A 142,969-nucleotide genomic window follows, 5' to 3' on the forward strand; every position below is an offset into this window, starting at 1 on the left:
TACTTAGGAAATGCCATGCAGGCGTCCAAATGACTATTGAGAAATAAGAAAGCAAAGAGCACAATTCCACACTCTTGCCTCGGCATGGGTTGGGGACATCTTCACATCTGTGGGCATGTCTTGGGACCAAAGGAGACATAGTGGGAGGTTCCCCATGTGGTATCTGTTCAGGGTGCAACTGTCTGGCTTGTCTTTACCTCTGTGGTCCAGAAAGCGAGTCAGGCTCTTTTCTCTACACATATGTCCCAATGTCGTGCCATTTTGTTGATCAAACTATCCAGCCTGAGGCATGGAGCCTCCAGGACATTCGGCAGTATCTGGAGACAGTTTTGGTTGTTGTGGTGCAGCTAATTTCCTATGGGCAGTGGTCTGGGATGAACTAAAACTTGTAACACACACATCAAAGCATTGTCCAGCCAAAGATGTCCACAGCTGACTGTAGGAGGATCATACCCTCCTGCCTGTGATGTATGCTGGGAATATGTCTTATTACCATTGGGTAGTAAAGAAGCTACTTTGGTCTATGGCACGGCAGATTATAGCAAGGCAGGAAATCCAAGCAAAGATAGAGGAGGAAAGAAGGTGGAGTCAGGGAGACGCCATGTAGCTGCCTAAGACCTAAGAAGCATGCGAGGTAATAAACCATGAACCTCATGGTAAAATATAAAATAATAAAAATAGGTTAATTTAAGATGTAAGAGCTATCTAGGAATATGCCTGAGCTGTTGGCCAAACAGTTGTAATTAATATAGTTTTTGTGTGATTATTCAGGTCTGGGCGGCCAGGGAACAAAAGCGCAGTCTCCCTCTACAGGGCCAAGGTTGATAAACTTGGCTTAGACCAGTGGTTCTGAACTTTCCTGTTGCTGTGACCTTCTAATACAGTTCCTCATACTGCTGTGAACCCCAACCATAAAATTATTTTCATTGCTACTTCATAACTGTAATTTTGCAACTGTTATGAATTGTAATGTAAATATCTGTGTTTCCTGATGGTCTAAGGTGACGCTCTAATATACTTTTCCTATGTCCTCATTGCTAGAGTATGAGATAAAGTGCCTTAATTTTTAAAAAGTTCTATGATTTTATGTATTATATTTATGTGTCTGAGTATTTGACTGCATGATTTATGTGCACCACATGTGTGCAGTACCTGTGGAGGCCAGAAGAGGGCAGAAGATCCCCTGGAAGTGCAGGTACAATGGTTGTAAGCTGCCAAGTGGGTACTGGGGAACTGAAACCAGGGTCCTCTACAATAATAACAAGTGTTCTTAACCACTGAGACATCTCGCCAACAGGGTTAGCTTTATTTGATTTAAGTTTCCACCTAAAATTTCTAAAGCTATGAGCAAAATAGAATGGGGAATTACATAATAAAAAAAGAATGAAAATTCAAGTAAACAGAATGAAGCTAGTAGAAAATGACAAGTGTTTAAATAAAAAAGGGGGGTATGTCTAATGGCCTCTCGTGACTTGAATCGTTCTGTACATAAGCAGGTAAGGGAGCTGGCTAAGTCAAAGGAAGGCAGGATGATGGTACCTCTCTGCTTCCACAAGCAATTGGAGTTGAGACTTCAGTTCTGGCAAGAAGCTGGCTTCAACAGCTTTTCTTACAACAACCTACTGAATGCTCATTAGTACACTACATGTTTTATTTGTATCCAATCCTTCCAAAAACCCAGCAAGAATAGGTGTTATTGGCATTTAACGGGTGTGCCCGGGATTACAGACATTAAGCACGAATACATGATAATTATGGTTGGTGCTTTGTGTAATTTTCTGATCATGACAAAATCCTGTGAGGGAGTACACAAGAAGGGCTGGTAATAACAAGTTCACACGGCTCACAGATTAATAAGGACAGCCAGAACACAAGTCCATCAAGTCCAAATGTGCATGCTGTATTTTATATAATATGTATCAGTGCAAAGATCTGAACCTGGCCCAGATCTGTCCAGGTCCACATCTCTCTGCAGTTTCTCATATACAGTCTGAGAGGTAGAGCAAATAATTTATAGCTCCTCTTTGTTAAAAATAGTTATGAGCCTGTCGATTTTAATAAAAGTTTTCATATACTAAAAAAAAAAAAGTTGGGGTGTGGAAGTTTCAGAGATGCGTAACAAAATAATTACATTAAATGGGTTTCAAATTTAAAAACGCAGCCGCCCCAAGCTAAACACGACCGCTTGGTGTGGCGGGTGCAAGAACTAAAGTGACAAGCTAACCAGGCACCAGGAAGCATTACTTACTCTGTAGTTCGTATAGCAAGCCTCCGGTTTAAGCAGCCGCACTTGTCTTGCTGGAGGACGTCTTTTAACCTTGGGTGCCAACTCTTTATTCAATTACACACTTACTTAGCAGCACGCGTTTGAACCGCGCTGATTTCCACATTCTGGATGTCAAAGTACACACGTGGTTCTCAGGCAAACTTTTAAGTGTTTAAGTAAACGATACATAAGAGTTGAAAGCAAGCAGCACCTGTCTTCCTCGGTCTCTTTATGGAAACCATAGCTCACTTTCCAAGAGAAGAAAACAGAAGCTTGAACAAGGCTTTAAAAGACACAGATTTATATTAATAAGGTTAGGGGTTGCAGGTTAAACAATGGCGGCATAAACTAGTACCCAAAATAAGCTAAAGCGACACCACCAGCAGTCTCCCAAATTGCACAGCACCTGCATAAAACTGACGCTTCTAAATCGGAATACATCAGTTGCGTAAAGAACTGACAAGGACAGAACACAGTGCAAAGCCAAAGCCAGGGAAAGCGCGCGCGAATAGGCAGCATCCAGCTGGGCCTTCTTCGGAGTCCTCAAGACAAAGCCGGGTCCCAGCACGCACCGCGGCCTAGACTACATATCACAGCATGCAAAGCGCCCAGGCCTCCCCGCTGGACTACACTCCCCGGCATGCAAGGCTCTCTGGTCTCCCAGCCAAACTACGCTTCCCGGCATGCTCTCTTCCGAAAGCAAGTCGGCAGCCCGAGAGGCCTGGGGTCTCGGAGCGGTGGGTTCTGTCTCTCTCCGTTCAGTAGTTCTTCGGCGTCCGGGAGTCGGCCACTGCTGCTCGGTGTCACTTCATGAGAGACAGGAGTTTCCATCCCGTTATTCATCGCCGGGATCAACTGGAGCCCAAATTGCCCCGGGGCGGGGAGGGCGGGATGGAGGTTGGGCAAGCTCGGTCTGCTGCAGCCAATGGCGTCCGAGCGGCTGCTCTGTCACCATGGCGACGCAGGCCGCCCGCGGGGGCGACCATCCTTCCATTGGGTAGAATCTTTCTCGAAGGCTCGAGAAGAAGGAAGCGGAAGTGGCACGTGGAGGGGCCGGTGGAGGCGCCGGTGAGTAAATGCCGCAGATTCTGGAAAGTTCTCCTCAGTAGGCTACATAAGGCTGAGCGATTGGGACCTCCCCTTTTGGATTGGTAGCTGAGCGGCGGCGGCAGCAGCGGCGGCGGCGGCTGCGTGCGAGAAGGCGAGCTGCGAGCGGTGGCAGAGGCTGAGTGCAGGCTCGCGGGGTAAGCCTGAAGCATCTTCCCGGCCGGTCGGGAGCAGGAGGCGCACGCAGCGGACCCGAGGCGGAGGCTGACCGGGCCAGCCATGTCGGTGGTGGGACTAGACGTGGGCTCACAGAGCTGCTACATCGCGGTGGCGCGGGCCGGGGGCATCGAGACCATTGCCAACGAGTTCAGCGACCGCTGCACCCCGTAAGTAGGAGCCTGGGTGGCCGGGGAGGGCTCGAGCTCGCCGCTTCTCGTGGAAGATGGTGGCCCGGGGATTCGGAGAACCGTGACACCCTGCGACCACCTGGCCTGGCTTGGCCTTTCCCGGCTCGCCCCCTAGCTTCCCACCCAGCTTCTTCCAATCTGGCACCCGTTCCCACCTCGGCAGGAATCTCCGCGGAGCCTGAGCTGCCGAGCCTTTTCTTCCGCATGGTGAATCTCCAAATGACCTAGAAGGTTCCAGAGCCTGTGCGCTGCTGCTTGCCTAGGGAGCGGGTGGACTGTTGTTAGCGACCACAGAAACACTATGGTAGAGGAATTCATCGACTCTGGATTTGCTAATGTTGCCCTAGTGCCCTGAATCGTTTTTTGGAAGAGTCCTTTTTAAAGCTTAACGTGAAAGCCGTTCCTGAGAGTTTCCAGACCGAATGTTTGTTTATTTTTGGCACGGTTTAGAATAAGCAGTACAAATTTCACATTGTTGTTGCTAGCACGTTGCTGTGCAAAAACCTCAATGGGAAAGATGGATTTTTGTCTCTGAATTAAATATTCTGCAGCACTGTAGGAGGGCAAACGGAAGCATGGTAAAGAGCAACTTTTTGAGGGGGTTAGTTTCTGAAGGTTATGTAGGCACAGGCCTGCGTGTGCAGTCAATGACAACAGCTTTTGCTTTTATAGGCAATTATTGTAGGTCTTTTTTTTTTCCAAGTGCAGAGTCCAACATTATTAAAACCTGAAGGTAAAATCATTCTGACCTTAGATGATTTATGTGCAGAGGAACGTTTATGAGAGTGAATAGGAAATAAGCCTTGCTGGTAACTCACTTTCTGAGCAACGCAGTGTGATACTCTTGTCTACCTCTTTACAAAGCCATGGTTGTCTGTTTGGCGGTTAGGAGGAAAGATGCCAGTCTTTCGTCGTGCCTCTCTCCTGTGAGTGCCTCTGTGCTTCTACAGGCTCTGTATTTTTTTTTTTTTAAGCGGCTCAGAGGAAAGCAGGGGAGATGCTCGAGTCAGTGTTGACCAGCATTTTCGACTGATGTTACTGTTAAGCTACAGGGTTAACAATTGGATTGGCTACTGATTCCTATTACAGTTGGTTAGTTGACTTGGAAAATGAGAAGATCGAATGTCTAGTCTCTCAGCTCAGAATCCCAGGATTTGTAGACGGCACCTTAAAAGACCCAGCCATTGCTGGAGGATCCCTGGCTTTTCGGGCTTCATTTGGTGTACCTGCTTAGACCACTAGGTCCAGGCTGTTTCCGTCCTCGGCACCGTCCCACTTTACTCATCTCACTTACCCATGTAGGCGCGGAACTGAACCAAAATTAGATTGGGTTTGGATTAGTAATGTACAACGGGGTACTCCTAATCCAAAACCTTAATCACCGCCTCCTCCACACAGCCTCTCCATCTTGTCCCTGTTCTGTTACTACGCCTTCCCTTGCCATCGCTGAGAAAGCTGTCTGTCTCCTTGCAGGTTGCTCCTCATCTTGTCAGAGCAGGCTTAAGTGACTGACTGGTCACACTCCTTTCCTCTGCACTTGTACTTCAGACTGCAGTAACTTTGGCTATAGCTCTTTCTTGCTTGAACTTCTTATGGGAGCCTCATCCGTGTGCTCTAAACTCTACAGGCAATGCCACAGATCTCTTAGTTACATAAAACCTTTTCATTTGTAAAGCAGGTGGTAGATCAGGACAAAAATAAGTGACAGTGACATTTAGGGTTGTATGAAGCTGATGACAGAGGTACAGTTATGCTCTACTTTTTGTTGGTTGTGCATAATGCCAAGTTTAATAATACTCTAAATTGAGAGCTTGCAGAATTAGTGTTGTTCCATGTTCTTTGTGACCTGGCGACACTGTCTTAGCACTCGAGGTACTGAGCAAGAATGCCCGAGCTACCAGTAGACTAGCAGACTCCTTCATTGGGGATGAGCAGGCTAGCAGTTGTCAGACCTGTGGCTTTCAACTATTAACATTCCCAGACTAAGTTTGGAGTATCAGGGAAAGTTGGAGGCTGCAAAACTGGGCTTCGTTTCTGTTGGAGTTCCCTCCTGTCGGTTTAGAAATGGTTTCGTGTGCTTTTGGACAAACGTGGAACGTTTGTGTTCTGTTCTAGGTCAGTCATATCATTTGGACCAAAAAACAGAACAATTGGAGTTGCAGCCAAAAATCAGGTATGTTCCTAAAGAGAATGCCTATTTGGCTTAAAGGGAAATTCCAGTGGCACCCCAGAATGATGCACCGATGTTTGATACAGTTTCGGTTTTGAAGTCTTAACTCTGGAGAAATGGCTCAGTCAATCAGAGCACTTGCTGCTCTTACAGGTTTGGCTCCCAGCGCCCTCTTGGTGGCTCATAGCTGCCTGTAACTCTACTTCTTACATCCTCTCTGGCCTCCATGGGAACCAGGCACACATGTGCCGTGCATACTGCAGACACTCATACGTGTACACTAAAGATGAAAGTGGTAGCTCTTTACAATATGGGTGTCAGGTGTTCGTTTGGATCCTTTGGGTGATTGCTTGATCATCCCCACCCTTGTTCCTTCTCTCCTGTTTCTGTTCTTAGATTTTTATTGGCAGCCTTAATTAGGGTAACTTCATTGCCTGTGTATGTATACATACATATACATATATGAATGAATGAGGCTTCTTGGCCGCTGCCTCCTAAGTACTGGGATTAAAGGGACATGACACCGTGCTTGGCTTTAAAATGTCTTAAATGACAGACACTTTATTAAAAAAAAAAAAAAGAGCCTGGCTAGTGCGACTCCTCAGTGGGCAGAGGTACCTGTTGCCAAACCTGACAACACGAGTTCCATCCCAGGGCCACACATGGTGGTGGGAGAGGACCAACTCCTGCGGAATGTTCCATATTTGTGTGTGTCTCTTGTCTGGTTTACAAGCTGACTGGATGAGCGCACCCGGTGGTGCTGGGCCTCGGGCACTGCCCAGCTGTGAAGAAATAGTAGCCCCTTGGTGCTTCCGAGTTTAAGTGACGCCGTTGTTAGCAAGGAGCCTACCTTTGAGTGACATGTCCTTTGAAGTGGGTTGACTCGAGCAGTAGATGAAGAAAACCCCTTCTCAGAACAAGTTGGCATATTTCCATCTTGTTTCCCTTTTTAGCATGTGTACCTGCGAGCAAGACCGCATCCCAGGGAACAGGTTACCTAAGTACCCTGTTTTTAGCACGCGTGTCCAGCAGTGTGAGATGGGTGTGGGTTTGGCAATAAGATCTGTGTCATCATCACCCCCCCCCCATAGTCATTTAGACACTTTTTTTTTTTTTTCGAGACAGGGTTTCTCTGTGGTTTTGGAGCCTGTCCTGGAACTAGCTCTGTAGACCAGGCTGGTCTCGAACCTACAGAGATCCACCTGCCTCTGCCTCCCGAGTGCTGGGATTAAAGGCGTGTGCCACCACCGCCCGGCTCATTTAGACACTTTTAAGATGACCCTTACCTCATCTATCTACCTCTGGCATAGGCCAGTTTCTAGGCAGAAGTGCATACGGTCCTTAGCCTGGCAGTGCCCCGAGTCTGACTTCAGTTGGACAGTGAGCTCTGGCTTGTTTGTGTGGAGAAGATGGGGTGCAGCGGTGCAGTTGCCGAGCGTTTGAGAGCTTTGGAGACTGTTGCACCGTCTTTTCCTTTATCTTGCAGATTTTAAGATCTGCCCCAAAGTCTGATGCCACCATTGCCTTTCCTTCTGGCATTTTCCATAAAAGAAAGTACAGTAGGAGCTATGTATGCATTCATGGAAAATCGAGGACTCTGAGGGAAAGTTAGGTATTACCCCCAGAGTTGGTCTGAGTGGCACAGGTAACGGCCTGAAGCTGCTGTAGGCACTGGTAGGTTGTGAAGTTAGAGAGAAGTCTAAGTCTTCCCTTTCTTTTGCAGCAAATCACTCATGCAAACAATACAGTGTCCAGCTTTAAGAGGTTTCACGGCAGAGCGTTCAGTGACCCCTTCATTCAGAAGGAAAAGGCAAGCCTGAGCTATGACTTGGTTTCAATGAAGAATGGAGGCGTTGGAATCAAGGTAACGCAAATGATCCACTGAGCTCTGACGGAAGCGTCTCTAGCTCAGCTTAATATTTTAACCCAAGCTGACTGGACACAGTGCGGTCTTTCCCTCATATGGCTCCTTTTCAAGTGGAGTTAATAGAAGCTGTCTCTTGAGAATTACTTAGCCGAGTGTACATACTCACATAGGTTATTTGGTGTTCCTTCTAACTTTCTAGTAATTTTTTGGTTGCTTTGGTATTTTTTTTTTAAAGAAATTCAAGTAATGTTGATGGCTCAGACGCGGTCAGAGAGCCCTTTGGGAGCCTGTGAGAGCAGCGGAGTGCCAACCAGAGAACTGACTAAGCTGCTGTCTGGGCAGCCCACACTGATGACTCAGCCCTAGCTCTTCCCTCCTTTTCATCTCTAGGGAAAAGTTCTTCCTGCTTTTCCTCCCTTTCTTTTTTAATTCCTTTTTTCTTCCCAAACCAATAAACTCAAATGAGCAGGGTCCGTGCTAACAGTGAAGTGTTGGAGTGTGTCAGCATGTCCCACTGTGTCGTAGGTCATGTACATGGATGAAGAGCATCTCTTTAGCGTGGAGCAGATAACAGCCATGTTGCTGACTAAGTTAAAGGAAACTGCAGAAAACAACCTCAAGAAGCCAGTAACAGATTGTGTCATTTCAGTAAGTAGAACCCAGCCAGGCAGTGTGTTTGCTTGCAGCTTGCCTTTCTTTGCTGCAGTATTGCATATATGCATGCTCTTTCCTTACAAGGTATTCTTAGCTGAGTGTTCGGGAGCATTTCAAAGTAAGCTCGAGTGATAATTTTAGCTAGAAGCCACAAGGGTTCTTGACTATAGTGGGGTCTCCCGTGGAGCTTTCTGAAAATACAGGTTAACTGGCTGCATCTGCATCTGGGTTCTCTCCGGGACAGTTGGCTGCTGTAATCCCAGGGGTTGGTGTTCTGAAGAGCTTCTCACAGTGAAAGATTCCTTCCCTTGGCTGAAAACCAATGCTTTGGGAATTACTGTTTTGTTTGTTTGTTTGTTTGTCTTTTAAGGCAACTCTGAAAGCCAAGGAAATCACTAGAAACAAAAGTCTAGATTTATGTTTGAGTTTTGGGGACTGGCCAGGCCACCCACTGTGACTTTATTAGGAGGCTTGCAAAGCAGTTGGAGGTCCTGTGTCTAGAGTTGCCCCTCTTTGCAGGTCCCCTCCTTCTTCACAGACGCTGAGAGGAGGTCTGTCCTGGATGCTGCACAGATTGTGGGCTTGAACTGCTTACGGCTCATGAACGACATGACAGCTGGTAGGAGACAGCCCTTGGTTATGTGTTCTTACCGGTGCCTTTTAAAGGATGTGATTTAGATCTGCATTTGTGTTGACTGATAGCGCTTTCTCTGTTAAGGAAAACTAAGTTTGGATAACCAGTCTCCTAGCAGGCTTGGTAGTGTATATGTAGTCTGATACTATTTGTGCCTTTTGCTTTATCATATCTAATGTTGAAGAGTGGTGGGGCATTGGCCGGCAGTCAGGAAGACAGGAGCAAGTGGTTCTTTATAACATGTGGGGGGTCTTCCTGTGACAGTAAACCCCTGAGAAAGTGGCCTGGGCAGCTGGTGATGTGCCTTCTTGTTTCCCTTGCAGTTGCTTTGAATTACGGCATTTATAAGCAGGACCTGCCAGGCGCGGACGAGAAGCCTCGAGTAGTGGTGTTTGTGGACATGGGGCACTCCTCTTTCCAGGTGTCTGCCTGCGCCTTCAACAAAGGGAAACTGAAGGTAAAGTTGAAACTCCTATGCTGGACAGTAGTTTGTGAGCCGGGAAGGTGCTTGTTGAAGATGGAGCCCCCTCTTGGCAAACTCTGGAAGGGGAGGTGGTCTTTTGTGTTTTAAGAAGAATAATGTTAAGGTTCTCTTCAGCGCAGATGGTAAGGGTAGGCAATCCCATAAGAGACTTGAAGAGACTGGCGTTCCTTCAGCTTCATGCCTCCTGGCCTGGATTTATGTAGCTCTGAGCCTGTTAGCCTTTTATTTGAATAGGACTATCTAAGAGTCTAATTGAAGTGGGATTGAAAGTAACCTGATTCTTTCTCGTGTTTTTTTAAACAACCTTAGGTTCTGGGCACAGCATTTGACCCCTTCTTAGGAGGAAAGAACTTTGATGAGAAGCTGGTGGAGCATTTTTGTGCTGAGTTTAAAACCAAGTACAAGTTAGATGCAAAATCTAAAATCCGAGCCCTCCTTCGTCTGCATCAGGAGTGTGAGAAATTGAAAAAGCTCATGAGCTCCAACAGCACAGACTTGCCACTGAACATTGAATGCTTCATGAATGACAAAGACGTCTCTGGGAAGATGAACAGGTGCTTGCGGCTGGGGTTGTACACGTGAAGTGGGTGAAAGGTGGAAGTTTAGCCCAGTAGTCTTTGTTACCCTCTCTTGACAAATGTTTCACGATACGGCTGTTGACTGTAAACACCGTTGTGTATAACTTAGGATTTAGGGATGTGGCTGTGAAGGATGCTTTTTGTGAATGTGTGTGTGCACTAGCGTGTGTGTTCCTGCCATGGTGCTCATGTGGGACTTACAGGACAACTCTCAGGAGTCAGTTTTCTCCCCCCAGGTTGTCAGGCTTGGCAGCAAGTGCCTTTGCCTGCTGAGTCCTCTCATCAGCCTGTGAGGGCTTTTAGAAGTACCTTTCCTCAATGGGATTAGTTTCTTTGTATATTATCCACAGAATTTTCTCGCTATCTTCTTTATGCTGTGACATGTATGTATATATACATATATACATGCGGTGTACATTTTATATAAAATCAATGACATGGCTCGTGTGGGATTTAGGGTGCAGAGGAAAAGGCTGAATGAGTTGGGTTGGTAAAAACCCATAGTAATGGTTGCCACTGGCTCCTTTCATTTCCTAAGGTCCCAGTTTGAGGAACTGTGTGCAGAACTCCTGCAAAAAATAGAGGTCCCCCTTCATTCACTGATGGAACAAACGCACCTCAAGGCCGAAGATGTGAGTGCCATTGAGATAGTTGGAGGTGCCACGAGAATTCCAGCTGTGAAAGAAAGAATTGCCAAATTCTTTGGAAAAGATGTCAGCACCACACTCAATGCGGATGAAGCCGTGGCCAGAGGGTGTGCCCTGCAGGTGAGGTTCTGCTGGGCTTTCTGGGGGTCACACACATGGAGCCCTGGGCCTGCTTCCCTTCCAGAGGAAGTTCCTTTTAGGTGACCCAGTAAGCCTAGCAGACTGGGGTACTGCTGTGGAGGTGAGAAAGGGGAAGGCCCAGCTGCTGTTCTTTTTGGTTTTGTGTTTTTGATTTTTGTTTGTTTTCTTTTGGTTTATTTGTTAGGTTGGTTTTTTGGTTTGGTTCTGTTTTTTGAGACAGGGTTTCTTTGTGGCTTTAGCGCCTGTCCTAGAACTAGCTCTTGTAGACCAGGTTGGCCTCAAACTCAGAGATCATCCTTCTTCTGCCTCCCAAGTGCTAGGATTAAAGGCGTGCGCCGCCTCCGCCACCACCACCACCACCAGGCCCCAGCTGGTGTTCTGAGATGATGACTAGAAATGGGCCTGGTTGGGAGATGGCAGAAAAGAGCTGACGAATGCTCGTCAGTGTGTGATGCTGGCAACACCTGACTTCAGGCACAGGAGGGAATCCACTGTGATGATTGAGTTGAGGAAGAACGTGTGTAGGGGTTAGGAATGTTAGTTACCAGATGGTTCTAGAAAATAGTTCTTTTTCCACCCCCACATGAAGCTGAAGGGTTACGCTGGTGACACAGAAGCATGAAATGTAGATGTTGGTATTGAACAGAGGATGTCTGACAGTCGTTCACAAGTAAAGGAGAGTCTGTGAACGAAGGTCTCTAGAGAACTCACCGTGTATGGCACAGAAGAGAGAATGCACACATTTTGAGTTTCATCCCTTTTGGTGCTTTGACATGTGAAATGTTGGTTAATTGTACAGGATAGTGGGCTTCCTTACAATGTTGTCGCATGTCTATAGGTACATGTAGAGTGTTTGACCCCTGTTGCCCAAGCTAACCCCTTGCCATGGGTCATTTACTCCATAGTAGCCCTTTGCAGGGAGGAGTGTGCACCTTTGTCTCTGCTTCCCCTGTAGGTGGAAATTGGAGTTCCTGAAAAGGAACGCATTTCTGGCCTCTGCTTTGAGGGAGACCACTGATGAGATGTTCTGGTGGGTGGGTGTGCTTTCTTCATTTGTTTAGTTAGTTTTGTGTGTCCTGTGTAGACAGGCTGCCCTGTCCCAGTTTTGACTTTACAGATTATATTGAGAATGCACACATTTTGAGTTTCATCCCTTTTGGTGCTTTGACATGTGAAAGCAATAAAGCAGAACTTGTGGGTGTCCGCATCTCAGAGAGAATCAGCTTGTAATTGAAAATGCCACCAGCAAGGCATTTCTGGGAAAGCCTGTGCTTTCAGTCTGTGGAACTTGGAATTAAAGATTGCTGGCCCCAAGATTCGTGATTAGCGTACTGCTAGGATGACACATTCCTTATTCTTAAGGTGACACATGCTGCAAGCAGTGTAGATCTGCCCATCCCAGTAGAACCGTCATAGTGAAAGGTGTTTGGAAATACTGCGCTGATATTTCTAACCTTTAAATACCTTGTCTTTTCAAGTGTGCGATTCTCTCTCCGGCATTTAAAGTTCGAGAGTTCTCCGTCACAGATGCCGTTCCTTTTCCAATTTCTCTGGTCTGGAACCACGACTCCGAAGAGACCGAAGGGTATGTAGCCACAGATAGCTTTCCGATGCTGTCTTCAAATAAAAGTTGAGTGTCTAGGGAATTTTCGGGGGCCAAACCTATCCTCCTCTGCATTTGGTTACTGTGAACAACAGGGAGAATTAGTAAGGTTGTCAAGTTGAGCTGTGGATGTCTTTGCTGCCTTCCTCCTAGTGTTCATGAGGTGTTCAGTCGAAACCATGCTGCTCCTTTCTCCAAAGTTCTCACCTTCTTGAGAAGGGGACCTTTCGAGCTGGAAGCGTTCTATTCGGACCCTCAAGGAGTTCCATATCCAGAAGCCAAAATAGGTAAGCAAGTCATGTGTGCACCAGCCCTGGGACTTAGAGCTGCAGCTTGTCGTTAGCGTAGAAACTACTTCTACGCTGGAACTACTTCTGTAGAAGAGTCCTGAGGAGTCTTTCTTTCATTGGACGCTTTGACCTGGACTTGCTAGCCTAGCTGCTTTGTTGCGATAGAGTCTGTATTTGCAGAATACTAGCCACTGACCTTCCTGCAGGGTTAAGTGTTGTTGGCGAGGTGTTACTTCAGATCCCACAGCAGATCGGCACTTGGCAGGTCTTCTTGTATACTTCATCCTCTCTGAAGGGGCGTCTCTTCAGGTGCATTTTCCACTGGGAGGCTTTCCATTGTCCCTCTGCTTTTAGTGTTACTTACTTCATGATTTTTATATTGGAAAAGCTGCTGCTATTGCCAGGCCTCTAAGAGAAAGCATTGGGAGGACTCGAGTCTGGCCAGCTGCCTTTTCTTCTGCAGACTAAGGTGTTGTGGCCTGTCACCTGTTCACAGTGTGGCAGGATAGCGGCTGGAGAAGCTTTTGACTGCAGGCCTGAAGTTGTCAGGGTTGGACTCTGCACATCTGTCCCCTTCCCAGAGATGAGCTGTTGCTTAAGTGTTGGTGTTCTGCTCACCGATGACGAGCTGTCCGTCAGGCGCACTTTCACATTCCGTACTCATGAGTGGCGTGCCCAGAAGGGTTTCTGTAAAGGACTATTTGGCAGTTACTTCCTGACTTAGTGGTTTGTGCCAGCCGCTGTGCTCGACTGGCCTAGAAGTTAAATCTAGCAGTGTGCTGTGCAGACGGCTCCTAGGTTAACGTTGCCTTCCACGTACCTCTTGAATATAACTGGTTCAAACACTTACTTGTGGAGACTGGGTCTGTCTCTAGTCCTGGCTATCCTGGTGCTTCCTGTGTATTCCTGAGTGCTGGTACTAAAGGCATGTGCCATGCCCAGAAAAGTGCACGTTTTTAGACTATTATTTGTATGAGAGTGCAGGTATGGAGGTCACGGGAATTTGGGGAGTTGGTTTTCTTGTAATGTGGGTCTAGGTTTGAACTTGGGTCACCACGCTTGCACAGCAAGCCCTGAGCTGCCCTCAAGAGGCTGGTGACTTCGTAGGGGATAAGTGTCGACACTCAACTCTGCAGTAAGTGCTCATTCAGAGAGGCCCTCCAGAGCAGTGCCTCATCCTTCCTAACTCTGACCCTTTAATACAGTTTCTGACATTGTGCTGACCCCAGCCATAAAATTATTTTTGTTGTTACTTCATATCTGTAATTTTACTATTGTTGTGAACCAGAATGTAAATATGAAAGGGTTGTTTGACCCCAGAGGGAGTAGCAGTCTACAGGTTGAGAACGCTGCTCTAGACCAGTTCACAGCAGCATTCAGATGACATTCTCTGTGTTACTCTGCAAGGCTGTGGGACTACCCTAGCAGTGCAGGCTTTGATGTGTGCTGCTATTCATGTCCCCTGTGTAAAACATGACTTAAATAATTTTCATTATTCCATCAGAAGATTAGTATTTCCTAAAAGACTAAAAATTAACATGTGCTTGGTCCCGTCTTAGATTTGCCCACAGATTCTCATAATCTGGTGTGTGCTCATCCACCTGGAGATGAGGAGGAGGCAAAACTGTTTTGCAGGAGGAATTCCTGCCCCTGGTGTCTGCCCAGTGGGTATTACCACAAGAGTGTGCTTCCTTCGGTTTAATGGCATGAATTGTAATAGACTCCTAAGAGCCTGCTTAAGGGACTTGAAGTTGGTTGGGGTGGAGAAACAAACAGTTTCGGCTTGATCTCTTAGCCTTGTGTTTTCTTGGCTGTCTTTGTAGATATAGAAGTTCATCTCTAAACTGGCAGTTTCTTTTTGCTCTAGGCCGTTTTGTTGTTCAGAATGTTTCTGCACAAAAAGATGGAGAAAAGTCTAAAGTGAAAGTCAAAGTGCGTGTGAACACACACGGCATCTTCACCATCTCCACGGCATCCATGGTGGAAAAGGTCCCAACTGAGGAGGACGACGGGTCTTCTGTCGAGGCAGACATGGAGTGTCCAAACCAGAAACCAGCAGAAAGCTCGGATGTGGATGTAAGTGGTTGGAGTGACTGTCAGTTCAGAAGTAAATTGACTTCATTCTGAGCTATGGAGGGGGGGAGGTTAAATAACATAGCATTGATCAGAAGTTGTGTAATGATAATCGGTCCTGCCAGTTAATGGCAGGGTATTAGAACATGCTACATTGTGACTGAAGTGCATGACCTCTTGGAGAAACTGGTCTATAACGAAGACAAGCTGCTTTTTCTTTTCTTGCTATGTTAAATCAGATGTTGACTGGCTAAAAACAACTATAAAAATTGAAATGGGAAATGGTTTTGTTTCATTTTCATTGTATGGCAAAATTGGTGTTGGTATTCCAGGCCCCATTTTTATTAGCATGGCTTTGTGGGTTGGGGGAGTCAAGAAGAACAATGTCACAGATAATGGTGGCGTTGAGACTGCTTAGCTTAGCCTTGCAGTTGATTTCTGGGAGCAAGGAGAAGTGGCTTACAAGAAGAGGCAGGCAGACAGTGCAGTGTTGGTGTAAGACTTTGGTATCCACTGGTCTCAACCACTGAAGGACTATTAGAATCACAGGAACCTTAGCTTGTTCTCATCTGGACACTGTCACAGAGTGAGTGTGGCTAGTGCTTCATCCTCTCGGGGTCATAGTGCCTTAGATGTGAGTAATGCCTTACCTCTGTGCTTGCCTTCAGTTCTAGAAGCTGTAGGTGGAGAATGTGGAAGACCTGAGAGGGTTGGGCAGGGAATAGAGTAGTTGAGCCTTGGTTCTCTAGCCGTGGGGAAAGGTCATAGCAACACAGACTTGCCGGGAACTGGGGGCTACCAAAGAGCTTCAGGGGTCATTTCCTTCCCCTTTTGTCTTGAAGCCATATTTTTAGGCAGGGTTGCTAGTTGACGTGCACTAGTTATTCTTTGTTCTGAGATCCCTTGAGGTAAGATAGCTGAGTCCTGAAGCAGGGGTGAGAAGCCCTGGGATAAGCCGTAGTTGTCCTTTCTGTAACTCTTGAGTGATGCCATCGAGGTACGTGCAGCCGCTGCCGCTCGAGTTCAGACACTTGGTTTTGGAAAGAGCCTGGGCTAGTAGCCGGCCCATTTCCTGTGCTGACGAGAGTCAGATCTGTACAGGGCTGGAGAAAGGCTCTTCAGGGGACTCTGGATTTTCACGATCGGTCAGAGCCCCTGTGGATTATGTAACTGGTTATAACACTGTCATTCATAAAAATTTCTTACAGGTTTGAAATGTTTCACGAACTTGTTTTATTTTTATCTAGTACCTTTTCTGCCCACCTACTAAAATTTCAGAAATTGAGAGTACTGTCTTTGGTGCCCTGTAACTTTCAATTCATACAGTACACCTGCTTTCTACATCCTTTGTGCCTGGGCTTTCATTTCAGAAAAATAGCCAGCAAGACAACAGTGAAGCTGGAACACAGCCCCAGGTACAAACTGATGCTCAGCAAACCTCACAGTCTCCCCCTTCACCTGAACTTACCTCAGAAGAAAACAAAATCCCAGATGCTGACAAAGTGAGTGACTCTTCCAGTTCCTTCCATTAGACAATGTTGCAGCATGTGATGGTTAACGGTGTAGACCTGGGGTTTCGAGAGGAGTCCAGGCGACTGCGGGCTGTAGGGTAAAGAGCCGCGAGAAGGAGTACTTGGACTTACTATGGGAACCAATGTTTTCCTTTAGATCTCAAAGCCTCTGATAATTCCACTCTAAGATGAGCCCAAACTAAAGCAAAAGTCTACTGAAGGCAGAAGTACCTGCTGATGCCAGAAGCAGAAAGATGCATCCCAGCACTGCAAGAGTTACTAAAGAGTTGGTTGATTAATTAGCTAATTCATGGATTTTAGGAGTCTGGTCAGCTTTTTCTCCTTTCAACTTATTATCAATTTTGAGTTAATTTGATGGTCTGCTAATAATAGCTGGTTATATTTCCAAGTGACTGTTCCTTTACCTTGCTTCCAGAATTGGAAGCTAAATAAAACTAATGTGTCCCTTGAAAAATGGCAGCTTGTAATCAGACCTTTCAAACTAGTGATCCTGTTGGTAGTGAGGAGCCCTCATTGTTTTCAGCGCAAGCTGTGCTTTGGTGTTCACATCTCTGCAGGCTTCCTGTAAGTGATTAACTGTCCATTGCAGTCTGGTTTCCTCTCGCCTTCTGAGGATACCTTCCCCCACTCAGGCAAGTTTCAGAAGGGAAGGGCTGCTGGAGGCCACAGGAGATTCTTTACTGGGTTTTCGTTTGCCTCTGTCCTGATTAATCCTGCAACCCTTAGCATTAACTCTGGGTCCTGACTGAGTTTTGAAAGCTGCTTTTGTTTTTCCCCCTTACTAGAAAAGAGTTGAGGTGGTAACAGTTATTTAGAAAATGGGTCCTCACGTTTCAATATCTTCCCCTTGATTTAGAGGTACATGTCAACAGACTTGTGCAGATACTTCAGTGCCTTTCTAGAAAATGACATTGGGTTGGCTCTCAGCCCTTGAACATATCTTGGAGGGTTTCTCATCTGGGTTGGAATGCCACTTTGTGGTTGTGTTGGTTTGGCCAGGGGTTGGTTGAATTTTGTACTCCTTTTGTTTCTGTTAACTGCCGTAGACTACAGTTTAATCTGATCCTGGAATATCAATTGCACTTCTGTGTTTTGTCAGCGATAAGCAGTGGGTTGGTTTTTCTCTGTTGGGGTTCAGGGCATGATGCATTGGCACTGCAGGTCGACTGCATGGGCCACAACACTTAGCCGAGGTACGGTCTCTAGGGAACGTGTGTGTGCAGCCGTCGAGCAAGCCCTAAGGCTTGTAGCTCAGGTGCCCAGGACAGTGATGCAGTGGATTGGTAGTTCCACCTTGACATGTTAGCCTAGGCGATCCTGCTAGGTTCTGCTCACCTAGCTTAAGGCTACCCTGTCACTGCGTCTCCTCAGCAGTGAGTCATTTGGGGCAGAAAGCATGGTAAGAATCTAAGGGCAGGGAATGGACGGTGTTTGGAAAATTGAAGGCCACCTCTAGAATTGTATTCCTGTCATGTAAGTAATCTAGAGTAAATATACTATGACTAGCTAGCCTTTCTCCAAAGTATTTGCTGGTAATGTTTGAGTTAATTTTCCTTTTAGTAGTCACATACACATAGTGACATATCTTAAGGTTAGGATGTCAAGCGCTTGTTTTTCCTTGCATAGTCCAAAGCCAGTTTTCTGTAGTGTTTTTGTGTTTGTAAGACCCTTTCATCTCTTTGTGGCCCAAGCTGGCCTCAAAGACATAGCTACAGGCTCCTGAGTGCTGAGGCGACAGGTATGACCACTGTGCCTGGCTGTCCTGAGAGTTCCAAATGAGAAGTGACACGGCCGAAAGGCAGGTAGTACCTCTGCGCGTGATACACAGACTTGTAGGGGCGCTCTGGGCACTAATTCTGATCGGAACAGGTACTGTGCTGGGCTGGGGAGAGTAAGATAGTCGTTCCAGCACTGACTGAAGCCTAGCCTCTCCAGTGGTGTTCTGAGTGTATGTGACGATTTGGAGACTTACAGACTGCTCTAAATAGAGAAGGTGGTGGTGATGTAGGAAGATGGTGCACATAGCTGCTGCCATAGTCCGAAGTGGGCGGTGGGCACAGATGCTCTTCTACACACTTCCAGCGTGAGAATTAGAGATCTGTACATGAAGCATCAGTCAATGTGGTAAGTGTTTGATTTCCAAGGATTAAGAATTTTTATTTTTCTTAACCCTCAAGGCAAATGAAAAGAAAGTTGATCAGCCTCCAGAAGCCAAAAAACCTAAAATAAAAGTGGTAAACGTTGAGCTGCCTGTAGAAGCCAACTTGGTCTGGCAGCTAGGGAGAGACCTTCTTAACATGTACATTGAGACTGAGGTAAGTGTTTTTATTGGGTGTTTCTGTTTGGTTGTTTGTGCATACTGCAAGGGATGAGTGACTAATTCCTCACCAGGACTGAAGTTTAACTGAGTTCCAAGAGCAGAGAGAGGCAAAGATGAAGCTACAGGGAGTTTGTTGGGTATGGATGCTGTTCAGGTCTGTGTTTGGTTGAGAATAGCTCTGTTCTTTGACATAATGGGAACAATCTGAGCACAGGCACTGTAGGAAGCAGGCCATAGAATTGCCCTCTTAAAGTACCTGTGCATCACAGATGTGCCTTCATAGTCTCAAAGTCAGGAAACTGAGGGGAATCGCTGCATTTAGAAATTGTAAAAAATACCCTTTTGTAAATTGAAGAGTATATTGAAAAACGGGACGGCCTAATGTTACATTAGAAAACAACTTCTCCATGTGTGTTTCTAAGTTGAGACATTTTGTAGAAATGTTTCATGAGGTGCAGATTAGAATGAAATGGTTTTATGTGGTCATCGTGCCAACACGTTGAGGTGTGGCTTGAGTCGCTGGGAGCTGGCTAACCTCTGCTTCCTGACAGGGGAAGATGATAATGCAGGACAAACTGGAGAAGGAGAGAAACGACGCTAAAAACGCAGTGGAGGAGTGTGTGTACGAGTTCAGGGACAAGCTGTCTGGACCCTATGAGAAATTCATATGCGAGCAGGTAGGCCCAGGATGTTTAACACTCACCCTCTGTGCTTGTGGTCACTGGAGTGTTCTAAAAACAAAGGTTGGAGAGCAGAACTGAGCAGGCCCTGGACAGGGGCTCGGCTGCCCTGAGTGTCGCCTGTCACTCGAGTAGTCTTCACCATGCAAACGTCTGCTCTTGACAGACGCATGGCATGAAGGCTGGAAAGATGAATAGGAACCCTTAGCTTCTATGTTGGTGTTCCCTGGGCAGCCGTCTGCTGCTGTCACCCGTGAGGCATGTTCAGCACTGTTAGTAAGCGTCACTGGCCTGTCGCCCTTTCTTTCCTAACTGAAGCTCTGGGTAGATCCAGAAGCACAGCTGCGTGTCAGGTGGAACTTGGGAAAAAGACTGGTGTGGGGACCATCATAAAGATGGTTTACACTTGGGGTAGAACCCTCGCCCCAATCCTCGACCCCTGAGCTGCCCTACAATGTGCTTTGATTACTATCTGTGCCAGGCATAATTGAGACAGTTGCTTTGGAGAGTAGGGACATAAATTGCTCTTCCGTGACCCAAGCATGACTCTGGAGCTGGGTTTCTCCGGTACAGCCTTGTGAAGCAGAAGTGTTGTTAAAGTCATTGTAGTAAGACAGAAGCCCCAGTACCTGTGCCTCACGTGACACCATAGGACTCTAGTTAATGTGAGGGGAACCCAGTGTGTCCGGTCCCTCTTGGGTGAGCTGCTGGGGTCATTGCCTAAGATGCCTACTTGGGTTAAGAACCTCTGAGGTAAGACTGCCACTAATCTTTATCTTTCATGTAAAGGAACATGAGAAGTTCCTGAGGCTTCTCACAGAGACAGAAGACTGGCTGTATGAGGAAGGAGAGGACCAGGCCAAGCAAGCATATATTGACAAGCTGGAAGAGCTGATGGTAAGCTCTTTGCCCTGACAGGGGCAGCTTGCACTGTACGCCGTAGACAGTTACTGAAGTGTAAGGTTGGCAGTTGTTAACCCCTCTCTTACACTTCAGAAAATGGGTACTCCTGTTAAAGTCCGGTTTCAAGAAGCCGAGGAACGGCCGAAAGTATTGGAGGAGCTGGGGCAGCGGCTGCAGCACTATGCCAAGATTGCAGCGGACTTCAGAGGCAAGGTAAGCGCTGCTGTTACCCCATGAGTGACCTGGACTTGGCCAACACGTGACCTCAGCATCTCTAGCCTAATAAATGTTGAGTGAGGAGTATTGGCGTTTCACACCAAGGTGGATTTGAACTTAGGGAAAGTGGGGAGAGTAGATGTGTCTGTTCAGAACCCTCTAGTGTCTCTGTTTTCTGTCCAGGATGAGAAATACAACCACATTGATGAATCTGAAATGAAGAAGGTTGAGAAGTCTGTTAATGAGGTGATGGAGTGGATGAATAATGTCATGAATGCTCAGGCTAAAAGGAGTCTTGACCAGGACCCTGTTGTGCGCACTCAGGAGATAAGAGCGAAAGTCAAGGTGAGTGTGTCATCTTTTGTCTGGATGGTCAGCGTGACACATGGCGTTTCCCTATAAATCTTTGACCTCATCTGGATCGGTACTGGCTTCCCTAATGCATTATTTCCAGTACATACATTTTCCCTAGTTGGCTGCATGCAGTACATTGAACCCCTACATGTCCCAGCAGGTGCTGTTTGTCCTTCTTTTGAGGAAACAGACACCATTGAGAGCAGTCAGTCCTGCCCCCCTGGAGGGGAGACCAGCATGCGTCAGGTGTCAGCATTAATCCTGTGGGAGAAAAGGAAAATGGGCGAAGTGGGTCAGGATGCTCAGCTGTGCAGAGCAGCAGGTTGGGCATTGACCAGGGGCGCCTTTCGCTGTGCTAGAGTCCTGAGAAGAAAACAAAGGGCTTGTCTGGGTCACATGTGAGGAAGTCCAGGGAAAATCGGCCATTTTAGCCACTTTGTAGTTCTGAGCTATAGACCGCATCTTGAAGTGACTTAACCTCGAGTCCCTTCCATATTATGGAATTCATGATTCCCACATTTTATGTTGCAGCCATAAGGTAGCATTTATAGCCACCTTGCAAGTCCCCAAGAAACCCTAGGAGGTAGTCACTTTGATCAGGCTTGTCACTATGATTTGTACAGGTTTGATGAGACAAATGGAATTGGGTAAGAAAATCCTGAATCGGGAGTGTGGGGAAGTAGTTGAGTGAACTGGGTGGATCGGAGCTAAAATCATATGGCTAATTTTGTCTTCTTAGGAACTGAACAGCGTTTGTGAGCCTGTTGTAACTCAACCCAAACCAAAAATTGAATCACCTAAACTGGAGAGAACTCCCAATGGCCCAAATCTTGACAAGAAAGATGATTTAGAAGGCAAAGATAATTTTGGTGCTGAAGCCCCGCATCAGAATGGTGAATGCCACCCTAACGAAAAGGGCTCTGTCAACATGGACCTGGACTAGGCTCTGCGCCAGCTTCCCCTCCAAGTCATGAAATGTTTGCCATAGTATGTGACTCTGTACAACAGACTTGAGTATTTATATTTTCTTTCTTTTTTTTAAGACTGTCTAGAAATTTTGTGTATTATATGGGGGAAAAGAAAAGCTTGAGTCTGTAGTCTTTGACCCTAAGGGAGAATGACCTTGGTGACAGAGTCCTGTGGCAGTGTGACCCACGGAACGCTGTGCAGTATTGCCGCTAGGACCGCTGAGGAGTTGAGTTTCTTTTGAGGAGACAGACTCTGCCTGCTTTTCAAGCGCTCCGTGATTGGAATCTCGGAGCAGTGCTTCTCACCAAGGTGGTTTTTTTTTCTTTTGCATTTTTCTCTCCATTTCCGCATGTGTGTGGCTGTGGGTGTTTATAAATGAGATTAAGTCTGATTTGTAAGGGCTTTCAAAAATTAAGTCTGCCCCATAGAGTGATTTTGCTTCCATTATTACACATTCAGCGAGTGCAACGCAGCTAGTGACCTGTAGCAGCATGCAGAGCAGGCTGTAACCATCACCACAGCGCACTGTCCCGTGGAGGTGCGACAGACACGGGAGGTGTGTGGATCATGTGATCATTGTGACCACCTCATGAGCTTTAGAATAAAGTTCACCCTGTGGTGTCATTTCTAAACGGCTCACTTTGTCACTGACTCAGAATGGTATTGGGGGACAAGTACATCTTAAAACATGGCACCTGCTGGAAACCCCACCCTGGAAGACCCTGCTGGCGTCCATGACCGTCCCCTTGTTCTCTGGTGACTGACCAGCTGTGGGTCGGCTAGTCATTACCCACCCGGGGTCTCTCTACAACTATAAGCCCAGAAGGTTCCTGTAAGTGTTGCCCAATACTGAAAATTCACATCTATGGTGGATTCTGGTCTGAAGCCAGCTTCAAATATTTTAGCCAGATTCCACCTTGGGTGGGTTTGAGTGTTCTTTAGGTGTTCTGTGTCCTTCAAGGTTTTGCTACGTAGAGTTTTTTGAGCTTAGCATGGCGTGGCTCCCTAGGGCAGGGAATCATGGTTGTCAGCAAGTGACAGAGGAAAATTCTTCACCTGGTGTCAACCAGGAAGCCCAGAAAAAACAGATTTGGTCAGTATCGCCTTCAATGGCACACCTTCCAGCAAGGTCCTATCCTGTCTCCTCAGCCAGCGTGCCACAGCTAGAGACGTCACTCAAGTGCAAGGCTGTGTATTTTGTGTGTCTGAATGAACTCTGGTCCTCTGCAAGAGCAACAAATGGTCTTAATTGCTGAGCTGTCTCTCCAGCCCATAGGTTCTGTCTGCTTCTGTCACTTAGCATCTCCAACATCTGTACTCCCAACTATTTGTTGCTTGTGGCTTGACACAATTCCTTTTGGATTCTGACAGCTTTTCACACAATTGTAAGAAAACCTCCCTTAAATATCAAATTAGCGCTTATTATTACTGTAAGGCTCTCATCTTTATATGGGTAGTGAACACTGCAATGGCCAGTCACTCTCAGGCTCAACACATCTTCCCACGGACTTCTCACAGGGGCCTCTTCGTCCTGACACAGTTGTATCATCGGGTCCCATTCTCACAAAATATCATTTACAACTATTCCTTGGATTTGAGATCCATTCAGAGGGTTAGCCCCATCAACCTAATATTTTGTGATCTAAGTTTTGCTTGAAAATTTTGAATGCTTTCCTCCTACCAGACTAGTGTTTAACCAGGTGTGTGTGGGGGGTGGCTTTAAAAGAAATTAGCAGATGGATTACTTCAGAGCCACTGAGCAATTAAACGTAGCCCACTGAAAAAGGCAGACATATTATGTAGAAGGTGTTTGGCCACCTGACTGTTGAAGCTACTGGGGCGACCTGATTAAAGTCCTGTTTGCCCCTTTTGAATGGCACGTATCTCCGATCGAATGATTCCCGAGCTTAACCGCCCTGAGAATAAAGCCTGTGGTGGACCCTCTCAGCGGCACGCGCACAGACAGCAAAGTGTGTCCATTCTGCAGTCCTGAGCTGGTGTGTTTCTCAAGGGCCCCTAGCAGTTTGTGATTTGTGTGTAGGTTTGAAACCTGGCCCTCAGGGAGGAGGCGGCAGCTTACTCTACTCTGGAATGAAAGAAAACCCAGCCGAAAGCGAGTGGTCTGAAGAGTGGACCATGGTTCGGTCAGCAGGTGCGGATGCTCAGATGCGTTCCACAGGAACCCAGGAGGAACCTGGGTTACACAGACTCAAGTGGAGGAGTGTGGCAGCCTTCTTCGTTGTGGTAGGGTCATTATTTGTTGAGTGACTAATAGAGTGAGTCTGTGCAAACAGCTTCAGAAGGCTAGTAGTGAGGATGTCAGAAGACAGCAAAGGACCGGCCAGACTAGAAGGGAGAGCAGCCTGTGAGGACACACAGGGCACGGGTCGGAAAGGCCATAGAACATGCCCTGATGATCTGCAGACAGTTGCAGTGTCGGTCACTGCTGCATTCCAAAAGCACACTGGACAGGCAGAATTCGGAAAGCAAGCGGTCACCTGGGGGCAGTAAATGACCTCCAGAGACCATGTGGAGCCTGGGATGGGGGTGGAAGGCTCGGTCTGATGATTTCTCTTTGCTCAGTTTATCAAGGAATTGTACTTGCCTTTTGCCCATTGAATCAGCAAGACCTGGACGTCAGAGACATTAACACCGCAAACTCAAGGGGCCTTTGAGTGCCCTGTGTCTCTCTGTCCCTCTGGCCTCCCCCAGGTCTCACCCTCTGCTTGTTTCCTGCTTGGTACTTTCTGGAAGGATCAGTGTCAGCCAATAGCTGACGTCATCCCTGATGCATTTACTACACAGCTGTCTCTTCACAAACCATTTCAAACTCCATTCCTCAGAGAAACAGTAAAATTGTGTGATTAAGATAAGACCTAATGGGTTGGCCTGGAGAGATGGTTCAGCGGGTAAGGGCTGCTCTTCCAGAGGTCCTGAGTTCAATTCCCAGCAACCACATGGTGACTAACAACCGTCTGTAATGAGATCTGGTGCCCTCTTCTGTCTAATACTCTCTTCCATCATGCAGGCATACAAAAGCATGCACAAAAGTAAAATACATAAATTTTTAAAAAGACCAAATTGAAGTCTGTGCCAGCCCAGCCACCAGTATGGTAGGTGGCATTTTGGTTGCTTCCAGGAGACGGGGAGGGCACAGCCAGGACTGGGGCCGCCTCTGGTGAGTAAGCGCACACCTGTGAGCCAAGGCTTTGCAGAATTGCATTCTCACTGTGGTACCATTTCCTTCCTGAATTAGTACCACCCCCTCCACCCCCGCTGCCCTGGTTTAAGAGAAGTGGCTGGGTACTCTTCTCTTACAATTGGTAAGAAGAGACCTGGGCTGGCTGAAGAGGGTCCTGAAAATGGAGAAGGGGATGAGGAGACATTAAGGCAGGGCTGAGGCTTTGGTGAGAAGGGCCATAGTGCAGCCCAAATTCTATTTCCTTGGCATGGTGGCCCTGCCTGTCCCCACTTGCCCTCCTACCTCTCAAATATGTATATCCTGCCCCCCCTCACACATACACATGCGCGCACACACATACACATGCGCACACACACGTACACATGCATACACACGCACACTAGTTTGGGGACGTGTAGCTCCACTCAAGGATGGTCCAGGAGTGGTCAGCATTATGGGAGGAAAACCTTTACCTCTTTATCACCCGCCCTGCTCAGGATCCCCTCTCCCATTCCCCTTTCCCAGCTGCATCTCCTGTTCTGCCCCCCACCCCTTGTTCACAGTGATGTGTGTCTCTATGCCACCAGGCTGCGTGCTCTTCTGTTTGTGTCCCCAGACACACATTTGTGACATACACATGAACTATGAACCGCTTGGGAGTAAAATGCAGTTCCACACTGCCCGCGCTCCGTGTGTCTCGGGGAAATCTGCCTTCCTTCTAGAAAGTATGGTATCTATGTTAGGTTTCTGGGCCTGCCGCTGGTGCACAGTAGCCATAGGCTGCCTTCAAACACACATTTATTCTCCCACAACTCTGGAGACCAGAAGTATGAGACCAGGGTGTGGGCAGAACACGCTCCTGAGGTATCTGAGTATCCTGTCTGCCTCTTCCAGCCTCTGAGGGCCACCCTACCTCCCTTCTCCTCCTCTCCCACCTCTTTCCCATGTATCTCTTTTTGTCTTTTCTAAGGACCTCAGAAATATCCACAGTGACCTATCATCTCAGGACCAGGAGCCTGATTTAGTCTGCAAAACTCTCACTGGTAGCCCAGGTGTGGTCAGGGTTGGAGAGGACAGAATAGCCCCCAGCGCCTTTGATCTGCCACCTGTACTGGTCCGAGGGACCCGTCCCCCCTCCCCAGCTCCTAGGAGCCACACTAGCCTGAGTATTGGGGTGGAGAAAAAGCCAAGCCCCTCTTGATAGTGCTCATCTCTTATAGCAATGGACTTCGGGAAGCCTCCATTTCCTCCTTGGTAAGGCGACTGCTAACAGTGTCTATTCCCGGGAACTGTTAGGAATGGATGGGAGACCACACATCTGTCCGAAAGCAGGCCTTCCTGCAAAAAGCACACTAGCAAACTACCATCTGTTTCCCAGCAACTCCCTGCTCTGCCCTATCCTCGGCCTCCTCAGAGGTGGTCGGTGGGGGAGCTGTTTGGGGGCCACTGGCTGTGACCACCTGCTTTGTCTTTTCTCCACACAGTGAGACAATGACTTCCCAGAAAAACACTGTGATGACTTATTCTCTGAGATTTCAGCTCTAATTGCTTCGGGAGGAGCCCACCTGGGCTGAGATCACTTCTTCATTTTGTCCTTCATTGCTCCCACAGGACAGAGCTTAATCTGTTAGACCTTTTCCATCACACAGGAAAGAACTGGCCAAGCAAGGAAGGCAGGGTCCTTAGCACTCAGGAAAGAATCTGCCCCAGGCTGAGTATTCCTTCCTTTCCTGCAGCTCTGCTTCTCTCTCCTGGCCGCAGAAACTGTCGGTGAACATGTCGGAGCCAATGAGGGACAGATCTGGCTTCTCCCCGAGAGCAGACACACAGGGGACCTCGTGGCACTGGAGGGCCTGGTAAATGCTGGGCCATTTGAGCTCGGGCACCTTCCAGCGAGGCTTTCTTTGTGCTGGTAGCTGTCTGGGGGAAGAGGATAAGTGTGAGGATTCTTTGGGTGTCTGGAGACTGGCCGCTACAAGAGCCCCCAGCTGAGCACGCCAGCATCCCTTCCCCTTGGCGGTTGGTCATCAGCTCTTTGCTTCTGGTCATTTCTAGTACCATGGAAGGCCAACTGCTCCCACCTGTTACAATTCTTCTCTGGTTCCAGCCGCTCCCCCACCCACCCTGACACCATTTCAGTCACACTGAACTCAAGTGCAGGACTTGTCCCTTGACTCTTCCTTTAGGGCTTTGCGCCTTTATATTCTTATCGCTTCTCTTTTTAATTTCTTGAAAAATATTTTTGTTTTATGCATATGGGTGTTTTGCTTGCATGTGTGTCTGTGCACCATGTATGTGCAGTGCCTGTGGAGGCCAGGAGAGGGCGTCATATCCCTGGAACTGGAGTCACAGCTGTGAGCTGCTGTGTGGGTGCTGGGAACTGAACCTGGGTCCTCTGGAAGAGCAGCGAGTGCTTTTAACCAGAGTCATCTTTCCGGTCCCCTGGTCCTTTATTTTTAATTGTGGTATAAAACACATTGTATAAGTTGGCCACCTGAACCAAATACACATTTAGTACATGCACACTGCTGTACGGTGGGCTACCATCAGCATCTATTTCCAGAACTTTGTTTTTCTTTTAGTTTTCTGAGACAGGGTCCCTATACAGCCCAAGGCTGGTCCCTGGCCTTTTAAACTCCCTATAGCTGAGGGTGACCTTGAACTCCCGATTTTCCTGCACCCACCTCCCAAGTGCCAGGACTGTATCTACGTTCCACCATATTTAGTTCCCAAACTCTTCCACCTTACAAAATGGAACACACACACATGAAACAACATCCCGCATCCTCTGGCCCGAACAGCAGCCGTTCTGCTCTGACTCTAATGAGTCTGATTGTTCTGCTTGCCCCGTGCCTAGGAATCAAGCAGTGTCTGTGTTGTTGTGGCCGGCTGTTTCATTCAGCACAGTATCCTTAGGTTCATCCACGTGGTAACGCCTCTTCTCTTGTTAAGCCCCTTTCAAGTGGCCATATCCTAGTGTTCATGCTAATATCTCTTGGGCATCAGCATGAATTCTCTCTCTCCCAGCATCCCATGTACCAGTGCTCCCACAGTGCTTCACGCTCCTCCCATCATGCAAGAGCCAAACGACAAAGCCATGGAGGCTGGAGACCTGTCTTTCCCTCTTCAGGAGACTCCTCTGCTTGTGGATGTGTCCCCTGTGTTGGAGTACAGTACAGTGTAGGCACAGAGCGGTGCCCAACAAATATGGTGAAGCCAATGTCTGACAGGCTTTCCTCAAAGGCGCTCAGGGATGACTTAATAAATACAAACCTGAATGTTCAGGGAAATGAGGGGTATGGAACTCTGCTTCCTGCAACATGGTTTGTGTCTGAGCTCTGCTGCCATCTTGGTCCCTTGTTCTCTGGCCTGCCCTATAGTCTCTGTCCAAAGCGAGTCTATTCCTCCCTGCACTCCATGCGCGCACGTCCTCTCGGGCCATCTGGTCCTGGTACCATCCCTTTGGAAAGGGTTCCCAGTCATTGTCTCGTGCCTCGCCTCACACTGCTGAGCCCGGGAAGCACCCTCCCCCAGACATCTTCCCACCATTCTGTTTCAGCTTTAAAGGGACCCCAGGCAGAGGTTGCCTGAGTGCCACTGCTGTGGTCTGTAGGCTATGGATGCTTGATTCGTAATCCTCCGCCACTTACCCAAGGCATCCCCATGTTTAGAGCAGGTGCGGTCTCTGTCTTGCCTTTTAAGGCTTGGTCTCAGAGGAGAGCTCTAGGGGAGCTGAAGAGCAGTGAGGAGGCCCTACCCGTGCCTGGCCAGCTACCAGTGATTTAACTTCAGCTAAAAAGCACAACCTCCCCAAGCCTCAGTTTCCTCTTCTGTGGAGATCACCAATTGAGTGTCCTCCAGGGAGGGCTATCATGAGGGCTGAACAAATCCTTGTTGTGGAATATTCCTTTACACTGTCTGAAGATGTGTCACTGTGAGTGGTTTGATAAAAAGCTAAGTGGCCAATGGCTAGGCAGGATTTTCAGGGCAGAGAGAATGCTGGTAAGAAGAAGGGCAGAGACGCCGGGAGTTGAGAGCCAGACTCAAAGGAAGCTCGGCAGGTCGGCGACGCCAGGAACGTAGAGCAAACAGCATGGGGATCACAAAGTAAAGGAAACCGAGCTGTGTGGAAGAGCATAGATGAAAAGATACGGGTTAATTTAAGTTAGAACAGCTAGTTAAATCAAGCCTAAGTGATCGCCCAAGCTCTCACTTAACTAATAATAAGTCTCTGTGTTGTTTCTTGAGAGCTGGCGACCCAAAGAAAAATCCATCTATAAGTCCTATTGAATTTAACGTCTGAGATGGCCTCGGGTGGGCAATCCTCCACACGTGGGCTTCATTAAGTCAGTTGTGAGAGGAGCAGCTTGTCCTATGAGCTATAGATGAAGTCCTCCCACCCCACCCCGAAACTGTGATCTCTTCAGCTTTTTGTGTGTAGCCAAGCTACCCCCTGGAAAACTTGATTTGACTTCCAGGGAATCTGCTGTGTAGAGGATCACTGCAGTAGACGCTTGCTCAAAGGAAGTGGTGGTCTGAGCAACTTCATCAAGACCCACCCTTCCAATGCTCCCAGCCCTGTGAACGCTCCCATGTGCTAGACAGCAACAGTAGCTTTCTGCCTGAATGGGGAGAGCCGTGTGCTTCGCACCCAGAGTGAGCTGTGTCTGTCTCTAAACCTGTCTATGCCTCTTGGAACCTGGTTATGATTATAAATGTATCTGAACAGAGTGAAAATTGTATTAATGGGAAAATAATGGGAAAAGCAAAGAAGTGTTTGTGAAAGCTGCGGAAGGGGCTTTGAAATGAGTAGCTGGAAGATGACGAAATCGAGGACAAACAGCTGTCAGGGTCTGGGGAAATTCTAGACGTTGGGAAGGACACTGCAGCTCCATGCTTTGCAAACAACTCCACGTTCCAGCTTTGCTTTTGTAAAAGCAGAAATCGAAACTCATTCGTAATGCAGCGGGCATTCAAAGACTGGCGAATCAATGTACAGTCTTCACGTTGCAAGCTGAAGTAAAAGTTTGACAGAATGTGTGTTTTATTTCTAAAGCTTCCTGCCTTAAAAGGCATACATTTTGAAATGTGCCCAACAGCCACCAGTGTTGATGGGGTAGCCCCAGCCAACGAACTCAGCGCCCCCTTTTTCCTCTACCACTTCCTCTCACTTCACATTCTGTTCTTTTATCCTTGCCATAAGCAAACACGGAGAAACGAATTTAGAGCGAACTCTGCTTTGCCATTCTGTGCTGATACTGTTTGAACCCAAGAGTCAGATAACACCCACCGTTGTGGCCTTTGGCTGTACTTGCTCTTGATGACATTGGGAACCTTTGCCCACCTCATCTCCCTACACCAGCGTCTCAGAGGAGAGAGGCAGCTGGAGGCAAAGAGGGCCTGGAGATGTGAATAAAGATCACCCTGCAGCTGCTGGCTCCTTGCTAACCCCATCAGTCAAGGGTGGAGAGGCTCACGGTGTCAGCCGACAGGGAAGGAACCTCCATTTCCAGTCTCCAGCCCCAACGCACCATCAAGTCTGCTGTCTTGGTATCCCCCATACTTTCTTGGGACATCACCAAGTATATAAACAGGAAGTTGAAATGACTTACAGTCACATGATCTACAGCCCAGGCCTTTGTGGTTTTCCCACGGGCTAGCTATTTGATCCAGTCAAACTTTGGATTCGTGAGTTCCAGACACATTCTGGCAAGTTACGCATGGTGGGTGGAGCTTCCACGTGACAGTCCCTTTAATGCTGACAGCATCCAAAGCATTTTTACATTTTTAGCATCTGGGACAGAACTTAGTAGTTGTCTACCAAAAACCCTTTCTCACCCTTCGTGCCTTCTTTAGCCATTCGTGGCCTCTGTTGTGACTAGCCATGGCTGTGTGACTAGGCTGCGCCTTAAGATGTAAGCAGAAACTCCTAGAATATTCCATAAGGAATGATCCAGCTGGAAAGTGGATGCCCTGGCCCCCCACTCTTATGCCTCTGTTTGCACTTTTGCTGTATAGGTGGAAGGCAAGGGGTTCCTGTAGCTGTCTTCTCTATTGCCAAACTGTAGAGATGGAAACAGGCCTCCTAGGGAAGGAACTTGAACTCTTGACGACTGTCACACATGGTGAGGATGGGGTCATCACTCACCCAGGTTCTAAACCTAGATTATACAGTGAGAGGACGCCGAAGGGGCTGTTTCCCTGGGTCTGCTGGTGACTGGGACCTCGAGAAGAATGCCTCAGGGAGCCGGGGAGGAACGTCCTTCACTCTGCTTCTCTCGAACCTGCCATAGTGCAGCACATGGGGACCTGGAGTGCATACAGGGCTTTGAGGTGGCCTGGGATTTGCAACTTTGGGAACTCTGGGGCCTTCCTCTTCACCCCATGTCCTTGGGGAGCCATAAGGCCATATAGGGCATCTGTGTGAGAGAGGGTAAGACTACAGTGCTCCTTGTGCTGCTGAGGCCAGCAACACCAGCTACAGAGCTGGCGGCAAAGATGGACGATGTGTGGGCCTTGGCCATGTGTGGCAGTCAGATAAGATAGGGATGGGGGCATTAAATCACATTGATAAGACACACAATGGGTGACGCTTCGGTAGTGATCTCACAGACTGCGGGAGCTTAGGGACAAGGACCACATGCAGGGAACAGAGAGGGCTAGCAGGCCTCAGCGAGGAATGGCTGCCGCTGTATTCTTCCCAGGGTGGCTTCCTGGACCCGCCTGATTTTCCAGACTGACCTGCCGTGGCAAAACGCAGACCAGCGACTTTTATCTTCTTTCGCCTCCGCTTTACCAGTGGGACCTCCTGGGGAGGGAAGGTTCTGGGTCTTTGCAGTCTGGAGGAAGAAGACAGGGATGTGAGATGTGAGAACAGGAACAGTGATCTCTCCAGTAACTGGGACTAAGAGTCACCTGTGTGGCATGTGGCTTTCCTGTGTTACAACAAGACTCGGGCTGGCTGAACTGTCCAGACGACAAGAGAACTTCCCGTGGAGCTTTAGTGCTGTGTCCTGGCACCAATAAGCAGGCAGTATTTTCCCATGAGCTCTTCTTCTCAGCATCTAAGCCAGTTCACTTTGACTGTGCGTGTCTGCTGTCTCTTGGCATCTTGGAAGTGGTACTACCCACCTTTACAGTCCAATGAACACATTAGGTTTTTCTTTAACAGAGATTTAGACGAGCACACAATTTTTTCTAAAGATTCATTTATTATGTATATAGTATTCTGTCAGCATGTCTGCTGCAGGCCAGAAGAGGGCACCAGATCTCATTTCAGATGGTTGTGAGCCACCATGTGGTTACTAGGAATTGAACTCGGGACCTTGGAAGAGCAGTCAGTGCTCTTCCTCTGAGCCATCTCTCCAGCCCCCAAGCACACAATTTTTAAGGCTGGAAAGAAACTTCTAGATCATCTAAACCCACCCTTCATTTTATAGCTCAGTAGAAGGGACTGCTGGAGATCACATGACTAAGGAATCAGTTTGAGATTCGAACTCAGGGATCCCTCTCTCAGGAACAGTAATAAAACCCCTTACTCTGCAATTTTACCCTTTCGATTTCTGGTCCAAATATACTGTACAAGGGCTCAGAGGTTTGTTTTCTGCTTTTTATCTAAGAAGTAACTTTGTAGTGTTTTGAATGATAAGTTTTGGGCATTTGAATACTTGGTTTTTGTCTTAGTTCTAGCTTCTATTGCTGCAGTGAGACACTAGGACCAAAAAGCAGTTGAGGAGGAAAGGGTTTATTTGGCTCACACTTCCATATTACTGTTCATCATTAAAGGAAGTCAGGATAGGAACTCAAGTAGGGTAGCAACCTGGAGGCAAGAGCTGATGCAGAGGCCATGGAGGGGTGTGCTTACTAGCTTGCTCTACATTGGCTTGCTCAGCCTGTTTTCATACAGATCCCAGAACCACCAGCCCAAGGATGGCACCACCCACAATGGGCTGGGCCCAGTCAATCATTAACTGAGAAAATGGCCGATAGCTGCAATTACGGAGGCATTTTTTTTTTCAGTTGAGGGTCACTTCTTTCAGACGACTTTAGCTTGTGTCAAGTTCAAGTTGTTTTCTAAAGATAACCAGGACAGTCCACCATTGGTGTGCTGTTTGGGAGGCTTAGGAGCTGCACCCTTGCTGAGGGAAGTGTGTCATTGGAGGTGGCATCTGAGAGTTTGAAGACTGGCACCATTTCTGGTGTACTCTCTTGGCTTGGGGAGCCTTGCGCCATTTCTAATGCTTTTTTTGGGGAGGAGGAGGGAGCTCGCATTGTACACCAGACCAGGCTGGCCTCGAACTCACAGAGATCCGCCTGCCTCTGCCTCCCAAGTGCTGCGATTAAAGGTGTGCACCACCACACTCGGCTTCACCGCTCACTCCTGGTGCAGTGTTTAGGATGTGAGCACTCAGTTCTGCTCTAGTTGTCATGTCATTGGCTGCTGTGTCTCTCTGGCATGATGAACTCTTATCCCTCTGGAACCAGCAGCCAAAAAAAAAAAAAAGCCTTCTGCAAGTTGCCTTGGCCATGCGTTTTTTTATCACAGCAGTGGAAAAGTAACTAATATGAACTTTTGACAGGTTTTCCAAGTACCTGCTGCAGTCCTACTGATTGGAATATTTTCTTAGACAAGATCAAGATCCCCCAGGAAGACTTTGCTTGCCCTGGAGAGCAAGCACACTGCGGATTATTCTGTCACACTGAGCATCCTTCCGCTTCTGCCTCCTTCCTCCTCCATCCCTCTTCCTGCTGCCCCCTCTCTCCTTGCTTTCTCTGTCTCTTCTTCCCTTCTGTCCTCCAGGACCTCACTCTCACGCTCATCCCCCACCACCGTCCTTGAACCTGAAGTTTGTCTTCTCTTTAGGTCTGCCTCTGAGCACAAGAACTGGCTGGGGCTTTGTCTCTTTTCTGCCTTTCTTTCTCTCTTTTTTCTCTCTCTTTTTTTCTATTTCTCCTTTCTCTCTTTCCACCTCCTTCTGAGCTTTTGTTTTCTAAATTGTGGGCCTATCAGCATTAATGAAGACATTAGCATTCCCTATATTGAACACCAGCTGAAATGACTGTTTCTAAATCAGCCAACAATGCCTGCAACATTCTAAGTCTCCCCAGACTGCCACGGTGTGGATAGCCTTGAGAAGGAGATCGGAGCAGCGCTCCAGGTGAGGCGGAGGCTGCTCCAGTGTGCTGGCCTGGATCCTTTGTTTCTATTTTGAACACCTCTGGGCCTCTAAGCTGGAGTCAGTGGCCGGGTTCTACTGGGGGATCTGTATTCTGTGAGGCTGCCGAGGAAAAACCGAGTCCATGATTCTGCCGGCAGAGCAGGTGTCCTGCTTTGAGCTGTGACAGAGCTGCCAAGCAATCGCTCATGAAATGACCTTCTTTTCAGTTTCCAAAAGGGCAGGCATTTCTTGGCAAGCCATGTATTTCATGGGAGCTCTAAATCAAGGCTTTATCAGCCAGGGCCCTCTCCGACCCTCTTGCTCTGAAGGTAACTCTCATAGGCTGGTAACTCACATAAAGATGGTCAGTGCTTCTTCTCAGTTATTAGGAGCCCCTGCTTTTGAACACATCTCAACATAAAGTATGGGCTGCGCGTGCAGGGTCTGCCCTTCTCAGATGTGGTCCTAGGGTTGAGCATGCTGCTGTGTCTCCCGTGTTCCAAGGCCAGGGAAAGCTGCCTTTCTATAGGCAAAAAGAGGAAAGTGCTGGGAGAGACTCTCCTTCATCCCACGGAGGGGTAGCATGTCCTCCTGGTCCGTATCAGTTACATGGCCCAGGATGAAGGGGCACGCCCTCCTTCCCCTGTTGCCTTGGTTCACCAGATCGTGCTTAGATTCTCTTAGCTTATGTGTGCACCCTGCTGACCAGCTGAGAACCCACGAAGAGAACACAGGTGGCTGGTTCAGGCACTAACCTCAGACAGGACCTTCTCCTCCATCACAATGTCCCGCTCCTGCTGTCCTCCCGAGCACCCAGAGGGAATATCTGTTTCCAGTACTGGGTGGGTGGGCATGCTTTGAGGGTCTGTCAAAATCTCAAAGGGGACTCTTGGGTGACTCCAGGAGGCAGGGGTGAAAACATCCCAGGGGCGACTCTGCCCAAAGGTCCCTAGAGAAATAAAGATAAAAGTAAACACCAAGCAAATGACAATGGGTAACCTGTCTCCTAACCAGAGCGGAGCTTACTGCTCATGTGGGTAGATTGCCTCAAGACTGGCAAGGCCACCTCAGTCCAGCTAAGCTATGCCCTGGCAGTTTCATAGGAAACAAACATAGGACAACTAAGCCTCCAAAGAGAATCCGAGAAAGCCTCCTGCCATGCAGGTGTGCAGTCTACTCGATAATGTAATAAGAACTTGAAAGATAAATTCAATCAGTCACAAACCTATCTCAAGAAACGTAAGCTATGGGCCGAGACACCATACTCAGACAGACCACAGTCTCTCTAAGCGGCGGACTAGGCTATTCTTGGTACCATGGTCAACATATGCCAGGCATTTGCCCACCATATAGCCTGATGTCCCTGCCTAGATATGATTCTTATGAAAAAACATTTTCTTCCCAAAGTGATGGCATTCAGCCCACTGATTTTGATAAGTTCAAAGGTCTTTGATTTTTATTTTTCTAATTTTGGAGACAGGAAGCTAATGTTACAGTATAGACCAAATCACATCACCCCAAAACGTGTATGTTGAAGCCCTAGCCCCCAACGTGTTTGGAAACAGGGACACTGGTGAGGTAATTAACTTTTTTTTTTTTTAAGACAGGGTTTCTCTGTGGCTTTGAAGCCTGTCCTGGAACTAGCTCTTGTAGACCAGGCTGGTCTCGAACTCACAGAGATCCGCCTGCCTCTGCCTCCCGAGTGCTGGGATTAAAGGCGTGCGCCACCACCGCCCGGCGAGGTAATTAACTTTAAATAAAGTCATAAGGTCTAATAGCATTAGTGTTCTTGTGGAAGCACAATTAATAAAAGCTCAGAGACTCATACTGGGATTCAACCTGAAGACCCACCCAAGGAGCAAAGCAGCCAGTCACTGGCTCTTACGTCGACTGCAGTCTGAAAATGGCAATCCTGCCTCCAGGAATCTCAGAATGAGACTGTATCTGAGAGCTGCCTCTTTCCCATTTTATAATCCTCTCTGGGGCTGAGATTAAAGTGTGTGCCAACACTTTCTGATCTCTAAGGCAAGCTAGTGGCTACTGGGATTAAAGGTGTGTGTTATTGCTGCCTGGTCTATAAGGCTGGCCAGTGTAGCTATTTTGCTTTTCTGATCCTCAGGCAAGTTTTACTTCTTAAAATACAAGTTAAATGCCACTACATTTTGTTGTCAGAGACAATAGGGAGCTGTCCCCATCAAGTGTGGATCAAGAGACCAGTGCTCTGATGCCCAAGATTCCTCACCAGAACCTGGCCATGTTCAGACAACCATCCTGGACTTCAAAAGTCCAGAGCTGAGAGGAAGTAATGGGCTGCCTCGTCTAGGATACTCTGTTTATGGCAGCCTCAACAGAAGATCTGTGATTCCGTGGCCCCTTTGGCTCCAAGCGAGCAGAGGCGGAACCTTACCTATGTATGCACCATCTTTGCTCCACAGGCGCACAGTGTGGTCAAGGGAGGAAGACAGTAAGATGCTATCATCCTCTATCAGCTCCAAACTAGCAAGATAAAGGGGGAGAAGAGGGTAGTCAAGGCTGCTCTGCAAGAGAGCGAGGGACGTTGGGTCCAATAGAATAGAAGAGAGAAGCCAGATTAACTTTTTATAATTATTTCTTTTTATCTCATGTGTTTTGGTGTTTGGCTTGCATGTATGTCTGTGTGACTGTATTGGATCTCCTGGAACTGGAGTTACAGACAGTTGTGAGCTGTCATGTGGGTGCTGGGAATTGAACCTGGCTCCTCTGAAAGAGCAACCAGTGCTCGTAACCACTAAGCCATCTCCCCAGCCCCGCCAGATTAATTTTTAAATGCCATTTTCCCCCCACTTCCTCCCACACCACGTGCCCTCCAAAATCCCCCGTCCACTTCTAAGACATCAAGTGGGATCTGTATGGGAAATCACCTTGCAGGTGATCAGGTGGGCGGGAGAACAAGCGGTCAAAAAGAATGATCTAGCACGTTTGGCCTCTCTCGGCACGAACTCCAAACCCACTAAGCTCATAAACTTGCAGTAGACTGCCAAGTCAGTACAGGGAGAACCGCCCATGAACAAGAAAAACAATGACTTGGAACCTCTTCCTTCGGCTCCATGTGGACCACATTCATCTCACTTCATCGGGAGCAGAATAAAAATGCAGTTTCCTCCTTCGACAAGCTCACGGGGATTTTGAGAGGACGGCCTTGATCAAAGCTTAAACAAACATTTCCCTTCCTATGGAGATTACTGAGCCCTTCAAAGGGATGGTACTCACGATGTCACCATGCTGATGTGAGCCCTCCAGGATGTCACCGCTAAGTGAAAACAAAGAAGACACCTGAGTAGGACCCCACAGGAAGGAGTCCAGCGCGGATGTGTGCCCAGAAGGAAGTGGCACCGATGGGCTGTTAGTAATCTTTCCACATTAGTGCAGACCAAGTGCCTACTATGTGCAAGCCCCCCCGTTCCCCCCCACCAGCTCTAAAAGTGTATGAATAGGACCAGTGTAACACACTAACACCATGTTTTTCCTTGGTGATTTTTATTTTGTGCGTGTATGTATATGGTGTGCTTGCATGTTTGCAAGAATGTGGGTACAGATGTGTGTGTGGTGTGTGCATACACGTGTACAGATGTGAAGACCCCAGGCTGATGTTGGGTATCTTGCTCTATTGTTCTTCATTTAACTGAGGCAGGGTTCATTGATGAGTCTGATCTAGCTAGCTGGCTTACCCCGGGGGTCCTTGGTCTCTGATTCCTGAGTGCTGGGACGACAGGTGGGCCATTATACCCACCATCCTCTTAGGAGAGAGGGGATGTGCGGGTGTGTGCACCTGGCTTTTAAATACAAACTGTGGTCCTCGTATAAGCATTCGGTGTCTCTGATAAGCAATGTGTTGTTGTGCAATCTTGCAAGTAAATCTCTGTGCATGTTTGTCATTTCCTTCACTAGAAGCAGAAGTGCCATTTGCAGCACTAGACATGGGTGGACAACACCCCGCAGTCACCATCTAGCAATCACCCTCTGTTCAATGCTATCTGACGCCCCCTTCCCTGCATCCTTGCTGGCACCAAATGTTCTCAAGAAACTCTCTTTATGCGAGTCTGCTTTCCAAGGGCTTTAAGAGTAATCCCTCCCTAACAGGGACAACTTAATTTCCCCATAAGACCATCACATGAAAACCAAAGCAATCTTATCTGAGGCTTAACATGAAGAAATTCACTGCCTACTTTTGGGAGCCTGCAGCTCTGGTCCCCGGAGGCCGTACTCCTGGATGTCATAGACATGCACAAAGCCCTGCTGGTCGGCCAGGTAGGTGAGGGTGTCTCCTGCCGTCACCACGATGCTGCTCACCTGGGCTTTCCCTTTGGACTGAGACACATAGAAGGCAAAGATAATAAGAGGGGAGAAATGTCAGGAGGATATCAAAGCAAAGCATTAGAACCCAGCCGACAATCCCGACTTAGAGGCTAGCGTCAGGGAACGACAAACAGCAGCAGCAACAACAACAAACCCATAGCCCGGAAGTTACCCAGTTGTTCCCCCGACTTACCGGAGTGAAGTTTGCAATGAGGCCAGCCCCACTAAAGAGCTTCCAGAAAGTGACAGAACCTGAGTAGGAAGGAAGCTGTAAGGGACGGGCTGCCCAGCCAGCCAAGGGTTCAGAACCTGAGTGGGAGGGAAACTGTAAGAGGCGGGCTGCCCAGCCAGCCAAGGGTTCTGAGCGGGTACTTGGCAGACCCGGTTGCTGTGGAATATCTGTTTAGCCAGGCAAAGATGCTGCATTTGTTAACCACGTAAAGTTGGGCTGTGTTTTCTTTCGTTACTTAAGTCAAATTAACCTGGGCTCAGAGAGGTGCCATTAGCAACTGGTTGGCAGGCAGTCGCAGGGAGGAGCTTAGCATGGGTTTTTTTAGGTTGGGGCAGTATGGAAGGAGCGGTTCCAGGATGCCAGCAAAGGGAGGATGGTAGCCAGTTGCTATTTTAACTCTCTGAGCTCATAGGTTTTCACCCTAGCCTTTGAATCTGAGTTTTATTAGAATGCTAGAGATTTGGTTAGTTTGAATCTGAGTTTTATTGGAATGATAGCAATTTGGTTAGTTTGAATCTGAGTTTCATTAGAACAGTAGAGATTTGGTTAGTTTGAATCTGAGTTTTGTTAGAACGATAGAGATTTGGTTAGTTTGAATCTGAGTTTTATTAGAATGATAGCGATTTGGTTAGAACTACCTTTTGAGCCATCGTCTGGGGGAACAGAACTCCCCCAGGCTACATACAGCCTTAGCACAACAAGCCACTAGCAGTTTAAATGCAGCCACCACAGTGAAGGTAAAAGGCACCTGATGGTCTCACACGGGGGGGGGGCACATCTCTTCCTTCTTTGGTTTATTAGGGAGGGGTTTAGATTTTGGTGATTCGGTGGTGTCTCCTCCACTAATCAGGGTGGCTTCCTTGGCAGAGGAGGGTTCCATCTTTGGCTGGTAAGGATGGGATAGTATTTGCTGGGCTGGGAATTCGTGTGTGGGAGTGTGTTTACTATTTTAATTAGTTACTTGTCAGAACGGACCTGGTCCAGTGGCCACAGTTCGTGCCTGTGGTTTACGTGTGGGTTTAGGTAGCCAGGCTCTGTGAAGTGGGGGCCCCATGCAGACCATCTCCTCTTCTCTTAGGAGAGAGGGGGCTGCACTCCATAGGTAAAGCAGAAAGGATGAAGATGACTCAGGAAGGAGTCAGAGACAGCTGCCCCGCCCCCAGCACCCTCTCTCCTCTCTGCAACAGCACCTGATGCCAAAAAGAGCTGCAGTGTGGGCTGGGACCAAGAGGCAGAGGTTGCCTCTCGCTGGTGACAAACAACCAAGCACCCGGGTACCAAATATGGACAGCCTAGCCTTCCCCTGCTACCAGGACTGCATGGTCACTGCCTTTAACTTGTAATTTTACTAGAATCCTAGAGTGTTTAGGGGCTGGATTTGGGCCCACTTTTGTGACAGTTGAAGCTTGGAGGGCCTGTCCCTGGGTTAATGTCACTAGCTAGTGATGGCCCCTCCTGAGTCCTCACTTTCTTCCCCATAGATGGTGCCAGCTCCACCTCTGACCCTAACATTCAGCCAGCTCTTGACCCCTCCACCTTTCTCTTTGGTTCCTCTGTGAGGTTACCCATCGCTGCCTATGCCGGCTTCCTTTGCACTATTGGGCTTTTCTGTTAGCCTTATGGGTCTCACACTGTCCTTGGGATGCCTGAGGTCAGTCACCCTTGCAGGTGGCCAGGGACCCAGCAGGCAGTAAGAACAACAGGGCATGGAGACTTGATTTGAAGGAAGATGGGATGGGGCCTGGTTACATGGTTGCCCTCCTGTAGCGTCAACTGAGGTTGATGTGGGCTGGGGTTTTAGCCTGGGATTTGTTAGCAAAGCCAGCAATGAGATAGCAGAGGAAGCCCGAGGTGGACAGTGGCATTCAGGGACCTAACTCACTCATCCTGAACCAGGATGGCCTTATCTCAGAAGTGAGAGGCTTACCTCCGGGCCCATTGCTGATGAGGGAAGCAGCTGTTGAGTCCAGCTTCCTTGCCCGAGTCTTTAGGAAGGCCAGTCGAGAGACACTTCTGTCTGGGCCTGGAAATGAAAGCTTATTTTTCTTTGGCTTGTTTCACAATCTCCCTGCCTTAACGTTCCCCCCTCCCATTGTAGCTCCCCCCACCGAGTATGTGAGTGTGCATTGTGCACGCGCACACGCACACGTGTGTGCATATGTGTTTCTCTCTTCCCTTCCCCGCTCCCTTCCCCTCTCTCTGTCTCTTTCTCTCTGCCTTTTGCTCACTTGCTCACCCTCACTGACACATATATTCAGCTCTCTTGCACATAGCTGCCCCTGCAGCATTTGGAAAGCAAACAGAGAAAGGTGGCCCTCTCGGTTAAGAACCAGTCAGGAACAGAAGAAGGATAATGGCTCTGTCAGTCTGTGGGCACTCCAACCCTTCCTCCCTCAATCCCAGGACTTCTAGAGAAAGAACAGGAAAGTGTCATGAGATACAAGAACAGGTTGAGAGCCTCGTATTGGCATAAGTACAGACAGGAGGACCAATGGAACCGAATAGAAGACCCGGGTATCAATCCATACATCTTTGAAACCTGATCTTTGATAAAGAAGCAAAAAATATCAAATGGAAAAAAGAAAGCATATTTAACAAGGGGTGCTGGCATAATTGGATATCAACATGTAGAAGAATGAAAGTAGACTCTTATCTATCACCATGCACAAAACTCAAGTCCAAAAGGTTCAAAGACCTCAACATAAAGCCAGCCACACTGAACCTTATAGAAGAGAAAGTGGAAAGTACACTTGAACACATTGGCACAAGGAATCACTTCCTATATAACCCCAGCAGCACAGACACTGAGAAAAACAATTAATAAATGGGACCTCCTAGAACTGAAAAGCTTCTGTAAAGCAAAGACCACAGTCAATAAGACAAAACGACAGCCTACAGAATGGGAAAAGATCTTCACTAACCCCACATCAGACAGAGGTCTGATCTCCAAAATATACAAAGAGCTCAAGAAATTGGACACCAAAAGATCACATAATCCAATAAAAAAATGGAGTACAGACCTAAACAGAGAACTCTGAACAGAATCTAAAATGGCTGAAAGACACTTAAGGAAATGTTCAACATCCTTAGTAATCAGAGAAATGCAAATCAAAACAAATCTGATATTCCATCTTACACCTGTAAGAATGGCCAAGATCAAAAACACTGATGACAACTTATGCTTGAGAGGTTGTGGGGAAAAGGGAACACTTCTGCATTGCTGGTGGGAATGCAAGCTGGTACAACCCCTTTGGATGTCAGTGTGGCGATTTCTCAGAAAATGAGGAAACAACCTTCCTCAAGACCTTTTGGGTATATATTCAAAGGATGCTCAATCATGCCACAAGGACATATGTTCAACTATGTTCATAGCAGCTTTGTTTGTCATAGCCAGAACCTGGAAACAACCTAAATGCCCCTTGACCAAAGAATGAATGAGGAAAATGTGGTTCATTTACACAACAGAGTACTATACAGCAGAAAAAAATAACGACAGCTTGAATTTTGCAGGAAAATGGATGGAGCTAGAAAACATTATTTTGAGTGAGGTAACCCAGACACAGAAAGACAATTATCACATGTACTTACTCATAGGTGTTTTTTAAACATAAAGCAAAGAAAGCCAGCCTACAAACCATAATCCCAGAGAATTTAGACAACAATGAGGACACCAAAAGAGACTTACATAGATCTAATCTACATGGGAAGTAGAAAGTAGAAAAAGACAAGATCTCCTGAGTAAATTGGGAGCATAGGGACCTTGGGGGAGGATTGAATGGGGGAGGGGAGAGGCAGGGAGGGGAGCAGAGAAAAATGTAGAGCTCAATAAATATCAGTATATATATATATATATCAATATATCTCTATTTATCTATCTATCTATCTATCTATCTATCTATCTATCTATCTATCTATCTATCTATCTATGAACAGGCTAGGAGATCTGAGAAGCCCAGGCAAGTGCCCTGGGGTCAGGGTAGGCATTAGCCCAGGATGTCCAGCTACTCCCCCCAAGTGCCCTTTGCTGAGCAACTTTGAGGACACCTGTTGTTAAGCAGAGACCTTCACCTCACAGTGGGCTGTGTCAGGAGAACAGATTCACAGTTAAGCGAATGGGAAGATTTGTTCCTGACCTGGAGACCCCCATCCCTTCCTGTTTCTTTCCCACCTACATCTAAGCAGGTCTTAACAGCTACAGCTTTGTGCTGGATGTGGGACAAGCGGCAGCAGAGACCCAGAAGGAAACTAACAAAACCTCCCAAGAAATGGACAAAACCCTGTTGGTGCATGCAGGAGGGGACAGAGCTGGGGGAACTGTCTCCAGTGGGCTGTGTTGCCTCTGACCTTTGGAAGATGGCCTAGGCAGCAAAGACACTGTGGAGGGGATAGGTGCCAAACCAGGACTCAACAGACCCTACCAATTCCCAAATAAATCAGCCCAGGTCTACATTCCCAGAGCTCCCTCCTCTGCCAGGGTCTGCGGCTCCTTATCTCCAGTCCCCTGTGTCCCTTAGGATGAGAAGCTCAAATATTTGCCATTGAATAAAAATCTTAGGAATCCACCCAAATCTCTGCCTCCAAGAAACACAAATAAGATTGTGGAAAGGGAGCCTGGGCAACGCATGGTCCTTCCATGACCTTCTCTGAGCCAGGCCAGGGTGGGGGCTCCAGGGAGGAAATGGGGAGTGACATATAAATAAGAGGCTGCTAGTCACCACATGCGTACAGCCCCCGATGTTCAATATAAGGGTATAGGAAGTGGGTCTTTGAGACGTCCAGAGGTGAAGTCTATTTGCCTGCCCACGTCCGTCCCAGGGATGGTGGCAGAGGAACACAGTGTGGTCAGGATGCCAGCCTCTTTCTTTCCCATGTGAAGTCCGGGGATGTGTTTCACCTCCTGGCACTTCAGCTGGGTCTATCTGCCACATACATGGAAACAACCTTCTCCATCACAGGGTGGACCACATGAGACCCTTACATGGCCTTGCTGTGAAGGCTGAGGGATTAATGGCCCCAAAGTGCCGCTCTCCAAGTTGCTCAAACCATGGCAGCTGTTCATGACAATGACTGTTTAACTCTCAAGTGTTGGGGCCCCGCAGTTGAAAGCAGGTAAATAAGCTTGTGGGAAACCAGCTGAAAACAGAGCTAACCGGTAGGTATTGATGGCCTCCCTAGAGCAAACTCCTCCATCTTAGAGGTGACAACTTTCCTAAACATCGGCCTGGTTGGAATCCCCTGATCTCTCTCACAATCAAATTCTTTTGGATTCAGAAGAGGAATTAACAGCTGAAACATGATAATGATTTCATCTAGTCCACCATTGCCAGCCCCTTTCCCGAGGAGAACTACAGTTTTCCATACAAGATGGCATCCTCCTCAACAATCCCATGTGAGAAAGACCACTTTGGTATGGTTGTTAAGAAGCTGCCAGGCTGCTCCTTCATGGAAGGGTATGCCAGTGTGTGTGTGTGTGTGTGTGTGTGTGTGTGAGTGTGTGTGAGAGAGAGAAAGAGAGAGTGTACACGTGTGAAAGTATGTGAGAATATGCATGTACATGCATGTGTGTGAGTGTGCGTGCATGCATGTGTGTGAGTGTGCGTGCATGCATGTGTGTGAGTGTGCGTGCATGCATGTGTGTGAGTGTGCGTGCATGCATGTGTGTGAGTATGCATGTGCATGTGTGTGAGTGTGCGTGCATGCATGTGTGTGTGCGTGCATGCATGTGTGTGAGTATGCATGTGCATGCATGTGTGTGAGTGTGCGTGCGTGTGGGTGTCAATGTGAGCACGTGTGTGGGTGGGTTCGGTACATGCACACGTGTGAGTGAGAGTGTTTGTGAGTGTATGTGTGTGTGTGTGTGTGCCTGTAAAAGCTTTGCCTTGCAGAAGTGTTACTGTGGCGATAGCTGGATTTGTATTCTTGTAACAGAAGGGATTCTCAAACAGCGACTGCTTACAGTTTACAGCCTCATGGTAACTTGGAGCAGTGATTGTTACTGTGAATAGGGCTTTTGCATCAGAATTGCTTCCTAAACATCAGCATCACATTCTTGGCCAGTGACTTTAATTTCAGTTTAATGGCAAAGAAAAGAAACTCCTGGAATACAATGAATGTTGTCTCTTTCCTCCCAGATGATTAACACCAACACCAACACAACACAACAAAACAACAGCAACAACAACAACAAACTCCAAAAGAATTGGGTTAAGTGGTTAGATGTTCTCAAGTTTTTGGTTTTGGGGCCATGGCTGTTCTGGAACTTGCTCTGAAGACCTCTGGCCTCGAAGTCACAGAGATCCATCTGCCTCTGCTCTCGAGTGCTGGGATTAAAAGTGTGCACCACCACCACCTGGCTGAGAATAATTTTTTTTAAATACGTGGAGCGATGGGGATTAGGAGCTGACTTGGTGATGAGGCTGCAGATAAGAATTCCCTGTTGTCTAGGTTGTCAGAGGCTTTAGCGTCTTCTCTAGGTGGCGCTCAAGCCGACCACATGACTTGACCGCTATTTTTAACTGGCTGTGTACCCACAGCTCCTCTGCCTTCAGACCAGGAGCTCCCTGACTTTACTTCTCAGAGTGTTCTGCCTCTTCGAGCAGTTCAGAAGTGTTTTCTGACTGAATGACTCAGAGACTTTCTTTCCCTTCCTTCCTTCCTTCCTTCCTTTCTTTCTTTTTTGCACTAGCTACTAAGTTACCAGATGCTTAAAGCAGGGATCTAATATTCACTCATGGGTTCTCTAAGGATCTGTGGGTTGGACCTCAGGAAATGAAAACCCTTCCTAATTCTATGTCCAAACAACGAACTTCCTGCATCTCCTCTCCCTGTGGCTCCACAGCAGACAACTGCTCCTGGTGAAGACTTCCTCTGGGCTGTTAGGCTTCCTCCTGCCTCTCCCCACCTATCTGGCTACTGGCTATAGCCTGTTTCCTGGCCCCGCCAGTTTGTGCATTGTTCACCATGCATGGTTAATAATAGGTTCAGGACTCAGGAGGGGACTGTAATTTTTAGCACCAGACCAGGCACATGGCAGGTGTTCCTCATCATTGCTTTGATGACTACAGAAAACAATGAAGCCATGATCGTTAGCAGACAGAGAGGAGCCTGAAGAAATGGAGCCAGGCTAGCCGGGTGGTGGTGACACATGTTTAGTTCCAGCACTTGGGAGGCAGAGGCAGGCGGATCTCTGTGAGTTTGAGGCCAGCCTGGTCTACAGAGTGAATCCCAAGGACAGTCAGGGCTACACTGAGAAACCCTGTCTCAAACCAAATCAAAAAAAAAAAAAAAAAAAAACAAAAACAAGGCCGGGCGGTGGTGGCGCACGCCTTTAATCCCAGCACTCGGGAGGCAGAGGCAGGCAGATCTCTGGGAGTTTGAGGCCAGCCTGGTCTACAAGAGCTAGTTCTGGGACGGGCACCAAAGCTACAGAGAAACCCTGTCTCGAAAAACCAAAAAACAAACAAACAAACAAACAAAAACAACAACAACAACAAAAAACCAAAAAAGCCACCAGGCAAACCATCCAGCACGTGTGGGTGAAGTTTTGCAATCGAATACTCAAGCAATAAGGTCGGATTGAGGTAGGAGATCTATGGGTCAGGGGCCACCAGAGGAGGCAGAGGATGAGGACGGTATGGAAACCTGAAATGTTGAGGAGATGGACGGTGCCTGGGCTGGACGTGGGGAACAGGCTTACTAGCTGGATGGAAGAAGCATGTGTCAGGTAGATGATAACAGAGAGAAGGGGAGGAGGAGAAAGGATGGTGGCAGCATCGTGGGCAGGCTCAGTGGGAGCATCCGTCAGGTTGGGAACAGATAAACCAAACCCCAAAGAGAAGCGTCCAGAGATAGTGCCTGTACCTTTGAACTCTTAAACTTTCTCCCAGCTTTGGGAGGGAAACATGACTCAAGGCCAATCCCTTCCGAGCAGGAAGTGGCCCCCAAATGGAGACTCCTTCGGTTTGCCGAGTTCAAGCTGATAGGGGCGGTCTGTGTATACACGCTATGGCACCTGCCCCTTCCCTACCTTCTCTTTGGTCCTGGCCATCCACGGGACTGGGCAGGTTCAGCTTGCAGTACATGTGGCCTGAGACGACATTCCAAACTATTATCTCTCCATCATAACTGGAGGTGGCCAGAAGAAAAGGTGGGCACTGGGCCACACAAAGGATGTCCTCTTTGTGCCCGTGGTTCTAAGAAAGAAAGACGGATCTGAGAAACGAGATCCCATCTCACATAAGGCAACTTTCGGGAACTTAAAATCAGATGCACGGGGGTTCTCTGGGACCTCTGTCTCTTCCTGTCAGAAACTCTGTATGCCAATCACTGTGTTGCGTGTTTCCCTGTCTGGTCATCACCTCTAGGGCCCCAGCTTTCTAAGGGAAGTAGCATGTCCTTAGTTCATCATCCCGCCGGCATGCAAGTCGTCCACAAGGTGTCTTCATTCAGGCTGCATGTGGACAAGAGAACCCATCTAGGGGCTAAGGAGGTCTGGTTCCCGCCAGCCAGAAACCCACACGCCAGAGTAGAGAGGAGCCCAGGACTCCCACCCGCCCTCCTGAGGTGAAACTGTCAACGGGAGTTGAGGCTATGGGCTTCTCTCAAAGGGAGGCGCTTGGCACAGGTGCTTCTGCTGAAGACGAGAACCCCAAACTGGTGTGAGGAAACCAGTGCTGCAGGGTTCCCGGGCCCCTGGCCATGTATGTTTCCCATTTCCCAATGTGGGAGCTCACTATGTCATGGCGATTGGTGGCACTCAGCCATATTAAGATATCCTTCTATCTTTGTTCCTGTGTACTTGCCACAAGGTGTCCCTTGAGGACTTGGCTTGATGGCTTAAGAGACTCTGTCTGCTTGAACCCAGATTATAATGTGAGACTCGGGAAACAGAAGACTAACAGCTATCTCCTTCCCATGATCCTCTACTGCCAGATTTCTACTCCTACCCTATCATCCCACAATGTGTGCTGAGCACTTGGGTCTGGGCTTTTCCAGGTCCTGCCCCAACTGTAGAGAGGCTATTGGTGTCAGATGAGCTCATGAGGATGTGGTTCCCATGTGGGATTAGGGTTTATCTAAGAACAGGAAGAGGCACACAGCTCATGCTCTCTCTGCTGTCTGAGGACATAGCAAAGAGTTGCTGGCAGCTGTTACTATCTATCTGTGAGCCAGAAAGGGAGCCCTTACCAGAACCTGACCAAGCTGGCACCCCAACTTCACGACCAGCCCTTACCAGAACCTGACCAAGCTGGCACCCCGACCTCAGGACCAGAACCCAGGGAAATAAATTTCTGTTGTTAAGCTTTGTAGAGTGCACCTTCTGTTGAGACATCTCATTAGCATATCTTCCCTCCCACTTCTAATGTGCTAGCCAATCAGACTCTCCCCAGTCCTTCCAGACACCACGCTTCTATACTTTCTTATCTCCTCTCGGTCCTCATAAAGATTACCTTTCCCTTCTGAAAAAGTCCTTGTGATCTTTAATCTCCCAGATAAGATGGCGTATAACTTCATTACTTCCGCCATGCCCACTAAACTGTAAGCTCCATGAAGGTGAGGCCATGCTTGCTCACCACTGCAACTCCCAGAAACAACACTTGGCCCACAAGAGGCACTCAGTGGCTGCTGAATGAATGAAAACATCGTCACTGGGCAATTGTTATAAATTGAGCACTGGGTAAGGATTTTCAGACCACGGAGGCTTAGTTACATGGATGTACTGGTTAGCTTTATGTCAATTTGACACAAGCTAGATTCATCAGAGAGGAGCGAGCTTCAGTTGAAAAATAATTCCTCTAGTAAGATCAGGCAGTAGGCAAGCCTGTGGGGTATTTTTTCAATTAGTGATTGATGGGGAGGTCCCAACCCATTATGGGTGGTGCCATCCCTGAGCAGGTGGTCCTGGGTTCTATAAGAAAGCAGGTTGAGTAAGCCATATGAGTAAGCCAGTAAGCAGCACCCTCCACGGCCCCTGCATCAGCTCCTGTCACCAGGATCCTGCCTTGTTTGAGTTCCTGTCCTGACTTTCTCCACTGGTAAACAGGGATGTGGAAGTGCAAGCCAAATAAACCCTCTTCTTCTCAAGTATCTTTGGTCAAAATGTTTCATCACAGCATTAGTAACCCTGACTAAGACATTGAAGTATGTAGTCTAGTGACATGTGCTCTCTGGAATATCTGTAGGGCACACAAGGTAGGTGGGGCAGTGGCAGACAGTTGGGCGGGGTGGCCTTGTTTTCTGTACATTTGTCTTATTGCCTAGGCGCCCAGACAGTTTTGAAGGAAGCCATTCATCCCTGGGAAGCTGTAGGGCACCCAGAACGTTCTGATCTCTAACAAGCATTGCTAGCCGTCCCCCAGCTTTGGGCCTCTAACCAGCCACAGCGAGTCAGGAGCGTCATGACATCAGGAATAGAATTTGGCTCACTAGGAAGATGCAGGAAATAAACGCTTCTTTGGCAAAAACCCACACCCTCCCCACCTTGAGCTTCCTGCGCATGGGGACTCCCAGTGGGGCCTCCTGGAGAGCAGCTTGGAACCTGGCCCTCTGGCTCCACGCCACAACTTGAACATGGGGGCCATTACCTTTCCCAGAGAGGAGGCAGCTGCTTGGACCTCAGTGCACCTTGTTCTACATGGGTGGGAATCTTGCCATACATAGCAGAGGCTTCTGGGAAACTGAGCGTGTGTGGTGGGTTCAGGAAATGCAGGGTAGCCCCTTGAGTGAAGGAGATCTCCACTGTGTGCTACTGTGTGGACTGAGGGCCAAATAGTGGGCCGCGGCTCACCAGGTCATCCTGCCAGCGGGGTTGAGGCTTCCAGAAATGATGAAAATCACGAGGTGTGTCCTGTATCCAAAGCCAAACAGGACACATTGTGCGAGGCATAAAGTGAGCTGCCAACACACTCACAACTTCAGAGAGAAGGTGTTGGCACGTTTCATAACCCTACCCCTCACCCCATGGCTGATGCAGATTTTTGAAATGTCAAAGCAAATTCCCCAAGTGCCAGTGGGAAGAAAAAGCAATCCACTCCTGACGTCTGGGTGATTGCATTTCAGCAAATCATATGTCAACTGACAAGCTCTTCTTGGATCCACCGCATAACTTTGCCTTCATAATAAGACCCAGAGCCGTTTCACGGGCTAAACCCAAAGCCATCAGCCTCGAAAGCTGTAATACCAAAGGACAAATTCAGTGCTGAAACTTCCCAGGTATTCATCTCTCAAATCACTCTCAGGATACAAGGCTCAGACTGTGAAATATAGTGAACTTTCAAATGAATAAGGAGCCCGGACAGCATTTAAATGCATTCGGAAATCCAGGACCGCCTAGGATAGCAAGCAGGGCAATAAAATGTCACAGGTAGATTTAAAACTTAGTTTGGGGCAGTACTTTAAACTTCGGTCTCTTAAGGCCCTCCCTAAAGAGGGTTTTTGTGTCTGTGGAGATGCCTATGGGTGGTCTTTCATTTCCTCTTCCCGATTGGAGGGGCTCTAGGAAGCTTAAAAGACAGTCCTGGAAGAAGGAAGGAAGGAAGGAAGGAAGGAAGGAAGGAAGGAAGGAAGGAAGGAAGGAAGGAAAAGTCAGCCTTTCCCCAAGACCTGTGTCTTTGCAAGCCAGCTGGGAAACCCCTCAGGCTGGGGAGGAGGGGCCGAGTAGGAGCTGTTGGTGGGGAAGGCAGGAGAAAGAGTGTGTCATCCTTAGAACTCAAGACCTGTAAAGGATCTCCAGGCTCCCAGGAACCCCGAGATCCAGACAGCTTTCCTAGCTGGCACATCCTCTTAACGGGAACACTGGGAAGACTGTGTGTGTGTTTCAAAAGAAATGAAGGGAGGAAAGAATAAGGAGAAATAAGAGAGAATCCTGTGTGTATCACTTGTTTTATATCAGGCAGCAAAAGCATTCTCAAATCTCCTCTTAAATGGAGGCAGGGCGCTGGAGAAATGGCTCGGAGGTGAAGTTTTAAGAGCACTCCCTGGCTGCTCTTCCAGAGGACCTGAGTTCGGTTCTCAGCACTTAAGCCAGGGGACTCTCAACTGTCTCTATCTCCAGCTCTAAAGGGTCCAATGCTTCTGGCTTCTGTGGACACCTATATGTACATGCATATACCTACATGCGGGGACGCACACACATTATTAAAAATAATTAAAATACACTAAAAAATGAGAGGGAGGGAGGAGGGAAGAGATAGAAAAGTCAACTGGAGGGGATGGTTTTTGAACCATCTTCATTTGTTACATTTCACTTACAAAATATACATTTATTCTTCTGTCCCATCCAACAGCTACGGCACACCTAAGACAGCAACAAGATGTTACATTGTAACACTTCAACTTCCATGGGTTTACCTTTATATAGAATGAACTGTATGGTTTAACTCTGCCCTATCCACATGATAAATAAAAGGATATGAACTTTTCCAATGCCTATGAAGAACCATGGGAAATGTAATTTGATAAATTAGGGTCCGTTGTTCGAGCATCAGGAGACAGAAACAGACCATCCCATCATTTCTGAGGTGTACAGATCCTCTGTGAGGAGCTGCCTTCCTGGGAATTACTTGATCTTTAGAGCATGTCTAAATCCCTGAGGCAAGCCTATTCACAGAAATGGTCTAAGGATTGCTTCACTCTCCTAGTGTTCAGAAAGGAATTACTGTGTTTTTATTCTTTGATTTATGGTGGTTGAAGTTATTTTTTCCACTCCGATTTGTTACTTTGGATTTTTAAAAATTTTATTAGTATTGTTTTATCTTATGGGTGTGGGGTGTTATGCTTGCATCTATGTATGTGCACCACATGTATCTCTGGTGCCAGTGGAGCCCAGAACTGGGGCCTCTGCAAGAACAGTCTTAACTGCTGAGCCTATGGCTCACACAGTGGTCATCACACGGTGACCATCACATGGTGGCCATCACACGGTGACCATCAGACAGTGACCATCAGACGGTGACCATCAGACGGTGACCATCACACAGTGGCCATCACACGGTGGCCATCACATGGTGGTCATCAAACAGTGGCCATCACATGGTGACCATCAGACGGTGACCATTGCATGGTGACCATCACACGGTGACCATCACACGGTGGCCATCACACGGTGACCATCACATGGTGACCACACGGTGACCATCACATGGTGACCATCACACAGTGACCATCACACGGTGACCATCACACGGTGACCATCACACGGTGACCATCACATGGTGACCATCAGACAGTGACCATCAGACGGTGACCATCACATGGTAGCCATCACAGGTGACCATCACACGGTGACCATCACACGGTGGCCATCACATGGTGGCCATCACACGGTGGCCATCACACGGTGACCATCACACGGTGACCATCACACGGTGGCCATCACACGGTGACCATCACATGGTGACCATCACATGGTGACCATCACGTGGTGACCATCAGACAGAGGCCATCACTCAGTGATCATCACAGTTAAGAGCACCGACTGTTCTTGCCGAGGACCCAGTAGGTTCCCAGCACCCATATCAGGTGGGTCCCAAATGTCTGTAACTCCAGAGCCAGGGCATCCTTCTTAGGTCCTCTGGCCTCCATGGACACCTGCACATATGAGGTCCATATAAATTCATGCAGGCATGCATACACATGCATAATATGTATGTCTTCTAAAGAAGAAAAAGAGGAGGGTTTTAGTTGGAGGAAGTGGGTCACAGGAAGGCTTTATCTTATGGTTGGTTTTGTGTCTGTCTCCCTTCTCTTCAGGGTTGCCATGAGGTGAGCATCCTTCCTTTACCATTGCTCTCTTACCAGGATGTTTTCACCTTGCTGCAGACCTTGGCTGATGACGGACTGAGACCCCAGGAACTGTGAGCCAAAATACACCCTCCCCCACCGCACCTTATTGCAGGTATTTTTCACAGTGATAAAGAGCTGACTAATACAACTGTTTTGCCCCCAACTACAGTAGGAAAAAGAAGGGTCCTATCTAAACATAACTCAAGCTGAGTGAAACTCACCTAGTTTGGTTCACCTCCATGTAGGTACAGTCACAGACCTCACTTTGATGTCCATCTAGAAATACATTATCATCTTACGTCAAACATTTTTCTGTGTTAAGTTCCATCTAATTTAGCTTTCGTATGTTGTCCTCCTGTGTCTGATGACCGGAACAGATGTCATCATTACTTTCTAGGTTTCAGCCCAGGGTCAGGTGTCACCCAGATCATTAAAGCATCGCTCATCTGTGGCCACCTTCCCTCCCTGTCTGAGTCTGCCCTTGATTGGCTACAGGAAAAGGCCTGGCTTCTCCTTACAGGACCCAAAAGCACAGGACACTGAGTGAGTGAATAGGCAGGTGGTCACACGGAGGACGAAGCAGACTCGTGAACGAGACTCCGGAATTTAGCGTCCTCCTTCTTTCACCTTGACTTTATTTATGTATTCCCCTTTAATAGTTGAAGAATGTTCATTGTATCTGCTCTCTTAGCAGTTGACAGGCCAGAATCAGGGAATTTTTTTTTAAATCAAGAATAAATATAGCAAATGAATGAATGAGTAGCCTTGGGGCAGTTCAGGAGATTTCTAAGAGACCGGCATTTAATGTCTGTGATTGTATCCCCATGAAACGCAAGCTCAGAAACATTAAATAACATGAACTACAGAGAAAGGGGAGGTGGAGATGCCACACACATTGTAACCTCTATCTCACTGAATTCCCTTCCATTTATGGTAAATGCCCAGTTGTGCGTCAATACATTATGGGCACCACCTGCTGGAGAACCCCAGCCTCACTTGCCGTGCTGAAGGGTGTGGAGACAATTTCCGTTGTTGTAGCTCCATATTTTCAGACAGCCATCTCTGCCCCCAGTAACGAGCCTAGGAAAAGATTACCCTGCTAGGATGACACGATCCAGGTAATCCTGCTGAAAGGCTCATGACACTAGAGAAAGGGCGTACCTTCTTCCGCTGGAGTCAAAAGTCAGACAGGTGACGCTGGCATCGCCATGACACCCAATAAACTCAGACACCTGTCTTCCTGTGTCAAAGTCCCACACTTTCACTACCTGTATAAAACGTTGAAAGACAGATGGCTTAGAGGTAATGGTTATCAAATCAACGGAAATTTGCATGGAGAAGTCTGGTGACATAAATATCAACATGGACCGCTTAGAGGAGCTGGAGAGATGGCTTAGACGGTGAGGGATTCCATTCCCAGCACCCACATGGCAGCTCACAACCATCTGTAACTCCAGTTCCCGGGGATCCAGCACCCTCTTCTGGCCTCTGCAGAGAGTACGTACATGGGACACAGATATACATGCAGGCAAACACCCCAACATATTAAATAAAAATAAACACATCTTAAAAACAAATGTTTACCTAGAAAGTGTCTGTACTCCCAGACTGAGTGCATTCCTCTGCTAGCACAGGTATAGTGATAGCCACGACTAGATTGCTTCAACAACGGAAATGTTTGGTTTCACAGTCGGCAGGTTCAAGTCCAGAGTGTTGGTAAGTGTCATACTGTTGACTGTCAGCTAGACACAATGTAGACTCCCCAGGGAAAGGAGTCTCAGTGAGGGAGTGTCAAGATTTAGGCTGGCCTGTGGGCAGGCTTGTAGGGATTTTCTTAAGCTTGGGTTAATTGAGGTAGGAAGAAAGCCCACCCTGAATGTGAGAGGCACGGGTTCTGAACTGAGTGAAGAGCTGGACTCATGCTCCTGGATATGGGAACAGTGTGGCCTAAGTTCACACTTCAGGACTGTGGGTGTGATTTACCTAAGTTCACACTTCTGGACTGTGGAGGCAATAGGATCTGAGCTCACAGTTGTGGATGTGGATACGGTGTGACTTAAGTTCACAATTCTGGACTGTGGAGGCAGTGTGAACTGAGCTCACACTTGTGGATGTGAATATGGTGTGACCTAAGTTCACACTTTTGGACAGTGGATGAGATATGACCTATGCTCACACTTCTGGACTGTGGAGGCAGTGTGAACTGAGCTCACACTTGTGGATGTGGATATGGTGTGACCTAAGTTCACACTTCTGGGCTGTGGAGGCAGTGTGACCTGCTGTCTGCAGCTTCTGCTGTGATGACTTCCTGGCAACAACGGACTGTAGCTGAAATATCACCCCCCACCCCGGTTCCTGAAGTTGCATTTGTCAGGGTATTTTATTGAAGCTACTGGAAAAGAACCTGTGACAGCGGGGTTCATTTCCTGTGCCTTCTAAACTCCCAGTCCTCAGATCTCCCTCCCAATCAGGCACCACTGTTCTTGATTCTAGTCTCTTCCAGGCCCATCCTGGATGAGATGTCTTGGATGAGAGTCCTCCCCAGGGAGTCCGATATCCTCTGTCTTGATGGCTGAAGTCAGTCCCCACCCCAGGGATGGTTCCTCTGAGTAGGCTTAGAGCCTCGTCCCCAAGTCCTCTGAGCAGACAGTGGATTAGCGTTTCAAACAATCTGTGAGAAGTATTTGCTTTAGAACTACAAGATAATCCCGAGGATACAATACTCTCGGGATGGATGGTCCTCCCAAAGAACTCCTACTGAGAGCCACTGGGGAGACAGCAGGCTCTTCCACTTGACTCTGAGCGAAGACTGTCCGAACAATCTGGGATCATTAACAAAGCAGAAGTGAATGCCCACCCCACTGTTGGTTTCTAGAAGCACACTGCTCTGTTTTAATGGAAAGGTGGCGGGGCCAGGCAACCTCACAAGCGTGTCGTTGCTAAGACATCATGAGCGGGTACTTACGGATGCTTCACAGCAGCTGACCACGTGCCTGAAGGCAGGGTTGTACCTGCAGCACACCACAGGCTCTTGGTGGGAACGCACCAGGTGGGGCTCTGGGACAGATCTTGCTCATGAAAAAGAGAGACAAGGAAGAACTGAGGTGACTGCATGCCAGAGACACCCAGGAGCAGCTTGTCTACGGCTCCATTATACAGTGGCCATCAGGAGAGGCTTGGGGCTCAAAGAATGGATCTAGGGACCTGGGGAAAGTGCCTAACTGCTCAAAGTCCCACTCTCTAACTTGCAATGTAGGAATAGTAACGCTGCTTTAAAGTACAACAGGGTGTGCTGGCTGGTTCTTATGTCAGCTAGACACAGGCTAGAGTCATGAAAGAGCAAGGATATCTCAACTGAGAAAATGCCTCCATAGATCAGGCTGTAGGCAAGCCTCTTGGGCATTTCCTTAGTGATTGATGGGGGAGGGACAGGGCCATTGTGGGGGAGACCATCCCTGGGAAAGTGGTCCTGGGTTCTCTAACAAAGTAGGCTGAGCAAGTACGATATGGGGAGCAAGCCAGTAAGCAGCGCCCTTCCATGGCCTGCCTCTGCATCCGCTCCTCCCTCCAGGGTCCTACCCTGCTTGAGTTCCTGTTGATGATGAACAGTGACGTGGCAGTGTAAGACAAATAAACCCTTTCCTCCCCAAGCTGCTTTGGTCATGGAGTTTTGTCACAGCAATAGTAACCTAACTAGGACACAGGGAATAGGAATAGGAGGAGAGACATAGCATCCTATTAGAACAGCGCACATATGATAAGGCACTCTCAGAACACAAGATTGACACACGGTGAGCTTTAATGACTGCTAAAGAAGAAAACAGAGAGCACGCACTTCCGACCGACTGACTGATTGCTTGATTGATTGAGACTGGTTCTCCTGTAGCTCAGGTTGACCTCAAACTCGAGATCCTTCTGATTCTGTCTCCTGAGCAATAATAGCGCCACAGGTCTGTGCCAACACACGGGGCTATGTGTCTCTTCTTAAGGACAGGGGGAGTGTGACTAGATGACATATGGAATGCTCTGGAGTGCTGAGAATTTAGATTTCCTCCCAAACGCACATAAACAAATTAGCACACAATGAATCCTTGGGCCCAGAAAGCCCCGCTTCTTAATCACGGCAGTGATGAGGCCAATCAGGTCGCAGCTGGACCTCTGCTGTGACTCTGTGGGTACTCAGGTGCGAAGGGCACAGCAGGGCAACCAGAGTCTGGTTCCGTACACTGCCTCTGGGAGGCCAGCACTCAAGAGCAACCCAGGCTCCGTGGCCTGATTTCCTCATCCGCAAAATACAATCTCGTCTGGAAATGCGAGGAATGATTATGAGGGAATGGATATAAATGGCGGCAGGCAGTGGATGTGATACCGAACGTTAATTCCTTGTGTTGTCTCCCTGACACCTCCCTCCTCTGCAGTGACTCTCCAGCATCTAGGGCACGATGCTCAGACTACTCTCTAGGGAGAAGCAGCCTGTCCTGGGGCTTAGGAGGTGTGTGTGTGGCAGGCAGGGAGGGAGGGAAGGGTGTGTCTGACCCAGACCGTAGGAGGCAGGAAGTCCACAGAATAGAACAAAGGAAAAGAAGGGAAAACTCAGGGCCAGGCTGTTGGTCTGACCCCTTTCCCAGTTGCTGTGGGAGATGCTTAGGCAAAGGAGGGTTAGGTAACCCTGGGTTGCACAGCTCCTGAGTGACAGCAGGCATGGGGCGGGCTAGGACAGGGACACAATCGGGCAGCTGCCTGTTAGCACTGGAGATTAAGTCGACCACGAAGCAGACTTCCCATCAGGGCATCTCATTCCAAAAGAAATCAACCAAGCGGGCTGTTTGTTCTACACAATTCTGTCACGCAGAACAATCAGCAATTTGATTGGCACAAGGTTCCCCTGGAAGCAGGCTGTCTTGGCATCCTGAGTGAAACATTCCAGACCGCTCGGGAGCCTGGCTGTCCCAACCATTTTGCTGTGGCTCTATTTGAGTTTTCTGAGCCGTTCTAGCTGGCCTCATGGCTTCACTGAGGTTAGAAAGAGAGTGGATGGCCAAGACCAAGGCCACTTGCGATGCCATGATATGTGCTTGCTTTTCCATGAACTTAGTTTAAATACTATTTTAAATTATGTGTATGTGGGTATCCGTGTGTGAGCTTATGTACATGAGCACAGGTGCCTATAGGGGCCAGAGGGGTCAGGTCCTCTAGAATTAGTGTTACAGACAGTTGAGAACCACCCCGTGTGGGCACTAGAAATTGAACTTGAGTCTTTTGCAAGAGCAACGCATCCTCTTGACCACTGAACCACCTCCAGCCCCTTGAAATGAGCTCTCCGCATTTGAAGTTTGGCCTTTGAGGCACAGCACATGGATTAAGAACCCCAACCTCCATGCCTCTGTTCCATCAAGAGAAAGCAAAGGGAGGGCAAAAGTCTTGATTGGGGCACAAGAATCCAGTCACCACTGTGAGACATTATCTGAAATCCTCAGGCTGTGACAGTCACTGTAAGGATTTTCTGCAACCTGGTCTCGGGCAGTGAATTCTGGCTTTGGAGTCTCAGAACTGCTGAACGCTGAAAAAAGCAGGACAAAATGAAAACATGGCGGGGAGGAGGAGGGTGTGGTGTGGAGCCAGGAGGAATAACGGGATTAAGAGTGGGCCATGTGGGGCTGGAGAGATGGCTCAGAGGTGAAAAGCACTGGCTGTTCTTCCAGATGACCTAGGTTTGATTCCCAGTGTCCACATAAACCTAACGAACGAAGCGTGAGCCACACTTACACTAGGCCGACTGTGATGAAAGCCAAGCATGGATTACAGAGAACCTCACAGTACAGAAAGCATATGTCAAGCACCCCACCACTCACATAGGCAAGTCAGGGAGAGCTCCTTCTCCACAGAAGGATGTGGCTTATTCCATAGCCTCTGGGGCTCGTAGGGCATGGAGGATGCTTCCTTGCAGGCTGTGGGAATGGGTATCAGGAAATGCATTTCCTTTTGTCCCTTTTAGATTAATTAATGAATTAATTAAATGTGTCTGAGTGTTCTGGCTGCATGTATGTATATGTACCACATGGGTGCCTCGTGTTTGCAGAAGAGGATCCCCTGGAACTGGAGTTATGGGTAGTCATGAGCCATGGAGGCACGATGCGGATGCTGGAAACTTATCCTGAGTCCTCTGCATGAGTAGCAAGTGCTCTTAACTGTTGAACCACCTCTCTAGCCCCTTGTGCTTTTTTGTTTGTTTGATTGATTTTTTTCATGCAAAATATTCTGATGTGATTCTCCCCTTCCCCAGCTCCTCCCAGCTCCTCCTAGCTCTTCCCCACCTCCCCATCCACCCAAATCCACATCCTTTCCTACCCTCTCATTAGAAAACAAACAGGCATCTAAGAAAATAAGTAAACAAACTTGAATGGGACAAAGCAAGTAAACAAACAAACAGAAAAACAAACAGCCAAAAGAAAAGAACAAGAAGCAATATATAGATGTGGAGACAGACAAATCGGCACACATAGAAATCCCCTAGAGACACAATACACTCCATGAGAAGGAACCCATCCCTCACACTGCTAGATGGCCAAGAAACTAGGGACCTAGGGGAAAGCAGATACCATGGCTCTGCTAAAGGAACATAGCAACAGAACGATTCCTAATGGCATTCTGCAATGCTTGTAGATCAGAAGCTTCCTCCTGCAGCAGATGGGAATAAATACGGGGACCACAGCTGGCCAGTGTGCAGAGAGCGAGAGGCCCTGAAACACTCCTAAATGAGATGTCTCCATCAAATCCCTCCTCTCACAGCTCAAGGAGTCCTGTGGAAGAGGAACTGGAGGGAACGGAGAACCGGCAGGAAATACGGCCTTCAAAGCGCACCAGGACTGACGCCTGTAGGACTCACAGAGACTGCGGCAGCCTGCACAGGACCTGACGGGATCCCAGCGCCGAGCCCACATCCCTAACCCAGGAGCTATCTCTGATTGATAACCAAATGAAAACTTAGTTTTCTCTAAAGAAGTTTCACTTGGTATATAAACCACTGTTCAGACCAGGTCCCGTCCACGTCCAGCAGAAGATGGCCAACCCAAAACAAACTCAGTGGCATCTCTGTCCCACAATGCTTTGTCTGTGCATTTTTCTGTCTTTTTTTCTTATCCTGCAGGTCTTTTGTTTTTATTTTATAGTTTCCATTTTTTTTTCTTTTTGTTTCTAGGGAATTTGTGTGAGCCAATCTGTGTGTCTCTATGTGTTTTTTCCTTGTTTTATTTTTTAATGTAGGGTTTCATCTCTCCTTTGCGTCGTCTCATCAGGGGGTGGGAGCGGGGAGAAGCCAGAAGGCTGCCCTCCCCCAGAGGCAAGTAGCCACTAGACTCTTTGTCAAGGAGGCAATGACTCTATAGCTGGGGGTTAGGGTGGAGTTTTGGGGTGTCAAGGAAACAAGAATACACATGGAATCCAGGAGACTCTACTCTCAAGGCAGTACTGGCCCAGGCACCGGGGAAGGGACTCCTCAGAGGTCCCCATTCCAGCCCTGACTTGTCAGTTGGGTGTGTGCTCCCTGTATGGCTGGCTTGTTTTATGAATAGGGGGTCTAAGACATGGGGCTGGGCAGAAGCAACAGAACTGTGGGAATACCAGACCCCCGGGTCTCTGTCTGCTCAGCTTCTGGCTTTTGCCCTCATCTAATGAATCTTTATGTCCTGTACACTTAAGGCTGGTGAGTAAGACAAGCCCAGGGCGAAGTCGCTTCTGGATAGTCCAGGTTACTCCAGTGTGGGCGTTCAAAGAGCCTCACCAAACATAAGCTAAAGGCCAGAGGCCCAGGGCTGCAGGTTCTGAGCCTGAGACCTGAATGGTAGAGCATTGAGTAGAACATTGACCATGCCACTGGAATTTTCTAGCACCCTCTAGAACATTCTGCAAACAAAGCCCAGAGGACAGAGAGCTCATACCCCACTTTCAGATGAAGAAAAGCCAGGGCATCTGTGGCCACGCACAGGGTTCTAGGTCCAGGGAGGTAAAGGCAGGCCGAGAGTTCTCCCTTGATGCCACTGGCTTTGGAAGAGGCCGTAAAGCAGCAGCCATGGGTCTCCAGATCCCAGATCTGTGGAGGAGATGGGGGAGAGAAAGAGGTTTTCTTCTTTTCCTATCTAGGATTCCCCTGCATAGCCCAGGCTGGCCTCGGACTCTAAATCCTGCGTGTGTCACACGCTCAGCTAGTGCTACGCTTTGCACATCTGCTGTGCTTCCGCAGCTGTTGCCTGCGGTGGGGTCTGGCTTGACTTGGCCAAGCTGAACCTCTACCCCATGTCCATCCCTGCCAAAAGTCGAAACGCTGGCAGGAGTCCGGTGTGGAGAAGACAGTGAGGCCTACAGCCCTGTTCCCCCTCAATCACAGGAGTGTGAAAGGCGATCAGAGAGAAGGGACCATTGTGACCATGAGTTTCAAGGCTCTATTCTTCCCATAAGGACATGACCAGTCACCCCCTTTTCCATGGACCTAGCTTTCAGGAGGCTCTGATGCCATGGGTCTCATTTGTCGTACCGTAGTAATCAAACCTGTTCCCAGTTCTCTTTCTTTTTCTTTCTTTCTTTCTTTCTTTCTTTCTTTCTTTCTTTCTTTCTTTCTTTCTTTCAAAATGTGCATTGGTGTTTTGCCTATATGAGGGTGTCAGGTTCCCTGGAACTGGAGTTACAGGCAGTTGTGAGCTGCCATGTGGGTGCTGGGAATTGAAGAATTGAACCCAGGTCCTCTGGAAGAGCAGCCAGTGCTTCTAACCACTGAGCCATCTCTGCAGTCCTCTGTGCCCAGTTCTGAATACAAGAATACACCACCAACCCAGTCATTGGGCACATATTTGGAGGATACACGGAACAGACTCCTGTGTGGCTGTTGTTTGAGGACACGACAGCCCAGAGTTCATTTACCTGTGCTGGAAACCAAGTGGTCCCCCCAGTGCCTGGGTAGCCTCACACAATTTCCTAACTCTTCCACTCAGTGTTGTTTGTAAAACAGAGAGACAAAATGCTGCCTGTTTTATAGTGTTGCTTAGAGAAATTAAGAAACTTGACTAAAAAACAGAGTGTTTAGAGAATTGAGTAAAATATTGTATTGGTATAACATGGTGAGAATAATACTGCTGCCAACCACTGTTATGCTTGTAAATTATGCCATGGCGCTGGCATTCTGTTAGCAGACTGTGAGATGGTGAGGGTTGCATGGCTGGGCCAAACACAAAACTGGGGAGACCACGACCATCAGAGAGGCAATGGTCACCCTGTGAGCTGACAGGCACCCACAGTGTGTCAACCGCTTTGAGTCCTGGTTTCCTTCACTTGTTGTTATGGGTAAATGGCTAACCTCCCTGCAAATGGCAAATAACCCCAGTTACTCAGGATGGGGCTCCAATTGGAAATGGATTGTTGAGCTACAAGTAGTAGATGAGGTTGAGGCCATCGGGGAGAAGGCTGGACTCCAATCCAATGGGTGACCTTGCTAGAGCAGGAGAGTTAGAGAGAGACACACAATGGGAAGACAGCAAATGAAGATGATGGGAGAGATTGGGGCAGTACATCCACAACCAACGAATACCAGGACTGCCAGTAGACTGCCAGGAGGTAGTCAGGGGCCTGGGTCCAACCACTTTCACAGGCCTCCAAAGGACCTAACCCGCCCAACACATTGATCTTGGGCTCTTAGCCTCCAAACTAAAAGCTGTTGTAATCTGCTGGCTTGGTCTGTTACCTGGGTACCCTGTCCCTTTAAGAAACAAGCTTCACCCACTCCCAACATCCCCTGCCCTTCCACCAAGCAAGCAAGCAAGGAAGGAAGGAAGCAAGCAAGCAAGATCTCCCATCTACTCTCCAACCCTCCCTCTCTGTCTGTCTGTCTGCCTGCCTGCCCTTCTTCTGGAGAGGCAGCTTCTGCCTTTCTCTCTTCTCTCCCCATTTCCCACTTATCTCCCTCCCTTAATGCTCCATAACCCACTAAATAAACTCTATACCCGCAACTCTCTCTGCATGGCGTATCTGTCTGTCTCCGACCTGACGCAGTCTCCCACCCACCGGGGACCCACTGAGGCCTTGGGTCGCCCGCCTCCGCCCCTGTGCAGTCTCCCACCTGCCAGGGGACCGCACACCCCCTTTTAGAAATGATAGCATAAACTGGTACATTTCTGTTATTTAACCCACTCTGCCTCTGGTGCTTTGCTATGGTTACCGTGTGAGTCAGCATTTCCATCCCTATTATGAACACCTTCAAAACTAACCTTAGATAGAGGAAAGGTGCAATACGGATTCTAATTGATCTTAATAATAAAAACTCAGAGTCAGATATAGGGGTTAATGCTGAAAGATCAGAGGAGCAGAGCAGCAAACCTCTGGAGAGTTCTTACCTCTACCGATGCTCAGACAAAAGGGGCAATCCTGTCTCTACAAATCCTCAGACTGCTGCTGTCTCTATGAAGCCTCAAGACTGCATCTCAGACGGAATCCTCAGACTGAGCTCCTGCCTCCTCTCATGCTATAGTCCTCTCTCCTCCCAGCCATATTCCTCCTGTCTCCACCTCCCTAGTGCTGGGATTAAAGGCGTGTAACCCCAAGTGCTGGGATCACCTTTGTGCAGGCTTTATTTCTCGGTTAGACAGATTCAATTTCATGTAGCCCAGGGTGGTCTTGAACTCACAGAGATGCCATCTGCCTCTGTCTTCCGAGTGTTGGGATTAAAGCTGTGTGCCACCACTTCCTGGCCTCTTGGCTAACTAGTGGCTTAGCTCCGCACTCTGATCTTCAGGCAAGCTTTATTTGTTAGATCGTAAACAAAATATCACTACAGAAAGGTCTCTTTTGACTCATACGTCCAGAGAATCCAATCCATAGTAATGGTGGCCTTGCTGCTTTTAGGCCTGCAGCAAAGCAGTGCCTCATTGGCAGGGGCACGGGGGAGGGGGAAGGGCACAGAGATCTGCTCACCCTACGGCCAGGTAGCAAAAGAACAAGGAGGGGGACAAGGTCTCAGTGTCCCCTTCCAGACCAGGCTCCCAACAGCCTGAAGAGCTCCCACTAGGCCCCACTTCTTAGAGTTTCCACCACCTCCCAATAGTTCTGTGCAGGTAACTAGGCCTCTACATAAACATGTACGTATGTCTATGTATGTGCATGCTCCTGGGTTAGGGGCACCCCATGGAGCTGAAGTTACAAGCCGTTGTAAGCTGCCTGATGTGAAGGCTGTGAAGGCTGCATGAACAACACATGTTCCTAACCACTGAGCCATCTCTCCTGCCTCAAACCAATGCTTTGTAAGCCAGCTTTGGGAGGCAGATGTTATCCATTGGCTCCAAGCGAAGTTCTGAATTTACAGGCTAAGAAGTAGCCAAGACGGGGAAAATCTAACAAGAGTGAGCTCAGGAGCCTGGGCAGGGCAGAGCTTTGTCTTCCTGGCTCAGTTGCCAAACGCTAGCCCTTTGAAGTCTTTGTCTTGTAAGCTGCACTCTAATCCTTTGCATTTGCACTCTGCTTAAATTCCATTCGCTCTCTGAGCTCCTAGCAAACTGGTTGAAACTGGTTGTGCCTGGATCCGTGTGGGTCTGTGACGCCTGTGAAGTCAGCGTGGGCCCCAGCATTGACATCCCGTGAAAGGGCGATCCCAGGAGTCGCTTGCGGAAAGGGCAGCCCCTCCCCTCTCTCATCTTGCTGGCTGGAAAGATGACCCACACAGTTGTTAGGAGCTCCCCTGTTGCCCAAAGACTTAGCTCAATGATCTCTTCTCACTTTCTGGCCTGAGGTGCTATGATTTGAACACGCTTCCCAAAGTCTCTACTGCAAGCTCAGCCCCTAAGTTTATATGTTAACAGTATCTAAAGGTAGGCAACTGGGATTCGGTGAGATCACGAGGACAGGGCTCCCATGATGGAGTTAGTGGCTCCGTGAGAAAAGAAAGGCAGAACTAGGGGGTATAGCTTGGTGGTACCTGCCTAGAGTGTGCAGGGCCATGGGCTCCCTGCTGGGCACCTAAACTGTATTGAAAAGTAAAGAGGGAGACCCAAGCTAGCACGTTTGCCCTGCCTGACCATGTGCTGCCTCTTACGATACTGACACAGCAAGAAGACCCCAATTAGAGGCCAGCGTCTTGCTCTTGGGTTTCCTAGCCTTAGAACCATGAACTAAACTAACCTGGGCTTTTTGGTAAATTGGTTTGTCTCGGGTATTTTGTTATAGCACTAGGAAATGGTTCCCAAGGGGGACAAAGGGAATTCTGGAATCTGGGAAAAGTCATTTCAGGTAGGATGAAAAGTCATGAAGGAAAGGTGCGGAGACACTTATTCCGTAGACATATAGACTGAGTCATCGAATTGGCATCGAATTCCCCAACTAAAAATAGTCACTGTGAGCACAGGTGACATTTGAAGGAGAACAGCTCTCTGCGGTAAGCAGGACCTCAGCATCTCCTGCTGCTCACCAGGTCACCCAGTGACGAGTTCTGCGGCCAACAAGTCCTCCATGGCGCACACCCTACTGACTTCCACCCGTGTCTCCTCGGCTGACATCAGTCTCACAGAGTAAACCACGGTGCACTGAGCCCAGTCTATGCGTGGCTTTTCAGAAGGACAATTACTCTACATGGTGGTCTTTCTCCCATCTTGGGAAGGAGTAAACAACTCCAGAACTAAGTCATTTCAGGAGGACTGAGTGCTTCGCTCCAAGTACCTGGCTTGTGATTTCTGAGTTTAAACGCCGGGCTGTCTCTGAAGCTTTCTGTCACCCGCCCTCTCCCAAATCTGCACATCTTCATCCATTTGCAGAATTGTTGCTGGCAGGAGGGTGGCCAACTCAGACATGCGCCACTGCCCACTCGCCCATCACGGCCGTGAACTTGGCACAGACAGTGAGAAGAGTGGTTGGAGTTGCAGGCGGCAGGTCCCTCTGTATGTACCTGCCTCTTGACATTGGATGAAGAGGCGGGGCCTCTGACTGGAGAGATGCCAGCCCTCAAATGGGAGCGGTTGCTTATAGAATCGCTGGTGCTGGGTTAAAACGGACAGAAAGAAACCTATTATCTTAGCCTGGAGAAAACCTGGGATGTGCTTAAGAGAGCTTTCCGTGTTATGCTAGCTAGGATGCCACGCTACCTTCCTTAGAAAAATTAACTTTCCCTGAATTCTAATTCCAGTTGATGAACGACAGCCCTGTTTGTGGCTCGTGACGTCACATGTATAGAGACTTCCAAGTGAAAAAGGCAATCTGAATCTGTCACTTTATTCCCCGTTAGAGAATGCCAGAAGCCAGCAGCCTCCTGAAATGTTTGTATGTCCCCATGATTTGGAGGAGTAAAATATTTGGGCTGAAAAATAATTCAAAGAATGAAGACTATGCGCTCAGGCATACTGGGAATCGAGCTATTTGGCGCCTCGTTGATTAGCTGTTATTCAATAGGAATAGTGCAGCCTGAAATAACTCACGCACCATATTTCCAAGATGGGATTTCAATGTATTTTAAACACACATTGGGAAGCTATTCAATATGCCTGACTCATCACCGGCGAGATGCTAATCTTGTAATCACAAGTTGAGATTGGAAGAAAACGGAGAGGCGATGGGGAAAGAAAATAGGACGGAAGACATGTCCCCACATACAAAATTATGATTCTCCAAGAGCCGCAAAGTCCACGGGGAGAGAGAAAAGCTCATTAAAAACTCGGAGTCCTCCACACGGGGACTTTGGATAAAGCCTTCAGGTGAATTTGATTTCCAAAATAAATCAAACAGTGGCGTTCATAAATCTCCTCATTTTAATCAAGTTTGCTCAGAGAACTGAACTGCTTGCCATCGGGCCCCAGCGATAGCACTGGGTGTAATCTCCACACCTCATTGTGTAAAGACCCACTTCCTGTCTCTCTGCAGGATGGACCCTGCTCACTGTGTGGGGACTGTCTCGGACCACATCACTGGCCTGGCACATATCTTCGGCAGACTTTTGCTCTCTCTGCTCACTCTTCTTCTTCCTCTTGTTGTCCTCTTGTTCAGTCCAGAGCTGAAGAGTCTATCTAACCGCTAACAACGCCCCATTTTATGTCACCCGTCCTGGCCACACCCCTAAGCTCGGGCTGACCCTGTCCAACACAACCAAAGCAGTGCTCCTGGTCTTAAGGCCCCCTGTTTGCCACATTCCCTGTCTCTGAGTTTGGCTTAGATTCCAAATCTTGGTGTCACGCTTGAGTCCTCTCTGGCCTCACTCCCTTAAAAACTTCTTTATTGAAACGTGACTCGCATATCACAAAATTCACACTTTGAACGTTCAATTCAGGGGATTTCAGCACGGTCACCAAGTTTCAGAGCAATGACCAGGGCACAGCCAGGGCATCCCATCAGCCCCTTCAGGACCACCATGTCCACTGTCAGCCATTCTGTATTCTGTCCACACTTCGGTTCCTGGTTTCTTCTGGACGTTTCATACAAAGGGAAGAAACAAGACAATATGTGGCTTTGATGACTTTTACCTAACATCACGCCTCTCAGGTTCACCCAGGTCAGAACGTGGACAGGGATTTGTTCTTTTGCTCTCACACGCACTGCTTTTATTTTATTTTATTTTATTTTTTTACCATTTATTAGTTGCTGGACACTTGAGTTGCATCTACCTTTTAACTATGACAAATAAAGCTATTATATGCACTGATAAGGACATTCTTGAGGAATGCATGTCTTTAATTCTCTTGGGGTGGGAGCTCTGAGTCATATGTTAACTATTTACCACTCAAGAACTGATAAGATGATTTTTTTTAAAAAAATGGCATTTTTTTGATACCAATAGATAGAGGTTTCAATTTCTTCTCATTCTGTCAGTATAGCATATCGTCCTCTGCTATTTTTTTTTAATTTTACCTATTCTCATGAAGTGATATCTTATTGGGATTTTGGTTTTTATTTCCCTATAACTATGGTGCTGAGCACCGTATGCCATGATTGGCCACTTTTGAGGAAGTGTCTTCTCAAATCTTCTTTCAATTGGCTATCAGTATTTTTGTTACTAGGCACTGAAAGTTCTTTATATTCTTGATGCAAATTCCTTATCAGCATATGGTTTGCAATATCTCCTCCATTGTGTAAGTTAATCTATTTCTCATATTAATGATGCCCTATGAAGTACAGATGTTTCTAATTTTGACAAAACCTAATCTAATTTCTTTTGTTTCTTGAACTTCTGGTGTCATTTCTTAGAAACTAATGCCTAACTCAAGGTCATGCAGCTATTTCTCTCTCTCTCTCTCTCTCTCTCTCTCTCTCTCTCTCTCTCTCTCTCTTTCTCTCTCCCTCCCTCCCTCCCTCCCCCCACTCTCCCTCTTCCTCTCTCTCCCCCCTCCCTTTCTCTCTCTCTCTGGACAGGATCCCCCACCTCCTATAATTTAGTCCAAATTCCTACCCTGTGGCCCCCAACAGCCCAGTAGGCAGATGGGTGTGAAGCCCGGTCTTATCCTCTGAAGAAACAAGAGTAATGATGGAGGAAAGGAGCCAGTCAGACTATTTTTGCATTAAAATCAAAACAAAACAACAACAACAAAAAACCACCCAGCACACTGCAGAGGTCAGGGGATGACCAAGTCTTAGGCGTAGACAGGATGTTCAGTATATGAAGGCAAACAAAGCCAAACCATGATGTCACTGCCTCCATCTAGGTCAGAAATGTTTAAGTTCTGAGGCTCCTGGGTAGCATTTCAGGAAGGCACATGTCCAGCGTGTATTGCAAAATAAGAGCTAGCCACTGATGGCCAGGGCCGAATTCCCAGTTCTATTTATCTAGCTTCCAGACACAAGGGGAAATGATTGGGACAAGGAGCTCTCTGGGTTGTGTACGGGCCCACATGCTGGAAGGGCTACATATGGCCCCAAGCACCGACATGGAGAGTTTACGACAATCAACTGCTGTGCACGTGTGCACAGACTCAGACACAGACACACATCCACAAATACCCAAACACACACATGTACATGCATATATACACAGAAACATACACATGCACAGGGACACACACAGACACTTATGTCAGCACACAGAGACACACACACATATATGCACACCGCTCCTGAAGCAAATGCATACATCGAAACCCTGCATGAACCTTTGCCAAGGCAGAGCTCCTCACACTGCCAAAGATGAAGATGAGCAAATTGCTTGGGAGGTTAAGGCAGGGAGAGTTCCAGGTCATTCTGGACTACAGTGGGAGACCATATTTCAAAAATAAGCAAGCAAGCAAACAAACAAATAAATAAATAAATAAAACCTGCCTGAAGGATGCATGCATTAAAGCGGGGGAGGGACAGACCTTGACAGTGTTGTCAGCAGACATGGAAAACACTTTGCTTTCTTCCAAAGATACGTGTACATACACCACAGGAGCCGTGTGGCCTCTCAGCACACCTGTTGGCTTTCTAGAAAGAAAAGAACAAATGAACACAAAGCCATTCTGTCTGCTGTTTCTGTTCCTCTTTGTAAAATGCAACTCGACTTGGCCTGGATCTGGCAGTTCTATTCAGCCTGGAGGAGGCTTCTGTTTCCCTCTGATATTACACAAGTATATATTTCGTGTAATAAAAGGACTGAAGCAAAATAATAAGCGGTTTTAGCAACAGACCTCGGGGTGAGCGGAAGCCTGGGGCTCTGCTTCTCCAGCTGTTAACAACAGCTGCATAAAAGGAACAGGCAAGGAAGGGTGTGAGGTGGGGCTGCCATGGATGCAGGGACACACAGGCACTTTCTACAGGCCCGCCCGAGGGAACAGCGTTCAAATCTGGGCTCTGCAATAGAAAGCTATTTTAAAGCGACCTTGTGGGACATTGTGGCTGGGTCCTCCGGGAGGGTCAAGAGATGGAGAGAAAAGAAGCCTGGCTGAGGCTAAGGCAGAGAGCACATACCTGCTTCTAACCGTAACAGAAGCAAGCAGAAACCTGCCTTTCATTTTTATTATGTCTCTTGCATTGCTCTCGCCTTGTTATTGTTTTTTATCTTTGTTATTACCCCAGAGGGTGAGCATCTTGTCACCATTATACATGGGAAAATTGAGTCTGTTGCAGGTGGTTAAGAGAAGCTCCTGGCTGGGGAGTCACAGAGGCACAGCCAGATTCAATACGCTTACCCACTGTGCCTTACAGTCCTGGTTATTACCTGTGCCATGGATGGGAACCGGGTCACCTTGTGGGTCTCCACAGATGCCAAAGAGAGTGACCCAGACAGCAACCTGGGCATAGCCGATGTGATCTGTGCTTACCCGAACTCAAAGGTCAAGTAGGTACCCTACTTCCCACCCCCTGTTCGCAGCATGTCTCTGGGAAATGACAGGCCTGCCTGTGGGACTCTGACTCTGTCCTTCCTTCTCCGGGCTCCGGGAGCTTCATTGATCAGTGGACTCTATGCAAGGGCCAGCAAGGACAGATGCTGGATGGATTACAGAGTTACACTACACAGTAGATCTCAATATATAATCAAGAAGGTAGAACTGGAGAGATGGCTCAGTGGATACAGCACTTGCTGTGCAAGCAGCGGGCGTGACTAATGGAGTTCAGATCCACAGAACCCACAGAAATGTTGGATGGAAGTGGCAGCCTGCTTGTTCCAGCGCTAAGAAGGCAGAGACAGAGGATTTGACCGAGAGACTGTGCTGGGATGAAGAAGGTAGAGGGTGGCTGAAGAGAAGACCCATGTCTTGGCTTTCTGATGCTGTGATAAGCATTGGCAACCAAAGCCAACTTGGGGAGGAAAGGGTTTATTTGGGCTTACAGCCCCCAGGTCACGCACTCCATCACGGATGGAGGCATTTTCTTGATCGAGGTTCTTTTTCCTCAGGTGACTCTAGTTTATGTCGAGGTGACAAAATTCTAAATCTGCACAAGTCTCAGTGTCAGCCTCAGGTGACCACACACACGTGCACGAGCACTTGCAAGAGACACGCCAACAAGCATACGCAGGAGCGCACACCACACACAAATGAAAATAATAAAGTAAATGAAAAACTGGAGTGTTTCTGGGGGCCTGCTCAGAAGGGCCTACTATGTGCAGGGCAGGCCTGGTCCAGAGCATATGACAGTGTCTCACTGAGGGGTAGATAGCCATGGACAGTCAGTGGACCCAGCTCCTTACAGACCAGCTGTGGCTTTCTGTCATGTCAATTACATCTGTTCTCTTACGTTAACTCTGTATGGTTACAGAGGCATGATAGAGTTATTCAATCTCAAGGGACTAAAGCCCGCGCTCTCAGGAGGACACTGGGCCACTGCTGTGAGGCCACACGAAGCTTGCACTCATGGCATGTAAAAACTCCAGTTACTCTGTAGCTGATCATGGTCCCTTAAAGGCAAGATGCTGTCAGACGGGGGGAGTCACACTGAGATCCGGGTAAATGACATCCCGTAGTCTCTGTGTCATTGGAAAGTATTTATATTTGTTTTGTTTTGTTTTGTTTGAGATGCAGTCTCTCTATGTAGCCCAGGCTGGCCTTTACCTTGAAGTCATGATTCACTTTCCGAAGTGCTGGCATTATATGAATGGCCACTGTGTCCTGCTGGGATTTATATTTCACAACAGTTACAATGAAAAAGTTTTAAATATTTTTTTGTATATAGATGTTTTACTTGCACGTGTATCTGTACACCATGTATGTGAAGACCAGAATAGGAAGCTGGATCCCACAGGACTTTTTTTAGATAATTTTGAGCAATCATGTGTGTACTAGGAACAGAACCCGGGTCCTCCGGACAAGTAGCCACTGCTCTTAACCACTGAGCCTCTGTGGTGAACTTTTAGAGGCTTAGAAGCAGAAACGTCCCGGGCTCTGTGTGGAGAGACTAATTTTGGACAGGGACTTTTCAGAGATCCTCACATGGAACCCCCAGTCACATTCCCATTTACTTGGCAACACCAGGGGCACTCTTGATAGGAGAAAGACAACTTACCCAGGCAGATAAGGATTCCAGACCCTGACGAGTCGATCCATCCCTCCTGTCACCAGCAGGTTTTTTTCCCTACAGAAGGAGAACGCCTTCACTCCCTTATGGATGCTGAACACAGTGTGATCGCATTCTGCCCGCCTTCGGGGCACAGCAAGCGATGCTGAGCTTTTCCCCTTCTTGACAGTCTTTCCAACATTCCTTATTTCTTCTAGCTTTTTCTTCACGTTTGTCGCTCCCATAGCGAACCCTAAAAATATTCACAGGAAAACAAGGCACAGTCTCTTAATGCAATCGCTCAATTCCCTGACGGCCTGCTGTTTTTGTTAAGGCCCCAGACTTGTTCTCCGTAACGACACTGGTATTTTCTTTCATCCCCAGGGTTAAATTCCAGACAGCCTGAAAATAAAGGTGACGTTGAGTAACAAAAGGCTCTTCTCACTTTTCTAAAAGGGACATGAAACACAGCTGGGATGGCAGAGGTAGCATGAAGGCCATTTGCCTTCTAAGCTTTCATCGCCTGTGGCACGGCCTCGCCAGCGATGCTTTTATTTGAGTCTTTCAGAAACTCAGCGACGCAAGCACACCCATCCCCACCTCATCTTATTGAGAAAGCAGAGAACACCTGCCATTCAGAAAACATGAGCGATGGCTCAGCACCTAAGAGTCAGAGGACCAGAGTATGATTCCCAGCAACCACGTTGCCTTGGAGACCCCAAGATGTTGGGAGATGCCAGAGCCGTGGGATACCTACCAACACGTGCTGCTAACAGGGAGTGGAACCAGCCTGAGCGAAAAGAAGCGTGTTGCAGTCAAACAAAGCTGAAAGGAGTTGGAGAGCTGAAGAACGTTTTGACATCAGACATGGAGACGCAGAGTTTGGGGTTTATCCTGCTGGCTTTGGGGTCTTCCTTTGGTCCAGAATTTCCTCTTTATGCTCTGCTCCCTACGTTTTGGAATGGTAATGTATATCCCGTGCCATTATATGTTGGAAGCATATGGTCTGTTTTTTGATTTTGATTTTTACAGGTGATCACAGTTAAGAGATTACATGAATCTCAGAAGAGACTTTGAACTTTAGACTTTTAAATAAGTTTGAGACTCTCATAGACTATGGGGACTTTTGAGGTTGAACTGAATGCGTTTTTGCATTATAATATGGCTACGTGCCTTTGGGGACCAAGGAGTGGAATATGGAAGTTTGGAAAAAAAAATGGCTCCTAAAAGGAGTGGCACTCTTAGGAGTTGTGGCCTTGTTGGAGGAAGTGTGTCACTGTGAGGTTGGGCTTTGAGCTATCTTTTGCTCAAGTTTCGCTCAGTGTGACAGTCTACTCTCCCTATGCACATGGAGCAGAGCCTTCTCCCGCCGTGTCTGTCTGCACACTGCCATGTCCCACTGTGACGATAAGGGACTGACCCTCTGAAACTTTAAACTGCCACCTCAATTAAATGTCTCCCTTTGTAAGAGTTGCTGTGGTCGTGGTGTCTTTCCACAGCGATAGAAACCCTAAGACAGTGGCTCACGATCATCTGGAGCTCCAGTTCCAGGACTCTGATGCCCTCTCCGACCTCCACAAGACATGAAAGAAACATGGTGCACATACAATAGGTAGACAAAACACCCACAAACATAAAAACTAATTTAAAAAATTACAACGAAAATGGCAGAAGGAAGCACTGAGCTCAGGACGGTCTGAAGCTACACTGTAGTGCGCTGAGTGTCCATTGGCTCCATCAGGAAACCAGGCAATTGTTTCCTACACTGACTTGGACAGATACGTTCATCTGGATGATTGGTTGATATAAGAATCTCCTCAACAAAAGGTTCCAATTGGTGGCATCAATGTCCTCCTGTGGGTTTCCAGCCCGGCTCTGACCTGAGGATGAAGAAAGAGGGTCCTCAATACACTTAGCAGGGTCCCTGCTTTCTGCAACCTGGATTCTCCTTCATCTCCGCTGTGTTCCACATGACTCAGAAGAACTTTGGAGAAAGAAGGCTGGAGAATAACATTCAGCCCCCCACTCCTTGCTGGTGACTCCGTTGGGCTAGGGTTAGGCTGTCAACACTTTCCCAAGAATCAGGAGGAAGGAGGTGCCATTCTCAACGCTCCATCGGTCTAACGCAGGCTCTGTCTTCAAGGGCATGGACCGCTCCTCTCAGCAGACCGTGCTCAGGTTCGACTCTGCCACAGGCTGAGTCCTCAGGAGAACCGGGAAGTCTCTGTGGCGGGAACCTGTCGTTTTCAACATTGCCGCTGCTCTGTCTCTTGGCATCTCTACTTTGGGGAAACATCCCCGAAAGGAGTTCAGAGATGTGTCTAAACATGTAGACAGGGAATCCTCCATTTTCCTCCTCACTTCTCTGGAGCTCTTTTATTTCACCTGGCCCAAAGCCTCAAAGTTGAGAACGCCAGCCATCCATTCTGGGAGTCCTGCGAGAGAACTCGGAGAAGCGCTGGGCAGCTTGTATATGATCTTCATATGATTCACGGCTGTCACCCAAGTCTGGGGCTACCTTTGGTGATATATTAAGAGAGAACAAAGATGAGGGTCGTGTGTGTCCCTCCATAATAATGAAAGCCTGCACTGGGTAGAGAAGCTGTCTACCCCTCCCCCCTTGTAAGATGGCAGAACTAACCAGAGGCTCTGGGTGAGCACTTTTAAGAGTCAAAGAGACATGGTGGTACCCGCCTCAAACAGCAGCTTGACAGGTTTGTTGCTCACCCTTCTTGTTTTGAAGCCAGTTCTGAAACTTCTGAGCAGGTGTGGCACTTTATTTGAATTTTATTTTATTTCCCAAGTAAAAAGAGAGTAATCCGAGTTCATTTGCATGAACTCTAGCGACTCTCTTCCAATAGAGCCAGACAAGGATACCCGTTTAAGTGGTTGCCATGGGAACCAGAGAACATAGCTCTTCTCCAAGGTCTGTAGGAAGGATGATGAAAAGTTTAAGTGGTCGCCATGGAAACCGAGAGCAGATCCAGTGCCGGTTCAGATCCCCGGCGCCTTAGCTGGCAGGCAAGTCTTCAGGGACCAGGGTACTGGAGGAAGTGAGACTGATTTTCCTCTATGATCTTCGCATCAGGCTGACCCCAGATGCTGCCACAGCCGCAGGCTCGTTGTGGCACCAGCAGCCCGGTGAACGTGCTCCAGGTCAGCCCTTGCCTCCTCCCAGTCCAGCTGCATTTTGAGGCTTCTTTTACGTACCCTGCCCAGTGTTTCGCCCCTTGCTCTTGAAGACTTTCCTCACCACATCAGGTACCCCACGGATGTGGAGGTCACAAATCAGAGCCCTGATCCTGTTTGTGGCGGACAAGACACTCCTGAGCAATCCAGCCCTGAGTTGCCTGTGGCCTTAGCCAAGACATGCTTCCCTTTGCATATTCACTAACGATGGAAATGAGGCTAGGCATTCCTGCTTTAAATAAACAGCAAGATGGACGGCGCTGGCAGCTTGACAGTTAACCGAGGTACTCACAGGCAGCACAGCGTTCCTTTTTCATAAGGTCCGTTTACCTGGGAGTACGCAGTTGACCATAAGGCAAGCTTCAACACCTCCCCGCAAGTATATAAAGGAAGGGCCTTCAGGCTCTGTCCAAGACCTCTTTGCCTAAAGGGGTAACAGGGAGTCTTAGGAATGGAAGAATTTCCTCCGTGATGAGGCTGTGACTGTCTGGCTGCTCCCAAGGAGCAAAAGCTGGTGCCAGGTGTGTGCGTGTGCACATCATACACTCACACACAGTGGCCATCTGCAGGCACTGTGAAGTGCATGGATAGCCTGGAATTTAGGAAGGTGGGGTGCTGTAGGGACAATGACACGTGAGAAAAACATTAGACACGGCTGTTGCCTCAGTCCTCTGATTGCCCGGGTGCGTGACGCTTCAGAGCATGGGATGAGAGATAGACATGGTTTTGAATTCTGGCTTCGCAAATGCACCCACTTGACAAATATTTGCTAAGCACCTGTTTGTTAGAAGCTAGACGCCAACCTAAGCCTTTGGGTGCTAACGGTGGATGATACAGTCGAGAAATCCCAGCACTAAGGGGAGATAGACTATCAAGAACACAAACAACATATCCAAAAGGGGCTGGATCCGTGTATGCAAACAAGGGAAGATGCTGTGGAATAATCAGTCCTCTTGTACACAGTAAAGATTCGTCACTCAAACTGGTTTAATAAAAGTCAGTAGCTAATCAGGAAGTATAGGTGGGGTGACCAAACTAAGGATGCTGGGTTGAAGAAGGGCAAGCCACGGGAGTCATTGGGAGATGCAGGGAGAAGCAAGATGGGAATGCCTTACTGGAAAAAGGTACCAAGCCATGTGGCAAAGCATAGATAAGAAATCGGGGTTAATTTAAATGTAAGAGTTAGCTAGTCATGAGCCTGAGCTATCAGCCAAGCACATATAAGTAATATTAAGTTTCTGTGTTTGTTATTTGGGAAGCAAAACACAGAAAAACTCCCTCTACAGGAAGACCAAGGCAAATGTAATAGTTTGAATGTCATTGGCCCCCATAAGCTCCTAGGGAATGGTGCTATTAGGAAGTGTGGCTTTGTTGGAGCGGGTGTGGCCTTGTTGGAGGAAATGTGTCACTGTGGGAGTGGAGTGTGAGGTTTCCTATACTCAAGATACTGCCCAGTGTCTGAGTGCCCTTCCTGTTGCCGTCTGGTCAAGATGTAGCCAGCACCATATCTGCTGGCATGCCGCCATATCCCCGCTGCCATGCTCCCTAATATGATGATAATGGACTAGACCTCTGAAACCATAGACGGCCACTTTAATTAAGTGTTTTCCTTTCTAAGAGTTGCCGAGGTCATGGTGTCTCTTCACAGCAATAGAAACCCTAACTAAACCAGCAAGGAAGGCTGGGAGTAGGAGGATAGGCAGTTCCCATTTATGACAAAGTGGCAGAGAAGTGACAGATGAGCCAGGGGTTGAGAGACGTGGAATGAGCTAGGTGAGCATTTGTAGGAATTTCCTCTCCTAGGAAGAGGAAAACATAGTCCCGAACGCTGCCAAGAGAATCAGTGTGGCTGCAAGAGGGAGTGCAAGAGTGGACATAGACGGAACTAGAGGGTAAGGGTTTGGGTTCAGTCACACAGAGCCCTACAAACTTTGCCTTTCATTCTAAGTGAGATGGGGCCTCAGCAGTTACACTGATTAGTTCTGGCCAACTTGACATAAGCTATAGTCATTCAGAAAGAGGAAAACTCGGTCGTGAAAATGCCCCTGCAAGATTGGCCTGTAGGCAGTTTCTTATTGATGACTGACGTAGAAGGGCCCAAGTGGCTGTGGGTGGTGCCACTCCTGGGCTGGTGGCCCTGGGTTCTATAAGAGAGCAGGCTGAGTAAGCCAAGGAGAACACACTAGCAAGTAGCACCCCTCCATGGCCTCTGCTTCAGTTCCTGCCTCTAAGTTCCAGCCCTGCTTGAGTTCCTACTTTTACTTCTATCAGTGATGGACTGTAATCAGGACATGTAAGCCAAATAAATCCTTTCTTCGGCAAGTTACTTTTGGTCATTACATTTCATCATAGAAATCACGAGAAAAGAATAAATCAAGGGACCTCAGGGGATGTGACAGCTTATTTTGCCAGTGCCAGCTTTCCCACCTTAGTTAGGGCAAAGCCCATCTTTCAAGATGCTCATGTCAACAAACAAATAGTCACCCATGAGTCTTCTCTCTTACAGCCAACATCTGACCTGTTGACACTATGTGCCTGAGGCACCGGGAATGTGATCACCTTCCACCAGGGTCATCTCTTGCTTCCACTAGGGATGGCTGTCTTTGCTTCTCTGAGTGGCTTGAAGCATCTCATAGTTTCCCTGCTTCCAACTTGGTACCCCAAGCCGGGCGGTGGTGGCGCACGCCTTTAATCCCAGCACTTGGGAGGCAGAGGCAGGCGGATCTCTGTGAGTTCGAGACCAGACTGGTCTACAAGAGCTAGTTCCAGGACAGGCTCCAAAACCACAGAGAAACCCTGTCTCGAAAAATCAAAAACAAAAAAAACAAAAAAACAACAACAACAAAAAAAAAAAACAAAAAAAAACCCAACTTGGTACCCCAGCACCATACAATTCTATCCCCCACATGCCAGAGGTTTGTTTACATCACAGTTTTGAAGGTTTAATGTCTAGGATCAGGTAGCCCATCCATTCAGCCTCTGGTGAGGGCTCTCTTAGGTGCCTCTGTTTAGTTGTCTTTTTTTTTTTTTATAAATTTGTTTGTTTGTTTTTTTATTCAACTTGACATGAGCTAGAATCATGTGGGAAGAGGCAACTTCAACTGAGAATAACACCTCCATCAGATTGGCCTGGGGGTTAAAGGCTGTGAGGCATTTTCCTGATTAATAATTGATGTGCGAGGGCCCAGTGTGCACTGTGGGCAGTGCCATCCTTGGGCAGGGGATCCTGGGCTGTAGGAGAAAGGTAGCCGAATGTCTTAGCTTGGGTTTCTAATTGCTGTAAAGAGACATTGTGACCACGGCAACTCTTACAAAGAAAACATTTAGTGGAAGTGGCTCGCTTACCGTTTCAGAGGTTTAGTCCATTGTCGTCATGAGGGAGAGCATGAGGGGTGTAGGCAGACGTGGTGCTGCAGCTGAGAGTGCTGCATCTTACAGGCAACAGAAAGCCACACTGAGGGAAACTTGAGCAAAAGAGACCTCAAAGCCCACCCCCGCAGTGACACACTTCCTCCAACAAGGCCACACCTCCTAAGAGTACCACTCCCTTTAGGGGGTCATTTTCTTTCAAATCACCACACCGAATATGAGAATCTGAGCCTGAAGAGCAGGCCAGTAAGCAAGGCTCCTCCATGATTCTGTGTCAGTTGCTGCCTCTAGGCTCCTGCTTGAGTTCCTGTCCTATCACATGTCCCTTTGTGAGAGACTGTTAGCTATAAAGTGAAGTCCCCAAGTTGTTTGGGTCATGGTGTTTCATTACAGCAATAGAAATCTAACTACAGCAGGTACACTATCACATGAGGGATACCATGGTGGTAGAAGTGTGTGTGTGTGTGTGTGTGTGTGTGTGTGTGTGTGTGAGAGAGAGAGAGAGAGAGAGAGAGAGAGAGAGAGAGAGAGAGAAGGAGGGAGGGAGGGAGGGAGGGAGGGAGGGAGGGAGGGAGGGAGGGAGGGAGGGAAGGGTGATGGTAGAGGACTAGGAACATGAGAAGATACAAATAAGGATAAGGAGCTTGATCAGGAGGAGAGGCTAATATCTCTCTCTCTCTCTCTCTCTCTCTCTCTCTCTCTCTCTCTCTCTCATACACCACACACACACTACTCTGGACCTGTCCACGGTCTCAGAAGAACTACATTAATCCATTCCAAATATGCTGTCCCTGATGACCTCACCACCTTCCATTTGATCCCACTTCAAAGAATCTACAATCTCTTAATGCGACCGCTTTGGTGACCCTGTCTCCAGCACAGGAACCTTGGGGAGACACATTCATATAAAATCTGAACCACTCCATTTATTTAACTATAGACAAGCGAGGCCCGACGTCACTGCAGTATTAGCAGCAGAGTCAGGGCCAGGACTCACTGATCCTTCTTCTGGAACAATTGCTTTTGATCTTCCCTAACAAACACTGAGCTCTGAGCTGCTGCAGCCTCCAAAGCTTAAGTCTCGGGTTCTTAGAATCCAGACCCACCAGCATTCTAGAAAACAAGCTTTTCTAGTTCCAAGAAAAACCAATTGAAGTTCCCAAGAAAATCAACGACGGCACAGTTCTTTCTAACCCTCTGAAGATTTAGATGTCAGGGGATCAGAAATCTACAAAAAGGAGAAACTTCCTGGAGAGGATGAGAACCCTCAGTCTATGAATCAGGGAGCTGGAGGAGGCACCTGATTGTTTCGATCAAGAAAGCAGCAAGAGGGTGTTCACAGGAGGCCAAGGCCCCGCCACAAGTCTTATTGATTTTTCACAATTCACCGTGGCAAGTGGAATTAGCTTTCTGAGGGAGTCCATTTTCCCAAAGGCTCACAAATGCTCAGGTCTGATAGACTGGCATCACGTGGGTGGCTCGGCTGAGTTGCTGCAACGGTTTGAAGTATTCTATGCATTACAAATGGGTTGCATGGTGAGTTCACTCTAAGCCCTTCTGGTGGGGGGGGGCAGGTTTCAGGTGGAATAAGGAGGGGAAGGGGAAGGGAAGAAGGAATTCTAAGAACTTCTTCCTCTGACCAACTGAGCCAAAATCTCTGAGAATAAAGCGCAGGTAACCTGATTTTATGAAGTCGCCCAGAGTATCCACCTGAAACTGGGGACCATTGACCAGTGTAAAACTTTGTCTAAACCTTGAAAGTGATCCTGATCAGTAGCAACGTAAAAAGATAAACGTGACCCCAGTGTCACTGAATAATTGGAAGGGATTTTCCAATATGGTGTAAAGAACGTTACAAAATAATTGTGCAGCAAAAATGTGAGAACGGAGATGTCTGCAAGGGATACGGTATTAAAAGGTCAGTACATCACCAGGGCCAAAGAGTAAATGCTTCCTGTATTTTGACTTGTGTGAAAGTCACCACTTGATTTAGTAGCAGACCCATGCCATAGCTCTAGGGTGGGACCTCCACGCTAGTCAGCTTCCCTTTCCTGGGACACACAACTTCAGGGAGGAAGACTCGCTTTGGCTTAGTTTCAGGGCTTTCAGTTGGCCGCATGGCTTCTGGGCTGTGTGGCAGCAGTGTGGTGGAAACATGGTGGAGCAAGGAGCTTCGCCTCCTGCTGGTGAGGAAGCAAAGGGAGAAAAGGACGGCGCCAGGGAGAAAATGAATAAACCTGCTGAGTGAAAGATATACCCTTAGAACGGCCGCTGCAAGAATGGTTGAGGAAAAGGTTTATTGCGGGTATGAGGGAGAGCACAGCCAGAGGAATCTGGAATGATCCAGAATGAACTGGGCCATAAGAGGAGAGAGAAGGAGGGGGGAAGGAGAAGGAAGAGAGGTGAGAGGAGGAAGCCAAAGAGCCAGGAGACCAAGAAAGCACATAGTTAAAATGGCTGGATTGTGTAAGAAAGAGAGACTGGGAGAAGAGAAGCAGAAGCCCAGCCTCTAGGAGGGAGAGGTTTAGGGTAGGGGGCTGGGTAAAAAAATTCTGGGAGGAGCCACAGGTACTGAGTAAGACTGGTCCGAGGTTTATTTTATTTTTGTTATGTTTTGGGTTTTTTTTTTTTTGAGACCTAACATTTTTAAGGGGGTGCCTTCTACCTCCACGTTCCTACCTTGAGTTCTAAACTTGGCTTCCCTTCACGGTGGAAGGCATTCTGTAAAATGAAAGAAGCCCTTTTTTTCCCAAGCTGCTCTTGGTCAGTCCTTGCTCACAGAAATAGAGAAGCAAAGGACACAGAGAGAGAGAGAGTGTGTTTGGCCTTCTGTTAGTTGTGTGACTGTACAATGGTCATTTCCCCCACTTCCTCCCATTAGTAAATCTCTCTTCCACACCCCACTTCTGGAAAGTGCACACTAGTGAGTGAGCGCCTCTAGTTTAAACAGGTGTGGTCAGGTTTGTTATGATTTGCTGGCCTGGTGTAGCACCTGAGTACCCTGTCCCTTTAAGAGACAAGCCCCGCCCTCCCCCAACCCCTCCCCTTCTGCTGCCTTCTCCAGCCTTTGCTCTCTCTGTCCCTCTCTCTCCCCCAAGAGGTAACTTCTGCTCTCGTTTGCTCTCTCTCTCTCTCTCTCTCTCTCTCTCTCTCTCTCTCTCTCTCTCTCTTTCTCTCTCCTCTCTCTCTCTTCCTCTCTCCCTCCCTCCCTCTCCCTCTCTCTTCTTCCTCTTTCCCTGTCCCTCTTCCCCCCTTTGTTCCTCCCTCCCTCCCTCTCTCTTCCCCCCTTTGTTCCTCCCTCCCTCCCTCTCTCTTCCCCCCCTTTGTTCCTCCCTCCCTCCCTCCCTCCCTCCCTCTCTCTCTCTCCCTCTCTCTCTCCCTCTCCCTCTCTCCCTCCCTCCCTCTCTCTCCCTCTCTCCCTCTCCCTTTTCCCCTTCCCTCCATAACCCACTAAATAAACTGTACCCACTTTCTCTGCATGGCGGCATCTACTGGTCTCTCACCCACTGCTGCTCCTCGTGGGACCAGCTGCCCCCACCACCTTGGTTTTGTTTACAGTTTGAATGCACAGAAGTGCGGTAGCTGAAGTTAGGTTAAGTTTTGATGCCTGCGCTGAAGAGGTCTACCCAAGCCACCCTCCAAACCCTCCTTTTTGCTTAGCTCACTTTGCATTTTATTTCCTGTGATGTAGAAAAAAGCAAGTTGTGCAGGGACTCACTTATAAAATAATTCAAATAGTGAATGCATACGGATACTAAGGAAGTGGACTGGACACACTTAAGGTGTTTAGTGCTGACCTTGACATTTAAGGAAGTGTTCCAGCTGGAGGAAGCTCCAGGGTCAGGCAGAGGGACAGTACTCAAGACACAGTTACTCAAACAACTATATTATTAGTTCAAATCTAGAGCAATGTGACCTCTTCATGTCCACCCCAATGTCAGGCTGCATAGTCTGTCTCAGGTTTGCCCATGCCTCCACAGCAGAGTCTACCACTCCACAGAATCACACGGAATATTCCTTTACACTGTGTGCATATATGCCTCCGTGATTGGTTTAATAAAGAAGCTGAGTGGCCAATAGCTGAACAGAATAGTGTTATGCTGGAAAGCCAAATTGAGAATGCTGGGAGGAAGAAGGGCAGAGTCTGAGGAGTTGCCAGCAGATGCAAAGAGAAGCAAAATGGGCATGTTGTGCTGAGAAAAGGTACCAAGCCACGTGGCAGAGTATAGGTAAGAAATACGGGTTAGTTTGAATGTAAGAGATAGCTAGTCACAAGCCTGTGCTATTGGCTGAGAATTTCTAATTAATATTAAGCCTCTGTGTGGTTACTTGGGAGCAGATTGTGAGACAGAAACTTTCACCAACAAAATCAAGATCAGGTTGCGGAAATCCATTGCTAGTCTTAGCCATACACTGAGCGCTGTGGCTGGGTGTCACCCATAAGTTCATGAGTTAAGAACCTTAGTTCTCAGTGCAGCGGTGCTGGGAGAAGAACGGACGAAGGAGTATGGGCCACGCTGGCTTCACTCTTGCAGATGGAGGCAGCTTTTTGGGAATGGGCTAATCTCACTGGAGTGAATGCTTGTGAATGCTCTCTCTTGCCCATCTGTGTTTCTACCATGGAGCAATACAGCGTGAAAGGAAGCTGCTGCCTCCAGAACTGCACACCAAAGCAACTTGTTTCCTTCTTAAGTTATAACTTTTCACCTGTGGTGCTTTAATACAGCAACAATAAAGCAGTAAAATAGCAAGAGCCCCCATAACACCCAGGTGAGCTGGGAACTGGATGCCTGCTTGACCTTTCTTGGAATTCTGTAGCTGGGTTGTATTTATTTTTCCTACTCTTTGCTCTTTGGGGACACCCAGATCCCAAATAAATACATGGAGACTTATTCTTACTCATGAATGCCTGGCCTTGGCATGGCTTGTTTCTAGCAAGCTTTTCTTAAATTAACCCGTCTACCTTTTACCTCTTTCCTGTCTAGCCATTGGCCATTCAGCTCTTTATTAGACCAATCAGATGTTTTAGACAGGCAAAGTTATACATTTTCACAGAATTAAGCAAATGTAGCATAAAAGAATACAATACATCTCTGTATCATTAAACAAATGTTCCACAGCATAAATGAATGTAACACATCTTCAGCAGGGTGATGGTGGCGCACCCCTTTAATCCCAGCACTCAAGAGGCAGAGGCAGGTGAATCTCTGTGAGTTTGAGGCCAGCCTGATCTAAAAGAGCTAGTTCCAAGACAGCTAGGAGTGTTACACAGAGAAACACAGTCTCGGGGGGGAAAAGTTAACACATCTTCAACTAATATTCAATTTAAAAATACTGATTAATTTATTTTTGTTGTTATAATCAAAGTGGCTCCTCCAAAATGACAGTGCTGGTGACAATGTCCCAAACAGAAGGGCTCTGACTAGGTAATAGAAGGCTTGGAATTATGTGAACAGAACCCGAAATTCAGTATTCCTCAGGAAGCCCACAAAGCAGGCTGCAGATTATGACCTCCCTTAAAGGTCAGCTGCCCCAGGCATGGGCATCTAGCTCAACCTTCGTCAGGTCAAAGACAGTTGTCACCTAAAATCTACTGGCCTTTTTACCTTTTGCTTCTCTCTGCACCCCCTCCCCGAAAACAGTCTTGGCAGTGTGATGCTCAATAAAGCTTTCTTCCTACCTGTTTGTAGTTCAGGAGCGGTGAGCATGAGCCACAGTGTATGACAAACCCACGTGAAAGTCTTTTGACGAGGGTGAGTACAGGGGCCGTGTGGGGCCTGCCTCAGAGAAGAAAGCGGTGAAGAGAGCTAGGAATGGGCGGAGCCTGTTGTGAAAGGGGCCTTGGCGCATGCGTACAGAGACATTCTGCAGCCATGCCGTGCATGTGCAGAGATTAGGTAGTGACTTACGGTAGGGCCCTAGACTGACTAAGCACTTGCCTGAACACTGACAACGCATGTGCTGGCGAGGTGATGCCGGAAATGCTCACACTACCCATGAACCAAACGTTGGTTGATTTCAGTAGTTTTACTGCGTCCTACATTACAATTTGATGTGCACGGGTGTTTTGTCGGCATGTAAGTGTACCCTGTGCGTGCAGAGGCCAAGAGTGGACTCATAGCCCCTGGAACTGGAGTTGCGGACAGGTATGAGCCACCAGGTAGGTGTTGGAAGCCTAGCCCCTTCTTCACTGCTGGGCTGTCTCTCCAGCCCTGCTTTTAGAATTTTTGTTTAAGTCCCACCTCTCGCTTCATGCCAGCGCCCCATTACCAGCCGTTTCCTATCTACGTTCCCACACATGTAAAATATGTAGCATGTGATGGGGAGTGCTCGGATAAGGAGCCTGGCATTGCTGTAAATAGGTTTTGCTCATATTTTAACGCAATGCATATTGAGCAAATTCTCTCATTCCACCTCCCCAGCAGCCTCCTGATGTGAGTCTTAGGAAGCAAAGAACTAAACAACAGAGGAGGTTCAGCAGCACCCCAAGGAGTTCTGTGAGAGCCAAAGTTACATTTGAAGTTTTAATTACTATGCCTTAGAGATTCATGAGACACAAATGCCTCTGATCTGCAAGCCTCTTGCCCAAGGACAGACTGTTCCTGAAATGCTGTAGACCGTTGTTTATGGGAGATAACAAGCCATGGGTTTTCACTCCCCTAAACAAGTTTGTTTGGCCCGTCTGCAGTGGATGTGCTTGATCTCATGTGGACAGGATGTATGGAGGCAGGAAATATCAGGATGTATGCTTGCCCCTGATTGGGTGCAGACTGGAGGTGTGTCAGGATGTATGCTTGCCCCTGATTGGATGTGATGGGAAATGCAGTGAATTATGGGTTTTCCTTTTTAAGTCCTTGCAAAACTGGATTCTGGGCCATTTTTCTGAGGAACCAGAGATGGATCTGGCCAGAGCCCATCCACCTGACCAGTATTTAATCAAAGCTTGCTTCAAATTTGGCTGTAAGCTGTGGTGTGGCCTTATTCTCGATTGGTGGGATTAACATTTTCCCTCAGGGTATAGAATGTCTGTCAGTGCAGCCCTAAAAGTGGGAGACCCACGGTAAGAGTAGACACCGTACCTATTACTAAAGCTGTGGGCTCGTGATTGGAACTGGAAATGACAGCATTTATAGAGTCATAGTAGTTCAGCTGGAAAGAAAAAAAAATGAGAAAAATTAGAGAGATCACCCACAAGGTGAAATAACAATGTTCTTACATCATTTCCCCCCGAAGATCTCGGGAGGGAGAAAGCATCCACATTTCCAGGAATAGAAATGACCTTTAAAATACCCATGTTTGTGGGCAGATATGTAGGTGGCCTGGCAAGTCTTCAGTTCTTTCTTTCCTTCAGTGTTGGGAGCTAATGCCAACGCAATGCTCCCCGGGCATTCTCCGGCTGGCAGAGCCGGCAGCAGGTTCTACTGTTTAGTTTATTTCATTCTGAGAAAAACTGAAAGCTGTGCGCAGTCTTCAGAGGAAACGATTCTCCTCCTTGGAAACGATCTCTATCAAGAGACACTAGCAGCATCCTGGAAGAGGGAGACTCTTAGGCTCATTTACTTTTCCTGATTTTGAAGACTGAGCTGGACCTTGGACAGGTGTGTGGGGATTGGATGGTCAGGATTTGGGGACAGGACTCTGAGGGAGGGAGCGAGCCAGTCTCAGATGAAAGGAACCAGGTGTGATGGAGTCTGAGTTCTTTGTCTCACTTCCCTTTCTTCCCAAAGAAAGCTGGTAGCCCTAGGCTGTATATTGGATCAAGCTGCAGTGCTGTTTGAAGACCCGTTGTGATCTACAAGATCCTTAGACTTTCTTAAGATTTGGTCTTTGTAGGCAGGGTGCTAAACTCAGAAGTGGCGGCAAGAAAGGTTGCCTTTGTTTCTGATCCTCATGAGTCCCAGAGGCCAGAGACCCAAAGGGACAGAAAGAAGAAAGTAAGTTTTCAGTGCAAAGAGAGCATGGAGGTTGGAGCCCTGGGTAACAGGTCAACGTGGCCACAGGACCACCTACCACACCGAGCATGGCAAGGGCCAGGGAGTGCCTGCATCTGTTCATTGCAGTTAATCTTCTCAGAAACAAGGTCAACAACATCCCCCACTCCTGGGCAGGACAGCCGGGCAGCAACACCCCACTCCTGGGCAGGACAGCCGGGCAGCAATACCCCCACTCTTGGGCAGCCACGCCCAGAGAACTCTTACTGTATAGTTCCTTCTGGTCCAGGTCTTAAGCAGCAAGGCAGTGCTAGGCTTTGATGCCTCATTTTGGTGTGGGCCCTGGGCCTCCCCAACCCAGTAGGGCGGTAGAAGAGGTGACCTGCAGAGGGCTGGGTTGGTGAGGCAAGGCCCATGCCAAAATGAGACATCTATGCTCTCTATGCAGCAGAAGGGGGGGGGGGCTTGGATGTGGGCAGGGCTTGTCTCTTAAATGGACAGGGTACCCAGGTGGTAGGCCAGCAGATCATAGCATTGGGGCTATGCCCCATCTGTCACTTTAACTACAAACAGTTTTGTCTTGCCTGTTCCTGGAAACAGCTACCATGCCTTTGTTTCAAAAAGTTGTCATAACCATCCTGCAACCCTACCGTTGTTTGAAAAGGTTGTTATGACAACCTGTTGCTCTGACTACCTTGCTATGATCACTTTGCAGTCATGTCTTTGTTTCAGGAGGATGTTATGACCAACCTGTTATGCTTATATTCTGCTCCTTTAACCAGACCTGTCTCGCTCACCAAATCCCCCATTTTGAACCCCCTACCCTTGAGCTATAAAAAACCTTGTGTTTCTCAAGCCCAATGCTGATCTCTTGAACCCTTAGGGAGAGAAAGCCCATGTACACAAATAAAAACACTTGTTTTTTAATTAATTTGGCCATGGTGGTTTGGGTCAGTGGTTTTTCTCCTCTAATCTTTGGGGTTAACATTGTCACACAGTAGACAGCTGGTAGCAAGGAATCCGAATTGCCACACTCTATAAGAAGTCTGGCTCCGTTTATGCTAACTGAAGAAACCAGGCGAGAAGGGCTCATGCATAGCGTGACGTGTTTCTTTGTTGTTGTTGTTTTCTGTTTTTAACATAAAATGGGCTATGAGTGACAACTTAAATAACAAAAATACAGAGTAGTGACTGAGTGGGAGTGGGAGCTATCTGAAGGGATCTCGTGGGGTGATAGAAAGGTTCTCTCTGTTGTGAGATTGGTATTTTCTTTCCTTGATTTGTGTTTGAAGTTTTGTTGGTTTTTATGTTGAAGAAAAATGATCTTGCCCCAACCTTCCCTTCCCTTTAATTTGCCTTTTTATTTGCCAAATAAGTTTGGTGGCTTCCTGATTGTCTTTCTTTTGCTCAATATTATTTCTTCAAAAAGTTTTATTACGTTTATGTATTTTGAGTGAATATATGTGTGCATGGGTGTGAACGTGTATGTGTGTGCACACACACACGCACAGCATGGCACATCTGTGACGGTCAGAGGACAGCTTAGAGGAGTCGGTCTCTCTTTCCACTTTGTGTGCCCTAGGGATGGCACTCAGGTCCACAAGTCTGGCAGCTGAGCCATCTTGCCAGCCCTCAGTAACGTTTTTTTAGCATTCGTTTCTTGTACAAACTTTTCTGTCTGGCTTAAGCCAGTGTGTTCAGTGAGATCAGGCATGGTGTAAGATTGCACGCCTTGTGTATCCCCAGGGTTCCTCATGTCCCCACACACCGCTCTGCAGTGGGTTGTAGACTTTCTTAGTACAAAATGCAGTGCTTGCTTTCCTATGCACCTGAGTACCGGAGAAGCAAAGTCTTAGCTTCTCAAGGCCAGAGGAGAGCTCATGGACTCAATCCTACATGAATGACCCCATGATTATCCTAACGCATTCTGGCCATGTAAGTTGAGTTACTTTTAGCCCTAAAGAGCAAGGGGGAAGATATCTACGATCTTCAGACCCGAGGACACTGGGCAAGGACCATCCCACCAGGAGGTTCATTTCACCAAACCAGCTGGTTTTCATTCGTATGGCGCTCTCTGGATTTTATGTGACATGGATTTGTTTCCAGTTAGGTTTGCAGAGTCACCTTAGGAGCAGTGCTGGCTTACCAAGCGGAACAGAGGGATCTTACCTGAAGGCTCAGGTGGTGTCCCTGAGCACAGAGAGGGCAGCCTGCAAGCTCCAGTTTGTTTCCTCTGTTTTTACCTGAGTGACACAGTCTCCATGCACCTTCCAGCGGGTGTACTCTGCGTTTGGAGAGGCTGCAGCGCTGTGAACGGCGATGCTCGGCATGTCCTCAACTTTAGGCATCTTCTTCCAAGTTCTGAGGACAAGAATAGAAGAATCTCCCTCTTATACCCTGTCCTCAGCCAGGAGTCTTGCCTCCGGGGAATCGTTCAGTTGGAGGCTGCACTTGCCTCCATACTTGTCCATTCTCCCAGCCCTCAGTACTCTGTCAGCGGGGAGCTCTCTGAATGGGCCATACCCCTGAGCGCTTCCTTTCCTAGAGTCCAGGGGAAAAAAAGCCAGTGTGTGACTGCCACAAATAATATGGTCTTTTAAAAAAAAATAATGAAATGTTTGTATAAGCTGAAGAGCTCTCTGGTTTTCTGTAGGGAGCAAGGCATTAAAAAAAATCCCTTGTAGAGCATTGATATTATTCTCTTTGAAAGAGGAGGAAACAGAGGCACAAAAGATAAAGGACTTGCCAAAGTCGGTACATAGCAACATCAGAATCCCAGCGTGGGCAGCCTGGATTTCAGTGGTTGCAAACAGATTGACTACCTGTCAACAATTGCACATGATGGTGATCTCGTGGTTCAAATATAATATTCCAGTAAGTGTACCCAAAATGGAGATGCCTGGTTGCTGTGGGATAATCCCTTTGTCCACTGTGTTGTCACTGTGGTTGGGTTAATAAACAAGCTGACTGGCCAATAGCTGAACAGAATTAGGTTAGGTGGGAAAGCCAAATTGAGAATGTTGGGAAGGAGAAAGGAGGAGTCAGAAGATGCCAGCCAGCTACTGAGGAAGCAGGACTTGTAGAAAAGGAGGTAACAAGTCATGAGCCATGTGGCAAAGTATTAATAGATATATGGGTTAATTTAAATGTAAGAGTTAGCTAGTAACAAGCCTGAGCTACTGGCCAAGCATTTATAAAAAATATTCAGTCTCTGTCTGGTAATTGGGAAGCAGCCACAGGGACAGGGAACGGGCTGTCAGGACAGGAAACTCCGCCTATACCAGGTCACTGAGACCCTGCAGTTCCTATACCCCCAAGTGATGCCCTGGCTGCAGGTCCAAGATTAAAAGCACAGGTTTGGGGGACCAATCCTGATTCCAGGACTTGGTCTCCTATTCTGAAGTACATTTGATTAAATGTCTTGGGAGTTAGCAAGAGAGAACTTTTCAGTGTGCTGAAACATGGAAACTTAATACTTAAAGTACGAGTTAGTCAAAGGACTACTGCACGTCCATGTATGTGGGTGACTAAAATGTCTCAGGGAAATACTTCTATGATGTTCCTAATATGATAGAACAGTTACCACAGACTGAACATCCCAGAAATGTCCTCCAATTCCAAAGACCACAAGAGGCGAATCTCATACTTGACCTTACAAGACAATTGTAACTAAATGCAGGTACATTGACAGCATTGCATAAAAATCTTCTTCAGGGATATGGAGAATATGATCAAACGACATTCTCAAATAATTACAAAAATATTTGTAAACAATCTGCTCTGGTTATGACACGAATAGCCAGCATCTTGCCACTTCTCTCAAGGTAAGAGAAAATATGCTCCCAAACTCACCATGGTAGCATGGGAAGAAAACAAATGAATTAGAGGCATTCAGGCCTGAATATTCATTCTCACGTTCAGAGAGTATCCTCTCCAGTATGATGCCAGGCATAAATCAGCCACTTTTAGCTGCATGATGCATGTGACAGAGGTTAAAAGGGACAGGGGAGTCCAACCAAACTGAAGTCAAAAGTGCAAATGGCTAATTTAAAAGTGTGTGGAAGAAAAGAAAGCATTTCTGAAGTTATGTTTGGTCATTGGGCCAGTAAGACTTTGTTTATCGAAATCCCCTCCTTTTAACTTGATAAAAAAAAAAAAACAGTTACCACGGGTAACGGATGAGTCCATATGCTTCCAGCTTCCAGGCAGACTCCTTCATGGCCAGCCCCCAGTAGCAGAAATGCTAAACTGTTAGATCTGAACATTTACAAGTGCCTAACTAATTATAAACTAAAAATAGAATGCATTGAATTCAAGATCAGATGAGAGAGCCAGCATCAATCCACCCACTACCCATCCTCCCTACTTCCTCCATTCACCTCTATCCATTCTTCATCTGTCTGTCCATCCATCCATCCATCCATCCATCCATCCACTAACCCACCTATCCACCCACACACTCAACTATCTATCACTCACCCACTCATCCATCCACCCATCCATCCAATCATTCATCTATGATCCACCCACCCATCTATCCATTCATCCATCCATCCATCCACCCATCCACCCATCCATCCAATCATTCATCTATGACCCACCCACCCATCCACCCATCCATCCATCCATCCATCCACCCATCCATCCAATCATTCATCTATGACCCACCCATCCATCCATCCATCCACCCACCCACCCACCCTCCCATCCATTCATCTATCCACTCATCCCCCATCCGTCCATCCATTCATCTATTCATCCCATCCATTCATCCAAAGCCTACCAGGACTCATGAATAAAACTTCTAATTTCTATGCTATAGGAGTTCCAGTCTAGTGACAGATTGTGAACAAGACACTCTGGTGTAGCACTATAGCGCCAGTCAGTGAAGTCTACCCAAACTGTGTTGAGAATTGTATGATGCAAAGAGAAGAAGGCTTCCCTAAGAAAAGACACTTCCTGGAGGCCCTAAGAGGGGCTATAAACAGGCAGAGGAAGTCACCAAGACAGACACAAGGAATGTGACAGAAGAGGATGCTTGTTAGAAGTCCACTTGCTTCAAACCATGGGGGGCTCACTGGGGTTTGCAGGCATCATGAAGAAATACACAGGGGAAATTAAGCAGGGTCTCCATCCGTCATGTTTTGTGGGTTAAATGAAATGCTCCGGAAAGATTTAAACAAGAAGAGAGACACCATCACCTCTCACCATCTCTTCCACTCCTTGACATCACCATGACAGAGATCTATCAATACAGAAGTCAGAACACATACACAGTGATGGATCTATGACAAGACCTCCATCCATCTTGACCTCCCGGACCTCCTTTAGTGCTCTGATTTCAGGTCCCCACACCGATCCTGATATAGTCATTCTAGCCTGGCTACCCTTGTTCAAGCTCTCCAGATATGGCCCACCCAAGGGCCCATCTCTGGCACTTCTTCAACAACAACACTCTCCCTTCCCCTAAACAACAGCACCCTCCCCTCCCCAGCTTCCTCCTCCCCCTCACTCCTTCTCCTTCCTCCCCTCTTTGATGGAGCCCATCCCTGCTACCTCACCAAACACTGCACTCTTGAGGGTGTGCACCCATTCATATGCATGTGGGTATCGGGCATTGGAACTCTTTTTATTTTTTACATTTATCAGCTTCAAAAATATCACATAACTTATTCTATCTGTTTTGTTTTGCTCCTACTAGACTTTAACTCCACAAGGGGCAAGACTCTTGCTTTGTTCACTGAGGTATTGTAAACACTAAAGGCAAAGACTGGCCGTAGTAGAGGCTCAGTCAATGTTTGATGTATGAGTGTAAGATTGGATGTATTCCCCGCCCCGCACCACCCAAATGAAATAAGGGATCATAAATGAGGGTGAGAGGGGCCAGGGAGAAGTTTGTGTCAGTGATAATGAGGACAGGTTGAGCGAGGACCGTGGTCACTGTGAGGCAGCTGTAGGTTAGCGTTATTACAGATATTACAAGTCAGAACTCGGTGGACGGTATCCGGGCATGAGAGATAAGCAAACAAGGATGATTCTTCTTATATAAGGCATTAAAAACAAACCTGTCATGATTGACATAAGAAACACCTCCCCCAGGCTCATATTGTGAACACTTGGTCATAGCTGGTGCCACTAATGTGAAGGTCTTGTGTTGGGCCTCATAAGACCCGGGCGTGAGGCCCAGTGTAACTTCCTGAGCCTAACTTGAGTTTGGTGAGGCCCAGTGTAACTTCCTGAGCCTAACTTGAGTTTGGAGAGGATTGACTCAGCACAGCCCAATTTAGGCCCACCTCTGCCCAGCCACCACTGACATGGCAGGATATTATTGGCCCTTATTCCTTACTCTACCTTACCCCATCCCAAGACTCCTGCCCCCTACGTCCACCCTGTGTAAGTTCCTGCCTTGATGCAATAAAGTGATTTCCTGCTTCAGCAGACTCCTGGCTCGGTGTGTGTTTCTCCCCGGTGGCCAGGGGAGGTCTGGGTCATCGACACTCACCGTCCCGCTCAGCCCCAGGGAGAGACCAGCGGGACCAGCTCTGCCTCAGCCCTATCTGCTGGAGGATCCCGGCAGTCTTGGAAACTTTGGATGTGGAACATGCCTGAAGAAAGTATATCACCTTGGGGAGGATTCTTGGGGACATATTATCCCTGGCTCCTTCCTGTCACACTGATTGCTGTCTGTCAGAAGTAAGGCTGTCTCTCACCACATGCTGCCACCATGATGCTCTGCCCAGGAGACGATCTGCCATGGGCAGGACCCTCTGAGACAGTAGTGGTCAAAAGACCTTCTTTCCTATGTTTGTCTGCCAGGTATGCTGGTCACGGTGGCCTGTAACCCATAGAAGATTCCACCTAAGCAAGTGCTAAGTATTTATGTTCATGTTCTATTTTCCCACTGACATCTGGAGAGCGTGTGTTCTGTCCCAGTCTGTCCCCAGAAACCTTCTGATGCCCCCTAAAACCAGGGTGTCCTTGGCTAGTTCACTGCAGACAGGAACAGATACACAGCAAACTAAACCAAGGGGGGACCACCAGATTTGTGAGGAGCCCCACCAATCTGGCTTCTCTCCAGCTGGAAACTCCTTTCTCATGATAAGCGGCGCCCACTGGCTCAAAGTTCTCCCTGTTCTCATGACTCCCAGATGGGGCCCAGCTGCCCAGGGCTATTTCTTGTGTTCCGAGCCTTCTAGCAGTCCACTGGCTTTTCTTTTTTATCCCTTCCGTCTGTCCCCTTCTCCCTCGGCCACCCACTTCCTAGGCCCTGTTTGAGCGGACCTAGTTTTGAAGGATAGCTTGAAGACTTCTTATTGAGGCATGGCCTCTGGGATTTTTGCTTTGTTTTGCTTTTTGTTTTTTTAAAATTCTGTAGTTTTTGGATCATAGGGCTAGTCGACTGCATAGCTGTACAGAAAGCCAGCCCAGTCAGCTGACGGGCAGCTGTCTCAGAGGCACGCATGACTGTTCCCTGAAACTGCTTTTTCCAATTTTCTCTGCTCCTTTTTCTCAAAAATTCTGACAAAAGAGATACCTGCCTCTACATGGACCAGCCAAGTGATGGGGCACTGTCTCTTGAGTGCTCTCCTGTTCCGTTCCGTTCCACTACGTGCCGGAGTATTGGACCTTAAGCGCCGTCGTTCACGATAAATGGATGGCAGTGGTTTTCTAGCTCCTCCCTGGAAGACTGATGTCAACTGTAGATGGGAGCCTGTTGTCTGTGGCTGTATCTGTCAGGCGGGGGAGTGTTCATCTGTGTCCGCCTGGGTTTGAAGGGAATGTTTCTCTAAAGCTCCCAGAGGTTTCTGTGAGTTCTGCTTGCAGAGGAGCCATTGTCGTGGAGGAGGAGCTACTGTAATCACTGTATCCTGACTGCGGCCCGCATGTGCTTAGGAGACCGTACCACAGGAACTCCTCAGCTTCCCTCTTCCTCTCATATGGAGAAGCAGTGTGAGTGACTGTGTGTGTACAGGTGTGTGCTTGTGTTTCGGGCACGGTGAGGTTTGGGGGGATTGCAGTGTAATTATGTCTTGTGTTGTGTGCGGATCAGGAGTCTTTATGGGATATCTTCAAGAAGGGTATCTGCTCTGTGGTCCGTGCCCATGGAGTGTGTGTGTGTGTGTGTGTGTGTGTTTGTGTGTGTGTGTGTGTGGTGGGGACTAGAAGCTGTATCTGAACATGTGACAAAGGGAATCTGTGGAGCATGTGTGTTAGAGATGCCCTCCAGGGCACTGGGGATATGTTTTGAGGTTTTTTTTTGAGGGGTGTGGGGATTGGGGTATATGTTAAAGTCTCTGGGGTGGATGTCCACGGGGTATCTTGAGGGCTTCTGTGTGACATGTAGATCTTTGGGGGTGACTGTGGGACATCTGTTCTATCTGGGTTTACAGGACCCAGTCCCTGGGGGCTCTGCCGCTCTCTCCATGACTCTGTGTAGGGAATCTGCCCCATAGCTTTCCTTGGTCTCAGGCAATTCTCTGCCTCTCTGGAGCTTCAAGTTACGGGTGGGTACCAGCAGATGCCTCTGGTGAAACGAGTAGGCTTTGGCTGAGAGCTGGATGCAAGTGGTGGTTCCCTCCCCGTGGCCATGAGGAGAGGTGGTATTGATCATGCCTGTGTGTGTGTGTGTGTGTGTGTGTGTGTGAGAGAGAGAGAGAGAGAGAGAGAGAGAGAGAGAGAGAGAGAGAGAGACTTGTGCACTTGTGATCATGCAGTGGTCACACCCATCCCTGGGTCACCTACTAACACTGATTCCCAGTCCACAAAGGCACATACTCCGGTCTCCAGAGTTATTCTCGGGGAGACTGAAGAGGTAGTGTGTCAAGGGCCCTCTCTGCCTGACAATCTGCCAGACACTGTAAGACCAAATGCAAGGGATAGACTTGGACTTTTTTGCACTGTTTCCAGAGGAAGTCCAAAAAGAAGATGCTCCACAGAGGATACCAAACAAGAACATTTCCATCCAGAAGTGTCCCAGACCTCCTCACCGTGAGTCCACTGCAGGACACTAGTGTCTCCATCAACTCTGTAATCTATAATTATGATCTGTAGCCTATGATCTCGTATCCCTCAGCACGTCCAGGCTGCAGCTCACCCTCTTACCCAAGCTCCCACGTGGGATAGGTTCACAGATCTGCCCGTCACTGTGGGCGATCCCTGCTTCCCCTCCCATCTATCGAGCATGCCAGGTTTTCTGCACTGGTTCCCAGGAAGCTTGAGCAACATTCCAGAAGCCAGCCAGAGGCCCCAGCTTTAAAAGCTGAGAGTGAGGTTATCAAGGTCTGAGCTGAAAACTGCACACTCAGCCTGCCTTTCTGCAGGTTCCACATCTCTGGTTAAGCCTACCGAGCACCAAACAGGCACAGACCGAACCAAACTGCGTCTATCTTGAGTAGATAGAGACTCCTTTCTTGACACTGCTCCCTAAAAACCACAGTATGACAGCCAATTGGTTATGTATCATTTACGTTTGGTCAGGTGGTACACATCGCTGGACAGCTTAGAGCACTACGGAGGGCATATGCAGGCTCTATCAAACACTGTGTGTGATTTTAGCTGAAGCACTTGAGTGCTTACACATGTTGGTATAGAATGTCCTGGAACCCAGAATACTGGGGGGGCGGGGAGCTTACCCTCAGGTCAGCTACCAGTATAGTTAAAGGAGAGCTTGAATTATGGCTCTGTAGTGAATTCTGGCAATCTTTTCTTTTTGTTTGAAAAGGGCACCTAGCTAACTTTGAAGCCAGGGTCATTCCTGACTTTCACTTTCTTTTTTTAAAAATATTTATTTATTTATTATGTATACAATATTCTGTCTGTATGCCTGAAGGCCAGAAGAGGGTGCCAGACCTCTTTACAGATGGTTGTGAGCCACCATGTGGTTGCTGGGAATTGAACTCAGGACCTTTGGAAGAGCAGGCAATGCTCTTAACCACTGAGCCATCTCTCCAGCCCATGACTTTCACTTTCTGAATCACTCCACGAGACCATCTCTAGTTTACCAGAAGTAGTTGCGGCGGCCACACTGTCCTCATAGACCCACATTTTTTTCCTTTCCAGGACGGGCACGGCTTTTGTCCCCCAAGTCCTGACGTCAGGACGCCCCGTGCCACCCCATCAGTTGTGCTGGTCTTTCCTCCTGGGTGCATCTGAGTTACTTTCTCCCACTCTCGCTGGCTCTGCGTGGGCGGTCATGTTTTCCAGGTAATCACCCATGACTTAGAGGCAGGGGGCGTCCCTGCTGGGGACCACACCTTTGGGCCTGTGTGCCATAGCCTCTCACTACGATAGCTTGGATGGAGAGTGTCCCCCCAGGCCTACTGTGTTGACAGCTTTGTCCAGCTGTGGGGGGTGACAGAACCTTGAAGAGGTGAGGCCTAGAGGGAGGAAGTTAGATCATTGGAAGGACGCTCTTGAAGGGATATGGGCGTCCTGGCCCCTCCTCTTCCTGTCTCCATCGCTGGTAAGCTACCGTGGGATGGCCTCTTCTACCACATACTTCCATCACGAGGTACTATATCCCTGTGGGCGAAAAACAACAGGGCCAAAACCCAGCAGGGCCAAATGATCAAGGGCTGGAATCTCACAAACTGAGCAAAAAGAACCCCTGTTCTCTTTAAAGTTGTCTATCTTGGTTCTGTTGTCATGGTGACAGGAAGCCGATGCACATTATCCCTTTGCAACTGTGAATTGAGAGACCATCAAAGGACAGGAGCTCTCCTTCCTGACAGCGCATTTGATGGCAAGAAAGGTGCTAGGTGTGAGTCATGCCAGGAGCATTGCAGAGGGAGGGCTATGAGCCGTGATCTGGGACACTTTCCCAAAGAGATGGGATTGGATCCTAGCATTGCTGGAGGGAAGAAGTCAGGATGGTGGGGTGGTAGGAAGTGGCCCTGTGACTGGCCCCTGGACTACAGGCAGTGGTGGTTTCAATGGGAAGTGTGTCCGATGGGCTCAGGTAGTTAAACTCTGGGTCTCCAGTTTGTGGTGCTATCTGGGGAGGTGGTACAGCCTTGCTGGAGGAAGCGCATCGCTGGAGGTGAGCTTTGAGAGTTGGCAATTTCACCCTACTTAAATTTTGCTCTCTCTGTTTCCTGTCTGCTGTTTAAGATGTGACCCCTCAGCCTGCAGTGATGCCTCCCCCACCATTACAGAGCTCACCCCCTCCCCCAGAACTGTAAGCCGAAATAAACTCTCTTTGCTTTAGGTCACTGTGTTTAGCACAGCAACTGAAAGGGACTGATACATTCGGCAGGAGTGGCATCCAGCACGCACAGGGGACTTAGAAAACTCCTCTGTGGGACCCCTTTCTCTGTGTTTCCCCCACTTGGTTGTTTGGGCCTAGGGGAAGTGCCTGAATCACGACACAGAGGCTGCCCACCAAATACGTCTATTACTTGAATAATCACTTGAACTGTTACTTGCATAGCAAGTAAATTTCTGTTGTGAAAACCCACTGAACTTGGTGGATGTTTGTTAAAGTGTCTTAGTCATGTTCTATTGCTGTGGAGAGACACCGTGGCCATGGCAACTCTTATAAAGGGAAACATTTAACTTGGGTTGGCTTACAGTTCAGAAATTTAATCCATTAGCATTATGGCGGGAAGCATGGTGGCGCACAGGCAGACATGGTGCTGGAGAAGGAGTTGAGAATCTTCCATCAGGATTCTCAGACAGCAGCGAGAGAGAAGACGCTGGACCTGGCTTTGGGCATTTGAAACCTCAAAGGCCATCCCCAGTGACACACTTCCTAATCCCTGTCAAGTAGCGCCACTCTCTAATGGCCAAGCATTCATATCCATGAGCCTACGGTGTGTGTGGGGGGGGAGGGGGGATTCCTATCCGGACCACCACATCCAGCGTGCTCACCTGAGTTACAACAGCTCATCATCTGGATATTTTATGTTTTCCTGAAATATCCATTTTGATCTTTTGTATTACTGATTTTATTATCATCCGCTTTGTTATACTGAGAACTGTTTCTTGGATGAATGAATAGATTCAGCTTCAGAGGTACAGAGTGGTATTGTAGTCATGTCAGGAGGATGAGGCCAAAGCTGAGAGATGACCATCATGGAGCAGGGTTGTGAAGTGGAGTCTGAGTCTAAGGAGATTAGAACTCAGAAGAAAAAGCAAAGCACCAAGCCCCCCTCCCCGTGTGTGTATGTGTGTGTGCACTCACGTACGTGTATGCGTGCACACATGCATGTTCACGTATACCCATGTGTATGGAGTCAGAGGTTGACATTAGGTAGCTCCTTCATTTGCTCGTCACCTTGTTTAGAGAAAGGATTTCTCGCTGACCCTGGGGCTCACCCATTAGGCTAGACTGACCAGCCAGCCTACTACAGAGATTTGCCTGTCTCCACTCCTGTTGGGGGTACTGGTATGCAGCATCCAGATTTTGTGTGGGTGCTCGGGATCTGAACTGAGGTCCTCATCTTTGGACAATAAGCACTTTCCAGACGGAGCCACATCCGCCAAACCCCTGGCCATCTTGAGAACATTTGGTTGAATCATTTACCCTATTGAAATACATATATAAGAAATATATATTATGGGGAAAAATTGCTTTAAAAACATATGGCTCCACCTCTTCAGCAATTTCATTTAAACTTCAATATTTACCTTAAGAGTTCACCTACAGATGCCAAAACCAGAATGTTCACACATCCCTGCAATCAATCGAAAAAGAAAAGAAATGAAAAAAGAGTCCCCCTTGTTCCCCGTGTGCTGAAAGTGTGCGCTCTCTCAGCAGAAAGAGCAAATGGCATTTCTCCCTGCGAGATGAGTGGGTGACTTTCCAGACAGCCCTACCCCCCCTCAACCAGGTGGAGAGTCACGCGCAGAGACACTGGGGCGTCCATGACCTTGAGGGGGACATCAGCTCAGCCACACTGCACTTGTCCAAGTGATGGGCCTCAGAGTCACAGGGCACTCCAGGGCACTCCCCTGTGGCACACAGAGGACCTTGATGATGCCAGCTCACAGTAGCTGTGTTTGGAGTTGCATTTGATATGGCGGGACACACCGGCGTAATAGCTTGGTGTATATAATAATGGTCTGACTTTATTTTAATTAAAAAAGAAAACAAAGCAACAAAAAAACCCTTGCTGCCACGAGGTGCCTAATAGATTCTGTCACTCTCTTGGTGTCCTAGGGACCTGTGCTTGGAGCAAGCTAAGCTAGAATGGTGCGGGAAGCGATTCTCTTTCCCTTCTTCCGCCTGCCTGGTGAGCATGTGGGCATCAGGTCTGTCTGCTTTGAAAAGGAATTCCGGCTTTATTACCTCCCATTCGTCCCCTGGCTCCCTCTACTGAACTCCTCACCTATCTAACCTGGGGTGCTATTTGGCTTTGGACCCCATCTTCCAGCCTTGCGCTTCCCCACCAACCTATCTCGTACCAACACACGGACAGCTTCCACTCGGCTGCTCCCCTGCACAAAACCGAGATGGCAGCCTGCTCCCTGCTAGATTAAATTGAGACCCTTAAAAGACCTCAGCCTTCAAGCCTCCATCAATGGGGCCCCATCTTTCATCATTTCCACTTCTGTGGTCTGAGTTAAGCCCTCCTCCAGTCCACCTGGCTGACACTTCCTTCCCTGCCCACCACCTCTGTGTCATGCTTACAGAGGGGCATTCATTGGCTATCTTCTCCCAAGCTGGTACTTGGAGTATGCAGCTGGCTCAAGAAGGTCTCCTCCCTTGCCCCAGTCTAAAGACTATTTTCTCTAATCAATCCTGAAGATCACTGTCTCCTGCCTGCCGTTAGCAGGATTATGGGGCTCTTACTATATATAAGCACTGCTTCAGTACTTCTAAAAGGAATTTAAAGAGGTGCATGTCCCTTTCCTTTCGAGATGAGGAGACTAAATCTCTGAGACCTCGACCCAAATCTCAGCGTCACTTGACACTAAAGTCTTCATCTTTACTAGCCACTAAACAGACCCGTTTGTATTTGTCTTCTGAATGGCTGTGATGGCAAAGCACATTTATTCTTCTATTCCCCCCCCCCCCCTTTTATACCCTCCAATGAGCCGAGTTAAGTGTTGAGCACATGCCTTTGACACACTCACGGATTTGAGTTCCTGCTTTCCAGATTTAATAATAACATGACCTCAGATGAGCAATGTATGGAAGCAATGGTCACTGAGATCGTTTGTCTTGGTAAATGACAGGTGATAATCCAAATCGGGACAAAATGACCGGCAACTTTCTGATAAGAAACCAGCTCAGCCTCCATGGAATCCTTTCTTCTCTTTCCTCTTTTGGAAAAAGAAAACCCGGATCCGACACTTGAGAACTCATTGCTATTCTGAAGTCATGTTGCGTCCAAGCCTTCTTCAGACCACCCCAGGGGCCTTGTGACATTACCTGCTAATGCTTCTAACTCATCTTCCCAAACAAAGGGGCACCAGCCTGTCAACCGACACCCTTCCCTCTGTAGAGAGCTGAGGTTCTCTCCAGACTGGCAGGGTGGGTGAGTACTCACCGTGGAGCCAGCCCCCCTCGTCAGGCCCCTGGGTGCATGTCTGTGGGGTGATATTTACAGTGCAGGATGGCTGGGCCCGGTGGTCGTTGACGGGATTCTTAATAAAGGCTGGCTTCATTAAGACAGAGCGCGGGCGACGCGCCCTTGCTTCGGAGGAGAGGACAAGCCAGCACAAGACGGATGCTCTCCCTTGGCTTGGAAATCATGCGGGTCAAGTGCCTTGCCACGCATTAACGGCCCTTTAAGTTGCTAGGCAGACCGAGAGGAGCGGCGCAGATAAACCAAGGCGGAGGAATTACGCGATTCATCCTGGGCGCATAAATGCTGCCACACAGACGCCGCCTTTAAACAAAGTGATTTGCTAAATGTGGGGCTGGCGATTTTCCAGATGGCCAATGTGACACAGGCTTGGATGAATCCTTTCTTCAATCACGCGTCTGTCTGGACCGAACCATGAAAGGCCAGGTTACAGCCACTGCAACGGCTGCAGCAGCTTCGAAGCCCTTCCATAAAAGCCTCCTGGTGTGGCCAGCAAGACAGCTGGAGCAGATACCCTGGCACAGCGCTAGGGATGCCCAAGGACAGCTGCTTCTTAGACGGATGCCAGCCAGCTCAGAACAGGGCTTTCTGTGCCTACTGCGCCACTTCACACACCACCAGGTCTCTGGGGTCTTAGTCCCAGATGAAGCTGTAGTAGAGGCTAAGAAACAGAAACACCACTGTGTCCTATGCCATCATTTTAAATATGAATTATTAGACATGATTTTAAAATCATTTGCATAGGTTTTTGTCTCCTCCCACCTCCACGCTCAGTTCTGGGAGCTGAACCTAGAACCTTGTATATGTTAGGTAAGCGTTGTAACCCTGTGGCACACAACAAGACCCTTGAAGTCAGTTTGGAAATCAGCAAGATAGATGGAAAAAGCCATGTCAATTTGAATACATGATTTAAGGAAAATTTTAATTTTTAAAACTGCCTCTCTCTGTTGTGCTTTCCTCCCAGTAAATTTTATCTCGACTCGAGGACTTTGCTAGAGACGATGATGATCCTTTCATCCCGGGACCTTAGGGTTCCACAAAGAATAATTGAAATGGGGTCTTCTGGAGACCACAAGGGGGCATCAACCCACCTGTCATAGAGAGGGCAACAATGGGAACAACAATAACAAAAACCCCACAAAAAACCCCAGCTTTATTGACTGGGTCCACTGTGCCAGGCTGCACCCCCAGGCAAGCCTGGTTTGGATTGATGGAGTTCTTCAGCAGCTCCTGGGAGTCCAGCCGCACCCCACCAGAGACCCCACTGGCCAGGCGGAGCCTCCGCATTAGTTCCTTTCTGACTCAAGAGACAAAGTTTAATGGGCTGAGTCATCGGTGGAAGCTTCTGTGTCGTGCAGGGGAAAACTACTTGCTTGCTGAGGAAGAACCCCGAAGTGGTTTCAGATCTACACTGGGTGGAAAATTTTGTCGACTGAGTTCTATTTCCTGTGTGCACATGAATGCTTTCTCACTGATGGGGACTTCCTTAGGAGTTTCCGATCGTGGGGGCTAACTGACCCACAGTCAGTCTGATGTAAACAAGCTCACTGAAGAGCTGTTGGGCAGTGGATACCATGGTCCTCTGCCTGTCTCAACCAGGTACCACGGTTGGTGGCCATATCACCCAGACCATGCGCGAACTCTTCAGATACCATGCTTGCCCTGAATCTTTTGTGGCCGATTTCCTCAACAAGATCACAAGTCCCCTCATGTTATCTGCAGGATAATTTCTCAAAGTACCCTCCATAAGGACAGGTGAAAACTGACTTGCACACAGCACCGCCTTAGGGTGTGCTTGGCCAAGACTTTCTCATGGAGGTCTGGATTGCAACAGTCCCAGCCACTAGAAAGGACTTGGTACAGTCCACAGCGTTCCAGTGAAGAAAGAACAAGAAAGGCATTAACTCTGGCACAGTTCCATTTTTTAAAAAGACCAAGCAATAAGAAAATGGCATAGAAACTGTAGACGTTGTGTGTTGATGAGCCAGTGCACTGGCCCAGTGGTTAAGAGCGCTCGCTCTTCCAGAGGACCCAGGTTCAGGTCTCGGCACCCACATGGCCGTTTTCAGCTGTCTGCAGCTCCAGCCTCAGGGGACCCAACACCCTCCTCTGGCCTCTGCATGCGTGTGTACACGGAAACATATCAGGCAAAACACCACACAAATACAATGAATAGTAAGTTTTTTTTTAAGTTATGTGCTGGTTTAGATGAGCTGGCTCGGCATGCAAAGGCAAGTGCCACAGGCACGCGGCCTGAGTTTTGATCTCTGTGCCCCGTATGGAGGAAGGAGAGGACTGGCTTCCGTAAATTAACTGTCCTCGGACCTCCTCGTGTTTGTATACGCACACACTCAAGATTAATAAAAGCGTAGTAAAGAGAAGAAGATTTTAGGGCTGGAGAGATGGCTCGGTGATTAAGAGTGTATCTTGCCTCTTCCGGAGGATCCAACTTTGGTTCCCAGCACCGGCACCGGGCAGCTTACAACCACCTGTAACTCCAACTCAAGGCGATCTGGCGCCCTCTGCTGACCTCTGTGGGGACCTGCCCTTGTCTGCCCATGCTCCCCCACAGACACACATAATTAAAAATAGCAAATTAGGTCTTTAAAGAAGTAGATCCCTTATTCAGCCTCCCGAGACACAGCCGACCTCTGCCGGAAGTCATCTTTTAAGGCTCCACGAGGCATAGCTCAGGCTGCAGACACCTCAAGGACAGTCACTCTGGAGCAGCCTTCACAAGGCTCGTAACAAACAAGGTCCCCTGTCACAAATGTGGCTTCCCTTATGCTAAGTATGACCGGGTCCCCGGTGCCAGGGATACAGAACAATAAAGAACTATGCAAATTGTGGAGCCTCTGAAACCTGCCAGAGCAGGGTTAGGAGGCAGATTAGATGACAAAGCGGGCGGTTAGCGCTGCCGTCCTACAAATACTCTTGTTTCTCTGTCGCATAACCCCGCAGCTTAGCGAAATGCCACCCTGAGATGTTTAACACTACATTCATTTTAAACCTTTTCCCATGCTAAGGGGAAAAAAATCTTTCTTGAAATGATTGTCAAGCGAGGTCTTAAATATGGTTTGAAAATGCCACGACTTTTTAACATTCAAATACAGCTCCACAAAGTCACCCGTGACTGACATTTTATCCCATCTCAGAGCTGTTAATTAAGAAGCTCAGATATGAGCAGCAGAGATGAAATCAACAGAAGCTGCAAGCCATTCTTAAAATAAAACGCAGCCCCAATTTGCTTCGATCCTAAAGCAGCACACCCTGGGTGCCTAACGTGTCATTCACACGGAGTCCACTAGGGGGCAGTGGATGATTGCGTCTGAAGCACGGGGGCTTTCCGGCGCCTGAAGTGTGGCAGGCGCTTCACACAATGATCAGAGCTGCAGTGGTGACAGGTAGGGAGCAACCAGTCTTCGCTCCCAGCGCGTCTGTCAGAAGGATAAGGTGAGATGGGTCATTTGCATTTTCAGCAATGAGCTTGCATTCTAATGAGCAGCCAAGGCTGCCTGGACCTGTCCTGGCTTCCCTCTTCGGCTCGCGCAGGAAAGCAGTAACCAGGCCAGACCAAACCCAGGAAAGCATCCAAGAAGAAGCAGAAGCAAGGAACTCCACTCACAGGGGCTGGCTGCCACTGGACACCGCGGGCATAGAGAGGCTTCCCTCTGCCACGAAGTCCCTGCCAGATTCCATTTGGGGAATTCCAGCCTGGAGGCTGCAGTGGCGCAAATTCAAAACACGGGTCCTGTACTAGTCTGTATGAAGGGCACCCCCTAGAGCGGAGCAATACATTGCTTGTGCTCTCTTCCTGCCCGTGGGCCGTGGGTTGTGGATCTCTGCAGGGTTAGATGCTCGTTTCTGGGCTCCCTCCTATGAAAACCCTCGGCGTGAAAACATTCCAAGACGCATAGAGGACAGCCCCGGAGTGAGATAGGGAAGGGAGGCCAGATGCAGTTCTAGGCGAGCGCCGTTCCCTCCTGTCTAAACTACGGAGAGTATGGAATATCCTGTCACCCGGTCACCGTTCATGCTTGCGTCACTCAGTTTCCTCTGCTGGGGAATCTGCATTTAAGCCTTATTTCTAATTGTGAACTGAATGCAGGTGAAGGATTTATCTTGGCCGGGTGAAGAGCCTCCACCTTTCCCTGGCTTGTCTCCAGGGATCCCACACGGGGTCTTCTACTCCTAGCCCATGTCTGGTTCCCAGGGACATCTTTGTTAACTTGGTCGTCCTTATAGCCCAGAGCCAAGGGCATAGACTAGTCACCCAGCTCAGGAACACAGAACCTTGGGCACACTGTGCTGCTCCACTGTCCCCCAGTTTTGCTCCCCCCGCCCCGAGATAGGATTGCTGTCTGTAACAGCACTGGCTGTCCTGGAACTCGATCTGTAGACCAGGCTGGCCTCGAACTCACAAAGATCCTCCTGTCTTTGCCTCACAAGTGTTGGGATTAAAGGTATGAACCACCACTGCCCAGTAGGTTTCTTCATTTTCATAAGTAGTCATGGTAGCCTCTACCTTTGTGGGGTGCAGTGATGTGAATAGATAATACTTCAGGCTTGTTAGTAAACCCGATTTGTATGTTAGTGAGTACCAAACACACTAAAGAGTACCACAGGCATGTTACAGAGCAACACGTGCAAGTTAGGGAGAACCATATGCATTACTGAGCACCACTCACATGTAAGGGAGGACTACACACATTACTGAACACCACTTACATGTTAGGGAGGATCACACACATTAGTGAGCACCACACACATGCTAGGGAGGCTCACACACATTACTGAGTACCATTCATATGTAAGGGAGGACCACACACATTACTGAGCATGATTTACGTGTTAGGGTGGATCATACACATTAGTGAGCACCACTCACATGCTAGGGAGGATCACACACATTAGTGAGCACCACTCACATGCTAGGGAGGATCATACACATTAGTGAGCACCAATCACATGCTAGGGAGGCTCACACATTAGTGAGTACCACTCACGGGTTAGGGAGGACCACACACATTAGTGAGCACTGCTTGCATTTTCTCTGAATGTTCTTGTGTGTTGTTTCCCTTTCCATTTTCCTTCTCAGTTTCTCTCAGGCTCAGGACACAGATGCCCCCCCAATGGGAGTACCCCACCTCACCCCTGGAAAGCACAGTAAACCCCATTCTGGTAGTTGACTCAGTGGCACCCCCACACTTACCTGGTCATCACCATAGAGGATCAGGCACTTGTCATGCTCCACCGAGCTAAAGCAAAGACACAAACACAGAAAGATCATCTTCAGACAGGACACGCAGAGCAGGAGCCGCCGAGGCCTCCCCAGCAAGCCCTGCTTGTCATAGTCTTTGGAACACACTTGTGTGCCTGGATGGGGAGTGTTTTCTAGTTCTCTTTAATCATCTTCTTCCACTGTGCAGATTCACGATCAAAATAAAAACAAACAAGCAAACAAAAAACCCAGCGCAGTGTGAGAGCTGAGAGACCCGTAGAGAGATGCCTGGGCCAAGAGTCTTTCTGAAAGTTGGCTGTGTACCTTAGTGGCCTGGAAGGAGGCTTAAGGACTCCCCTGACATGGCCACCCACCCATCCATCTGTCCCATCTGAAGACAAGTGGGAAGAGAAGGGAAAAACTCCCATTCGAGTGGCTGTCTGGCTGTGGATGTCATTGCTTGTTGGGAGACACTAGAGACTGGGGGAGCCATTCTCCTAATGAGAAAGATTTGAGTAGGGTGGGGCTGGCGTGGGGGCAGATGGGACAGACAGGCAGATGGGACAGGCAGATAAGGCAGAGGCTTAGAAAAGAGTAGAGAGTGGGAACCTTGTGAGAAGACACTGAGTGGCGTGACAAGCACCAGGGCTGAGTACTGAACTCCCATGATGCTTGAAGTGGCTGGATCCAAGGATGTGAAAGCACCAGCTGCATCCGGGAGTCATGCCTGCAACCAGCGCAAGCTTGGTGGCTATGGTCCCGGAAAACGCATCGCTGACTATCAGCTTTACTCAGTTCCAGAATGAAAGGAGTAAATGAATGCACCTCTTCCTTGGGCCAGCATCAGAGAATTGCCTGTCTTTGGAGCACTGTACCTTTACCGCCCAAACCTTACACTGAATGCTGTGTCTGTGTGTTTCTGGAAATCTGGGCAGCTCAAGGAGAAAGATGGTGTTTGTTTCATAAGATTGTTGAGAGTGTTAAGGGCTATATTTCATTTATTGATTTTCAGCTTCATGCATATATTTCACTCTTGTCTCTATTCATGAATGTGTGTTAGACTCCGGTGGTACACTCTCTTCCGTGCTCATCGCTGTAAACATCTTGGATCCCACTTTTGAGCAATGGTGTGCTTAATAATCAACACCACACAGAACTACATTTTGCCTACCTGTGCTCTGGCACCTTAGCCTTTTATTGCATAAAATACAACAGCCTGAAGTTCTTCCACTGTGAGCTCTGTTTCTCACATCTGTCTCCTGATCCTGTGCTTGCAAACATTTTTTTTCCCAGCCCACCAAGATGAAGAAAGTCTCCTGACCAGCCATGGTGTCACGGTGCACTCAGGAGAAGTGGCAGGGGATCTCCTTGAGTTCGAGGCCAGCCTAGTCCATAGAGCAAGTATCAGGCTGGCCAGGAATACACACAGAGAAACCCTGTCTTAAAAACAAAATAAATAAAAGGTCAGGTGGTGGTGGTGCGCACACCTTTAATACCAGCACTCAGGAGGCAGAGGCAGAAGGATCTCAGTGAATTTGAGGCCAGCCTGGTCTACAAAGCATGTTCCAGGATAGCCAAGGCTACAGAGAGAAACCCTGTCTCAAAACAATAACAAAAACAAAAAGAAAAAGAAATTTTTGTATATTATCTTCAAGAATGTAGCTTAGAAACTTTTATATCTTTGCTTTACTTGGACTTTTTATTTTTGTATAAGCATGCAAATATTAGGTTTTGGAATTTTTTTCCAAACAGTTTTTGTTGCTTTTCGTTCCTTCTCCTCCTCTCTCATCCCTCTCCTTCCTTTGACCTTTCACCCCTCCCTCCTTTGTTCTTTCTGCTTCCAGGTCACCTGTCCTGCACTTTATTTTCATACATAACACACAGGTTTACTGTCTTTCCTAGATGAAAGGTATTCTAGTTTGCTTCTTTGCTGCCGCGATAAAACGCCGACCAAAAGTGCTTGGCTTTATTTCAGCTTTCAGGTCATAGTCCACCATCCAGGGAACCTGGGGGCAGGAGCCGATGCAGAGGCCACAGGGGGGTGGTGCTTCCTGGCTTGTTCCTCGCGGCTAGCACAGCCTGCTTTCTTAGATAACTCAGGGTCACCTGCCCAGGGATGGCACCGCCCACCGCGAGCAAGGGCCCTTCTACATGAATAGCAATCAAGAAAATGCTCCATAAACACACCCACGGGGTGTTCTGATGTAATCAATCCCTCTAATTAGGTTTCCTCTCCCAAGATTTCACTCCAGGTTTGTGTCAAGTTGACCACTGACGCTAACTGTAACAGCAAACAGTGGTTATTTGCGGTCCAGCTCTGCCACTAGTTTGGGATCTGGATTTTAGCACAGTCTGTCTCTGGACTGCTCGCTCTCCCTTGTACCTACATCTATGGCTCTTGCTGACTTTACCTTAATGGGAGGGCTGGGCAGCTCTAATTGACTCCTTCCTCCTCATTGTTTTCAACATTTTCTTAGTCTCTCCTCATGTGTGCTCTTCCTAATGAACCAAAACCAAAAAGATCTTATAGAGGCTGATTGGATGCCGGACTGAGCTTTGGTGTTTGAGCATCCTGACAATGTTGAATTTTCTATCAGGGACCATGGACACTTCGTATACAAACACAAGCTTTTTTTTATGTCTTTGAGAGGTCATCATTAAGGCTTTTGCTGGGCACATGTAATGTGCCAGTCCATGCCTTTAGGCAAAAAAGAAAGTGAGACAGATTGTGGAGTATTGAGTTTCTGGTGATCGAGACCCTGTTGTGCCTTCCCACAGAGACCGGGTGGACCTTCTAGTAAAAGTGCATTCGGTCACGTGGGACAGCGACAATATTAGTTCAGAGTGCTTGGACGACTGAGTCCGCAGTAAGGACAAAATGTCATTCACGTCTGTTAAGTAAACCTACTTAACCTCGGCAAGGGTGTGGGGAAATGGCCCAGCAAATAAATGTTCAGTTCCCAGCACCCAAATGATGGTTCACAGCTCTCCATGACTCCAGTCCCAGGGAGCTGGCATCCTCCCCTGATCTCTGAGGGCATCATCAGGCACACGGGCACACACACACACACACACACACACACACACACACACACACACGCCACCTGCCTTAAGCCCCACAGCCCAGCAGAGTGAGCCTCTTGCTCCCTTTCCTTGTTTGTCTATGCTTAGCCAAGCTGCTCTCTAGGGTAAGCCTGGCTTGACTTGCCTTCGTCCATATGCAAATGTGGCTGGAGACAAGCCACAGAACTGACTGAGAGATTTGACATCAAACTTACGGCCACACACCACTAATGGGTTCTGAGCACTCTGGGCAGTTGGTCCTCATCTTTCATTCTGTGAGACCATTTCCCTTCTCCCTTCCTCTGCGAATCCCCATGACCTCATCCCCAGTGCCCATGCTCGGACAGGAGCTGGCCTAGTCTGCATCTCTGTTGCTCTGATCAGACACTGACCTGAAGAGATGGTGGGGAGGAGATGGTTTATTGTATCTTACAGGTTCCTGTGGACTATCAAGAGAAGTCAAGGGTAAGAACTCAAGGCAGCCGCCAGGAGGCAGGGCTGAAAGCAGAGGTCACGGAGGAACGCTGCTAACTGGCTTGTCCCCTCTTATACAGCACAGGCCCACCTGCCTAGGGGTGGGACCGCCCACACTAGGCTGATCCCTCACACGTCAATCAGCAATCAAGAAAACGCCCCATAGACGTTGCCATGATCTGACAGAGCCAGTCCTTGAACTAAGGTTCCATCTTCACAGGTGTCACAAACTAACCAGGGCAGGAACTTTCTAGGGCGTGGAAGGACCCTCCTCCAGTTCCTATGAACACAGGCACACACAGTGTGTTTGGACTCACTTACCAGCTCAGCCTTCTCTCCAGGTCCTCCAGACAAGCCAGCCATGCGCCCCCAGAAACCAGTCCTGACTCACGCCTTGGGTCCTTTCCCATTCCACCCAAGGTTTGAGCTCAGCGTCTTTCTCTTCTACGTTGTCCACTTTCCAGATTTTTTTTTTGGATGCGTTCCTCTAGCGCACAAGCACACCTGGTTTCTCCCATTGGGGACGAGAAAAGAGGCTTTGTGATACTGTTCCTATCATCCCTTCCGCTCCCTCACAGCTGCCCCGCAGTCAGCAGCCGTCTCCATGCCGACAACGCCCACAGAGAGGTTCAGTCTTCTTCTTCCCAGCAGTTGCCCGTGCCCATGATCTCTCCGTGATCTCCGGCTCAAGTACTTGGCCCCCATCCTCACTTGGCGCATTTGAGCCACCGATAAGAACAACTATCAGTCACATGGCCAGGAAGTAGAACAGAAAGGGGCCCCGGGCAAGACGGACCCCAAAGTCACGTCTCTACTTCCTTCCTTCTCCAGCTAGGCCCTCTCGCCCCCTCTCCTTTCACCACATCCCACCTATGCATCAGTCAAGGGATCAAATTATCCATTGAGTGAGAGTCCTTATACTCTCAGGGTTTCTGGAAACTTCCATAGACACACGCAGAGGTGAGCTTTACTAATTGACCAAGCGTTTTTTCAATCCAATCAAGCTGTCAATCAAATTAGCCATCGTGCCTTGCTTCCAATTACATGAATGTGGCATTTAGCACAGGGCCTGGCATATTCTGGGACCTCTTCCAAATCCATCCGCTCTTGATTCTAGAACCTTGGGGCACAATGAATTAGGATTTTGCCTGTCATGACACTTGTGATTCAGTGGGAATGGGGCAGATAATAAAAATAGTTGAGCCTAATATCCACGTGATGGAAAGCGCCGTGGAGGTGGATAAAGCAGGTGAGAGTCACAAATCATTCTGGGTTTAGGGGTGGGAGAAGCCTCAGTGAGCAGGGCACTGATTGAGGAGTGCAAGGGACAGGGGTTCTTCCTGAAGGAGATAATGAGGAATACAAAGGCTCGGGAATTCTGGGGACTATGGGGTGCTGGAAGAACACAGAGTGGGTGCCCACAGTAAAGTGGTAAGCAAGGGCCAGGGAGAACCAGGATGTAGTGGCATAGCAGGGGGGCACGAAGGGAAGATTTTCCTTAGAGTAAACCAGCTGTGGGGAAATTAGGCGAAGAAGAATTACAGGAGAAGCAGAGTCAGAAGGCTGTGAGTGTACAGTGGGGAGGGAGGCAGTGAGCACCCAAAGTGGAGGTGACCATAGGCACTCAGGTGTAAAATGCTGTTTTGTATGTGAAATGACCCTCGCAGGCTCCCGTCTTGGCTGCTGGTGCTGTTTGGGGAGGTATAGAATCTATACAAGGAGGGTCTGACTAGGGTAAGTCACTGGGAGCGCGCTTCTGAAGGTTACATAGACCCAGGGGCTGCCTGGCCACCTTGAGTGAGCACTTTCCGCCTGCATATCTATCTGCCGCCATGATATGTAGCCTCGTCTCAGGTTCACAGTAACAGACCAACCAAGCTGGAGCTTGGTCCAAGAGGAGCTAAAGCCTCTGAAACCATGACCTGAGGTGTGACAGAGAGCTAAGAGCACACAGAGAGAGGCTGGGGCTGACTGGCCTGGGTCACTGTATGCAGAACCTTGAGATGATGTAAGGCCCAGAGCCCTGTCACACAGAAGGAGGCTGGGGCTGACTGGCCTGGGTCACTGTATGCAGAACCTTGAGGCTGGCCCAGGTGCAGAGAGCTTGCTCCCTTCCCAAGGTGGCACTGTCAGGTGATGATAGGACCTTCTGAGGTGGGCCTTCCAGGAAGTCTTTATGTCACTAGGGATTTGACCCCAAAGGGGTCTCAAGGCCTGTAGTATCTTCTTCTCTTGGCTTCATTCAACTCTACACTACAATGTCACCACTAGCCCATAACAGCAGGGCCAATATTAACACCTCTAAAACTGCGGGTCAGAATAACCATTGTCTTTTTATAACTTGATTATCCCAAGTACTGTGTTATGGTGACAGAAAGCTGGCTGATACACCCCATGTGGTCAACTCCTTAAGGACAGATGGTGTCCTATACCGCAAGGCCCTTGAAGTAAGACATTACTGAGGAAACCCTGGAGAGGCTGATACTATTCTCAGCGGTAGGAACCCAAACTAGGGATGAAACTGAGGTTTGGAGAATAGGGTACATCCTATAGATTGATCCGTACTTGCCACAGTACCCTTGGGGCATGCAAACAAGGCGCAACATGAAGTGGGGTCTTGCTCCTGGATGCCAATGTGTTTTCTCAAAAAAGTCTTGGGGAAAAAAAACTGGAAGAAATAGCCTGAAGTGAAGTTTTCTGCTCATCCCCCAAAGAGTCTCTAATTCTACTTCAAAGAATAAAATGACCGAGTGCTTTAAGAGAGACAGACTTCAAGGACGGTTTGCTCTCACACCCCAGTAAGGAACCCATCTCTGTAAAAGAGCCCAGAAATTGTCCACATTGCTCCGAAGCTCTGGCAAGAAACTGGGTCGCAGGAATTCAGACCGCCTGTGAGTGTCATTGGCCCTGCAGCGACAGTGCCCCTCACAGAGAGCAACCATGCTAGATTTCCTTTTAAGGTTGAATGGAGGAGGCCAAATTTAGGCCTGGAAGTCCCTGCAGGGGTTTCTCACCTATAGTCACTAGGCCACCTGCTCTACCCTCCTTCTAGGAAGCAGAGGGAACCATCTCGTTTGGGAGTTAAGGCTGGCAAAGGTGAGTGATGGGCAGGAATGCTTCAGCCCAGCAGATACTCCGAGTTCCTGTACAGCCTTCAGGACAGGGCAAGCCCACCACCAGGCCACTGGGGAGAAAGGAGGACTGGGGCACCGCAAATGCCTAGCCGTGTTTGGACAGATTCCAGTTTCTGTTTCTTTGAACTTTTTGGAATTGCAGGGAATGCCAAGGAAGGCGATTTCTAACACATCTCGGTACTGGAAATCCCGATGACCTCCACACTGGAACTGCCTTTGATTTTCAAAGAGCCTTTCTTCTCTCTCCCTCCCCATGGGATGCAGAAGGATGAATTGCTGCCCCCGTCAACCCTCCCATGAGACGCAGAAGGATGAATTGCAGAACAAATCTGGTTTTCCTCTTCAGGATCGAGGGAATCATTGACTCACGTTATGAAAGGTGAAGGGGAGACAGAGGTGGATTAAAAACCACCTACACAGGGCCGTTCAGAGAATATGAAAGAGAGAGCAGGCACTCTGATTACAGCTCATGCTAAAATGTCTCTAGTTGATGTTGTTAGATCTTTTCTGGACTCCCAGAAATAACAATCCCACACGTAACCCGACTAAGGAAAGACGGGGGGTCATCTTTGACTGGATGTGTGCTTGTTAAGAGCAAAATTAATGGCACCACAGCCTTGAAAGGCAGCCGGGGTCAGGTCAGTCAGGTGATGTGGCTCATTTTGGCGAAACACTGGGACTGTCACGTCTTGAGAGGACCAGCCAATGTCTTAAATTCCGCTTGGATGAAAACCAGAACCCATTAGACATGCTGATCACATTTGCATTTCGGAGACGCTAGGAGAGAGTGCGGCCGCAGGCTGAGCCGCAGTGAGCACAAAGGCTCACTGCAAGGGAGCCAAATCCTACTGAATCTGTGGAAGGCTGCTGAGCGAGGCATAGTCAGACCCACCCAGAGTCTGGGCTCGGTTAAGAGAGGCTAGAAGCAGCCTCTACCAACCGGCCTGGGTAAGAAAGGGTGAGGTCTCAGGAGAGAGCAGTGTGAGCAGAAATGAGGGGACAGATGAGACAGAGCTAAAGGTGGAGAAGAGGCAACCCTGGGAAAATTCAAGGTCAAAACTAATGATGAAGTGGAGGTGAAACTAACCATCACACACTACACGAGTAAGGTGTGCATGTGTGTGTGTGTACGCATACATGTGGAGACAGAGGTCAATGTGGGTGTCTTTCTCAGTTCTGAGCCCTCTTGCCAGCCCCTGGCATTTATTCTTCATTGTCAGTCTCCTCCAATTCAGATTGTCACTCCTTGAAGGACACAAAGATCCCCCGTGTGCAGAGAGGTGTCTGGCTCACAACGGTCCCACTACGGTCTTTGTTGAGTGACTGCTAATGGCTGTGGTACAAGACACTAGAGATAAAAAATGAAATACCCTGGGGCTCAGAGAAGAAGCAATTAATTCCAGTTCAGAGGATTACAAAGGCTTTTGGGGGGAAAGATGGCATTTGAGTCGGATTTGGGGACTGGCAGGATGTCAGTGGTCAGAAGTGTCTGGCTAGCATGTGGGCAGGGAGAGAGGACACTGAACAGGATGCTGACGGGCAGGGAAAGCAAGTGATCCAGAGGGCTGGAACCTGAGCCTTAGGTGCCGGGTGAGTGTGTGTGTGTGTGTGTGTGTGTGTGTGTGTGTGTGTGTGTGTGTGTGTGTGAGGGCAAAGCGTAAACAGAGAGGTGTGCTCAGTCACCGCCGTAGTGTTTGGGTACCTCTGCCAGATTTCACGGTAAGGGGAGTTGTGGGCTGAGAGGGTATTTGACTATAGGAGGAGGCAGAAATTTGGGGATGGTCTTTGCTAGTTAGGGACACGGCCTTGGGGGTCATGAGCATTGAGGCAGTATTTAAAACAAGACTAGAGAAGAGGGCCAAGAGAAGGAGTGCAGAGGACCAGCAATAAGAAGTGAGCATGCTCCAAGGGTGTGAGGTCTGGGAGAAGGGGAGGAGCTAGGGAAGGGGGCTGAGAAAGGATGCCAGGGAGACAGAAGAAAACGGGGAGTGGAGTGTCTGGAGACGGAGGTGAAGAAAGTCTATCGAGGACCAGATTGACTCTTAGTTACTTTTCCAGCGCTATGATAAGACACCTTGACTAAAGCATGGAGAAGGAAGGCTCTGCTTCCTTTATGGTTTCAGAGGGTTAGAGTCTGTGGTGGTTTGAGAGAAAATGGCCCCCAAAGGGAGTGGCACTATTAGGAGGTGTGGCTTTGTTGGAGTAGGTGTGCTCTTTTTGGAGGAAGTATGTCATGGTAGAGATGGGCTTTAAGGTCTCATATATGCTTAAGATACAGCCCAGTGTCTCAGCTTACTTCCTGTTGCCTGCAAGATGTAGAACTCAGCTACCTCTCCGGCACCATGTGCCTGCGCTACACCGAGTCCTACCATGATGAGAATGGATTGAACTGTGGTCGGCTGGTGAGATGGCTCAGTGGTTAAGAGCACTGGTTGCTCTTCCAGAGGCCACAGGCTCCATTCCCAGCACCCATGTGACAGCTCACACCTGTCTGTAACTCCAGTCCTTGGGTTTCTGACAGCCTCACACAGACATACATGCAGACAAAACACCAATGGACCTAAACTAAATTAAAAAGAAAAAAGAGTTGTCGTGGGCATGGTGTCTGCACAGCAATGGAAACCCTGACTATGGCAGTGACCATCATGGCAGGGAAGCAAGCGAGCAAGTCACAGACAGGCTGGCTGCAGCAGAAGCTGAGAGCTCACACACACTGAGGCAGAAAGACACACAGGAAATGATGCCAGTCTTTTGAAATCTCCAAGCCTACCCCTAATTATACACCCTCTCCAACAAGACCGCCTCCTAGCTCTTCCCAAACAATTCCACCCATGGGTCCAAGTCTTCAAACATATGAGATTATGGGTTTCATGGCTGAAGTGTCAAGTCAGATGAACTCAAGAACTGATGAAGGATGGTGGTACCTAGGGAAGAGTAGCTTGATGCACACAAGGCAGGGGATAACCTGGTTGTTGTAGATTGGAGACAATAACTAGAGCTAATCTAGCATTTATCTACTATCTATCTACTATCTATCTACTATCTATCTATCTATCTATCTATCTATCTATCTATCTATCTATCTATCTATCTATATCTGTCTGTCTGTCTATCATCTATCAATCATCTATTTCTCTATGAACTATTATCAATCATCTATCTATCCACCCATCTAGCTATCATTTATTTCTCTATGAACTATTATCAATCATCTATCTATCTATCCATCCATCCTCTACCAATCATCTATTTCTCTATGAACTATTATCAATTATCAATTATCTATCTATCTTCTATCTATCTATTATCTATCTATCTACCTATCTATCTTTCTTTCTAATTTATTATTTATTTACCTACTCACTCATTTGAGACCTGACTTCACTGTGTAGCTCAGTCCAGCTTAGAACTCCATATATAGTCCAGACAGTCTTAAAACCTCAGCCTTCAGCCACGGCTTCCCCAGCGTTCCAATCACCAGCCTGCACCATTCTGTCCAGCCCTGTTTGGATTCTTCTGAGGAGTTCTGCTCTAAGTAAGGTACATGGCTTGGTTTGAATGTGTTGTTCTCTCTCTGCATTCATGGGTTGGAAATTTAACCCCCAAATTGACATGTTAATTGTGTTTGGACGGCTAGCCTTTGGGAGCTAAGTAGGCTTGGATGAGGTAATGACGGCAGGGCACTGTGATGTCCTGGCTTCACAGGTGGAGCTGCACGCTTGCACTGTGCCGTGTGATGCTCCTGCCACACCGGGATGCAGGAGAAGGGTTTTTCGCAGATGCTGAGTGAGACTTTATTCTTCATAAATTACCCAGCCTCAGATACCCTAACAACAGAAACCAGACTGAGATAGGGTATGAACTAGCAGAACAATTGGGATTTAAACAGAGGGATTTGCTCCCCCTCCCACTTTTGCTTCTTTATCCAATACATGAAAACAATAACACTTTTATTAGCATATCTGCTGGATCCAGTGGGGGATGAAGAGTTCATGGAAGATGAGGGAAGGAAGATTGCTTTAGGAGGCACAGCCCTGGGCACCAAGCCTACCTAGAGAAGTTAGCAGAGGAGTCAGGAAAGCTTGTCTGGCTACGGAGAAGGCAGAGCCCTGGTCTTGGTGCTGGCCTCCCAGGAAGCTCTTTCATTCTCTCCTCCCTAGTCTCCTATGCCCTTGTTGCAACCTCTGTTGGCTTCAGCACTGCCCGCTGGAGAATCACAATGATAAGGGCTGCTGGTGTATGCTGCGTGCCATTCAATAGTTAAAAAGCTGATGGGCTGCCCAGGAAACAGAGCCTGGTTTACAAGTGAAGAACCCAAGACAGCTACAAATACTCTCCCGCTGATTTCTCCAGCCCCTCACTAACACCCTCCTCCAGTGTGCCCCCAGAGTGTATTCCTTTAATAGCTACTTAGAATATCCATGCTGAGGCTGTTATCCATGGTTCAGCTGTTAAGAGCCCTAGGTGCTCTTCCAGGGGACCTGGGTTAGATCCCCAGAGCCCATATGCTGACTCTGAACTATCTGTAACTCCAGTTCTAGAGGTCCTTGAGCCCTCTTCTGGCCTCTGCGAGCACACTAGGCATACATGTATATATGCAAGCAAACATATATTCCATACATCTATAAATGACATATTTAAAACAGATACGTTCTTAGGATCCAAGACAAAATTCCTAGCAGGGCACAGTTACCAAACCTAACCATGTTGGCTGACCTCTGTTTCTCTCCTTCCAATGGGCCCTCCAATCCTATCCATTGACTTCTCTGAAGACTCCAAGTCCTCCTCACTCCCTCACTCCCCCACCATTCCTTGTGCTCTGCAGACTGAAATAAATGTACCCTGTCACTTCCCTTCCTTGTCCTTCAACTCAAAGGTATTTCTTTAGGAAGGCTTTGTGCTCAGCCCCGTCTCTCCAGCAGCCTGAAAGCATGAGGATCCCCACCCCAAGTTCTGGATCCCCACTTGTAAGATAAGATGGGTGTGGATCTGAAGGGGTCAGCCCCTCTCTGGGTCTTTGATTCCCACTTGTAAGGGCTATGTGTCTGCCTCGCCCCCAAGAGTGCAAACACAGGCAAAGCTGAATTTTTAAAAATGCGTATGTTAGAGCCCAATTCTTGGAAAGTCAGCTTCAAGACTCAAGGACCTCTCGTATGCAGAACCGAACTGGAAGCCCTGGAGGGTGTGAGGCCAATGTGTGTTCTCTCTGCTACGCTGTTGTAGCAAGAGGTTTTGAAATAGTATTTTATGTCTTGTTCAAGAAATCCAGGGTGTAGATTGACATCTCGATCTCTAGTTTTAAAGATATTTTTTTAATTTATTGCCTCTTGTTCAACACACAAAAGAGACCAGCATCTTTCTCCAGGTGAGCATATGACTTAACAATAGGCCAGGCTGGAAAAATAAAAATTGTTGCTAAATATATTTATTCATGTTGTCAAAAGTAGCTCTTGTATGTCTTCTGCCATCTGCAGACTCTGTGAGCTGGGCATTTGTCTCATTAGCAATATCTCTGTTGGGGATCTAGCTCGGGGGTCCAGTGCTTGCCTGGCGTGCTTACAGACTCGGGTTCCATATCAGAAAAAAGAATTCTCCCACCTCCTTCTGCTTTATGTTTGTATGTAAATGTTTCCTGGCTGAGGTGTGCCTGGTCTATGGTGGGGCGAAGACAACCACACAGAAGTGGTAGTACGTGTGAAATCATGCATTATAGGTAATGACAGAGCGGGCCCTGAACGTGGTAATTAGCTTACAATGTGCTCCCATGAAAATACCAGCGCGCCGTGATTAATGTTCCCTCAAGCAGCCAGCCCCTGAAGTAGCTACCATTGTACTTCCCAGAACTCCACTCTGCCGCGATATTAGGATAAATACCACGTTGGGTCTCGGGGTTGGGCTGAGTGATTAGGTCTGGGTGTGATAGGGTGTCGAGATGTAGTCCAAGTGTTTGCCTTTCTGCTCTGCTAGAAGAAAGAGCCAGCCAGCCATAAGGGGGAAGGGGTGTTCCAGAGATTCAAGGGTGAAATCTGCAGCCCTCCTGGTGCCTGTTTAGTCTGTGAGATGAAACACTGCTATTCCAAGCTGATTTCTGTTGGCTATGCCTGGAAGCTGGACAACGAAAAGAGGAAAGTGGGGTCCTCTTCAGAGCAGAGAAGCACTCGGAATTTCGCCTTGAGACTGTTGGGACAAGCTTTCCTTCTCACAGGCTTCTGGACCACAGACTGGCTTTCAGGTAACGACATTGTCAGCAGACAGTCCTGTTGGTTTCTGGGTCTGGCTCCGTCCCAGCTGAGCCTTCTGGACCGTGGTACTGAACAGCCCAAGGCAGGACATACAGCTGCAAGTCAATGCTTGTTCTCAACTTGGGGAGCCTGTGACGGGGAGTCTGAAGGGTTTGGAGGGCAATGACTCTCGCCTGTCTCTGTCCTCAGAGCTTGTGTGAGCTGGAGGAGGACAAGGTTCCCCGTGGGAAGTGCTGGCTGCTATGTGCTGCTGTTAGGGGCTTTATTACAGGAAGGCTTTGATCTGCTCTGTGGTTGTGGATAAAGATGTCACCTGTCAGATTCTCCAGAGACAAAGAGGCTGAGGGTGTGAGCCTCTGTGTGTCTCCACCACCTAACCCAGGTTCCCGAGAGCCCTGGAGGTACCTGAGGTAGAAGGGTTACCTAGGAGTGGCCATCCCAGCCCTTCCGCAAAGCAATGTTAGGACCAGATGTCATTTCAGAAAACTGTAAGTGAAATTTTTTTTTTAAAATAATCCATCAACGCCAACCACCCACAAAGGAAAGGGAACTCCTGTAGGCTGGGAGCCTGGGCACCATGCGGCGAGTGCTTGGTGAGACACCCCCCCCCCCAGCCTCGCTGTAGACTGCAGGTGGAGAGGAATGAGCGCATCTATTGGGTGGAGGACAGGCCCCCCTGGACGGGAGCTGTGTGCGCAAGGCTCCTCACTCCTAGTACATGCCAGTTAGTGTGTAGGAGCCAGAGAGTAGCAGCAAAGGCCAAGGTGCTACTGTCACTGTGAGTCACCATGGCTAGGTGCAGGGACAACATAGACAGGAGCCAGGGCAGCTCCTCGGGGCACTTTGGGTCTGAAGGTGCCTCAGGGGAGTTTTCACAGGGATAGAACGTGAGCTGTGGAGAATGGCAGAATTTCGGGGGGCCACCTGCACAGAGAACAGTCGGCCTTGTGAGAGTCAACTCTTATTTAAGCGAGTGCCCCGCCCCCATGTTCCACAATGTGGACCCACAGGGAGCGCTCAGCAAACACCGTGAGAAGGATGGTTGGAGGAAGAAGCGGCCCTGGGAGAAGTGTGAGGAGACCCTGTTTGGTAAGCGCGCGGGGGTGGGAGGGGTGGGGGGGGAGTCCCGTTCTCTAGGTTGTGTCCATGGCACAAAGTGCTGCCGGATTGGAGGTTGGAGAGTCAATGGACGCTGGGATGCCATCTGCTGTAGCTTGAATATTTGTATTCCCCACTGAAACTCACGCAGGGCCACCGTAGCAGTGTTGTGCGGTGGGGTCTGGTGGGTGTGTGGATCATGTGGGTCAAGCCTGGCTGAGTTGCTGTGAGAGAGACACGTGCTACAGAACAAGCCCAGTCCTTCCACATCACGCACTTCCCTTCCCGCTGGGAGTTAGAGCATCAGGAAGCCGTTTCCAGAAGCAGAACAGCCGATGAGAGCCACCAATGCTGGTACCACACCGGGATGCTTCCTCGACCCAAGAACCTCAAGTCCAAATAAACCTCTTGCCCATTCTTAGGCATTCTATCACTGCAACAGGAAACTGACTAAGACCCCCACCCGGCCGCCATAAGTATGGCTGGACGGGGAGTAGGCAGATAGGAAAAGTGGGGTGCTATGATCAGAGTTGTCTCCAGAAAATTCACCTAGCCACATCTAAAATGCCATTGATAACCACATGGCTCAGAAACACCAGATCTCTGGGAGTTCGAGGCCAGCCTGGTCTACAAGAGCTAGTTCCGGGATGGGCACCAAAGCTACAGAGAAACCCTGTCTTGAAAAACCAAAAAAAAAAAAAAAAGAAAGAAAAAAAGAAACAAGGAAACAAGCTTCAGCTCTTTCAGAGACAGGGTTTCTCTGTGTAGCCCTGGCTGTCCTAGATCTCGCTCTGTAGACCAGGCTGGCCTCGAACTCACAGAGCTCTGCCTGCCTCTGCCTCCCACATGCTGGAATTAAAGGTGTGGGTCACCACTGCCCAGTTCAGTTTCGCTTCTTTGGTGGTCATCTCTGCTCGGTAAAGGATGGCCCCTCAGCTAAGCATAACTGGGCTGTGTGGCAGGGGGCAGGGGCTGTATGGAGCCCTAGCATGTGCTGACTGAGCAGCCACTCAAGGAACAATTCCTTGTGCTTGGTGGTGAGCCACGCACAGGCAGCCTCCCTAGAATAGCAGTTCTTACCAGTAGTCCAGTTTCAGGGGGACAGCTTCCAGGCCACCAATCTGACAGTAAGGTTCCAAGTTCGAGAGCTCATACAGCTGCAACTCCCTACTCCTGTTCAAGGCAAGCATTGTCGGTGGTAACCATGGTAACCGAGAGCTCCTCATTCCATTTCTGGTGACCCCCAACCAGTGACAATCCTGCTCTATGGTGCCCGAGTCCCTGCCTTCCTGAAGCTCTCTGGGTGGCGATGTCTCTTCAGCTGGGTGGTCTGCCCTTTGCCATCAGGGCCTGGAGGCCCCAGTTTTCTGCTCCCCGGGCTCTGGAGCGCACCACTGAGTTCCCTTCTCTGTCAAATATGGTCCTAACAATGTCTCTGTTAGTGACGAGTCACTGAGATGCCATGAGAGAGTGGTTGGTCCAAAGCCTGGGGACTGTTGAGAATGTTGGGCTTCAGTGTGGGGGACATCAGGGCATCCGATTGGAAGAGGAGGGTGAAGGGCTCTTCACTAACCTGGTCTTGCCACCTTTCTCTCTTCCCTAGATCACTGGAACTAGTACCTGGACCCAATCCTCCTGCCTTTGGCCTACCTTGGGGCTGCTGAGAGGAGAGGACCAAAACAACTGATAAGTTCACACCAGTCTCTATCCCAGGCCCTAGCACCCACACCAAGTGGTTCACAGCTACCTATGACTCAGTTCCAGTGAACATGACGCCCTCTTCTGACCTCCCTGGGTATTGCACTCACATGCATGTACCCATACACAGACACACATACACACACTCTCGTGCACACACAAATCAATCTTTTTTTAAAATGGTGATTAAAAAGTAGTATAATAAAAAAATTTAAAAATCAAGCTGAATTTATAAACTTAAATTTGTTATTTAATAGCATATTAAATTGATTGCATTAATTATATTGCTATTTTAATAAGTGTATTTGATGATGATGAGTTAATAATTATAGAACGTATTAAGCAGCACGAACAATTATATCTAATAAAATAACTGGGATAGGCTGGGATTGGGTTAACTATGAGGTCATGCAAGTCTTCAAAGTAGTTAAGGCCTAGAGCCCGGGTAACCTGTGGAAGGGAGCTCTGAAGAGGGCTTCCCTCATGAGGTGTCTGTATGGTAGGCAGAGCTGTGGGACGCCATCAACCCGCTCCTTAGCTGCAGCCACCCACCGAAGTCCACTCAAGCTGCCTTCAGCTCCCACCCTCCCTCCGTGACCTTAGTGCACACTCCTGGGGGGCTGGAGCCTTCAAGACCTTGCTCTGGGGCTCAGCAGTGAATGACAGCAGCAAGGACACCTTTGTTTGCACGGTGTAATTTACCCTTTGAATTAATTCCGTGCAGTCAAGACTCAATTTAGATGGATGAGAAAACAAATACACCATTTAATCTAAATAAAGTATGCTTAAGAATTACTCCGACTAATATTTTCCTCGTGGGGCCCCTTTCTTGGTTCCAGAAGTATTTCCTCCAAGAGGGCGCCTCTGAGACAATGCTATCACTGCATGAAGCCACACAAAGTCTATCTCTGCCCAGACATATGACTCCTAATATTTTAAAGACTCTCGCTTTAGCCTCATGCTGCAAATGTGTATGTTTGTGTATCTCAGACATGGCTCTGCAGCTCATCAAACCCGGACCGCTCCCTTTGGGCTGCAACCTCCCGTACTTACCCAGTCCCAACGATTAGCTTGTTATACTGTGGCATGCTGACAATGTCTGTCACCCACTGGGACTTCCGGCTGCTGGATTTGCCCTGCAGGATTGAAAAGTGAAAATAAACAAATGTATATGCCTTTTTTAAAAGAAAAGAGTGTGTTTATTTAATTTAAATTCATTTTATTTTTTTATTGAAAAGATGTTACCTTTATTTTACGCGCATGCGTGTTTGCCTGCATGCATGTGTGGGCTCTAGTTTTGTGCCTGGCGCTCTCAGAAGCCAGAAGAAGGCATCAGTTCCCCCTGGAAATGGAGTCACAGATGGTTGGGAACCTCCAGGTGGGTGCTGGGAATTGAACTCAGGTCCTCTGGAAGAGCATCCAATGCTCTTAACCCCAGAGCCATCTCTCCAGCCCCTGTAGTTTTCTTTCACTGATTTCCTCTTTCAAGGGGAGGAACAAGTTATATTCAAAGAGCTGACTCAGTGCCCTCCCCTGGAATGGGCTATTCAGCAATCTGAGAGGTTAAGCTGGTAACTTCTGGTTCTAAGTCACCTAGAGGCAGAGACAGAGCTTTCTATCCCCAGCACCCAGCACACCCAGCACCCAGTACACACAGCACCCAGCACATCCAGCACCCAGCACACACAGCACCCAGCAGTTCCAGCACCCAGCACATCCAGCACCCAGCACACACAGCACCCAGCACACACAGCACCCAGCACACCCAGCACACCCAGCACCCAGCACATCCAGCACCCAGCACACCCAGTACCCAGCACACACAGCACCCAGCACACACAGCACCCAGCACACACAGCACCCAGCACACACAGCACCCAGCACACCCAGCACACCCAGCACCCAGCATATCCAGCACCCAGCACACCCAGTACCCAGCACTCAGCACACCCAGCACCCAAGCAAACCCAGCACCCAGCACAGAGTCTGTTTCATCACAAGAACTCAAATATTTGTTGAATGAGAAGGAGGGTGCAGAGATGGGCCTGGCGGTTTCTCTCCTAATTACACTTCCCAAATGCACGTTGGCTTCTGAATTTCTGATCAGTGATTCAGAAAAAACGTAGCAGAACCGCCTCGCAGGCATAACCACAAGGGGGGGGGGGCGGGGATTCCATTCCATTTGTCATTCAATAAGACACATGATGAATTACATGACAGAAGCATGTGTAATTCATCATTTCATCTGATGTGAGAAGCAAAACGAAGCATTATCCTGTACTCCACGTGGGGCTCATGTTTTATGTGCAATCCACAGACTCACAAAAGCTGCCACGAATACATAGATTCAAGGGCACAATTTATGTAATCACGCCACTTAAGGAGTGGTTTAAAATAGCAAATAAAATCAAACTGTAGCACTCAGTCAGCATCCTTATCAAATGAAAATCACATACGAAAATTGGCTTTTTCCTTTTCAGCTTCAGCTGCGGGGACCAGAAATAAATAGCCCCATCTTCTCGGATGGTGATTAAGGTGTCATCAGGCATAGAGAGGATGCGCAGCACGGGCCTCCCATAGGACAGCCTCTGCTGGACAGCAGGCAGCAGGAGGGCAGCCTCTGCCCTCCTAGCGGCAGCCTTGGCTTGCTCGGAGTACTCTAGCTGCAGGTATGTGCAGAAGCCGTCCTGGAGAGCAAAGGAAAACTGGTTAAGCCGCGCTGTCTTCTGGGCTTTCAGAAATCCACTTTCCCATAAGGGAATGGATAAAACTCTTTTCTCGGACATTGAGAGAATTGTTAGCATGCACTGCCAACTTGGGAAGTGGCAACTGCGGGTCTAGAGGTCTGTTGCCCAGCTGTCTGCCGTCCTTCCTATATTTCCTTCCTGTATGTCTTGCCCTCTTCCTCTAAAGGTGGTTTGGGAGTCAAGTGGGTTTCTCAGCAATGGCGATGGTTGCTTCTAGCCACGTACAATGCATGACCTCCCCATCACGGCCCTTCACCTCAATTCTCAACAGGAATACGGTTTATCCCTTTTTACACATTGAAAGCCTTAAGTATGGGAAAGTCCAGTGGCTCACTTAAGAGCGAATACTTAAGAAATGGCTGGCCATGGGCTGTGGCCCTATCTACCTGGCTTCACAGTTCTGTGATTCCCTTGGGATCTTAGCAGTAAGCCCACAGAAAGATACTTCAATCTTAAGAAAAAAAAAAGGTGAAAAAAAAAGAAAGAAAAAAGGAAGGTGGCCTTTGAACCTGAGATGTGGGGTGGGTAGCTGTGGACTCTGGGCATTTTTAGTTCCTATCGATTTCTCCCAAGCCACCACCTTGCTAGAAGCTTTCTTTTTGCCCACTGGAACCTCGAAGGCTCCCTTTAAAACCAGGTGACATTTGAACGCATTTACATCTGCATCTCTTGGTGAATTGGCCAGAGGTCTGAATGAAGATGGCTTCCTGCTCAATTTGTCATTTTTAAACTGAATGCATCCCCAGACAGTGGAAGGCTGTTGATGGGCTCAGTGACCAAGAATGGTCAAAGCTGAAGTCTTTACTCCTTCATCATCACACACTGGAAACTGAGGGACATTGATGATGGTGTGATATAGGTGGGGGGACTTATTCTGTGACAGTCCTGGCTCTAACACCCTTTGCAGGTGCTCGCAGCATCGGCCACCAGCAGCTGTTGCATCCAAGGGATTTCTCGCTTCCTACTTTCCCTTGGCAATTAGGTGAAGTGGTGGGCATGGCTCGGACTCTTGGGTTTAGGGTGGCCTATGTGGAGTATACCCGAGCTACTGAGATTCCCAGGTAAGCTCCTTCATAGACAGCTGTGAGAGTGGCAAGCAAGCACTTCTCTTTGGTTCGGCTTTGATTGGCCAAAGGGACAAAGCCAGCGTCCAAATAATATGTCATATGCATATTGACATATGTAAGTGGGATTTACAGAATGTAACTTACCCACTGGATGCTCCCCACTGCCTCGTAGTCTATTTTCATGAAAAGTTGCTCTATTTGTCCAATACTCTGGGGAGAAAAAAAATGGGTTTATAGGCTTCGCTAGGTACCGATGTGGCGGACTTCAGACAATACCACGGATGCAGGTTTAATGAGGTTTTTAGAATAGATGTCTAAATAATCCCTTCCACCCTGAGGGATGGCCTCATAAAAACCTGAGATCAGAGATGAACCAGAAAACAGAAAACTCAGGGTGATAGTCACCATGACCTGGATACAGCCTGCTTGTCCAGATCACATGGCGCCTGGGAGCTCCAGAGGGGGGTGTCCCTCTCCCGGCTCTGGGGGAGGTGGCAGAAGCAAGGGCAGTGCAGTATTGTGAGTGATGTCATAGGATGTGGGCCAGGAAGATTCAGCCAGCTACCCTGGAGGTGTGGCGGGAGTGACTTTGCTGGGTTGGGGTATGCCTCTTACCGAGATGAATAGGCCTGCTCCCATGGGCTGCTCAGGGGAACTGAGCTACTTCCTTCGTAAGTTAATCCACTCACTGAGAAACCCGGAATGAGCCCTGAAGGGTGTGCCAAACTCTAGGAGTGGTTAACCATCAGAGCTGAAAGGTAAAGAGGCAAAAGCCCCGCGTCTCACACGGGCCTTGCGGGCTGAGGGCTTTCTGTCATCGCAGCTAAAACTCGCACCAACACATACGGTTTTCCTCATGACATGGGTTCCACATGATGGAGGACAAGCTGTCTGTCAAGAGTTCATAATAGTCTCTCCTTGCAGAACAACACTTAGCTTGAAGCTAAGGTGTGGGTTTGAAGGCTGGCTCAGTGGTTAAGAGAGCTTGCTGCTCTTCCAAAGGAGTCAAGTTCAGTTTCAGGAAGCCACCTTAAGTGGCTCACAACCACCTATAACTCCAGCTCCAGGAGATCAATACCATTTTCTGGCTTCCTTGGTCACTGCACGCACATGGCACACACACACACACACACACACACACACACACACACACACACACACACACAATGAGAGGGCGGGGAACTTAGAAATATTGCTGCCTCACACGGGGAATTCATGACAGATATTGCACTATCTACAGCCATTTATGCAGAGTGTGGCCTAGAACATCACAAAGGAGCCATGAAGTCCTTTATCACTTACTTAACAAAGAGTCATTGATTTCTGGCTGTCTACTCCCATGGCCTTAGGGTCTCTGCGTTTTATTCCATCAGACCCCGGAGTGGCAGAGCAGTGGCTTCTCCGTCCCATTTCACCACTGAAAAGAGTGGCTTAGAGATTCCGAGTCCCTCCCCTGAAGTCCCTGACCCAGAAATAGATTTGGGTGCAGCAGCACTTGGTGCCTCCAGCCCCGGATCCTAGCACTTCGTGGTGATTTTCTTATCTAACAAGAGACTATTATGAAGTCTTGGTACAGCACCTAAACAGCTTGTCCTTTAGCACAGATAACTTCGGTCATGAGTAAGATCTTAGGTGTGTGGTCTATGTGGGACCACATGTTCAGGTGTCTGTTGCTGTCCTCCTTACTTTCCAAGACATTGTCTCTCATTGAGCCTGAAGCTCACCAACTCGGTTAGACTGACTGGCCATCAGACTCCTATCATCTATCCTTTTCGCGCCCACCTGCACCCCACTCTTCCAGTGCTGGAGTTACAGGTCTGGGTCACTGCTCCTGGCTCTGTACATGTACGCCAGGGAGCTAAACTCTGACCCTATGCTTCCTGCTTTAGCAACTGAGGATTGTCCCCACCCCCCGCCGGTCCCTAAGGCATTGCCCACTAAGACTCTACTGAGCTGCCCATGCATCAGAAAACAGAAGAGGGCCCCTCCCGTGCTCGTGGAAGCCGTCCTCATTAAATTCAGGGGCCACAAAACAACAACCAAACAACAGCAATACAAAGCCGTGAAAGTAGGAGGAGATCTGTTGGGAGCAAAGAGGATTTAGTAGCAATAGAGGAGGAACAAGGAAAGTGTGAAAAATGACCAAAATACGTTATACACATTATATGTGTGCATGAAATTGTCAAAGAATACAACAGAAAATTTAAAGAACAATAAATAAGAAAACAGTTTGTATTCTGAGCTAACCAAGATGACGGAGAATGAGTGAACCATTTGATTCCAGCTGTCAGGGAGGTTGGCAGAAGACTTAAGAGAAATAAGTGGTTGTTTTTGGAATAAAAGCATATATACAATTAGGCAATAATCTAGTAAGAGTATTGTTTTCCTCCTAAGAAAAGTCTCTAATTGTCTCATTGCTCTAGTCTACTAAGTTGTTTAAAAGCCTTTCCCAAGAAGCTTGATAGGGGAGAGTCTTCTGTTTTGTGTTAATTTCATTGGTTAAATAAAGAGACTGTCTTGGCCCTTTAATAGGACAGAAAATTAGGTAGGCAGAGAAGACAGAACAGAATGCTGGGAGAAAGAAGTTGAGTCAGGCAGTCACCATAGCTCTCCTCTCCGAGATGGATGCAGATTAAGATCTTTCCTGGTAAGCCACCTCGTGGTACTACACAGATTATTAGAAATGTGTTAAACAAGTTATGAAAATTAGCTAATAAGAGGCTAGAACTAATGGGCCTGGCAGTGTTTAAAAGAATACAGTTTCTGTGTAATTATTTCGGGCCATAAGCTAGCCAGGTGCCTGGGAGTTGGGCGGAACGCAGCCCGCTGCTACCCACTACAGAAGCTGTCCAGTAAACCCAGCAGGTCTCTGTAGAGAGGCCAGCCATCTACAGAGGTGCTGGGATCTAACTGGCTTGTGCGGCTACAGCATTAACTGCACTCTCCATGAGCTGATATCTTTAAGGCCCACTTACTTGTCTGTGCGACCTCATACACTGCCTCATTATGCGTTTGAACGTCTCCATACCCAGCAGATGGCTTCCTCTCTTCCCATGTTCCTACAAGTGAAAGAGAAAGAAAGATAAACCGTCAGCTAAGAACTCACAGGCGCCATGTTTTGTTGAGTCTGGGAGCTAAAGTCCTGAGAATTGAAGGTCTAATTAGACTCACCTAAACACTGCTGATTTCCCATATGATTTCTGTGTTGTGTTAATCAGTTAAAAGTTCAGCAAAATAAAAGCAAATTAAATGGGAAAAATCAAAGCAATTTGTTTTTAAGTTCCATTAAGAAGTGACAATCAAAAAGTTATCCTTCGTGGTTATTTTATAGAAATTTGAGAAGTTTGTAATTTGTAATGAAAAATCAAATATCAAGAAAAGAATCAAATCATCAAGATAAGCATTTCAAAGTTTACCTGGCTTGTGCCTACCTCAAAGAGGGCATTTAAGTGCTGTAGCTCTTCCAAGGTCACTTGATGCTCAATCTCATCAAAAGAAAAGAAAACGAATCACAGCCAAGAATGCGAAAAATAGCACCCACTAAACGGAATTTCTGGTCACTGGTAATTTCTTTTCCCAGAAAGCAGTGGCTGAGCCGAGCTGCTGGTTCTGTTCAGCGCCCAACCCCAGATTCTTGCATCAGGTTGGGTGGTCTGGGCTGGGACGGGAAAGACAGGATGTGAGAGAGGATGAGCATAGGAAATAAAAGAAGAAAGATCAGAAGCTGAACTGGAAGGAGAAAGGAGAGAAGGAGAACGCTTTGCCTTGGTTCCAAGGACCTGTTCAGTGACCACACGACAACCCAGGATCCCTGCACATTCCGGCTTTCAGGACTAAGGGAAGTTGTTCTTGGGAGAACAGTTCTGCCATCTTTTCCTGGGCTAAACATTTTGGCGGGAAAGAGCAGGTTCTCTATTGGTCCGCCTCCCTCAGCTCAGCACACAGATCACCAGCATACATTTCTCACTCCCGGTCTCTTATCTGCTATACCAAATTTTGTCTTTTTATCAGTACAGACCCCCAAACTTCTGGTTAGAATGAAAGGCAGTGGGTAGGGATGAGTTAAATTGTAGTGTATTTTATGATAGATGGACAGAGAAAATGGCTTTCCCCCAACAGGATCATCTGAAATCCATGTGTGCCTGCCTTCAAAGTAATGCCCCCCCCCCAAAAAATAATTCAGACTGACCCCAAAGCTATTGGGTAAGTCACTATCATAATAAAATACAAATATCTTTCAAATTCTATCTTGAATGGTCTATGGCTATTTTTAAATTCATTTTCATGGAGGAGCAAAATCAGAAACCCAGCTCTCTGAATATATCCCTGTAAGGGTCTTCCAGCAAAACACAAACCCAGGAGCAGAGACCAACCAGTAGGAGGGAGGATCTGGACAGCATTTAAAAACACACAGAAGAAGATCCCGACAATCTGAGGGGCTGTTTCCGTGATAGCAGAAGAGACATTTCTAGGGAGCTAATTCGGTGTTTTCTCCAACCAAATTTTTTTGCCCAGTATCTATCCACAAAAGCTGGTGTGACTTTTCCAGACTCACGGGTCACACAAATGAAATACACAAGCTGAGTTTTCATAGGAAGGAGAAGCCTTGGGAGGACCAGGTAACTACAGGTTTAAACATATGTGTGTACACATATACACATACATACACATATATATTTACACACACACATATTGAAATGACTGGGCATGTTGGTGCGTGCCTATAATCCCAGCTATTCAACTGGGATGAGGCAGAGGTTCATTTGAGCCCAGGAGTTCAAAACCAGACTCAGCAACACGAATAGTCCCTGTTTCAGAAGGAAAGCCCAGAGTGCCCATGTGTTATTCTAACACAAACTTCCATCTTTCAAATGCCCAGAGAAACTTTTGCTCTGTCTTTATTAGTTCCTTAAATTTTACATTGTCATAACATAAGTAGAGAATTAGTCTTCCACCTTCGTGGATCTCCATTCCAGAATAAAAGAGCAATTAACAATAGCAACAAAATATGGCGCTGCCTCCCGGGAGAGGGCTCCTTGGTCAGGAAAGACACAAACTTCTATGTGCTCTAGGGATGTGTTAGAAAAACTCTGAGAGAGAGGAGTGAACACCTTTATTGATAACAGTGACAGCGGGCAGGATATGCAAGTCAGTGTGACTGTATAATTTATCAAGAACTCTATGGTAATTTTTATTTACGAATAAGATGTGACCCTTTCCCGCTACTCCTCAGAGTCAGCCCCTGCAAAGACAGCCTACCGCGGCCACCTCCAGCACCCAAGGAGGATACACTGGCAGCCGTTTGGTGTCTGGCAGGATGTGCGTACACGGTGCCCTCCTGGTGTTTCTGTCTCTTTGCTTCCTGACTATGTGCAGTATGCAAACCTTCCCGCCTGCTTCCTCCACCTCCCGTGCAAAGAAGGGACTGAGTGAAGGTGACTAGAGGAGGTTTGTCCCTCCTTTTCAGCTCGTGTTAACCGGATTCCCATTGCCCTTAAGGAAACCATCTTTAGCTCTCGGAGACCTCATCAAATTTTCATCTGTGACCGAGGAAAGTGAAAGCCTAGTGATCGTTAGCCAAGTTCTTTTGGGGAAAAAAAAGGCAACAATAAACATACGTTTTTGAAAAAACACTGCAACAAAACAGGGCCATTATTGTGCTGTTCCTTGAGAATATAAATCAGGCTTTCCTGTAATTGCATGTTTTTAAGGCAAATTTGGAACACGAAGCAGAGGAAACATATGTCCCTTCTGGGTGCTCCTGTGTTTGGCAGGGCCCGGAACTTCCTAACTGCCATCGCCAGCGAGTCACATTCGATCACTAAGATACTTGAATGACGTGTTTTCCTACAAATAAAAAAACAGGGGGAAATGCCTGACTATTTTATATCCAAACGATTGCGGCTCTACAATGATAATCGTAAATAAGTCAGTCTACAATCACGGATTGGACTTTTAAAGGCATCAGCCACTGCCAAGCAACGCATTTGCTCCATTCAAATGCAATTTCGTAGAAAACTACCTGCATCCTTCCCTTGGAGGCCCTATTAGAGGGAGTTCTAGGAGTCCTGACTCAGCAGTCTCCCCAAGGCAAGCAGGTTTAGATGAGAGTAGTTTTCCCAGAAGGGTTCATTTGCCTGCTGGTTGCTCGTTTACATTGCAAATGAGCTCTTCTATTGTTAACAGCCAAGCGTCATTTTGTTCCTTGCAGTAAGAGTATCCTCTGTCAGTGTGGTTTACAGATAATTTCTCTTCTACGACAGGGGAATTGACTAATTAATTGAATAAAATATCCCTTTGAAAATCTATTTCTTCCTACTGGGCCTTCCTGCTCAGGATAGCTTCCCTTTTGAAAATGAAGTATTATAGGAGTGGGAGGAGGGACGGGTGGATGGGTGGATGGATGGATGGATGGATGGAAAGGAGAAAGGCAGGCAGGCCAGCCTGTGACATGAGTGACTGTCCCTACAGTTTCAGAACGTAGACATGACCTGGAAGTCCTAAGAGTCAGAGAGGACTCCAGAAGGGCAAGGAGACGGGTCCCGAAGGGAACGAGCTTCATGTAGTTATGATTATTCCTATAAACTGGATCTGAAGTAGTTCCCAAAGGCCCAGGGATCAGAGTCTTGATCCAAAGCCCATGGCACTCTTGGGACGTTGTGGTGGCATCGAAGGGGCGGGGTTTAGTGGGCGGAAGTTAAGACCTTGGGGGTGTTGTCTTGAAAGGAATGTTGAGAATCTGGTCTTTGCCTCCCAGCAGCCTTGAGGTGACTGGGACTTCTTTGCTACATGCCTCCTCCTCAGTGGACTGTGAGGCCACAGACCCAAAGCAACAGGCATGGCGCGTTTCCCGTGGACTGGAACTTCGGACATGGGACTGAGTCACGGTAAACCTTCCTTTCTGGGGAGCCCTTTGCCCTGGGCGCTGTCACAGCCATGGTAAGCTGGCAGAGGTGTGAGAACACTTTTTTTTTTTTTTTTTTTTTTTTTTTTTTAATGATTTTTTCGAGACAGGGTTTCTCCGTAGCTTTTGGTTCCTGTCCTGGAACTAGCTCTTGTAGACCAGGCTGGCCTCGAACTCACAGAGATCCACCTGCCTCTGCCTCCCGAGTGCTGGGATTAAAGGCGTGCGCCACCACCGCCCGGCTGTGAGAACACTTTTTAAAGAAAAGAAATCTCCATATGAGTAAGGGAAACGGGCAACGAGTGGTCTGGGGGATTGTATCGAAGCTTCCCCAAATCACAAGGCTAGGAAGCCTTTAAAAAGGCTGTCTTGGGGCCCCGAGAGGTGGCTCAGTGGTTAAGAATCCTTGTTCTTACAGAGGACCTGGGTTTGATTTTCAGATCCCACATGGTAGGTCACAAACATTTATAGCACCGTTCTAGGGGATCCAGTAGGCACATACGTGGTACACGCATGCTGACAAACATTCTTACACATAAAATAAAACATTTTTGAAAAAAATCTAAAATATAAAAATAAAAAAAAATTACTGTCTTGCTTTAGGAAGGCTGAGACTGGAGGGGTCAGGAGGTGTTCAAGACCAGCCTGGGCTACACAGAAACAAACAAATCATTCAAAAACATTAAGCCAAAATCATCATTTTTTTTTTAGATCTATTAGGTGTCAGAAGATCAGTGAAGTGACTTCAATGTTAAAATAATTTACACAGGCTCAGGCATTCCTTCCACTGCTGTGTAACCGTCGCTAAGTTTCGTGTGTGTTTTACGCGATGGTGGCAATTACTAGCGTATCTGGCCTCCAGCACATGTCACACACACAGCAGGTCAGATTGCCCCAGCCTCCCCTGCCACATTCATCTTAGATCAGCTAGTAGTTTTGCTGTTTCCCAAATATGTGAGCCAGCCAACCACAGTGAACAGAGCTCTCTGACCGACTCTGGCGTCACGTCACTGACTCCGGTGAGAAATCAGAGCTCCTTGAGCCCTTGGGATGTTGTGGTTGTTATACAGCATTACCCTGGGCAATAGATAGCTGATACACTATTGATGCATGCCAATACTGGATTGCATCCCAGAGCTGGAATATCGCTCCCACCAGAGGTATGTATGCTTGCACACACACATACAACATTTGTGAAATGTGTTTGTCTTAAATATGTGTAAGGCACTGTGTGATTTTGCTCCCATTTAATTCTGCGTTTTCCCCCTAAATTGGGGTCCTTGATCTACTAAACTGATGTTGTAGTCCAGTGCTGGGCCAGAACCTGCAGTTTGGAAGCCACAGGATGCTCTGTAAGACTTTGTTACCATGGAGTTCTCAACTGTAAATAACAGGCACAGCGGTCACGTAACTAATGTGTGAGACAAGCTTACAGCTACAGGCATCCTGCGTTTGCCTCATACCCCCTCCCCCATCTCCAGGATCTGACCGTCCCCTTTCAGGACTTCAGAGGTACCGCTATGATGTCTCCTTCAGGGACAGTTTATGAGTCATTATTCCTGGCTGCAACTAATGAATGAATCTTTGGTAGTGCTGGCCGTGATGGTGGCTGGCTGGCTGCCCCCCAACCCTGACAGACCCGCCCCCAGAAACAGGAATGTCAAGAGTCTGTAAGACTGTCTGAGTGAGGCCCAGAAGGAGGTCAGGAACCTCACATATCAGGGATGGGGTCTGCTGTGCATAGGTGCCCAAAAACCACCTGAACAAACTATAAGATTGCACGCTTCTGGATGGATGAACTGACAAGATCTCACGCTTCTGGTTTTTGTTTTATCTCCAAGGGAAGGAAATTCAACTTGATTCTTTCTACCTTTAAAAGTCTAGGGGCTGGAGAGATGGCTCAGAGGTTAAGAGCATTGCCTGCTCTTCCAAAGGTCCTGAGTTCAATTCCCAGCAACCACATGGTGGCTTACAACCATCTGTACTGAGGTCTGGTGCCCTCTTCTGGCCTGTAGGCATACACACAGACAGAATATTGTATACATAATAAATAAATAAATAAACAAACAAACAAACAAATATTAAAAAAAGTCTAGCCCCATGTGTCACCAATCACATCACCAATCAAACTGCAGAAGAATACCCTGTGGTCTGGATGTGGTCTTTACATCAGAGGTCCCCAGTGTGGCTGTGTTAGGCTGTGAGACCTTTAAGAGGCGGGGCCTGGCAGAGAGTAAGGAGGGAGAGGAGTGCTCACAGGATCTGATTGGTTCTAGAGAGGGAGGAATCATATCTTCTGCTTGCTGCCTGCTGCCTGCTGCTTCTTACCTGCCACAGTAGAATACAACCCGCTTGGTCCTCTCCAGACACAGGAAGGGGAGGGCTTCTGGTGCCACAAGAACCACGAGCCAAACAAACCTCTTTCTATATGGCACAATGTCAGACTTTTGTTATAGTAACACAAGCAGGCTGGGGCAGTGGAATTCCATGCTGTGAGGGCTCCAATGGCATCAAGAACGGCCCCCACCTTAGTGGATCTCCCCGCTGACTGTATCAGATATTCCAGTTGCCACCACACTTGTAGCTGTTTAGCTACTCAGCCTTCCTGGACAACAGCAGTGTCTTCAACGGACTGAGAGCAAACCGTCTAGAAATGTCTTGGGAACAAGAAGAGGGGAAGGATGAAGTACAATATGAAGAAGCAGGCCTAGGGTGGTGTGAGCAAGTTTAGGCTCCGCAGAGATGAAAGGAATCTGGTGTTCCTAGTCATAAGTGGGGGCCGGTTCACACGCGGGCAGGTCCTAGTCACAAACCCAGGCCAGTTCACACGTGGGCAGGTCCCAGTCACAAACCCTGGCCAGTTCACACGTGGGCAGGTCCCAGTCACAAACCCGGGCCAGGTCCTCCTGCCTACTTTCTTCCCGGGCTCTTTGCTGCCATCTGTCAGTGAAGACAGGAGTCTGACGATGTCTTCATTTCCTACATCCAAAGCCAACATTCTGCCCCACGAACGACTCTGGCTCTTGTCTGTTCCAACATAAAATTAAAATAGCTCCTGCGTGCTTGTTTTCCCACAGTGAATTTAAGCCCACACCATTTTTAGGCTGTCTCTCTTGTTTGGCAATGACATCACCCGACAGTCCTCTGCACTCTTGACTATGTGCCCGCTCCCACACCCCCACCCTGGGAGTTTCTCATCCTATCATATTTCTGACATGGGAAAAAAACAACCAGACCCAGTGTGGTCCTAAGCAATACTTCCCAGGGAGGTATAGACCTCAGACAAAACCCAGGCTATACCATCTCCATCTCTCGGTTATGCTCAAAAGGTTCTGTGTTCGTGGGGATTCATCTTTCTCTTTAGAAACATCCTCTAATTCTTTTGGGGTGGGATCTCTGGATCTTATGGTGTTTCTCATCTTAGCTTTTTAAAGGACCGTCCATGAAGCCGCCGTCCCAAAAGATGAGCTAGTTTTAGGGATCTGCTGTGAGGCACGGTATAGTGGCCAGAACCATACTGGACCGTGCACCTAAAATTTACCTAATAGGGTGGGCCTCTAGCTGTGGTTAGCTCAGTTGGTAGAATGTCCCCTCCCATGCATGGGGCCCTGGGTTCGATCCCCAGAATCTCATAAAAGGGGTGTGGTAGAACATACCCATAATCTTGGACAAAGAATGTGAAGACAGAAGAACCAGAAACTCAAGGTCATGCTGGGCTACACGAGGAATTTGGGGACAGCCAGAGCTATGTGAGAGCTTTTCTCAAAAACAAACAAACAAACAAACAAGTGAAGTGAGACCCGTGGTCAGGGAATGCTCCTAATTCATACACAGAAGGGTCACTGGGGACTTTTAGGGTTGAGGGATATCTGTTACCCTGACTGTGGGGACATTTTCACAAGCCTCAGTTTATGTTCAGATTTATCAACTGTGTGTGCTAGATGTGTGCAGTTTATTGTACTATTGTACTACACGTAAATCATGCCACGGTGTTTAGAGAGAGGAGACCCGAAACCACAGCTATGTGAGCCAGCTGGAAAGGGGACCACAGATTCCCAAGAGGCCCCCACAGCTGGGAGTCTCAGCGTGAGGCAGTCGGTCGCAGGTGGTTTCGCCGTATGCATTTCACACTCTGGCTCAGCACTCATGTAGAGAGCCGACGTCCCATGATGCACTGCCCGTGCTTACGCTGGAAGACACATTCAGATGCTGCCTACCATGTGGAGTTAGTTTTGATGGCCGCCATAACCCACTCAATCAATTTCCTGACCCGCTGATCTTACCCACAGTTTGATGACCCCTGCACACAACAAAGCTCCTCTTGATGCATTATCCATTATGACGATGACAGAAAGAACCAACCCCAGTGTTTATCTCCTTTCCTTGCCAACCTTACCATGCAGCACAGGCCCTGCTTCTGCTCCTCAGATGCTGTGGGCCGTAGTCACTTGTGTTCCTTTCTCTGTTTCACGCGGTTATAAGAAACTCCTACACATCCCTCAAGCCCCATCTCCAATGTTGCCTTCCCTACGAAGCTTTCTCTGGGTCTCTTGGTCATTTTCTCCTCTTTGGGAGCATGTACGTGATTTTCAAATACATGTCTTCTTCCTTCCTAAAAACTGGCTGCAGTCCCTCATCTGCCCAGATCTTTGTGTTTCTGAGTTGTTTCCCAAATGTTTATCTTGAAATGGTCTCGGTTGAAGATAGTATGAAAAACACTATCCTTCTTGGAATCATTCTAAACCAGAGCAATCTTGAGACCTGGATGTGATGTGCTTACTTTCATCCTGGCCAACAGTCTCGATTTGCATTCTGCTGCTGTGATGAACCAAAAGCAACTCGGGGAGGAGAGGGTTTCTTTGGCTCACATCTCCCAACCACATTCTTTGAGCAGAGTCGGGGCAAAAGCTCAAGAAAACAACCGAGGGACAGAAACTGAGGCAAGAGCCACAGAGGAGCACTGGTTACTGGCTTGCTTTCCATGGCTTACTCAGCCTGACTTCTTATATAACCGAAGACTACCTGCCTAAGGGTGGCACCACCCACAATGGACTGGACCCTCCCATATCAATCATAAATTCATTAAGAAAATGTTCCACAGGTTTGCCTACGGTCAATCTAATGGAGGCATCTTCCCAACTGAAGTTCCTTCTTCCCAGATGACTCTAGCTTATGTCAAATTAACAACAACAAAAACCACAAGGACGTAAACACTGACAAAAAACACCTCTACCTCTCTTTTATCCCATCTGTCTTTGCTCAGGACCAAACCCAAGACCTTGTGTTTGCTAGACAAGTGCTGTACCATTAAACCAAAACCCATGTTTGTTTCTTAAAACCTCACCCCGATGCCACCTAAAACCACTTTTGAGGCAAAGCCATACTAGCCAGGTCAAGTTCTGGGAGAGAATCTGTTAAGTGTGGTTTCCTCCAGGGCTAAGCTCATGTGCCCTCTCTATAAGTGTTTGGGACTTGGGTCACTGGAATTTATTTAAACACAGATAGTATCAGCATGGCTATAATTTATCCAAGGATCTAAGAAAGAAAAGAATGGAGCTGGTCCTTGGAAAGAAAGGAATAGAGCTGGTCCTTAGAAAATTGTGAGCAGGGGTAGTGGTTTGAATAGGTACGGCCTCCATAGACTCATATGTTTGAGTGCTTGGCCCATAGGGAGTATCACTATTAGGAGGTGTGACCTTGTTGGAGGAAGTGTGTCACTATGGAGGAGGGCTTTGAGGTCTTATATGCTCAAGCTACACCCAGTGCAACACACAGTTGCTTCTGCTGCCTGTGGATCAAGATGTAGAACTCTCAGCTCCTTCTCCAGTACTGTGTCTGCCTGCACTCTACCATGTCCTACATAATGATAATGGACTGAACCTCTGAAACTGTAAGCCAGTTCCAATTTAATGTTTTCCTTTGTAAGAGTTGCTGTGGTCATGGTGTCTCTTCACAGGAATAGAAGCCCTAAGACTGGGCATGTGAAGGACAGAGAAAAGAGGCGTAGAGGTGTTCTAATAGCCAAGGGGTAGGCACCAAGCAGATGCAGAGGGATCTGATAACGGCCCCAGGTTTTCACTGTGTCGCTGGCAATGGGTGAATTCCTGATGTGCTTAGAGGCCCCAGCCCCAAGCTCTGCTAGAGATTGCCCTGGGGATGAGCGTGCAGTCCACTGGCTGCTTTCTTACCTTTTCAGCCCTCAGACTCTGGGTCAGGTCTGCATGGTGCAGAGGTGTCTTCCTGAGTGTAGGCTCCTGAGTGCTGACCGAGTGGCTACGCATCCTTTCTCCAGTGAGGCAGGCCCGCAGCAGCCAGGCAGGGGGCTCCACACTCTGAAGGCCGGACTCTCCTGAAGGCTGAGGCCTTGTGGGAGATGTCTGAGCTCGAGGCATCACAGGCTCCCCCAGGATGGCTGCTGGTATCAGGATGCTGCAGACACCAGACAGACATAGTTCCTTTAGAGGACTCTGAAGGACTGAGACTCACCTGACCTGGAATGTGTGTGCATTACTCCGAGCAGCCTAGATAGCCATAGCTTTAGCTAGGACTCTCAAATTCAGAAAAGGCTTTTAGGGCTGTGAGGGCAGAGTCTCTATCTTAAGGGATCAAGAGGGGAAGCATAAATCGAGCCCTTCTCACTGTGGGAAGAAAGGGAAGAAGAGCAGGAGGAAGGGTTGATCCTAATACCCAGGTGTTCACAGGTAGTTTCTGTTCCAAACAGAATATAGCAAGGAAGCAAGGATGCGTCCAGGCAAAACCTGTGCAAGCGAAGGATCGTAATTAAATAAAGTCAACAACAACGTGAATCTGACCCGTATTTCACGATAATTTTTATTGTAGTACATGGTAATTAGATATAAACGATGGGATGTTTAAACAATAATCCTAATTACAGTTCATTTTGCCACAGTGTCACGGAATCCCTAGTGGGACCTGGAGTGGCTGGTTCACCCAGAGAGGGTTTGCATCACACAGAAACAGAGACAGTGATGGCTGTAGACTCCTCTTTTGAAGCTCGGAGACCTTCAGGTATTTGCCCCTAGGGTGGCATCCACTAGTCCCCTGTTAAAACTACAGGGCAAAACTCTTGCTTGATGGATCTTCTTCTTCTTCTTTTTTTTTTACTTTCTGATTTTATTATTTATTTATTTATGATTTCTGTCTCTTCTCCACCGCCGCCTCCCATTTCCCTCCCCCTCCCCCAATCAAGTCCCCCTCCCTCGTCAGCCCAAAGAGCAATCAGGGTTCCCTGACATTGATGGATCTTCTGATAAACATAAACCACAGAGAAACTTTCCTCTTTGGTGGCCCAACAAGGCAAAAGGAGCTTGTAATCCCATTTCTCCTTGTTTTAGGAGTCAGCAGATCAATCATTCCATGGAGAGGCTTTGCCGTACCACGGTCTCCTCTGGCCCCGCATTCCAGTTAGCCACCAGCCCACCGAGCTGAGCTCTGTCTCAGGCTACACTGAGCACCTATGCCATTCCTTCTCTACCTGTTCTCATCACCCGCTGACCCCCTACAGCGCCTTCATCTACTCTCTGCGCATGCCCAGTCCGCAGAGACACAGAAAGTATATCAAAGAAAGCTGGCGCGAGAAGGAGCTTAAAGAGCGCTAAGCAATTCAGACAAGAGCTAATCCAAACCATCACAGGGGTGCGTTTGTACGGCAGTCAGATCAGAGCCAACACGGGCGCCCTGGGCTCCCTAGAATTCTGTCTGCCAAATGTGCTTGCAAGGCTGGGAGACAGCAGCCTGCTTCAGATCATGAGCTGGCATGCCCTGGTTGCCCATGGCAACCCAGCTGCACTGGCGTGCTAGCGTTTGTAAACGTGTGTGGGCTTAAAAATGGTATTATTGATTCTGTCTGAAAGACGATAGTCTGACTTGTGTATCGCTTGGAATAAATTAATCGTTATCCTTTACAGCCAGCGGAGTATGAATTTCCTTCTTCCCCACCTCGCCATTTTTAGTTGAGAGACAGCAAATTGCAACAGCAGATGCGAAATGAAATGTTTCCCATAACAACCACAGTAGAGGAATCAACATCCAGAGGACCCTCCTGGAGAGCCGTCCGGCATCGCTGAATAAATAACAAAACGGAAGGGAGTGGAAAGGAGCCAGCGCTGGGGCAGCCTATTCTAAACAGACTGCAGAGTGTGGGATGAGCTACAGTGAGAGAGGCAGCTGTGGAGAGAGAGAACTAAGGGTCTGCCCTGGGCACCCTGGCTCCGCATTTGCTGGGCGTTTTCCTTCTGTTGTCTATAACACGCTGAATATCCCTGGGCAGATTGAGGTACCACTACTCCAATTCCTCTCCTTCTCTCTGTCTGTGCCCCCTCCCAGGGACACTGCGCATCCTCCCATGAAAGCCATCTTGCATTGTCCTTGGCCATGGCCTTGGTTTTGTAGCTTGCTTTGACTAATTTGACGAAGTGGCAGAGAGCCAGTTCTGAGATGAGACTTGAAAAGGCTTGGAGAGTTGTCCTGCTAAGCTTCTGTTGTCCCCATGAGAAGAGCCTGCCTGGGGAAGCTCTGTGCCTGTCAATGGGAATGCAAATGAACACATGGTGGACAGCCACTATCCCCACCAAATCCAGCCACCAGACCTCAGCTTGGAGAGTTTCCCAGTCAGTTACTCCAGCCAAGCTGCAGATACACGCCCAGTGCCGAATGCAATCAAGGTTTTGTGGATGCTTCTTAAGAAGCCGTAGCTGTGTAAAATTGCCCTCCAACTGTCTCTAATACCACGGTCATCAGTGATGCAGTTTGATTATGGTTTGCCCATAAACGCCCACTGTGATCAAAAGTCCCATTTGCAGGTGGCAGTGATGGGAAGTGTTGTGGCCCATCTGGTCCTCAGAGGCGTGAGGGAGTTCACAGGTGAGTTCTTCAGAGAGCCCTGTGGAAAGGAACAAGTCTGGCCCTTGTTCTCTGCTCCCGCTTGGGGGTATAAGGCTTGGCTTGGCCTTATGCACACTTTTGGCATTATCTTTTAGACCTTGAGGAGGTGAGGCCACGGGGTGATCTTTGTTGAGCCAGCACCATTGTTGAGCCTCACACTGCTGTGAACTAAATTTCATGCATTATTAGAATTTCAAGCCACACTGGGTATTGACTGTGTACTGTACCCCAAGACACAGTTATCACTGCTGGAGCACCGTGAAGGCCAGTGACTGAGAGAAACCTGCAAGAGTCTCAACTCTGGGGCTGGAGAGATGGCTCAGAGGTTAAGAGCACTGACTGCTCTTCTAGAGGTTCTGAGTTCAATTCCCAGCAACGACATGGTGGCTCCCAACCATCTGTAATCAGATCTGGAGCCCTCTTCTGGCATGCAGGGACACATGCAAGCAGAATGCCGTATACATAATTAATAGATAAATCTTAAAAAAGAAAAGTCTCAACTCACTTCTGTGCTTAGGGAAGTTCACCCAGAGATGAGTAGGGATATGCTTGAGTGGCGAGAATAAATGGCTTTATCCCCCTCAGAACTGTAAACACTGCCTCTACCCGTCTCAGAGCGACCCTTTCTACAGAATGCTACCGCCCTACCCTTGTGCTTTTCTGGCCTCCATCTTCCCCACTTCTCAGTGTCTCATTTCAGACATGACCCTTTCTATAGAATGCTACCGCCCTACCCTTGTGCTTTTCTGGCCTCCATCTTCCCCACTTCTCAGTGTCTCATTTCAGACATGACCCTTTCTACAGAATGCTACCGCCCTACCCTTGTGCTTTTCTGGCCTCCATCTTCCCCACTTCTCAGTGTCTCATTTCAGACATGACCGCACGACCTGTGTTTGACCACTTATGTTTGAGTAGACGTCTACAGAGTCGCTTTTTGGACAAGATTCCTGTGTCTGAGACAAAAAGAAGAAATTTCCTCTACACTGAATTCAGGGGGAGATGCCCTTCTTCCACCTTGCAGCTGGGAAAGCTCCATCCCCCGGGGTTGATGTTGGGAAATAAGTCCTTTTCTAACATTTAGGCGTGGTGAGTCCGAAGCTGGTTCTTGTGGTTCCACAAGATTAGGGGATGTTTAGGCCATAATTCAACGGTTCATTTCATCTTTTTTTTTTTTTTTTTTGGTTTTTCGAGACAGGGTTTCTCTGTGGCTTTGGAGCCTGTCCTGGAACTAGCTCTGTAGACCAGGCTGGTCTCGAACTCACAGAGATCCGCCTACCTCTGCCTCCCGAGTGCTGGGATTAAAGGCGTGCACCACCATCGCCTGGCTCATTTCATCTTATTTGGGGAAACAGCAATTGTTTGCTACCTCAGGCACACTGGTGGTGGTCTTATCGCTAACTTAATATTACGGTTGCAACAGTTAGAAAGAACACACCTTTTTCTTCCACAGAGAGAGCATGTCACCTCAGACGCAGGTCGGGTTTATATTTTATTTTGAAAGCAGGGTCTTGGATAGGTCAAACTGGCCTCAGCCTCCAGATCCTCTTGCCTCTGCCCCTATAGTATTAGAATTGTGGGCATGCACAACCCGGTGCCTGCACACTTTTGACAAGCATTTCGTCAACCCTTGGCAAGTGAGGAGAGGGCTGGGAGACTGATTTGTGCGTATTCTAGAATTTATTTTCCTGCGAATGTTGAAGAGACTCATGGCAGGGCATGAGAGAAGAAAAAAAATAGAATTCTGTGGTCAGGAGAAGATTGGAAACTGACCCAGAAAGTGCTCAGAAGGAAAAGAATTCACGGTGACCATTAGTCCCTTGAGCAAGCGGCTTCTGAGGTCACGGCTGCTGCGACTGTGAAGGGTTCAGGACAGTCCTCCACTGTTCTGGATGGCCCTCTCTTTATCCAATTAAGGCTTCAGAAAGAGCTTTAATTCAGCATTAATCAAAAGCTCTC

The 142,969-nt window shown here is 48.0% G+C and overlaps 2 protein-coding genes across 4 annotated transcripts; one reads left to right on the forward strand and one right to left on the reverse strand.

Annotated features, from left to right (window-relative positions):
* Window positions 1-3,171: 3,171 nt before the first annotated feature.
* Hsph1 (heat shock protein family H (Hsp110) member 1) lies at window positions 3,172-22,471 on the forward strand. 3 transcript variants are annotated; one of them, XM_075971681.1, is made up of 18 exons: window positions 3,172-3,334; window positions 5,836-5,893; window positions 7,614-7,754; window positions 8,283-8,405; window positions 8,931-9,030; window positions 9,369-9,502; window positions 9,839-10,083; window positions 10,646-10,874; window positions 12,374-12,480; window positions 12,652-12,785; window positions 14,656-14,864; window positions 16,232-16,363; window positions 18,571-18,708; window positions 19,265-19,390; window positions 20,183-20,290; window positions 20,390-20,509; window positions 20,696-20,857; window positions 21,606-22,161. In XM_075971681.1, the coding sequence occupies exons 1-18, from the start codon at window positions 3,192-3,194 to the stop codon at window positions 21,807-21,809; spliced, it is 2,613 nt and encodes an 870-aa protein (XP_075827796.1). In that variant the 5' UTR covers window positions 3,172-3,191; the 3' UTR covers window positions 21,810-22,161. The 3 variants fall into 3 exon arrangements, with proteins under 3 accessions (XP_075827796.1, XP_075827776.1, XP_075827786.1); XM_075971661.1 differs by having other exon boundaries at window positions 3,286-3,699; window positions 21,606-22,471; XM_075971671.1 differs by lacking the exon at window positions 16,232-16,363 and having other exon boundaries at window positions 3,304-3,699; window positions 21,606-22,471.
* Window positions 22,472-25,819: 3,348 nt separating this feature from the next.
* LOC142847869 (cilia- and flagella-associated protein 337-like) lies at window positions 25,820-71,686 on the reverse strand. Its single transcript, XM_075969080.1, has 18 exons — window positions 71,451-71,686; window positions 68,828-68,933; window positions 60,461-60,612; window positions 55,489-55,591; window positions 53,685-53,791; window positions 53,524-53,603; window positions 52,745-52,799; window positions 50,991-51,036; window positions 49,528-49,587; window positions 46,768-46,933; window positions 40,669-40,764; window positions 38,703-38,761; window positions 38,380-38,521; window positions 37,424-37,463; window positions 36,582-36,670; window positions 34,930-35,123; window positions 31,758-31,855; window positions 25,820-26,936 (listed from the first exon to the last, which is right to left on the reverse strand). The coding sequence occupies exons 1-18, from the start codon at window positions 71,684-71,686 to the stop codon at window positions 26,699-26,701; spliced, it is 2,067 nt and encodes a 688-aa protein (XP_075825195.1). The 3' UTR covers window positions 25,820-26,698.
* Between the last annotated feature and the right edge of the window lie 71,283 nt (window positions 71,687-142,969).

This window comes from Microtus pennsylvanicus, chromosome 1 (genome assembly GCF_037038515.1).
Source record: "Microtus pennsylvanicus isolate mMicPen1 chromosome 1, mMicPen1.hap1, whole genome shotgun sequence".
In the NCBI taxonomy this organism is placed as follows: domain Eukaryota; kingdom Metazoa; phylum Chordata; class Mammalia; order Rodentia; family Cricetidae; genus Microtus; species Microtus pennsylvanicus.

Excerpts from the sequence above, each read along its gene's own strand:
- Hsph1 (XM_075971681.1), top strand. The coding sequence starts at position 3,192 with ATGGCGTCCGAGCGGCTGCTCTGTCACCATGGCGACGCAGGCCGCCCG. Across the intron at positions 14,865-16,231 it reads CAGAAAGCTCGGATGTGGAT|AAAAATAGCCAGCAAGACAA; the intron begins GTAAGTGGTTGG and ends CTTTCATTTCAG. Across the intron at positions 20,291-20,389 it reads ACAAGCTGGAAGAGCTGATG|AAAATGGGTACTCCTGTTAA; the intron begins GTAAGCTCTTTG and ends CTTACACTTCAG.
- LOC142847869 (XM_075969080.1), bottom strand. The coding sequence starts at position 71,686 with ATGGGAGCGACAAACGTGAAGAAAAAGCTAGAAGAAATAAGGAATGTT. Across the intron at positions 35,124-36,581 it reads CAAAGATGGTGCATACATAG|GGACCTTTGGGCAGAGTCGC; the intron begins GTAAGGTTCCGC and ends TTATTTCTCTAG. Across the intron at positions 26,937-31,757 it reads TCTGCGTTTTGCCACGGCAG|ACAGCTACCAGCACAAAGAA; the intron begins GTCAGTCTGGAA and ends CTCTTCCCCCAG.